Source organism: Pristiophorus japonicus, chromosome 2, assembly GCF_044704955.1.
Source record: "Pristiophorus japonicus isolate sPriJap1 chromosome 2, sPriJap1.hap1, whole genome shotgun sequence".
Lineage (NCBI taxonomy): Eukaryota > Metazoa > Chordata > Chondrichthyes > Pristiophoridae > Pristiophorus > Pristiophorus japonicus.
In genome coordinates, this window is record NC_091978.1 from 332357015 (window position 1) to 332501193 (window position 144179).

Here is a 144179-nt window from a genome sequence, read left to right on the forward strand (position 1 = left end):
CTTTGTGGTCAACCATGATGTCGGTTGCCACTTGTGTGTGTATCGGAGGGTCGAAGTTGGTGGTGTCTTCTTTGGGTTGTTCGCAGCTGTTGGTGAACCGCAATTTGATTTGGTCCAAATGTTTTCTGTACATTTGTCCATTGGCCAATTTGACCTGAAACACCCTACTCCCCTCTTTGGCTGTGACCGTGCCAGTGAGCCATTTGAGACCATGTCCATAATTGAGCACAAACAGAGAATCATTGATCTCAATATCGCCTGACAAATTTGCGCGGTCATGGTACACACTTTGTTGATGCCACTTGCCCGCTATGTGATCATGGAGATCAGGGTGGACAAGAGAGAGCCTTGTTTTTAGCGCCCTTTACAAGAGCAGCTCGGCAGGGGGAACCCCGGTGAGCGAGTGGGGTCTGGTGCGGTAGCTGAGCAGCACTCGGGACAGCCGGGTCTGCAGGGAGCCTTCCGACACTTGTTTCAAGCTTTGCTTGATGGTCTGAACTATCCGTTCTGCCTGGCCGTTGGATGCGGGCTTGAACGGGGCAGATGTGATGTGTTTAATCCCCTTGTGGGTCATGAATTCCTTGAATTGAGCACTGGTGAAGCATGGCCCATTGTCGCTGACTAGGACATCAGACAAGCCCTACGTGGCAAACATGGCTCGTAGGCTTTCAATTGTGGCCGTGGACATGCTTACAGACATTATTATCATTCAATCCATTTTGAGTAAGCGTCCATGACAACCAAAAACATTTTGCCTAGAAATGGGCCCGCCTAGAAATGGGCCCACATTGTCCACGTGGATCCTCGACCACGGTTTGGAGGGCCACGACCACAAACTTAGCGGTGCCTCTCTGGGTGCATTGCTCAGCTGAGAGTAAGTGCTGCACTGGCGCACGCATGATTCTAAATCTGAGTCGATGCCAGGCCACCATACATGGGATCTGGATATGGCTTTCATCATTACAATGCCTGGGGGGTGCTGTGCAGTTCACATTTGAACATATCTCTGCCTTTCTTGGGAAAGACCACACGATTGCCCCACAATAGACAGTCCTCCTGCAGGGACAATTCGTCTTTGCGTCTGTGGAACGGCTTAATCGTCTCCTGCATCTCCGCTGGGACACCGGACCAGCTCCCATGGAGGGCACATTTTTTTTACCAAGGACAGTAAAGGATCCTGGCTGGTCCAGGTCCTGATCTGGCGGGCCGTAACAGGGGACTTCTCGTTCTCGAATGCCTCCATGACCATGAGCAAGTCCGCTGGCTGTGCCATTTCCACCCCCGTGGTGGACAATGGCAGCCGACTGAGAGCATCTGCGCAATTTTTCTATGCCCGGTCTGTGGCGGATTCCATAGTTGTATGCCGACAGCGTGCGCGCCCATTTTTGGATGCGGGACGAGGCATTGGTATTAATTCCTTTGCTCTCAGAGGACTTGTGGTCAGCTTCAAGCTCAAACTTGAGGCCAAATCAGTACTGGTGCATTTTTTTCACCCCATAAACACACGCCAGAGCCTCTTTTTCAATCATGCTGTAGGCCCTTTTGGCCTTGGACAAACTCCTGGACGCATAAGCGACTGGTTGCAAAATCCCCGATTCGTTAGCCTGTTGTAACACACACCTGACCCCGTATGACGCTGCATCGCAAGCTAGCACTAATCGTTTACAAGAGTTAAACAGGACAAGCAGTTTGTTTGAACACAACAGATTTCTGGCTTTCTTAAAGGCAGCCTCTTGTGAATTCCCCCATACCCAGTCATCTCCCTTGCACAGTAGCATATGTAGGGGTTTTGGCAGGGTGCTTAACCCAGGTAGGAAATTACCGAAATAGTTAAGGAGTCTCAGGAACGACCACAGCTCCGTCAAGTTCTGTGATCTCGGTGCGTTCTTGATGGCCTCCGTCTTGGCGTCGGTGAGTCTGATGCTGTCTGCTGTGATTCTTCTTCCCAAGAACCCGACGTCCTGCGCCAGGAAAGCACACTTCAAGCGTTTCGACCTGAGCTCCACGCGATCCAACTGACTAAGAACCTCTTCCAGATTCTTCAAGTGCTCAATGGTATCCCGACCTGTAACCAGTATGTCGTCCTGGAAAACCACATGCAAGGAACCGACTTTAGCATGCTCTCCATGTTCCGCTGGAAGATAGCCGCGGCCAACCGAATCCTGAACGGGCACCAGGCAACTGTTATAGATGAACAGACCTTTGTGCGTGTTGATACAGGTGAGGCCTTTCGAAGACTCCTCCAGCTCCTGCGTCATTAGTGCCAAGGTCAGGTCCAGCTTGGTGAACGTCTTCCCTCCATCCAGGTCATAAATAGGTCGTCTGCCTTGGGTAGTGGGTACTGGTCCTACAGCGAAAAACGATTAATCGTTACTTTATAGTCCTCACAAATTCTAACCGTGATGTCTCTTTTAAGTACCGAGGACAATCGGACTAGCCCTGTCGTTGAATTCCACCGGCGCGATGATGCCTTCTCGCTGCAGCCTGTCCAGCTCAATTTCCACTTTTTCATGCATCATGCATGATACTGTCTGTGCCTTGTGGTGGATGGGTCGCATACCAGGAACCAAATGGATCTGCACTTTTGCCCCCGAGAAGCTTCCAATGCCTGGCTTGAACAATGATGGAAACTTGCTCAGAACCTGGGCACGAGACGTCTTCGACGGACGAAAGCACTCGGATGTCGTTCAAGTTCCAGCGGATTTTTCCCAGCCAGCTTCTGCCAAACAACGTGGGGCTATCCCCTGGCACAATCCAGGAGTTCGTGTAATGCTCTGTCATAGAAGACTTTGACTTCTGCACTGCCAATTACAAGGATTAGTTCCTTGGTATAAGTCCTTAGTTTGGTGTGAATGGGGCTGAGCTTGGGCCTGTGTGCCTTTTTGCCCCACAGCCTGTCGAAGGTCTTTTTACTCATTATGGACTGACTCGCACCCGTGTCCAGCTCCATAGATACTGGAATACCGTTCAGTTCAACTTTCAACATTGTTGGTGGGCATTTCGTAGCGAATGTGTGTACCCCGTACACTTCTGCCTCCTCGGTACGAGTCTCCAATTCAGCCTGATCCACAGTGGATCGATCTTCCTCTGTGGGTGGTTTGCAGGGTTTGCAGGGTTTGCAGCTCGCCTGCACATTCACTGGAAGTGTCCCATTGTTCTGCAACCATTGCACGCATAGAGCTTGAAGCTGCGTTGATGGGGCCGATGATCACTTCCACAACGCCAATGAGGTGTTAACTGCCTCGCATTAATGATTGATAGCGGACTCTGGGTCAACTGAGGTCGGGCGGCAGCAGCAGCCAGCGTGCACGTTCTGCCATGTACATTTCTGCTCGAACCCAATGTTACTTTATGCCGAAACTTCTTTACTCTGCAAAATCTGTTTGGTGTTGTCAGTGGTGGGCATAAATGCCTGGGCTATCATTATGGCTTTACTTAGATTCGGAGTTTCTACAGTCAACAGTTTGCAAAGGATTATCTCATGTTCAATGCCCAGTACAAAAAAGTCTCTGAGCATTTGTTCTAGGAATCCCTCAAACTCACAATGTCCTGCAAGGCGCCTTAGTTCAGCGACGTAGCTCGCCACTTCCTGACCCTCCGATCGTTGACACGTGTAGAACTGATATCTCGCTATCAAAATGCTTTCTTTAGGATTTAGATGCTCCCGGACCAGCGTACTCAATTCTTCGTAGGATTTCTCTGTTGGTTTTGCCGGAGCCAGGAGATTCTTCATGAGGCTATATGTTGTTGCCCCACAGACGGTGAGGAGGATCGCCCTTCGTTTGGTAGCGTTCTCGTCCCCTTCCAGCTCGTTACCCACGAAGTATTGGTCGAGTCTCTCCACGAAGGCCTCCCAATTGTCCCCTTCTGAGAACTTCTCCAGGATACCGACTGTTCTTTGCATTTTCGCGAGGTTGTTTGTTTGCTCATCGCCAATTGGTACACTCATAATAAAGGATGAAACTGAGTACTGTGTACAATGAGCAAGTGTGATCTTAGCTCCTTTAATAAGACTCCAGAGTGCAGGTACTTTGTGGGTGGCTTGCTTATAAACCCTGCTCCCAAGGGATGCTGGGATCTCTTGGGACTCCAACAGGTGGGCCCTCTGGTGGTCAGGTGTCATACAGGTTACAAGGGGTTAAATACATAACAGTGGCTATGCCTTCGGCTGCCTAGACCCTAACCTCTGGGATGCCTTCCTTAACCCTTCCCACCCTCTCTCCTCCTTTAAGACGCTCCTTAAAACTTAACACTTTAACCACCTGTCCTAATATCTCCTTATGTGACTCGGTGTCAAATTTTGTTTGATAATCGTTCCTGTGAAGTGCCTTGGGGTGTTTTACTATCTAAAAAGATGCTATATAAATGCAAGTTATTGATAGTGAATACTGGGTGCTAACCTAAAAACTTGAATCATTACTGTGCAAAATAAATATAGATCTGAAGGCTGTTCCATTTGGGTGTCAATGGGGAACGGCAATTGATGCACTATCCCCAGGCCATTCGGAACTAGGCTCGGGACACGGAAGGGCTGCCTTTTGCCACAAGAGAGTGGGGTACTGGTGATTTTACTTAAATTAGCAGTTGGATATGCCTTGAATTTCGATTTTAGGCACGAGGGAGAAGCAAGGGTAGTGCTAGGAAGTAGCAGAGGAAACAGCAGTTTTAATCTTTATTTCACTGGGGAGAACACAACTAATGGCTGAAAGAGTTTCAAGGAGGAACAAAATATAACATTAAAGAGTTAGAAAAAGGGTAAAGAAAATGCAAAAAATTGAAAGCAAAATGTTCCTGCAATGCAGTCCAACATGGTGTGCAGAGGCTATGTAATTTTCTAGAAAATAACTGAGCACATTCACTAAATGGACACAAATTCATCCAGTGGCCAGTTAATGTATTCACAGCATTTCAAGTTTACATAGGTAAAACGCATATTAAATATTGGCAGAGGAAATTATAATGGGAAAAATTTGATGACAGAAACATGATAACAGGAAGTTGAATGGTGCAGACAAGAAGTGTGCACAGAAATAAGATATTTGAATATAATATGTATTAACAGTTATATTCTGACTTTTTCGTCAGTTCTGATGAAAGTTCAATGACCTGAAACGCTAACTTTGTTTCCCTCTCCATAGGTGCTGCCTGACTTGCTCAGTATTTCCAGCATTTTCTGTTTTTATTGTGTATTAACAGTTAATGTTTTGACGTTGTTGCCTCTTTCTATAAATACATCAAAAGAGGGAGCGATTCTTGGTTGTTAACATTTATTTCAGGCTTAGAAAGTTGAAAGAATTATATATTTGACTGTATTATTAGATATTTAGAGCTACAATTAGTTTTTTGTACACCTGCAGTGCAAGATACACAAGGATAGAATGCGTTACTGCTTCTCCTAAAATAGCAGAGAGGAATTTGATACAAACACATTTAAGGGTTCAAATGATAAATCATCAACAATAACTTATATCCTATGTACACAAGTTATTTGTTGGCTTTTAAATGTTAAGCATTTTGATCACTTTTGCAATGAGCTGCCAATAATAACATTGAGTCAAAATTGAATTAGATAGGAGTGAGCAAGGACAATACTCAATAATCATCAGCATAATCGTAAAGCTTACTACATGTAGACTGGTTAAAATATCCTAGTGTCTACTGGAGGACTGTACTACATTGCTGAGAAGTTATAAACATACCAATAAGAGCCCATCACATTGGGCCATAATTTGCTGTAAGGGTGAATGTAGCAGTATCTGCCACGAGTTAGACTTGTCCTTGCAAGTTTAGGTTTTTTAATTTTTTATGATGCAAGTATTGAAAATGCGTGCTGATAATGTCACACTGAGGGAAACTGGGCATCTGGGACCTGAATAGACAGACTAAGTGAGTGGGCAAAAATTTGTCAGATGGAGTATAATGTTGGAAAGTGTGAGGTCATGCACTTTGGCAGAAAAAAAATCAAAGAACAAGTTATTATTTAAATGGAGAAAGATTGCAAAATGCCGCAGTACAGTGGGACCTGGGGGTACTTGTGCATGAAACACAAAAGGATAGTATGCAGGTACAGCAAGTGATCAGGAAGGCCAATGGTATCTTGGCCTTTATTGCAAAGAAGATGGAGTATAAAAGCAGGGAAGTCTTGCTACAGTTATACAGGATATTGGTGAGGCCACACCTGGAATACTGCATGCAGTTTTGGTTTCCGTATTTTCAAAAGGATATACTGGTAATTCTCGATTATCCGGGTCCCTCGGGGATTGGGCTATTCCGGGTAAACGATTCTTCCATTAGGGTGAGTTTACATTTTAAAGTTAAAACTTTAATGAATAAATACAATCGTTAGGGCGAGTTTACATTTATAAGTTAAAACTTTAATGAATCGATACAATCAGCTACAAACAGTAACAAAAGATGGACATTACCAGCATGCATGTACAGGTTCTGTGCCTGGAACCTGATGCCAGCACTGCCCCCGTTCCCAACATCGGCGGCGGCCGCGAGAGACAGCAGCTGCAGCAGCGCACACACACCAGCAAAGCAAGGGCAGAGGGGGGTGATTTTTACGGTGAGTGAGAGAGAGAGAGTGTGTGGGAGAGAGAATGTGCGAGTGTGTGAGAGAGAGAGAGAGAGTGTGCGAGAGAGAGAATGAGCAAATACAAATGAGCACAGTGTTTGGAAGGTGATTTTTCAAAATTATTTGGAGCTGGCTTTTCACTTGTTAGCAACAGAATTTTTAAATCCTGTTACAGCGGTTTCCCGTTGGATCCGTGTACGGATAATCGAGACTTGCCTGTACTTGCTTTGGAGGCAGTTCAGAGAAGGTTCACTAGGTTGATTCCGGGGATGAGGGGGTTGACTTATGAGGAAAGGTTGAGTAGGTTGAGCCTCTACTCATTGCAATTCAGAAGAATGAGAGGTGATCTTATCGAAATGTATAAGATTATGAGGGGGCTTGACAAGGTGGATGCAGAGAGGATGTTTCCACTGATGGGGGAGACTAGAACTAGAGGGCATGATCTTAGAATAAGGAGCCGCCATTTAAAACTGAGATGAGGAGAAATTTCTTCTCTCAGAGGGTTGTAAATCTGTGGAATTTGCTGCCTCAGAGAGCTGTGGAAGCTGGGACATTGAATAAATTTAAGTCAGAAGTAGACAGTTTCTTAAACGATAAAGGGATAAGGGATCATGGGGAGCGGGCGGGGAAGTGGAGCTGAGTCCATGATCAGATCAGCCATGATCTTATTGAATGGCGGAGCAGGCTCGAGAGACCGAATGGCCTACTCCTGTTCCTATTTCTTATGTTCTTATGAATGAACTGGACAAGAACTTCTTAACCAATCAGATTGAAAGACTGTGAAATTAACAGCGCAAGGACTGAGAAGGAAGAGTAAATTAGAGAGGGTGAGTTCGATGTCAAATTGGGTACAGAAAAATAAATAGAGATGGAAAGAAAGATTGGATTAAAAAAGAAAAAAGAAAAACGTACATTTATATAGCATCTTTCACAACCACTGGACGTCTCAAAGTGCTTTACATCCAATGAAGTACTTTTGGAGTGTAGTCACTGTTGTAATGTAGGAAACGTGGCAGCCAAATTGCACACAGCAAGCTCCCACAAACAGCAGTGTGATAATGACCAGATAATCTGTTTTTGTTATTTTGATTGAGGGATAAATATTCATCAGGACACCAGGGATAACTCCCCTGCTCTTCTTCGAAATAATGCCATACGATCTTTTACCGTCACTTGAGAGAGTAGATGGGGCCTCGGTTTAACATCTCATCCAAAAGACAGCACCTCTGACAATGCAGCATTGCACTGGAGTGTCAGCCTAGATTTTTGTGCTCAAGCCCTGGAGTGGGACTATGAACCAACAAAATTCTGACTCAGAGGCCAGAGTGATACCAACTGAGCCACAGCTGACAATAACACAGAGGGAAGAAAAAAAGAGACAAAGGAAAGTAAAAAAATTTTTTATAATCTCCAACAATTACCACATTTGTAATAGTTACTTTTCAGGGCCAGAGAAGTTGATTGGCAGTATTTAACATGCATCATGTTGTTAAAAGGGAACTGAGAGTGAAATGGACAAGACTTAACTTTTTTGGTGAGTATAGTTCGTATCCACCGCTCAAATACAGCAACATCATGCCATTCAATGCATTTCAATGGTGAGCCAGACAGCAAAATGTCATTTTCACAAAGCTAATGGCAGAATGGTGCAACTCGGAGAGCAACTGTTAGATTTCTACGATTAACCGCGCATCTGCTCTCGCCTGAAGTTGCTGTAGCATTTGCGCATAAATAATGGCGAATGCCATTAGCTCTCTGTTATTTTGACAGCAAATTATCAAAGTGACTATTTGCACAAGGTTTTTCTGTGTCCTTCTGCGTATGCGCGTAATGGATTCCGTCCCCTTTTTGAGCACGGGCCCTCGATTCGGTCGCGCATGCGCAGTGCGATGCACGAGGAAGCCGGAAGTCGGAAGTGGAACGTGAAACAGAGAGTCAGCCACGTGGAGCTGCTGCTAGAGCTTGGATCTGCTGCTAGCTTCCGGAGTATTTGGAACATTTTTATGGCTTAATAAGCAATCTGACAATTTAGAGACAATGGAGGGGTCAAGAGAAGACAGTGGAGGGGTCGAGAGGATGTATAAACTTACCCACCTATATTCATGACCATCACCTGAATCTTTCCATTTTGTGTGGTCTCACTGCCATCGTGTCAATCACAGATAAGGCTATCATTGATTGCTTTGTTGTATCCCTCTCCACCCACATTCCCCTTCCCACATTCAACCCCACTTCTATCTGTGCTTGCCCCAGAACAAACTCTCCCTCAAGTTACTTAAAACTGCACTTCCAAATTCCGAACTGTCTAGCCTTTGGCCCTCCATTCATCATGACATATCTGCAGCTAACGATCTTCTCAATTAAACCCTTATCATCACCTTTGATGCCCATTAAAATGTCCCCATTAAAACGATAACTCTCTCTCATGCTGGTTGGTCCCCCAGTATGGCCTTCCTCACCAAGGGATGCAGACTTGAACATCTATGGTGGACAACTGGCTTATCCATTCATTGTTAAATCTGGTAGGACTACAAAGTCCTATCGTGTTCTGCTCTAATTTGCAAGAAATGCTTACTATTGAAAGATCATCCTGGAATGCAAATATAACCCTGGCTTCTCTTCTCCACCACAAACCATCTTCTTAAACCATCCTCCCCTGCCTTGTCCACCCTAATCTCCACTAACAAGTGCGAGGGGCTCATGGATTCTTTTTGTCACAAAGACTGCTCCTGCAACCCTATTCCCAACAAACTGCTGACCACCCAACTTCCCTTGCTGGACCCCATTTAAGCTGATGCTAACTGTTCCCTCTCCTCAAGTACTGTCTGACTCCCCATCAAATCTGCCATCATGATGGCAATCCTCAAAAAAAAACCACCCTCTGTCCTTGCAACATATTGTCCCATCTCCAACCTGCCATTCCCCTCCAAAGTCCTTTTTGCTCAGTGCCCATCTTTTCCGCAATTCCACATTTGGTTCTCTCCAAATCAGGTTTCTGCCCTCGCCACAGGTCTGAAACAGCTCTTAAGTCACAAATTTCATCCCACATTATTGTGCCAATGGTAAACAAACCCTCTTCATCCTTCTCAACTTTTGTGCAGGCTTCAACACAGCTGACCACATCATCCTCCTCCAACGCACACACCTGGTTCCATTCTTATCAATCCAATTATAGCCAGAGAGTCACCTGAAATGGCTTCTCTTTCTACTCCTGCATGGTTATCTCCAGAGTTCCCCAAGGATCTTTCATTGGCCCCCTTTTATTTCCCATTTACATGCTGGTCCTCGGCGAAATTATCCGAACACATATCAGGCTCTACATGTACACTGACGACACTCAGCTCTATTTCACCACCACCTCTCTTGACTTCTCCACAGTCTCGGATTTGTCACATTGCTTGTCTAACATCCAGTTTTGGATGAGAAAAAATTTCCTCCAACTAAATATTGGGAAGAGCGAAGCCATTGTCTTCGGTCCCCGCCACAAACTCAGTTCCCTCGCTACCGATTCCATCCCTCTCCCTGGCAAATCTGAAGCTGAGCCAGACCGTTCGCAAACTTGGGTGTTGCGTTTGATCCAGAGATGAGCTTCCAACCAGAAACCTGCTCCATCACGAAGACTGCCTACATCCACCTCCATAACATCACCTGACTCTGCGCCTGCTTCAGCTCATCTGCTGCTAAAACACTCATCTTCTATGCCTTTGTTACCTCTAGATTTGGCTATTCCAATGTTCTCCTGACCAACCTCCCACCTTCCACCTTCCATAAACTTAAGCTCATCCAAAACTCTGCTGCCTGTATCTTAACTCGCACCAAGTCCCGTTCATCCATCACACCTGCGCTTGCTGACCTAAATTGGCTCCTGGTGCTGCAATACCGCAATTTGAAAATTCTCATCCTTGTTTTCAAATCCCTGCATGACTCTACCCCTGCTTATCTCCATAACCTCCTTCAGCCCTACCAGCCTTGAGATCTCTGCGCTCCTCCAATTCTGGCATCTTGCACATCCCCAATTTTAATCGCTCCACCATTGGCGGCTATGCTTTCAGCTGCCTACAATTAAGGTCTGGAATTCCCTTCCTACATCGCTCCTCCTCTCTACTTTGCTCTCCATCTTTGAGATGCTCCTTAAAATCTATCTCTTTGACCAAGCTGTCTGTCCTGATATCTCCTTCTGTGGCTCGGTGTCAAATTTTATTGATAACACTCAGAGTGCCTTGTAACTGGGGCGGCAGCAAGAGGAAGCAGCAGCAGTCGAGGAGGCCAGCTGGCGCAGGGGCAGAAAGTAAACAAAGAAGTAAAAAGAAATCGAAGTGTGATGTCACAGCCAAGCGGGTAAGTGATTGGCTGGTGGATTGGTATTTTATCTTTTTCGTTTCTTATCAGTAGGTAACCTTTGGCAGTGTTGCCAAATTAAGTTAATTTAAGGGTTAAGTCATGGCAGGAGAGCACAGACCCGTGTCATGCTCCTCCTGTTCTATGTGAGAAATCAGGGACACTTCCAGTGTCCCTGACTACTATGTATGCAGGATGTGTATCCAGCTGCAGCTCCTGACAGACCACATTGCGGCGCAGGAGCCGCACATGGATTCACTCTGGAGCATCCGCGATGCTGAGGATGTCGTGAATAGCACTTTTAGTGAGTTGGTCACACTGCAGGTAAAGGTTACACAGGCAGATAGGGAATGGGTGAACATCAGGAAGAGCAGTGGAAGGAAGGTAGTGCAGGGGTCCCCTGCAGTCATCTCCCTCCAAAACAGATATACCATTTTGGGTACTGTTGGGGGAGATGGGCCATCAGGGGGAAGGCAACAGCAGCCAAGTTCACGGCACCATGGGTGGCTCTGCTGCACAGGAGGGCAAGAAAAAGAGTGGGAGAGCTATAGTGGTAGGGGATTCTATTGTAAGGGGAATAGATAGGCATTTCTATGGCCGCAAATCGAGACTCCAGGATGGTATGTTGCCTCCCTGGTGCAAGGGTCAAGGATGTCTCTGAGTAGTTGCTGGGCATTCTGGAGGGGGAGGGTGAACAGCCAGTTGTCGTGGTGCATATAAGTACCAAAGATATAGGTAGAAAACGGGATGAAGTCCTACAAGCTACATTTAGGGAGCTAGGAGTTAAATTAAAAAGTAGGACTTCAAAGATAGCAATCTCAAGGTTGCTACCAGCGCCACGTGCTAGTCAGAGTAGAAATAGCAGGATAGTTAAGATGAATACATGGCTTGAGGAATGGTGCAAGAGGGAGGGATTCAAATTCCTGGGACATCAAAACCGGTTCTGGGGGAGTCTGCATCTGGGCAGGACTGAAACCAATGTCCTAGAGGGAGTGTTTGCTAGTGTTGTTGGGGAGGGTTTAAACTAATATGGCAGGGGGATGGGAATCTATGCAGGGAGACAGAGGGAAGTAAAATGGGGGCAGAAGCAAAGGTAGAAAGGAGATAAGGAAAAGTGGAGGCCAGAGAAATTAAAGGCAAAAATCAAAAAGGGCCACATTACAACATCATTCTAAAAGGACAAAGAGTGTTAAAAAAACATACCTGAAGGCTCTGTGTCTCAATGCGAGGAGCATTCATAATAAGGTGGATGAATTAGCTGCACAGATAGCTGTTAACGGATATGATGTAATTGGGATTATGAAGATATGGCTCCAGGGTGACCATGTCTGGGAACTCAACATCCAGGGGTAGTCAATATTCAGGAAGGATAGACAGAAAGGAAAAGAAGGTGTGGTAGCGTTGCTGGTTAAAGAGGAGATTAATGCAATAGTAAGGAAGGACATCAGCTTGGATGATGTGGAATCTGTATGGGTAGATCTGCAGAACACCAAAGTGCAGAAAACGCTAGTAGGTGTTGTGTACAGACCTCCAAACAGTAGTAGTAAGGTTGGAGATGGCATCAAACAGGAAATTAGGGATGCATGCAATAAAGGTACAGCAGTTATCATGGGTGACTTTAACCTACACATAGATTGGGCTAACCAAACTGGAAGCAATACGGTGGAGGAGGATTTCCTGGAGTGTATAAGGGATGGTTTTCTAGACCAATATGTCGAGGAACCAACTAGAAAGCTGGCCATCCTAGACTTGGTGTTGCGTAATGAGAGAAGATTAATTAGCAATCTTGTTGTGCGAGGCCCCTTGGGGAAATGTGACCATAATATGGTAGAATTCTTCATTAAGATAGAGTGACACAGTTAATTCAGAGACTAGGGTCCTGAACTTAAAGAAAGGTAACTTCGATGGTATGAGACGTGAATTGGCTAGGATAGACTGGCAAATGATACTTAAAGGGCCGATGGTGGATAGGCAATGGCAGACATTTAAGGATCACATGGGTGAACTTCAATAATTGTACATCCCTGTCTGGCATAAAAATAAAATGGGGAAGGTGGCTTAACCATGGCTAACAAGGGAAATTAGGGATAGTGTTAAATGCAAGGAAGAGGCATATAAATTGGCCAGACAAAGCAGCAAACCTGAGGACTGGGAAAAATTTAGAATTCAGCAGGGGATGACAAAGGGTTTAATTAGGAGGGGGAAAATATGAGAGTAAGCTTGCAGGGAACATAAAAACTGACTGCAAAAGCTTCTATAGATATGTGAAGAGAAAAAGATTAGTGAAGACAAATGTAGGTCTCTTGCAGTCAGAATCAAGTGAATTTATAATGGGGGAACAAAGAAATGGCAGACCAATTGAACAAATACTTTTATTTGTGTCTTCCTTAGTGAAGACAGAACCTCTTTCCGGAAATACTAGGGGACCGAGGGTCTAGCGAGGAGGAGGAACTGAAGGCAATCCTTATTAGTCAGGAAATTCTGTTAGGGAAATTGATGGGATTGAAGGCCGATAAATCTCCAGGGCCTGATAGTCTGCATCCCAGAGTACTTAAGGAAGTGGCCCTAGAAATAGTGGATGTATTGGTAGTCATTTTCCAACATTCTATAGATTCTGGATCAGTTCCTATGGATTGGAGAGTAGCTAATGTAACCCCACTTTATAAAAAAGGAGGGAGAGAAAACAGGGAATTATAGATCAGTTAGCCTGACATCAGTAGTGGGGAAAATGTTGGAATCAATTATTAAAGATGTAATAGCAGCACATTTGGAAATCAGTGTCAGGATCGGTCCAAGTCAGTATGGATTTATGAAAGGGAAATCATGCTTGACAAATTTTCGAGAATTTTTTGAGGATGTAACTGGTAGAGTGGACAAGGGAGAACCAGTGGATGTGGTGTATTTGGACTTTCAAAAGGCTTTTGACAAGGTCCCACACAAGAGACTAGTGTGCAAAATTAAAGCACATGGTATTGGGGGTAATGTATTGATGTGGATAGAGAGCTGGTTGGCAGACAGGAAGCAAAGAGTAGGAAGAAACGGGCATTGACTAGTGGGGTACTGCAAGGTTCAGTGCTGGGACCCCAGTTATTTACAATATATATTAATGATTTAGACAAAGGAATTGAATGTAATATATCCAAATTTGCAGATGACACTAAGCAGGGTAGCGGTGTGAGCTGTGAGGAGGATGCTAAGAGGCTGCAGGGTTAGGTGAGTGGGAAAATGCATGCCAGCCCTTATACATGGCCTTCTTTGACCTTACAAAGGCCTTTGACACGGTCAACCATGAGGGTCTATGGAATATCCTCCTCCATTTCAGATGCCCCCAAAAGTTTGTCATCATCCTCCGCCTGCTCCATGTCGACAGTGATCCTTACCAACGGATCCATCACAAACCCAATCCATGTCGGGACCGGGGTCATCGCCCCAACCCTCTTCTTAATCTTTCTCACCGCCATGCTCCAGCTCACAGTCAACAAGCTCCCTGCTGGTGTGGAACTAAACTACAGAACCAGTAGGAACCTGTTCAACCTGCACCATTTCCAGGCCAGATCCAAGACCACCCCAACCTGTAGCGTCGAGCTACAGTACGCGGACAACGCCTGCGTCTGCGCACATAGAGGCTGCACTCCAGGACATAGTCAACGTATTTACTGAGGCATACGAAAGCATGGGCCTTACACAAAGCATCTGTAAGATGAAGGTCCTCCATCAGCCTGTCCTCGCCACACAGCACTGCCCCCCAGTCATCAAGATCCACGGCACGGCCCTGGACACCATGGACCACTTCCCATATCTCAGGAGCCTCCTATCAACAAGAGCAGGCATTGACGACGAGATCCAACACCGCCTCCAGTGCACCAGTGCAGCCTTCGGCCGCCAAGGAAAAGAGTGTTTGAAGACCAGGCCCTCAAAACTGCCACCAAGCTCATGGTCTACAGGACTGTAGTAATACCTGCCCTCCTGTATGGCTGAGAGACATGGACCATGTACAGTAGACAACTCAATTTGCTGGAGAAATATCACCAACGATGTCCCCGCAAGATCCTACAAATCCCCTGGGAGGACAGGCGCACCAACATCAGTGTCCTCGTTCAGGCTAACATCCCCAACATTGAAGCACTGACCACACTCGATCAGCTCCGCTGGGCAGGCCACATTGTCCGTATGCCAGACACGAGACTCTCAAAGTGCTCTACTCGGAGCTCCTTCACGGCAAACGAGCCAAAGGTGGGCAGCGGAAATGCTTCAAGTACACCCTCAAAGCCTCCCTGATAAAGTGCAACATCCCCACTGACACCTGGGAGTCCCTGGCCCAAGACCGCCCTAATTGGAGGAAGTGCATCCGGGAGGGTATTGAGCACTTCGAGTCTCAACACCGAGAGCGTGCAGAGGTCAAGCACAGACAACGGAAGGCGCGTGCGGCCAACCAGTCCCACCAACCCCTTCCCTCAACGACTATCTGTCCCGCCTGTGACCGAGTCTGTTGCTCTTGTATTGGACTGTTCAGCCACCAAAGAACTCACTTCAGGAGTGGAAGCAAGTCTTCCTCGATGCCGAGGGACTGCCTATGATGATGATGATGATATCCACTTTGGTGGCAAAAACAGAAAAGCAGATTATTATCTGAATGGTGACAGATTAGGAAAAGGGAAGGTGCAACGAGACCTGGGTGTCATTGAAAGTTGGCATGCAGGTACAGCAGGTAGTGAAGGCAGCAAATGGCATACAAAAGGCAAATAGTGAAAGGATTTGAGTATAGGAGCAGGGCGGTCTTACTGCAGTTGTACTGGACCTTGGTGAGACCACACCTTTAATATTGTGTACAGTTTTGGTCTCCTAATTTGAGGAAGGACATTCTTGCTTTTGAGGGAGTGCAGCAAAGGTTCACCAGATTGATTCCCGGGATGGCAGGACTAACATAAGAAGAAAGACTTGGTCGACTAGACTTATGGAATTTAGATGAATGAGGGGATCTCTCAGAAACATATAAAATTCTGACGGGATTGGACAGGCGAGATGCAGGAAGAATGTTCCCGATGTTGCGGAAGTCCAGAACCAGGGGTCACAGTCCAAGGATAAGGGGTAAGCCATTTAGGGGTAAGCCATTTAGGACCAAGGTGAGGAGAAACTTCTTCACTCAGAGAATTGTGAACCTGTGAAATTTTCTACCACAGAAAGTTGTTGTGGCCAGTTCGTTAGATGTATTCAAAAGGGAGCTAGATGTGGCTCTTACAGCTAAGGGGATCAAGGGATATGGAGAGAAAGCAGAAATGGGGTACTGAAGTTGCATGATCAGCCATGATCATATTGAATGGTGATGCAGGCTCGAAGGGCCGAATGGCCTACTCCTGCAACCATTTTCTATGTTTCTATGTAATGTTTTGCTACTTTAAAAAGGTGCTATATAAATAGAAGTTGTTTATGTTTTCCAACCTCACCCCTTCCTCCTCACTTTCCTCAAGGTATTTCCATCCCCACTGCCTCTCCGCACTCTCCCCTTCATGTATTTTCCAGCCTCCCCCTCTTCATGGCCCATTTGGAAACATCCCTACGAAACATATCTGAAATGTGAAGACTGTACTTACACAGCCTATGCAGCTATGCCTACATAATGTATCTCAGCCAACAATTTACAGAGATGCCAATTTACGGATGCCTCAGTTCCAACAGCATCACCCGCATTTCAGGCTCAAATAGTTTGTATTATATTTATTGGTATTGTGCATGGAGAACAGCCAGGTCTGATCAAAAGATACACATCTGCATGTTTTAATTTCTCAAGTGTACCCACTCTAATGAGATTAATTCGGAATACTGGTCATACCCTATCAAATAGACAGCTGATATTATTCCAAACTTAGAATAACGACACCAGAATAATTTTTATCAACTCATTTATTTTGATATTTACTTAATTATTTAATTTAAAAAAGGAACATTGGGAGGGGTCGGACTTTCTAATGTAAAATTTTGTTTATCGATGATTAATGATTTATCTGAAAATAAATTTGTTGTTCGATCAAGAACTTCCCCCCCGCTCCCCAAATTAATAGAGTATTTGCTGCTTTTGTTCTCCTAAACATCAAGTCTATATTGCCTGAACTTGCTGTTTTCTTAAGACAACCAGAAAATAATGGAACTTATTTGGCACTTTGACAAATAAATCTTCCATACAAGGTCAAGTATAAGCAATACTGCTGGAATTGAATACAATTTACAGCTAGAAACATTCATGTGAACATTTGTTTTTAATGGTGATAAAACAGTAATCTTTGTATAGAATTTTGTGGAAAACTTTCAATACTTATTTTCTCATCTGCTGGAGCCATATAATATTATCAATGATGAAATATTTTGGCACAGGATTAGCTTTCATCATGAGGAATAAACCCATATTTCCATCCTATTTCAGGAACATTATTACACATTATATGGAAAAAAATCCAATATGAGCTCCATTACATGTTGCTGTATAACCATTAATAGGTCAATATACATCTTAATGTAAATACAACTTTTAAAGATCAGCCAGAGTTTTGAAAATGCTATGCGCAGTAATCAAGTTGTTCGTTATTGCTTTAAAAGTACCCTGCATAAGCAAGTTATTAAGAATAACTATAATGGGTTAACATTGAAACGGTTAGTAATTCAGGTGACAATTTGAATGCCCGATTGAAAACTGCTGCACCCAGACAAAATCTAGCTGAAATTATAAATCAAGGAAATTAGCATTTATTACACAACTTTAAAAACATGCTACTAATATTGGAATATAAAACAAATGTATAGCTTTATGGCTGGTTTTCTCCTCGGTATTGCATTATTTTAGTATGGATACCATCTCAAGGGAACAGTTGCAGGTGTAGTTATGGATATCTACATGTGATAACATGTTTAATCCCCAGAAATTGATTGGTGAGATTCAGCGTGTAAGTGAGGAGGTCCGTGGTGTCAGAGATGTAATATGATGATTACAGGCTGACAAGCATCATAAATGCATACTTTCAAGTGCATTTTTGAATACGGCAAACAAATACCATTATAAATAGAAAAAGGGTCACAAGCAGCACTTTATGCCCAAGTGTGTTTACAATTACCCAAGAAAGTTTGAAGTGGGAAATAATGCAGTTGGTGATGTGTGCGAATGGGCAGGTGTAACTTCATCCACCTGCATAGAAACCACAAATTATGGCGGGTACTGGCTGGTAACCTCTAGAATGATGGCAGGGAAGGTGAAAGGAAGAAAGGAGAGAGCAGAGAGTGATGCAGTTGCAATACAAATTGGGTGGAAAGTGAACTTCAATTACTCTTTCTGGGGTAAAACTTCTTTACTGCGTAAGCTATAATGGCAAATAGAGATGTATAGTTCCTCTGGAGCTCAGGTTGAGACAGACTACCAACTTAGCTTATCACACCCCCCCCCCCCCCTTTTTGAAGTTTCCACTTGTAAAATTACTTTTAAATGCAAAGTCATTTCCAGAATGTTTTTATTACTTAAAATAGGTTATGGCATGTAGCACAAACTAGTTTCGAAATAATATTGGAAGAAGAATTACTGGGCTTCGTGATTACCTGGAAAGTTAAGCAATAAAAAACACAGCCTAGGTTTTCTGATCATATAGTCAACTGTGTAGCCTATTCATTTGAATAGCTTAATCAGAGTTATGATTTGAAAACCGAGACCCTTGTGTTCATTGCAGGGTAGTTTAAATCTGGGGCACTCGCTTAGCTGTTGCAACTGTGACACTTTTATGAATGGCACATCGACACATTATGCAAGAGCTCAGGATGTATAAGCATACATTAAGACCAAAAAGAACAGAATCAACCGTACATATTAAATACCATCAATAGTGTCAAAAAAGAGGGCCATGCCATACTGGTCACCCAGTGTATAGTTTTGTGTATTATTGGAAACCTACCTATTACAGCACAAGCCGATGGGCTGACTGGCCTCCTTCTGTGCTGTATAATTCTATGATCCTTTGCCCTCAGATCAAAACCAATCCAGGAGGGACGGGGGAAAGGGGGAGTTCATACAGTCGTAATTTTTACCTCTTGTAATATATATCAATTTTAAGTTAATTGCATATGAAAATGCAGGACGTTATCGGAATCTGATTATTAAACAGCTGGGCCTACATTAACTAATGATACAAATCTTCTCCCAGACCCAGATCTCCATTAAAACACAAACTGGTATGGCTTAATTAAGCTGCAACATAGTCTGCATATCCTTGATAATTGGATTAGTGAAAAGTATACAAGATCTAATTCAGACACTGTTGCTGTGCACTGTACATATTGCATACTTCATAGTTATGTAATTCATAGTTTCATCATTTACAGAGAAAATAAAATTCAATGTGGAATATTAGTTTTTATTAAAAAATATATACAATATACACATTAAATTCTGTACAATATTTACATACAGCACCAGCAGGTTAAGTTAAATATAAAATTCACAAAAAAAAAATCAGCATTTATAAAAATAGCTATTCACAATTCACTGTTTACATACCAAATAACATGGTTTATACTAGAAATATTACAACCCCTTGTTCCTCTTTTGTAGAAGAGCCTCAAACGCCTTTAGAAAATCTGTTGAATTTTTTTCTTGGAATTCCTCGCATATTTTACAGTTCTTCTGCGATATAAAAACACACACTATTACAGTACTTAACCTAACCAACTATCGCAATACAACATGGCTTATTTCTAAAATATCGCACATAAACTAAATAGTAACAGTACAGAATTAAATTACACCCATTAGATCTGTAAAAAATTAGACACACGCTCTCGCATATAGAAACAGACAAAGCAAGATAGGAGCGAGGGGGAAAAAGGAGTTAAATAAATCAGTGATCAGTGCTGATCGAAAATCAATGTGCAAAATAACTTACCAAATAGAATACTTGCAGTCAGGAGGTGGGTGTGGACAGTGGTGGCAGAGGCAGAGTGCCACCTCTGTAGTGCCCAGAACAGCAGAGCAGTCACGCAGGAAATTCAATGACTTGACCAGAACTGGGAAGCTAAGACAATCAGAATCTGCTCCCTTTCCTCCTTGCCCACTGTGGGCACCACACCCCAGAACTCGTTGATCAGTGATGCAGACTAAGAGTTCCTTCAATTGTTCCATACATTCAAAGAATCCAAGCCTAATTTTTCTCTGTCTTTATTGGGCAAGAATGCCCAGGGCAGGGCAAAGAGTTGGGGATGTGGGAGGGGAAAAAAACACCCAAACCTGGCCTCAGTGACCTGGACTGCGAAGAGAATCTGGAACCAGGCGAGTACCTTTCTGCTTGCTATCATAGAATAGGAACACAGACATTTATGGTAAAGAAGGAGGCTATTTGGCCCATTCCACTCCGGCTGGAAAAGAGATATCCAGCCTAATCCCACTTTCCAGCTCTTAGTCCGTAGCCTTGAATTTTACGGCACTTCAAATGCATATCCAAATTATTCTAAAATTTGATTAGGGTTTCTGCCTTCACCACCCTTTCAGACAGCGAGTTTCAGACGCTCACCACCCTATGGATGAAAAACGTTCTCAACTTCCCTCTAATCCTCCTACCAATTACTTTAAATTTATGCCCCTTGGTTGTTGACCCCTCTGATAAGGAAAATAGGTGCTTCCTATCCACTCTATCTCAGCCCCTCATTATTTTATACACCTCAATTAAGTCTCCCCTCAGCCTTCTCTGTTCCAAAGAAAACAACCCCAGCCTGTCCAATCTTTCCTCATAGCTAAAATTCTCAGTCCTGGCAACACCCTCATAAGTCTCCTCTGTACCCTCTCCAGTGCAATCACATCTGTCCTTTAATGTGACCACCAGAACTGTACGCCATACTCTAGCTGTGGCCTAACTAGTGTTTTATATAGTTCTAGCATAACCTCACTGCTCTTGTACTCTACGCCTGCTAAAAAAGGGAAGTATCCCGTATGCCTTCTTAACCACCTTATCTACCTGTCCTGCTACCTTCAGGGATCTGTGGACATACACTCCAAGGTCCCTCTGCACTTCAGTGTCCTACCATTTATTGTGCATTACCTTGCCGTATTAGCACTCCACAAATGCATTACTTCATACTTCTACAGATCGAATTCCATTTGCCATTTATCTGTCCACCTGACCAGTCCATTGATATCTTCCTCATGATCAACCACAGCGCCAATTTTTTAATCATCTGAAAATGTCTTAATCATGCCCCCTACATTGAAGTCTAAAATCAGTGCTGACTGTCCTTGATCAGTGATTTTCTAAATATTGATTTAGTCTGTTTCTCAGAATGGTTTCCAATAATTTTCCCACCATCGAGGTTAGGCCGACTGGCCTGTAATTACTCAGTGTACCCCTTTCTCCCTTTTTAAACAATGGCACAACGTTAGCAGTCCTCCAGCACCACACCTGTAGCCGAGAGGATTGGAAAATAATGGTCAGAGCCTCTGCCATTCACTCCCTTGCCTCTCAACAGCCTGGGATACTTTTCATCCAGGCCTGGCGATTTATCTACTTTCAAGGATGATAAATTTCTCAATACTTCCTCTCTATGTTTAGCACATATTTCACATCCTTCCTCCTTAACTACAATGTCTGTATCGTCCCTCTCTTGTGAAGACAGACGCAAAGTATTCATTAAGAACCATACCCATGTCTTCCACCTCCACACACAGGTTACCTTTATGGTCTCTAATAGGCCCTACTCTTTCCTTAGTTATTCTCTTGTTCTTTATGAATTTATAAAACATCTTTGGATTTTCCTTGATTTTATTTGCCAATATTTTTTCATGTCTTCTTTTTGCTTTCCCAATTTCCTTTTTAATTTTACCCCTGCTCTTTCTATACTCCTCTAGGCTTTCTGTAGTATTGAGCTCTCAGTATCTGACATAAGCTTCCTTTTTCCCCCATTATCCTGCTCTGTATGCTCCTTGACATCCACGGGGTTCTAAATTTGAGAGTCCCACCCTTTTCCTTTGTGGGAACATATTTGCTCTGAACCCTCTCTCCTCTTCTTGAATGCCTCCAACTGCTCTTACACAGATTTACTTTCAAGTAGCTATTTCTAGTCCACTTTTGTTAAATCACATCTCAGTTTAGTAAAATTGGTCTTTCCCCATTTGAGAACTTTTAACACCTGGTCTGTTTTTGTCCTTTTCCATAACTATGGTAAGTCCAACTGAATTATGATCATTACCACCGAAAATGCTTTCCCACTGATACTCCTTCCACTCGTCTAGCTTCATTCCTTAAAACTACTTGGAGTACATAGGATATACAGCACAGAAACAGGCCATTCAGCCCAACCAGACGATGCCGGCTTTTATGCTCCATTCAAGCCTCCTCCCGTCTTTCCTGACCTATCAATCAGCATAACCCTTTATTCCCTTCTCCCTCATATGCTTATTATCTAGCCTCTCCTTAAATGCATCTATATTATTCATTTCAACCACTCCCTGTGGTAGCGAGTTCCACATCTTCACCACTCTCTGGGTAAAGAAGTTTCTTCTGAATTCCCTATTTAATTTCTTGGTGACTATCTTTATATTGATGGCCTCTAGTTTTGCTCTTCCCCACAAGTGGAGGCACTCTCTCTGTACTCTATCAAAACTTTTCATTATTGTAAAGATCTCTGTTAGTTCACCCCTGAGCCTTCACTTTTTAAAGAGAAAAGAGGCCAAGCCTGTCGATCCTTTCCTGAAGGTATACACTCATTTCTGGTGGTATCCTTGTAAATCTTTTTTGCACCCTCTCCAGTGCCTCTATATCCTTTTTATAATATGGCGACCAGAATTGTATGCAGTACTCCAAGTGAGGTCTAACCAAGATTCGATACAAATGTATCACAACTTTACATTTCAATTCTATCCCTCTAGAAATAAACCCTAGTGCTTGGTTTGCTTTTTTTTTTTAAATGGCCTTAACATGTGTCGCTACTTTCAGTGATTTGTATATTTGTAATCCGAGATCCCTTTGCTCTTTTACCCGTGTTTTCCAAGTAATAAGTGACCTCCCTATTTTTCTTACCAAAATGTAATATCGCACATTTATTGGTGTTGAATTTCATTTGCCAATTATATGTCCATTCTGCAGATTTATGAATCTTCTTGTATTTGTTGCAGTCCTTCTCAGCATTGACTATTCCTTTTGAAATCCATGCTGATTATTCATTATTATTTTTGGTTTCTAGATGTTCTTCTATTTTTTCCTTTAGTAGGGATTCCATTATTTTTCTCACCACCGATGTTAAGCTGACTGGTCTATAGTTCCATGAACATGTTCCATCTCCCTTCTTAAATATAGGTATTGCGTTAGCTATCCGCCAGTTCTCTGGCACTACACCTTGTTCTAACGAATTTTTAAATATGCATAGTAATGCATCTCTTTCCTAAATTCTTTTAAAATGCGCGGATGTAATCCATCAGGACCAGGTGTTTTACCTCTCAGTTTGGTTCATTTATTTAATATTGCTCTTTTTATTTTAAATGCAGTTAATCTAATTTCTAATCTTATCATCCGACGTCATAGCCACCTGTTCTGTCTCCCTGGTAAATAATGAAGCAAAGTAATTATTTAATATTTCTGCCATTTCGCTATCGCTGCCTGTGATATTATCCTGTCCATCCTTTAGTGGCCCTATTCCCATCCTGACTTTCCTTTTTTTAAATCATGTGTCTGTAAAATATTTTACTATTTTCTTTTATGTTCCTTGATCATTTAATTTCATAGTTCCTTTTTGCCTTTCTAATGGCTTTTTTGACTTCTCTCCTAATCTCCTTATATTCTCTCTTGTGTTGCTCTCCCCTGCTGTCCATGTACTTAGTGTATGCCTCTTTCCTTACCCTAAATTTTTCCCTTATGGCTTTGTTCATCCACGGTGTCTCATTAGTGTTTCGTTTGTTCTTGTTTTTTTATCGGCGCATATTTTTCCAGGACTCTGTTGAACACCATTTTAAATATTTCACACTGCTGTTCTACAATATTGTTGTCCATTTAAGTTTTGCAGATTCTTTGCTCAACCCCGCAAAATCAGCTTTTCTCCACTCTATTATCCTGGTCTTCATCATACTTACGTCCTTCTGAATTATTTTAAAACATATTTCCAAAAAGAGACCAGCCCTTGAAAAAAGGAATGGCACCAGCACGGTCTTTAATCCTTGTGTGTTGCACTACCAGCCAATGCGCACATGCAGCGGCCAGTATTTTTCCCCAACCATGTCGGTGTTTGGCATGACTCCTCCAGCTTACAACTGTTGTACCCTAGATGCATGGTGCTACACCCGCCACAGTCTCTGCAGCAACAACACCTACCATGAGCCTTCCCTTTGGTTGTAGCTGCTGTGGCAATCAGGTCAACGATAAAAAGCGTCTGTTCTACTTGTAGATCGGAGGAATGTTTTACTGTGTCCGCCTAGCCACATTTGTGCAGTTGATGGCACCCTGCACCCTGGGGAAGCCCGCCATCCTGGCAAAGCCATATGCACGCTCCTCCTGCTTCACTCTACTCAGAAGAAAACGTAGTTTATTCTCCTGTAAAATATTTTGCTCTATGTTCCTTGATCATTTAATTTCATAGTTACTTTTTGCCTTTCTAATTTTTTTTTTTGACTTCTTTCCTAATCTCTTCGTATTTTCTCTTTTGAGGCTTGCTTGCTGCCAATTGGACAAATGCCTTGATGAATGTGCAACTGAAAACAGAAAACGCCTCTGCATCTGCTGCTTCATCTTAAAGTTGTCATAATGTCAAAAACTGGAACAGAAATCTACTGCAAAAGAAACTAAATCAACAGATGGTGAGCCAAGTGTGTTGAATGCAGTAAAATCAATAACAGGAAGTGACTCGATCACGATTATTCATTCAATGGGTGTGATTGCATCGAAATAACATCTTATTAAAAGCAAGTGTGCTGGGTCAGCAGAAATCCATTTTAAACAACCAGAAGTCCCACTGACTTGAAGGGTGTAAAATGCCACAACTGAAGGCCACAATTCAAACTGGTGACCGATCACTTGCTGACTAGTTGTCGGTTTTAATGATGACTAATGCAAAGCAGAGCATTTCTCAAGCAGCTTTTTGAAGTAATTATGCTTTTATGACCATTTTAAGAGGCATTTTTCTACATTAAAAAAAAAGCTATATTTTTTATTTTAATTCTGTTGGTTCCTGCATTCTTTTTCCAAGAATCTTGATAATAAGCTGTTCTGAACCATCTTTTATTTCAACAATTTATTAAAACTAAGTCCAGAACTCCCCCCTCCCTTGTAGAGCTTGTTACGTACTGGCTAATAAAAGTTCACCCAAATGCATTTTAAGAACTCTGCGCTCTCTAATCCAGCTATCTGCCAATGCCCCAGGATAGGGACCCAACTTTCCCCAACCAATCCCCCAACCCCATGGGGCAACTCAGCATGGCAAAGGTAACCATCCAAACCCTCGCTTTTTTCTTCCTGCAGGTTATTCAAAGCCACAGAAGACAGTTGTTGTGGAGAAAGGTACAAGGAGGAGGAGGCGGAGCAGGGAGAGAATGTGTGGGAGTGGGAAGGGCAACAGATTTCAGAGGAACTGGAGAACATGGACCCTGGCTTTGTTGTGCCACTTGTCCCCACTGAGCTACCAGATGAGGGGGCAATGGAAAGCCTGAACCACACACTTCTTTCCTCCCCTCAACCTTCAGGCAACCCTCAGAGTCAGAGTCATGTGACTGCTCAACCGGGTATCAGCGCGTACACATTCCACGGGCGACGTATCTTAACGCAAGGTGAGCCCTCCAGCATCACAATCCACTTTCGGGGAACTTGGGAGACCGTGAGGAGGTGAAGGATGCGGCTACCTCTCTGGAGAGACTGGATAGAAGGTGCCCAAGAACTGCTGAATCAGTGGACTGTGATTTTATAGATATATGCCTAAAGAGGCGCCTGTTGGTGGAGCATTAGAGGGACACGAAGATTCTTGGATCCAACAACAGTAACATGGAGTTACTCACAGGCATGGCCTTCGGGTTTGCTACAACTCGCCACATCATCACCGAGCACGTGATGCTAGAGCTGCAAGAACCAATGCAGCAGGTCCCCTGGCAAAGGGAACAATCTGGGCTTCCTCCCGATGGATGCCCCTGAAAAATCCTACACGGGACCCTCCTGGATGCCTGGAAGGATACAGACCCGTAACAGTTGAGGGCTGTGGTGACTTTCATTTCTACAATTAAGGCTCTGCTGATGGCTTTAAGTCCCCGCAGAGCAAGTCAGAGGGTCGGCCGATGGCCTCCTTTATAAAAGCACAGTTGGTGCACAGTCAGGTCTTCAGATATCTCCTGGAACATCAGTTGAGGCTTGTGCTCTCTCCGGGTTGAGTACTTGCACATGGGGTGTCACCTTTGCAGGTAATGCTTTATTCTTGGGGCTCTTGTCTCAGGTTCTCTTCCTCCACGATAACGGCAAGCAGGGTTAGAGCCAGCAAAAAAAACATTTTTATTTATTTTTTTTTTTTTTAAACTGAAAAATGGCTGTCTGGTTTAACAGGCCAAGAATGGCTTCAGTGCTACCTAGAGCAGCTGATGTGCACCTGCTTCAGATGACTACGGATACTTGTGGTTGTAATTTGTACCTATCCTCTGAGCAAGCACAACTGTAGAAAATTTGTATATTAGTCTCTGTAGCTTGGGGGGCAGGTCATTATTACGAACCAAGATATGTTCGAGTGGGGGGGATTAACAGATGATCATAAAAGATCAAGGAGATCTGGGTGTATTACGTCCGTAAATCACATACATCCAATTTTCTGAGATCTTTCAAGCCACTTATTTGCTTTGTGCTCTGATAACACAGGTCTCTGGGCGCAAATATATAGGAAACTTATCCAGAAAAACAGATAGAAAAAAATTGTCCTTGCTCTATCATCACCAAATTACTTCAGAAATGATAGAACAGAAAGTAGGAGGAAAAAAAAAAAAAAAAGAGACAAACAATAGTGACAGATAAACTTTGCAACCGGATATGTGAAAAAGCAGCAGATTTTCTATTTTTGACTGGGTCAAGCCATCATTGGTAGGTCATTTATATAATCGACCTAATATTTTGAGCACAGAAGGCTCAATGCAAGCTCAAAACTGTTTTTAAAACATCGAGTGAAACTGTCAGAAACTCCCACTGTACGTGGAGTGTTGCATGTAGTGAGTGATTTAACGGAAAATCACAGGTGCACTGCTTGAGATTCAGTCCATTGTTTTCTATGGATGGCAAAGCGCAGATAGTGCACCCACAATTTTCTTATAAGCTGCCAACTGAATGCAAGGCCCCACCAATGATGTAGGGTCTCTGAATATTTTGCCTATGGTGCACATAAAATTCATAACTTTATGAAAAAAGTAAATCATCACTGGAGCACAAATATAATGCTGAAAGAGTAGGCATTACTGATATCTGCCCAGGTGACTCACTCCTTGTACAATGTCCTTTGCTGTATCACACTTATGAACCAATCTCCCACTTTAGAAATAGCATAGCAACTGATGACTATCTTGGCATTCATCTTTTAGACATTTAAACGAATTGAATCAAGTTATTTTATTTATTTGAAGAACATATATTAGCTGGAATCTGAGTATGTCTCTCCATGGTTTTGCCCCTCCCTATCTCTTATCATCCTCCTCTTCTCCCCCCCACCCACATGATATCTGTGCTCCTCTAATTCTGGCCTCAAGTAACTTGGGTAATTCCAACTCGGGTGCATTAAGGGAGGGAAAATGGCATTGCTTATTTACCATGCTAAAGGGGAGTATTCTGTCAGAAGTGAATAGTGTGAATGATTTTGGCTTAGAAGATCAAGATGTAGAATCAGTTTGAGTGGAGATAAGAAATAATAAGGGAAAGTCACTGGTGGGAGTGGTCTACAGGCTCCCTAACAGTAGCCACACAGGACAGAGTATAAATCAAGAAATAATGGAGGCTTGCAAGACAGGTACGGCAATAATCATGGGCGATTTTAATCTGCATATTGATTGGATAAATCAAACTGGCAAAGGTAGCCTTGAGAAAGAGTTCATAGAGTGCATGTAGATGGTTTCTTGGAACAATACGTTGTGGAACAAACCAGGGAGCAGACTATTTTAGACTGGCAACGTGTAATGAGTCTGGATTAATTAATTATCCCGTAGTGAAGGATCCTCTTGGAAAGAATGATCATAGCATGGTAGAATTTCAAATTCAGTTTGAGGGTCAGGAAACTAGGTCGTAAACTACTGTCTTGAAGTTAAATAAAGGCAATTATAAAGGTATGAATGCAGAGTTGGCTGAAGTGGACTGAAAAAATAGATTCAAGGGTAAAATAGTAGAAAAACAGTGGTAAACATTTAAGGAGATATTTCATAACTCAGTAAAGTTATACTCCAGTGAGAAAGACAGACTAAGAGAAGAATAAACCAACCGTGGCTAACTAAGGAAGTAAAGGATGGCATCAAATTGAAAACAAAGGCATACAATGCTGCAAATAATAGTGGAAGGCCAGAGGATTGGGAAATTTTTAGAATCAGCAAAGGACGACTACAAAAATGAAGAAAGAGAGAGAGAGAAGATAGCTTATGAGAGCAAACTATCAAGAAATATAAAAACAGACAGCAAGAGCTTCTACAGGTCTATAAAAAGGAGAGTAGCTAAAGTAAACATTGGTCCTTTAGAGGATGATATTGGGGAATTAATAATGGGAAACAGGGAAATGGCAGAGACTTTCAACAAAAAAAAATTGTATCGGTCTTCACGGTGGAAGACACTAAAAGCATCCCAATAATTGATAATGAAGGGGCTATTGGGTGGGGGTGGGGCAAACTTAAAACAATCACTAGAGAAAAAGTACTAGGTAAACTAATGGGACCAAAGGTGGAGAAGTCCCCTGGACCTGATGGCTTGCAACCTAGAGTCTTAAAAAAAAAGCGGCTGCAGAAATAGTCGATGCATTGGTTGTAATCTAACAAAATTCCCTGGATTCTGGAGAAGTCCGAGCAGAGAGTGGAAAACCGCAAATGTAACGCCCCTATTTAAGAAAGGAGGGAGGCAGAAAGCAGGAAACTATAGACCAGTTTGCCCAACATCTATCATTGGGAAAATGCTAGAGTTCATTATTAAGGAAATAGTAGCAGGACATTCAGAAAATCATAATGCAGTCAAGCAGAGTCAGCATCACCCTAGAAATAGTGGATGCATTTGTGGTCATTTTCCAACATTCTATAGACTCTGGATCAGTTCCTATAGTTGGAGGGTAGCTAATGTAACCCCACTTTTTTAAAAAAAAAGGAGGGAGAGAGAAAACAGGGAATTATAGACCGGTTAGCCTGACATCGGTAGTGGGGAAGATGTTGGAATCAATTATTAAAGATGCAATAGCAGCGCATTTGGAAAGCAGTGACAGGATCAGTCCAAGTCAGCATGGATTTATGAAAGGGAAATCATGCTTGACAAATCTTTGAGTTTTTTGAGGATGTAACTAATAGAGTGGACAAGGGAGAACCAGTGGATGTGGTGTATTTGGACTTTCAAAAGGCTTTTGACAAGGCCCCACACAAGAGATTAATGTGCAAAATTAAAGCACATGGTATTGGGGGTAATGTACTGACGTGGATAGAGAACTGGTTGGCAGACAGGAAACAATGAGTAGGAATAAACGGGTCCTTTTCAGAATGGCAGGCAGTGACTAGTGGGGTACCGCAGGATTCAGTGCTGGGACACCAGCTATTTACAATATACATTAATGATTTGGACGAAGGAATTGAATGTAATATCTCCAAGCTTGCAGATGACACTAAGCTGAGTGGCAGAGTGAGCTGTGAAGAGGAAGCCAAGAGGTTGCAGGATGACTTGGACAGGTTAGGTGAGTGGGCAAATGCATAGCAGATGCAGTACAATGTGGATAAATGTGAGGTTATCCACTTTGATGGCAAAAACAGGAAGGCAGAATATTATCCGAATGGTGATCGATTAGGAAAAGGGGAGGTGCAACGAGACCTGGGTGTCATGGTACATCAGTCATTGAAAGTTGGCATGCAGGTACAGCAGGCTGTGAAGGCGGCAAATGGCATGTTGGCCTTCGTAGCGAAAGGATTTGAATATAGGAGCAGGGAGGTCTTACTGCAGTTGTACAGGGCCTTGATGAGGCCACACCTTGAATACTGTGTACAGTTTTGGTCTCCTAATCTGAGGAAGGACATTCTTGCTATTGAGGGAGTGCAGCTAAGGTTCACCAAACTGATTTTCGGGATGGAATGACTTACATATGAAGACTGACTGGATCGACTAAACTTATATTCACTGGAATTTAGAAAAATGAGAGGGGATCTCATAGAAACATAAAATTGACAGGATTGGACAGGTTAGATGCAGGAAGAATGTTCCCGATGTTGGGGAAGTCCAGAACCAGGGGTCACAGTCTAAGGATAAGGGGTAAGCCATTTAGGACCAAGATGAGGAGACACCTCTTCACTCAGAGAATTGTGAACCTGTGGAATTCTCTACCACAGAAAGTTGTTGAGGCCAGTTCGTTAGATATATTCAAAAGGGTGTTAGATGTGGCCCTTACAGCTAAAGGGATCAAGGGATATGGAGAGAAAGCAGGAATGGGGTACTGAAGTTGATCATATTGAATGGTGGTGCAGGCTCGAAGTTGCCGAATGGCCCACTCCTGCAGCTATTTTCTATGTTTCTATGAAAGGGAAATCATGTTTGACAAATTTGCTGGAGTTCTTTGAGGATGTAAGGAGCAGGGTGGATAAAGGGGAACCAGTCGATGTCATGTATTTGGATTTCCAGGAGGCATTCGATAAGGCGCCACATAAAAGGTTACTGCACATGATAAGAGCTCATGGGATTGGGGGGCAATATATTAGAATGGATAGAAGATTGGTGAACTAACAGAAAACAGAGTCAGGATAAATGGGTCATTTTCCAGTTGGCAAACGGTAACTGGTGGGGTGCCACAGGGATCGGTGCTGGGGCCTCAACTATTTACAATCTATATTACTTAGATGAAGGGACCGAATATAATGTAGCCAAATTTGCTGATGATACAACGATGGGGGGGAAGAAAGTTGTGAGGTGGATGCAAAGAATCTGCGAAGGGATCTAGATAGGCTAAGTGAGTGGGCAAAAATTTGGCAGATTGAGTTTAATGTGGGAAAATGTGGGGTTATCCACTTTGGTAGGAAAAATAAAAAGCAAATCATTATTTAAATGGGGAGAGATTACAAAATGCCACAGTGCAGAAGGATCTGGGGGTCCTTGTACATGAAAACAAAAAGTTAGCATGCAGGTACAGAAAGTAATTAGGAAGGCAAATGGAATGTTGGCCTTTATTGCATGGGGGATGGAGTATAAAAAGAGGGAAGTCCTGCTCCAACTGTACAGGGCATTGGTGAGGCCACACCTGGAGTACTGCGTACAGTTTTGGTCTCCTTATTTAAGGAGGGATGAGGATTTGCATTGGAGGCAGTTCAGAGAAGGTTCATGAGTTTTATTCCTGAGATGAAGGGGTTGTCTTATGAAGAAAGGTTGAGCCTATACTCATTGAAGTTTAGAAGATAGAGAGGTGATCTTATTGAAACGTATACGATTCTGAGGGGGCTTGACAGGGTAGATGCAGAGAGGATGTTTCCCCTCGTGGGTGAATCTAGAACTAGCGGCCATAGGTTTCAAAATAAGGGGTTGCCCATTTAAAATGGAAAAATGAGGAAGAATTTTTTCTTCTCAGGAGGGTTTTGAATCCTTGGTATTCTCTACCCTAGAGCTGTGGAGACTGGGTCATTGAATATATTTAAGGTGGAGATAGACAGATTTATGAACAACGAGGTAGTCAAGGGTTATGAAGAGAGGGTAGGGAAGTGGAGTTGAGGCCAAGATCAGATCAGCCATGATCTTATTGAATGGTGGAGCAGGCTCGAGGGGCCAGATGGCCTACTGCTGCTCCAGATGTTGACTTGACAATTTTGTGTGTTTAGTGCAAGTTTGGATGCAATCCCCTGGCAGCTAGAAGAGATCTGTACAGTAGGTAATCCACCATGTTAACTGAAGGTAATATATAGATATACAACAAAAAAGTCCTATATAGTATTAAAAAGTTACTCGAACTTACCTGGATAAATTTAGAAAATTTTTGTGCATTTCTATACACCATCCTTATATATTTTAATTCATAAGATTCAAGTTGGAATTCAAATTGTAAAACGTGCAGTTCTGAAATGAAGCAATTGAAAGCAGTTTCAAAACAGTCACCCTGGTGGAAAAAAATAAGCAGATTAAATTTTACTTCATTAATACTAGTCTATTAGAATGGTAACTTCATCACTTACATGTCTTAAAAGGAATTGCATGTTCAGATTATCCCCCATTTTTAATTTAATTGGTAATATTTCTGAGAAAGATTAATAAATGAGTGAATTGATGACTTGTTCCAGTCTGTGCCACCTCACCATTTAGTCGTTCAATCAACTGTAAGTGACAAGACAGAATTACAAGTGATATATGGACGGCAGTAAAGTTTTATAGACAGTTTCAAACCTGCCATTGTACTAAAGAATGGGCAGGGATATAGTTCAGACTGACCAGATCTGAATCTATGCAGCTTGGAATCAAACTGAAAAATAAATGAATTCAGAAAGCATTTCTAAGTGTACTCTAGGCAAAAATGTTCACATGACAGGAACCAAATACGATCGTTATTTTTAATATCTAGCTTCTGCAACCAACAATTTAATTGCTTCAGTGTTAAAGTCAAAGTATTTGTTAAAAACTAGCTGAGGCAATATTTAAAAAAGGAGAATGCTTGGGGAATATTTTTCCCACAATTTTCTTTTTCTCTCCTCTTAAAGACACCAACTCCTGATGTACAAATCCACATACATAGCAGACCTCCAGTACCTTGCCCAATTCCTCATGTGTGAATAGTCTGGCCTTCTTCAAATCAAGGGATATGGGGATAGTGCAGGAAAGTAGAGGCAAGGTAGAAGGATCAGCCATGATCTTACTGAATGGCAGAGCAGGCTCGAGGGGCCGAATGGCCTCCTCCTAATTCTTATGTTCTTGTCTATCTGAATGACGGCATCGTTGCTGCAGAGTAGTATGAATTATGAGACAAATCAGTTTCAATGTTGGGGAATCACCAAGTATTTCTCCTGTTATAAAACCAGTTAACGTCCAAATATAAAATCAACTTTGTGTCAGGAAGTGGGAATTTCATTGCACTATACTATACTATGCAGGTGGCTACAAATAGCCACATTACAGCCAAATGGGCAACTCTAAGACGGGATGGACAATAGTATATCCTTAGAGCAGGGAAGGTTGAAAGAAGATTTGATAGAGGTGTTCAAAATCATGAGGGGTCCAGACAGAGCAGAGAGAGAGAAACTGTTCCCATTGGCGGAAGGCTCGGCAACCAGAGGACACAGATTTAACGTGACTGGCAAACGAACCAAAGGTGACATGAGGAAAAAACTTAACGCAAGTGGTTCAGATATGGAATGCATTGCCTGAAAGGGTGGCAGACTCAATCACGGCTTTCAAAGGGGAATTGGATAAGTACCTGAAGGAAAATAATTTGCAGGGCTACAGGGATAGGGCAGGGCAATGGGACTAGCTGAAGTGCTCTTGCAGAGAGCCCGCTCGGGCTTGATGGGCTAAATGACACCCTACTCGCTCTCATCTGGAGGGAGGAGAGCATACTGGGAGATCTCAGAGGTGCAGTGATCGTGACCATCTTTAAAAAAGGGGACAAGTCCAACTGTGGCAACTACAGGGGAATCTCCCTGCTATCAGCCACTAGGAAAGTTATCGCTCGAGTTCTCCTCAACCGTCTTCTCCCTATGGCCGAGGAGCTCCTACCGGAGTCACAGTGCAGATTTTGTCCCCTATGGGGCGCAACGGACATGATCTTTGCAGTGCAACAGCTGCAGGAAAAATGCAGGGAGCAGCACCAGCCCTTATACATGGCCGCCTTCGACCTTACAAAGGCCTTCGACACCGTCAACCGCGTGGATCTATGGAGCGTTCTCCTCCGTTTTGGATGCCCCCAAAAGTTTGTCAACATCCTTTGCCTGCTCCACGACGACATGCAGGCCATGATCCTTACCAACGGATCCATTACAGACCCAATCCACGTCTGGACCGGGGTCAAACAGGGCTGAGTCATCGCTCCAACCCTGCTCTCAATCTTCCTCGGTGCCATGCTATACCTCACAGTCAACAAGCTCCCCACTGGAGTGGAACTAAACTACAGAACCAGTGGGAACCTGTTCAAACTTCTCAGTCTCCAGGCCAGGTCCAAGACCACCCCAACCTCTGTTGTTGAGCTACAGTACGCGGACGACACCTGCGTCTGCGCACATGCTGAGGCTGAACTCCAGGATATAGTCGAGGCATATGAAAGCTAAACATCCGTAAAGACAAAGGTCCTCCACCAGCCTGTCCTCGCCGCACAGCACTGCCCCCCAGTCATCAAGATCCACGGCGCGGCCCTCGACAACGTGGACCATTTCCCATACCTCGGGAGCCTCGTGTCAACAAAAGCAGACATTGATGCAGAGATTCAACACCACCTCCAGTGCACCCTTCAGCCGCTTGAGGAAAAGTGTGTTCGAAGACCAGGCCCTCAAATCTACCACCAAGCTCATGGTCTACAGGGCTGTTGTAATACCCACCCTCCTGTATGGCTCAGAGGCACGGATGATGTACAGAAGACACCAAGTCGCTGGAGATATATCACCAATGATGTCTCCGCAAAATCCTGCAAATCCTCTGGGAGGACAGGCGCACCATCAGTGTCGTCGTCCAAATTAACATTCCCAGCATTGAAGCGCTGACGACACTTGATCAGCTTCGCTGGGCAGGCCACATAGTTCGCATGTCAGGCACGAGACTCCCAAAACAAGAGCTCTATGCAGAGCTCCTTCACGGCAAATGAGCCAAAGATGTCAGCGGAAACGCTACAAGGACACCCTCAAAGCCTCCCTGATAAAGTGCGACATCACCACTGACACCTGGGAGTCCCTAGCCCAAGACCGCCCTAATTGGAGGAAGTGCATCCGGGAGGGCGTTGAGCACTTCGAGTCTCAACACCGAGAGCGTGCAGAGGTCAAGCACAGACAACGGAAGGAGCGTGCGGCCAACCAGTCCCACCAACCCCTTCCCTCAACGATGGTCTGTCCCACCTGTGACAGAATCTGTGGCTCTCGTATTGGACTGTTCAGCCACCAAAGAACTCACTTCAGGAGTGGAAGCAAGTCTTCCTCGATTCCGAGGGACTGCTTATGATGATGATAATATAACCATTCTAGGATTCTATATATATAGGTTGTAATTAATCCTGCCCCGCAGGAGAAATTGCCAATGTTCTTCACTTGGCAGTAAAGGTGCAATAGGTTCCAAATCCGGAATTCCGAAAACCGGAATTGTTCAGTTTTGCGCATAGCTGATGTAGTCATCCGGAATCATTGTCCGAATACCGGACATTTGAGGGGCAAAACCCCAAATCCGGCATGGATTCCAGACAAGAAAATAAAGTCTGAAATCGGGAATCGTCGATTGAATCCGTGCCGGATTTCGGACCTCGCCGCTCAAAACCCGGCACGGATTCGGTCGACGATTCCAGACTATTGATTTGCTTGTCTGAAATCTGGAAAAACCTAAAAACTAGAATGGACACCCTCCCGAGGATTCGGGACATTGTACCTGTAGTATGTTGGGCTCTGACACTTGGCTGGTCTCCAAGAGAATGCATTTGCAGTTCTGGATGTTGAATCCAGATCAGTCAACAACTAGTTATTCATTACTGGCTATGTTGATATATTTTGCCCTATCCAGGAACATTTAGAACACTTCAGTAAAATGACCAAACTAGTGGTTTAGAGGGGAAGAAATTTGACTTTCTAGTAAGTGATATGACAAGATCACAGATTATAGATCTAATTATACTTGGACAGTTCCTTATAAATGTGGACAAAGGAATTTGCACATGCACACACACTACAACCACTCTCCTTCCCCCATACACATACATCTCTTAGATAGGAGCCCAATGCTAGGACCTGATCAGTTTTATTATTCCATTAATTATTATTCCATTAGGCAACAAACTACACAATAAAAGAGCTTGTCTTAAAATAGTGCAGAAAATGATGGTATTCTTGTGGCAAATACTTACAGGTACATCTTCAGGAGTGTATAAATGTAATTCCTAAAAAAAGATTACTTTGATGAAAATACAAGAGTGTTACTCTTCTAAAATCTCTAATAAATCTTAAGTCATGTAGTAACCCCTTTATATTCATATGCAAGTACAATAGTGCAAGTAGAATTCTACCATCAGTACAAATAGAAATTACAATAACAGTTCTCTATTTTGATAGCTTTTTGAAACAATGGATTTGTTTAATAAGTGCTGACAACAGGACAGATGGTGGAGAGGTATAGCGAGAGGATATAGTGAAGGGAGGTAGTCAAATACTCTCCTCATTCTAACATCATACAACAGATGTAAAACATAGATACTTCAGACATATACATACACACCAAGTTGATCTCCCATGGCACTGCTCACGAGTAGTAATCTTTTATAAAGGAAGTGTGTTTGTTGAAGCATTGCTTATTGCAAATGGGACGAAATGGTTTGTGGTTGGGGTTTATTACATTTGAAAAAATTTGGAGGAAATATGAAAGTAGTTAAGATGATGGAGGAGTGAGGCATGGAGGGGTAGTGAGTAGTTCAGAAAAGAGTGAGTGATTGGGAAGTGGATTGTTAGTACTTAGGGAATCTAGTGGAGGGATGGGAAGGGGAACAAATAGGAATATGTGCAGGAAGTATTAGGGCAGAGTATTTAGGGATTAGAGTAGTGATAAATTTAGTTGGTGGTATCGAGTGATTAGAATTTGGTAGAGGGTAATCAATATGGAGGTGGTAGCAAATTTAGGATGTATATTGTGTAAGGTAGGTGGTGGTTTAGTGAAGAGGGCATGGGTAATAGTTAATTTTGGGTTAAAAACAGATTATTCTGCTTTCTCTCCACAGATGCTGCCTGACCCGCTGAGATTTCCAGCATTTTCTGTTTTTATTCCAGATTCCAGCATCCGCAGTACTTTGTTTTTGAGTTAATTTTGGGTAGTGGGTATTGGAGCATGGGGAGGTGGTTAGGAGCAAAGTGAAGGAATGGCAGGATGTGTAGAGGAGTATTGTGGCATCAGTGTGTGGTAGGTATGTAACTCAAAACAAATATATTTTGTGCATTGATCATTTTAAATGTTAAATTAGTGATGTAAAAACTGAGGCCATTTTCTTAGCATTGGAGTTTTTGGAGCTAGCAAAAGTGTTGGGATTAGAGTCACTGCTGATGTATAGAATGGAAGCATGTCAGAACGTGGGAAAGGAGTATAGGCAATGGTAATGGGTGAAAATATGAGGGCAACAACCTACAAATATCAGCAGGGACATTGGGGTGCCCCCCTCACAACAATTCCCCAATCAATTTGTCCTTTGTGACAAATTTCAACAAAGGATCCAACTGATTGGTTTTTCATACTTTTTTGGGGACTGGGCCCGATTAAAAAAACTCTAAACTTCTTACAACCTTCTGGTAGGGTTATGGATACTGCAAAACATATCTCTCTTCTGCTTCATTCATTTTTATTTCTCCTCTTTCACTCTGTTTTTTCACTTTGGTTTGTCGCTCTCTTCCTTTACTTTTGTTGCTCTTGTCTTTATCTTACATCTGCGCACAATTCCTGTCAACATTTTCCAGCTATAAATTCCTATGTCCACATTTATAATGGGCACTGCCTATGCAAACTGGTTACATTGTAACTGTACTCTTCCTGATAGGATGCAACTATTTTGTGACAAGTATAAAAAAATAATTTCATTATAAATGTGGACATAAGAATTTTTGCATGCACACACCCCCTATAACACCACCACCAACGCCCCCCACATCCCACAGATAGGAGACTAATGCTAGGACTGCAGTTAATACACAAGACTGTATGATCAGTTTTATTATTTAATTAGGCAATAAGCTATACAATAAAAGGATTCAACCTTTCAGTTTGATATATTAGTGCAGAAAATGATAGTGTTCTAGTGCTTAGTACTTACAGGTACATCTTTAGGAGGATACAAAAGTGATTCCTAAAAGAAAAAAATATATGCTTTAATGAAAATACAAGACAGTTAATCTTCTGAACTGTCTTTAATAAATCTTAATTGTGTAGTAACCCCTTTATATTCATATGCAAGTAAAATGGTAAATGTAGAATTCTACCAATTATTCCAAAATCAGTTACTAAAACGGTTTTCTACTGTGTTTTTTTTTTTAAAGACAGTGGTTTTGTTTAACAATGCTGACAACAGGATATGTTGTGGGAAGGTACAGTGAGAGGATAGTGAAGGGAAGGGAAGGAGAGCAAGAGACAGAGAGAGCGAGCCAGACACAGAGAGAGAGCCAGACAGAGAGAAGCCAAATAAAGACAGTTCAAAATGAGACGATTAAAACACCAAAAACATCTACTGATAGGTGAAAACGACCGCAGCACTTCTGGAAATGCTTTCGTGCACAGATTTAGAAGTCAGATTTCATTGTGCGGATTCATGAAAAAACAGATATGACAATGAAAATGAAAATAAATCAGACATAAGCATGATATTACTTATTAATCTTAAATGTAGTTCAACCTGCACACATAATGAAATATCCTGCCACTATATTGGGGGGGTGGGAGAAAGAGAGAAACCACTTGGAACCCTGTCCCTTTAAACATTTAGCATATAAAGGGGCTAACCTGTTAGATAGTCTCTCAACACCCCAGGCTACAAGGGCTTTGTGATTCACATCTCAGTTCCTGACTTGAGGTAGAGATTAAGGAAATTGAAACATACAAAATGAAGATGATACAAGGTACAAGAAGAAAAAGGAGGGAGATTGACTGTTTTTCCACATACAATGGGAAAGGAAGATCATAGTTGCTATCGGTGAATTAACAGCCTCCTTCAATAATTCACACCCACAAACAAAAGAGTTATTTCAAAGTAGTATAAAATGTTGGAAGGCCCAAGAGTTATTTTAGAGAATAAAGGTGACAAAGCACTTGTCAACTCGAACGGTTAAAGATTTAGGGAAGTATAATTGATCAAAACATTGCCTCAGCATCAATAGAATTGACTATGATTTTTCCGAGCAACTTTGGACCAGCTAATAAATGCACTCTTTAATTCAGTTAGCCTAATCTCGGTTTGCCCAAGGTCCTTAAATGGAAATTAAGAGTTTAGAAGAATGAGTAGTGATCTCATTGAAACATACAAAATTCTTACAGGGCTTGAAAGGCTAGATGTAGGGAGGATGTAGGGAGGATGTTTCCCTTGGCTGGGGAGTCCAGAACCAAGGTCACAGTCTCAGAATAAGGGGTCGGCCATTTAGGACTGAGATGAGGAGAAACTTCTTCACTCAAGAGGGTGGTGAATCTTTGGAATTCTCTAACCCAGACGGCTGTGGAGGCTCAGTCTTTGAGAATATTCAAGACTGAGATCGATAAATTTTTGGATATTAAGAGAATCAAGGGATATGGGGACAGTGCAGGAAAGTGGAGTTGAGGTAAATCAGCCATGATCTTGTTGAATGGCGGAGCAGGCTCAAGTGGCCTACTCCTGCTCCTAATTCTTATGTTCTTATGTTGCCCAAGGTCCTGAAATGAAAAATTGCCAAGCTTGGTAATGAAATTGTTTTTTGCTTGATGTAAATAGACTGAAAGGCATATGAGCAACAAACTATACTTCCTCCTCTGAGTACAAGCAGATAGTGGGTAAAACTACAGCACTGAAATATCCCTCATGATGAATGAAATTCAGACACAATAAGCAAGGAGCTCAATATTTTAGACTTAGATTTAACCCCAGTCCCCAGAGGTGAAGGGGTAATGTGTTACTCTATTGCACCACAGAGTCCACTGAAGAATAGCTTTTTAACCAATATGTAAAAAGTGCAGCGGTTGTGGAGAAACATTGAGAAAAATGTACGTATACAAGATGACCCAATTGCTAGTCAAAAATATTTTGGGAAAAAACAAATTCAAAAGCTTGGAACAATACAAATTACTGGAAAAAGTTGAAGCAGAAAGTTATTTAGAGGAATTAAAAGAAAACACACTTAGCAATGGGTCAGCCCAACACATTCAAATAAAATAGTGCTTTACCTAGACTTCACCCTCTCAGAACAGGCCAGATTCAATTTTGTTATTTATTTTTAAAATTCATCATTCCTAGATGAGAGTTTAACCATGTGACTTCCGCCACTATAGATCAACTTACATGAAATGCCCCAAATAATCTAACAGCTAATACTCCTCACTTGCTGCACTGCAGATGTTAAATCAACATTAACCCTTCTTAATTTCTCTTGATTGGTGCGGTCATACGTACATTTTTATGCTTGTCCTCCACTTGTTTCTAAAAAAGTTAAAAAGAACCTTCAATAAAATGAAGACAATTTTATATAGAATGACAAGTTAAATGGTTTTAGAAATACACTGAATACTAACTTGCATACTTATCACTATTGTTAAAATTTCATGCAACTCTGCTGATGTCTTCATTTTACTTGCATTATAATTGTTAGCAGCATCCGCTGTTGGTAGACTCACAGCAAGACTGCTGGGGAATGCAGAAAAAAAACACACAATTAATGAGAATATACAGCTAGCCTTTAGACTTTTCACATCCGTGAATCCAGCATTTCAACTACAAAGTTATAATTCTTCTAATTCATATGCAATTACTGATAACATATCGTAATGAAAAGCATTAAGTCGTTGAAATGAACTTTACATTGCATATCACTACAAGTTAATCACACTTAGACAGTTAAATCATCATTCTCCCCATCTACCCCCATTTTGAAGCAACATGGCAAATTTTAATACATTTTGGACACAAAAACATACAATTACTCATAGAAATTCCACCAAAAATGTCTGCATCTAAATACTATTATACATTTCCTATTTACATTTTTAAAACTTTTCCTGGATATGACAATCTCTAGAAGGAATCAAACTACAACAGTGTTGTCCAATACATTAGCCACATTGGGAATTCAAAAGTGGCTATTTGCATTTTTGATTAGTAAATAACAAATGAGCATTGGGGCATATGATCTCAATACCTGTATCTGCACAGTACATGCACTTTGAACTTTTTGTGCATGTGCTGATAAAGTGGCAAGACAAAAAGCAGTGTTTTTTTGATCGGTGTGTGTGTGCTTTATTTCCTTTGTTACTGCTCATTAGTTGCCTGCTAAAATGATGTGCAATATGGGTGAAAATGCTGGACTTCCACGGCATGGAAACACCAGGAACATTATATGGAGAGGGAAGCTGCTGTTGTGGTCAACTTAATTAGTCGGAATAATCGCTCCAGGCCAGAAGCAAGCAAGTCAGACCAATAACGAGCAACACTGACAGGACACATCATGGTAAAGGGCAAGCAGCTTGCAACCATGTTCTGGATGGAGAGGAAAGGCATCGCGTCAGGCGAGTCAACATTCTCAGCAATCACCCGGAAGTCAAAGTACCACTCAAAACTGGACAAAAACCCAGAAGTTGTGCAAGGATGTGTGGTGTCTGATCAATTTATGCCAGAATTCCAAACTTGCATTATGACAAAATAAACTCGAGTGGAAGTGTAGTGTATCAGGACTCCCAGCCGCCACGGAGCCCTGTAGAGATGCAACCATGTCCCTACAAGGCGAGCGGTAACTGACCCAGATGTCTATTGGGTTCTTCAAGAAATCAATGTTGGCCCTGAAATCCCTGTCGGAGGCTTCTTTCGGACGAACGCCTCCGACTGGAGAATTTTTACGAAAGTCCCTGGTGGTTCTGGAGGAGCCTGCGATTCCGTTGAGGCCTTCTCTTCCTGCGCTCTCCAGGTTCGGACGCAGAAGGTGCAATGTTACTGCACAACCAACCAATCAGGTACAGTATTCCACTGCTTTTGCATTAATAGCAATGAGAACTCCGTATCCACGAGTTCTCATTGTTATTAAAGAGAATAAAAACCAAAAACACACTAAATACCATAATGAAAAATAAAAAACACATCTCAGAATTAAAATTAATTGAAATTAAAGTTAATAAATGTCGGGGAAAAAAAATTCCAATTTAAAAAAAAAAGTTTTTAAATTATGGTTTAAAATAAACTTACTGTAGTCAGCAGGGTTTTTAAACAATTTTTTCAATTTAATTTTATGATGTTTGTGCGTGTTTTAAAACTCTTATGCATGTAAAAGTAGGCTATGCACCTGCTTTTATCAGGTGCAAGAGTTTTCAGGACATTTGCTGAGCAAGATATGGGTAAATACTACAATCTTGCCCATGTGAATTTCCTGAGCTTGACAGATCGGAAAAGCCAGTTTTCAGCTCATGCGCATTGTGCACTGAAAACTGACTTTTGCGATGCCTTCCCATGCCCGTACACACTCCATACGGACCCAGGGAGGCCAGAATTTCTGGGCCATTATAAATTACTGAGCATCTGAAGAGGGTACAAGAAGGGAACAACTTCCTGTCACTCTTGTTTGAAGACCTGTTGAAGCAACAAATAGAAATCCACCGAACTATAAGCTACCCACTGCGCTCTCTATAGCACATTGGCACAGAATATCCTCTACACGAGTTCTGCTGTCTTGATTCGCCCCAATCTCAAGCTGATTGCCTGACTTCAGTATTGAGTGCCAATCAGCTTGCTTCAACAGTTCATTGACAATGGTGCTGGAAAATGAAGATTAATGCACTGATGGTTGTTGAACCCTCTTCGCTTGACTTCTTTAACAGTAAAAACTTATCCTGACAAGCCCTTTGCTTTAAAGCGTGAACTGTGACAATGTGCTTCTTGCCAGAGGCTGGATTCTGAATGGCAATGATGTGGTCATTCTTCAAGGTAAAGTTACACTGACAAATGGTGCAATGTGCATTACATCACATTTCACTGGACAATCTTCAAGTTCTGCCTTAGTTTCCCATCAGATATTAACAGAGCAGTTTCTTGGTGAATTAAAAAGGGAATTACATAATTCACCTGTGTATTTTACGCCTCGGTCACCCGGTTCAACCTATCCCGGAACCAGTGCACCACAGTTATCAGCTCGTATGCCCCAATACTCGACGCAATAGATGAGGTCAAAGAGGAATTCTACTCCAGCCGCGAACAATCCCTGTCCAGAGTCCCTATGGATGACAAACTGATCCTCCTCGGGGACTTCAACGCCAGAATCGGTAAGGACACAGACCTCTGGGGAGGCGAGATTGGCAGAGTGTGGGTAGGGAAAACCAACTCCAGCAGTATCCTGCTCCTGACAAAATGCCCAGAAAATGATCTTATCACCAACACCTTGTTCCGCCAGAGGGACAAGTACAAGGCCTCATGGCAACACCTTCGCTCCAAGCAATGGCACCTGCTCGACGATGTCATCGTCCAAGCGAGGGACCGCAAGGACGTGCGCATCACTCGTGACATGACAGGAGATGCTGGACGGACCATCGCCTAATCCGTTCAGTCATCAACATTAATATAGCCCTAAAGCGGTGACAGCAACAGAAGCAATGCCGCAGAAAAATCGCTGGGGTACTCAAAGATCCAGTTAAGAGAGCCCTATACAGCCAGTGCCTCACCGCCAATCTGGCGACTCCAAGAAGCAGAGTGCTACAGTGCCTGGTCTGCCCTCCAGGTCACCATAACCAGCGCCTGCGAAGAGACGCTCGCTCACACCAGGAAACACCAAGACTGGTTTGACGAGAATGACCAGGAGATCCAGGAGCTAATAAACTGCAAGAATTTCTGCATTTCTGAACTTAAAGCAGCAACCCAATTCAGGAGCAGCAAAGCATCTTTACAGGTGGCTGAAGGCCGAGGTCCAACAAAAAACCCACGACCTAAAGAATAGATGTTGGGTGGAGAAAGCACAGGAGATCTAGCAGCCATGATGTGCGAGGATTCTTCACCGCAGTCAAGTCCACCTACAGCCCAAGCACCCAAGGCCCCACCCCACTGCTGGCCAAGAACGGGGAGACATTCATTAAGGACACCAAGACATCAGGGCCTGCTGGAAGATGCACTTGGAAGATCTCCTGCATCAAGACTTTGCCTTTGACACGAGTGTCCTCGACCCCATCCCGCAGCATGCTACCAGTCACCATCTCAGCAAAACTCCAGCCCTGCACGAGGTAGAAAAAGCCACCAGTCAGCTCAAGAACAAGACATCAGGAGCAGATGGAATCCCCGCTGAGGCACTGAAGTACGGCGGAGAAGCACTATTGGCACGAATGCATGACCTCCTCTCTCTTATCTGGAAGGAGGAGAGCATGCCGAGAGATCTCAGAGATGCCGTAATCGTGATCATCTTCAAAAAGGGGGACAAGTCTGACTGCGGCAACTACAGAGGAATCTCCCTGCTGTTAGCCACTGGGAAGGTCATCACTAGAATCCTCCTTAACCATCTTCTCCCTGTGGCTGAAGAGCTCCTCAGAGTCACAATGCAGATTCCATCCACTAAAGGGTACAACGGACATGATCTTTACCACGTGACAACTACAAGAGAAATGCAGAGAACAGCACCAATCCTTGTACATGGCCTCCTTTGACCTCACAAAGGCCTTTGACACCATCAACCGTGAGGGACTATGGAGCATCCTCACCCATTTCGGCTACCCCAAAAAGTTTGTCACCATCCTCCGCCTGCTCCACGACGACATGCAAGCAGTGATCCTGACCAACGGATCCACCACAGACCCAATCAACGCCCGGACTGGGGTCAAGCAGGGCTGCGTCATTGCGCCAATGTTCTTCTCGATCTTCCTCGCTGCAATGCTCCATCTCACTCTCAACAAGCTGGAGTAGAACCAAATGATAGAACCAATGGGAACCTGTTCAACCTTTGGCATCTCCAGGCTAGATCCAAGGTCGTCCCATCCTGTGTCATCGAGTGTCCTTGAAACGTTTCCCCTGCCCACATAGGGCTCGCTTGCCGTGTAGGAGTTCAGAGTAGAGCGCTTACTTTGGGAGTCTTGTGTCGGGCATGCAGACAATGCGGCCCGCCCAATGGAGCTGGTTGACTGTGGTTAGTGCTTCAATGCTGGGGATCAACACTGACGGTGCATCTATCCTCCCAGTGGATTTACAAGATCTTGCGGAGGCGGACGACGCTTGCATCTGCAGAGGCCAAACTCCAAACTATTGGCAACATCTTCACTGAGGCGCACGAAAGCATGGACTGTACACATCCATAAGACAAAGGTCCTCCACCAACCTGACCCCGCCTCACAGCACTGGCGCCTAGTCATCAAAATCCACAGCACGGCCTTGGACAACGTGGACCATATTCCACACCTTGGGAGCCTATCAGCAAGGGCAGACATTGACGACGAGGTCCACAGCTGCCTCCACAGTGCACCAGCGCAGCCTTTGGTCGCCTGAGAACGAGAGTGTTTGAAGACCAGGACCTCAAATCTGGCACCAAGTTTATGTTCTACAGGGCAGTAGTGATACCGCCCTCCTATATGGCTCAGAGACTTGGACCATATACAGTAAACACCTCAAAGCACTGGAGTAGTACCACCAGCGCTGCCTCCGCAAGATCCTGCAAATCCACTGGGAGGATAGACACACCAATGTCAGTGTTCTCGCTCAGGCCAAATCCCCAGCATCGAAGCACTGACCACACTCGACCAGCTACGTTGAGCGGGCCACATCGTTCACATGCCCAACACAAGACTCCCAAAGCAAGCGCTCTACTCGGAACTCCTACACGGCGAACGAGCCCCAGGTGGGCAGAGGAAACATTTCAAGGACACCTTCAAAAGCCTCCTTGATAAAGTGCAACATCCCCACCAGCACCTGTGAATACCTGGCCTAAGACCGCCCCAAGTGGAGGAAGAGCATCCGGGAGGGCGCTGAGCACCTCGAGTCTCGTTGCCAAGAGCATGTAGAAATCAAGCGCAGACAGCGGAAGTGGCGTGCGGCAAACCAGATTCCCCACCCACCCTTCCCTTCAGCCACTGTTTGTCTCACCTGTGACAGAGACTGTATTTCCAGTATTGGACTGAACAGCCACCAGCGACTAACTTTGAGAGTGGAAACAAGTCTACCTCGATTTCGAGGGACTACCTATGATGATGATTACTCCTCGGAGAGTCAGAGACTGGTGTCAAGATTGGGAACTCAGCCTGGATTTTTTTTTGTTAAGCTAAAACTCACAGCCAGCAACAACTTAGAAAATAAATTGGCAGGGTGGAATCCCGAGACTCAGCTTTTCTATCGACTACAGTAAAGGTGTGCAGGTACAGTGTTACTTTTTAATGTGTTTGTTCATGGGATGTGGGCGTCGCTGACAAGGCCAACATTTATTGCCCGTCCCTAATTGCGCTGGAGAAGATGGTGAGCTGCCGCCTTGAACCGCTGCAGTCTGTGTGGTGAAGGTACTCCTACAGTGCTATTAGGCAGGGAATTCCAAGATTTTGATGCAGCAACAATGAAGGAATGGTGATATACTTCCAAGTCAGGATGGTGTGTGACTTGGAGGGGAATGTGGTGGTGGTGGTGTTCCCATGCGCCTGCTGCCTTTGTCCTTCTAGTTGATAGAGGTCACGGGTTTGGGAGGTGCTGCCAAAGAAGCCTTGGAGAGTGTCTCAGTAGAAAACAGCAGCTGCTGAAACATTTGAGAGAGAGTATTACCACTGGCTCACTGCCCCAAGCTTAATTTTCATTTCCTCAGTCTCGGTAGAGAAGGCTGCCAGTCGCTGCTTATCAATATTGGTAGAGAGACAGGATCCTGCAAACTATCCAATTTTCCTTGTTGTCACCTCTTTCTCTGCCGACACCAGGGAGGAATTTTTTTTTTATAAATACAACCTATCCTTAGTTTTCTTCAGGTCTGGCATTGTCTCATGTATTTAGATCTAGGACCTCTAGCTCATGCATTGATTCCTTTTGCTATGTCCTGGTAAGCTTGTTGCAGCAACTGTTTCTCTGGAAGGTGCCCTTCTGTACCACATTGGACAATCATCTCCTCTAGCGTTGAATCATCAAAATTAGTGCTGTGTGGGGGAAATGCCTCCATTTCAGCTTTACTGCATAAATCCCGACAGGTGAAAATAAGGTTGTTTATTTAAGAGTAGGCATATACAGATTATTAAATAGAATAAGCTAGTTGGCATTATATAAGAATATAATGGCCCAGATTTTACAGTCAGCAGCAAATGAACAGCATTCACCATTCATTATGCTTACATTTGCTGAGAGTTTCTGTGGGCACACTGCGATTTGCAGTTATCAGACAGTCAAAACAGTGCGGCGCCCTCTACAGGGGATCTGGGACCTGCGTGAACAGGAAAAACAACAGTGTGCCTCTTCAACCAATCAGAAGAATCGTTACTGAGCCACTAAAGCTAGAAAAGCAAGTTAGAATATTTAATTCAATGTAAAATCAAGTACAGAAAGCAAAATAAATAGATGTGATTGATCTCTCTCTCACACAAACAGACAAAGAAAAAGTTTTAAAGTTTTTAATTCTTTTTAAAACAAACAATAATTAAAGTCCAAAGTACTGATACTCCAGACTTGTAAAAGTAAATTTTCAGTGCTAGAGAGGTTGTTTGGCAGTAATTAAGACTCATCACATCATTAAAAATTCACTTACACCTGAATGGACAAGCCCTAACCTTTTCTGGTGTGTTTCGTGGGTATCTAGTGGGCAAGTATCTCAACTTTAAGCCCTTCATGTATTTGAATACCAAGCCTCTCGGTGAGGTGTAGTGCAGCTTGTGAAGGATCAGGGCAGAGCGAACAGCAACTTCCTGATTTCCGCATTTAACTGTGCATGTGCGAACGCCGAAAGTTGTTTGATTTATTCCTTAATAACGATGAGTGCTGATAGTCTCACCATTATTCTTACTACAAAATGGGGGATATTATTGAGAGTTTAAAAACACACTAGAGACAAAAAGATTCCAGACAGGGTTTTTTTTTTAAAAAAAAGATCGCTGCAGGCGCAAGTATGAAAAAGTTAGTCTAGACAAGAGAATAAATTTCCTTTGCAATTAAATATTGAAAGAGATTAGACAGCAAAAAGACGTGAACAAAGTATAGAAGTTGTTCCAAGAGGAGCACACGAGGTAGTGAATGAGATAATACCCACATCTGTCTTAGTAATGAAATATGCAAGAAGATATTCTGAATCTAAAAAAAGGGGAATTCTTCAATCTCTGAGGCTAGCGTAAGCAGCCGAGACATCTCCTGATGTATACCATTATTGGTACCCATGTATCATATATACTGCATGTAGGGGGTTACATTTTATTATCTTGACCTGATTTAATAACTAATCAGATATTTTTGTGTTTCTTTATTCCTTGAACTTGTATCGGAGGTAAAGGATGCACGATAATATCCTATACCTCAATAAGTGCAATCGGGATTATATAACAATATCCTAAAATCACTTAGTTAATATTTGACCTGAAACATTAAGGAATGCATTTTTCATTGTTAAAAAGTTATAAATAAATATTCAAGTAATGGTTTCCTTGAAAATGGCACCACTTGGGGACCCATGACAGATCAGCCCATTTAGCATGAACTGAACAGCAAACTTCACTGCAACAACCTCACCCTCACAAGAGTAGGTAAGTATGGGGATAAGGAGGGGAAGAAAAATAGGCAAGATAAACAAACATGAATTAACTCTACCTATCCCATGTCCAAAACCCCAATCCATAGTTTTGGACCGGACAAATGACTATTAACATTAACCCTAATTCACTGGATATGGAGCAACTAAAATGCAAACTGCACAAATTCAGTACATCGCAGAAGAAAACAGTATGAACCTAATACATGTAGCCTTTGATATTTATCAAAAACAATTATATTCTGGAAAACTTCAGCTGTTCAGTCTTCTTGTGACTTCAAGTGGAGAACTCTGTACAGCTGATAATAAATGGTTACCCTCCTGCAATCTGACGCCGATTGCAAACTGAACAAAAATATATTTTTAGCACTTTGCTACTCAGCACATGGTTTAGTTCCATACTTCTCTACACACATCGATGTGTTTAAACATTAGGGGGCTGAAATTCTGATGGGTCTGTTCTGCTGCCACAAATGCAGTAAGCGGGAATCACAACCACCCAAATGGAATGCTGCAGATCATGGGAGATGGGATAATTTATTTGTTCGGGGCTGGCAACTCTTGCCTTTAAGAACACATCAGTGATAGTGTTGTGGAGCCAGCTCCCCGATCTGTCTTCTAAGCATTTGCTGGAGAGGTGAATGGTAAATGCAGAATCTAATCTTCTACTAAACTTGGATAACTAGGTTGTGAAAACAAATAGTAACAATCCAATTCCAAGAAAGCAATTAAGCAACTACAAGTGTGTTGATAATTGGTAGAATTTATGTCTGAATGCCTTTGGATTTCTGTTGGTATTTTCTTTTTAAATATTTACATGGTGCATATGATAGCAGTTGAAGTTGCCTTATCTGGAGTGAATACCCCTGAAGTACTGCGCGCACCATTTAACATGTCAAGTAAAAATAGGGTCTAGGCTAGAGCCTTTAGAAATTTTATAAACCTTTGATAAAAATGTCACTTCGCTGGTATCCACTTCATGGATTGAGCATCCCTTCAGCCTATTGAGAGAAATAGACGTCCCGGAATTTCCTTGGAGCTGCTCCTGCTCTGCTGCCAGAATTTTGCTGGAAGTGTGGCAGAAACCATGTTTAGCTGCATAAAACAGGGTTTCCACTGCACTTTATACAATGAGTAAATGACTCGAATGCCTGTAATGCGTGTAAATGAAGATATTTGCATGCACAATTAAAATAGTAACATTTGACAAAAAGTGAAGTGCAGTAAATATTATATACAATAATGTGCTCTATTAATATACATTGGTCAATTGGATGCACTCAGTTCATAAATTTGAGATTGACCTGTAAATCGTGGTCAGTTTTTGCGCTCATCGGTGAAAGATGTCACGTGTTGGAGAATAGAATCTTTTACCACCCAGTGATAGCAACAATCACGCTCCTTCTCTGTCCCAATATGGTTTATCACACAGATGCTCCGGGAGCAGACAGGAGTTCAGGAGTTTCTGCAACTGTGACTATTGAATCCCCTACAACTATAGCTCTTCCATTCTTTTTCCTCCCTCCGTGCAGCTGAGCCAACCATGGTGCTGTGGTCTTGGTTCTGGCTGCACTCCCTAGAGGTAGCGTTGCCCCCACCAGTACTCAGAAGAGAATACCGGTTGGAGAGCGAGATGGACTCAGGGGATTCTTGCACTACTTGGCTAGTCCCCCTCTTCTGTCTGGCGGTCACCCACTCCCTCTCTGCCTGCACACTATAAGCTGTGGGGTGACCACCTCTAGAAACAAATTTAAAAGCTCTTTGTCTAAATGCACGTAGCATTCGTAACAAAAGAGGAGTTGACAGCACAAATAGATACAAATGGGTATAATCGGATAGCCATTCCTGAGACGTGGTTGCAAGGTGACCAGGACTGGGAACTAAATATTCGGGGGTGCGTGACAATTCGGAAGGACAGACAGAAAGGAAAAGGAGGTGCGGTAGCACTGTTAATAAAGGACGGGATCAGTGCGTTGGTGAGATATTGGCTCAGAGGATCAAGAGGTTGAATCAGTTTGGATGGTGATAAGGAATAATATAGGGAAAAAGTCGCTGGTGGGCATAGTCTATAGGCCTCCTAACAGTAGCTACACTGTTGGATGGAGTATAAATCAATAAATAATGGAGGCATGTAATAAAGGAACGGCAATAATCATAGGTGATTTTAACCTTCATATTGATTTGGCATATTTGGCCAGGGTAGCCTGGAGGAGTTGTTCATAGAGTGTATCTGGGATAGTTTCCTTGAACAGTACGTTGCAGAACCAACCAGGGAGCAGTCTATCTTAGATCTAATACTGTGTAATGAGGCAGGATTAATAAATGATCTCGTAGTAAAAGATTCTCTAGGAATGAGTGACCATAACATGGTTGAATTTCAAATTCAGTTGGAGAGTGAGAAAGTTGGTTCTCAAACCAGGGTCCTAAGCTTAAATAAAGGAGACTACAAAGGTATGAGGGTAGAGTTGGCTAAAGTGGACTGGGAAAATAGACTAAAGAATGGGACGGTTCACGAGCAGTGGTAGACATTTAAGGGGACATTTCATAACTTGCGACAAAAATATATCCCCAGTGAGAAGGAAAGACTAAGAAGGGATAACCATATGTGGCTAACTAAGGAAATAAGGGAGGATATCAAATTGAAAACAAAGGCATACAATGTGGGCAAGACTAGTGGGAGGCTGGAGGATTGTGAAATTTTTAAAAGCCAGCAAAGAACAACTAAAAAAAAATGGAGGGGGAAGATAGATTATGAAAGTAAACTAGCACAAAATATAAAAACAGACAGTAACAGTTTCGACAGGTACATAAAAAGGAAAAGAGTGGCTAAAGTAAATGTTAGTCTCCTGGAGGATAAGATTGGGGAATTAATAATGGAGAACAGGGAAATAGCAGAAACATTCAACAAATATTTTGTATCAATCTTCATGGTAGATGACACTAAAAACATTCCAATAGTGGATAATCAAGGGGCTATGGGTAGGGAGGAACTTAATACAATCACCATCACTAATGAAGTAATATTAGGAAAAATAATGGGACTAAAAGGCAGTCACGTCCCCTGGAGCTGATGCCTTACATCCTAGGATCATAAGAGAAGTAGCTGCATTGGTTGTAATTTACCAAAATTCCCTGGATTCTGGGGTGGTCCCAGCAGATTGGAAAACTGCAAATGTAACGCCCCTATTTAAAAAAGGAGACAGACAAAAAGCAGGAAACTATAGACCAGTTAGCCTAAGATCCTTCGTCGGGAAAATGCTGGAGTTCATTATTAAGGAAGCAGTAGCGGAACATTTGGAAAAGCATGATTCAATCAATCGTGCCATGCTCCTCCGTGCTATGTGGGAACTCAGGGACGCTTCCAGTGTCTCCGACGACTACATATGCGGGAAGTGTATCCTGCTGCAGCTCCTGACAGACCGCATTGCGGCACTGGAGCTGCGGGTGAATTCACTCTGGAGCATCCGCGATGCTGAAGATGCCATGAATAGCACGTTTAGTGAGTTGGTCATACCACAGGTAAAGGTTACACAGACAGATAGGGGATGGGTGGCCAACAGGAAGAGCAGTGGAAGGAAAGTAGTACAGAGGTCTCCTGCGGCCATGCACCTCCAAAACAGATACACCGTTTTGGGTACTATTGAGGGGAATGACTCATCAGGGGAGGGCAGCAGCAGCCAAGTCCATGGCACCATGGGTGGCTCTGCTGCACAGGAGGGCAGGAAAAAGAGTGGGAGAGCTATAGTCGTAGGGGATTCTATTGTAAGGGGAATAGACAGGCATTTCTGCGGCCGCAGTCGAGACTCCAGGATGGTATGTTGCCTTCCTGGTGCAAGGGTCAAAGATGTCTCGGAGTGGTTGCAGGACATTTTGGAGGGGGTGGGTGAACAGCCAGTTGTGGAACTGTATATAGGTAAAAAATGGGATGAGGTCCTACAAGCTGAATTTAGGGAGCTAGGAGTTAAATTAAAAAGTAGGACCTCAAAAAGGTAGTAATCTCAGGATTGCTACCAATGCCAGGTGCTAGTCAGCGTAGGGATCGCAGTATAGCTCAGATGAAAACGTGGCTCGAGGAGTGGTGCAGAAGGAAGGGATTCAAATTCCTGGGACATCGGAACCGGTTCTGGGGGAGGTGGGACCAGTACAAACCGGACGGTCTGCGCCTGGGCAGGACCGGAACCAATGTCCTAGGGGGAGTGTTTGCTAGTGCTGTTGTGGAGGGAGTAAACTAATATGGCAGGGGGATGGGAACCTATGCAGGGAGACAGAGGTAAGTAGAATGGGGGCAGAAGCAAAAGATAGAAAGAAGGAAAGTAAAAGTGGAGGGCAGAGAAACCCAAGGCAAAAATCAAAACGGGCCACATTACAGCCAAATTCTGAAGGGGCAAAGGTGTGTTAAAAAGACAAGCCTGAAAGCTCTGTGCCTCAATGTGAGGAGTATTCGGAATAAGGTGGATGAATTAACTGCACAGTCAGCAATTAATGAATATGATATAATTGGCATCATGGAGACATGGCTCCAGGGTGACCAAGGCTGGGAACTCAACATCCAGTGGTATTCAATATTCAGGAAGGATAGATAGAAAGGAAATGGAGGTGGGGTAGCGTTGCTAGATAAAGAGGAAATTAATGCAATAGTAAGGAAGGACATTAGCTTGGATGATGTGGAATCTGTATGGGTGGAGCTGCAGAATACCAAAGGGCAGAAAACGCCAGCAGGAGTTGTGTACACACCACCAAACAGCAGGAGAGGCGTTGGGGACAGTATCAAACAAGAAATTAGGGATGCGTGCAATAAAAGGTACAGCAGTTATCATGGGCGACTTTAATCTACATATAGATTGGGCTAACCAAACTGGTAGCAATGCGGTGGAGGAGGATTTCCTGGAGTGTATTAGGGATGGTTTTCTAGACCAATATGTCAAGGAACCAACTACAGGGCTGGCCATCCTAGACTGGGTGATGTGTAATGAGAAAGGACTAATCAGCAATCTTGTTGTGCGAGGCCCTTAGGGAAGAGTGACCATAATATGGTAGAATTCTTTATTAAGATGGAGAGTGACACAGTTAATTCAGAGATTAGGGTCCTGAACTTAAGGAAAGGTAACTTCGATGGTATGAGATGGGAATTGGCTAGAATAGACTGGCAAATGATGCTTAAAGGATTGACAGTGGAAAGGCAATGGCAAACATTTAGAGATCACATGGATGAACTTCAACAATTGTACATCCCTGTCTGGAGTAAAAATAAAATAGGGAAGGTGGCTGAACCGTGGCTAACAAGGGAAATTAAGGATAGTGTTAAATCCAAGGAATAGGCATATAAATTGGCAAGAAAAAGCAGCAAATCCGAGGACTGGAAGAAATTTAGATTTCAGAAGAGGATAAAGGGGTTAATTAGGAGGGGGAAAAGAGAGTATGAGAGGAAGCTTGCAGGGAACATGAAAACTGACTGCAAAAGCTTCTATAGATATGTGAAGAGCAAAAGATTAGTGAAGACAAACGTAGGTTCCTTGCAGTCAGATTCAGATGAATTTATAATGAGGAACAAAGAAATGGCAGACCAGTTGAACAAATACTTTGGTTCTGTCTTCGCAAAGAAAGACACAAATAACCTTCCGGAAGTATTAGGGGACCGAGGGTCTATTGAGAAGGAGGAACTGAAGGAAATACTTATTAGGCAGCAAATTGTGTTAGGGAAGTTGATGGGATTGAAGGCTGATAAATCCCCGGGGCCTAATAGTCTGTATCCCAGAGTACTTAAGGAAGTGACCCTAGAAATAGTGGATGCATTGGTGATCATTTTCCAACAGTCTATTGACTCTGGATCAGTTCCTATGGACTGGAGGGTAGCTAATGTAACACCACTTTTTAAAAAAAGGAGGTAGAGAGAAAACAGGTAATTATAGACCGGTTAGCCTGACATCAGCAGTGGGGAAAATGTTGGAATCAATTATTAAAGATGAACTAGCAGCACATTTGGAAAGCAGCGACAGGATCGGTCCAAGTCAGCATGGATTTATGAAAAGGGAAATCATGCTTGACAAATCTTCTGGAATTTTTTGAGGATGTAACTAGTAGAGTGGATGAGAAAACCAGTGGTGTATTTGGACTTTCAAAAGGCTTTTGACAAGAACCCACACAAGAGATTGGTGTGCAAAATTAAAGCACATGGTATTGGGGGTAATGTACTGACGTGGATAGAGAACTGGTTGGCAGACAGGAAGCAGAGAGGCGGGATAAACGGGTCCTTTTCAGAATGGCAGGCAGTGACTAGTGGAGTGCCGCAGGGCTCAGTGCTGGGACCCCAGCTATTTACAATATACATTAATGATTTAAATGAAGGAATTGTGTGTAATATCTCCAAGTTTGCAGATGACATTAAGCTGGGTGGTGGTGTGAGCTGTGAGGATGACGCTAAGAGGCTGCAGGGTGAATTGGACAGGTTAGGTGAGTGGGCAAATGCAGCATAATGTGGATAAATGTGAGGTTATTCACTTTGGGGACAAAAACACAAAGGCCGAATATTATCTGAATGGCGGCAGATTACGAAAAGGGAAGGTGCAAGGAGACCTGGGTGTCATGGTACATCAGTCATTGAAAGCTGGCATGCAGGTACAGCAGGCAAAGGCGGCAAATGGTATGTTGGCTTTCATATCTAGGGGATTTGAGTATAGGAGCAGGGAGGTCTTACTGCAGCTGTACAGGGCCTTGATGAGGCCTCACCTGGAATAGTGTATTCAGTTTTGGTCTCCTAATCTGAGGAAGGACGTTCTTGCTATTGAGGGAGTGCAGCGAAGGTTCACCAGACTGGTTCTGGTGATGGCAGGACTGACATATGAGAAGCTGGATCGACTGAGCCTGTATTCACTGGAGCTTAGAAGAATGAGAGGGGACCTCATAGAAACATATAAAATTCTGACAGGACTGAACAGGTTAGATTCAGGAAGAATGTTCCCGATGTTGGGGAAGTCCAGAACCAGGGGACACAGTCTAAGGATAAGGGGTAAGCCATTTAGGACCAAGAAGAAGGGAAACTTCTTCACTCAGAGTTGTTAAACTGTGGACTTCCCTACCGCAGAGAGTTATTGATGCCAGTTCATTAGATATATTCAAGAGGGAGTTAGATATGGACATTAAGGCCCAAGGGGTATGGAGAGAAAGCAGGAAAGGGGTACTGAGGTGAATGATCAGCCATGATCTTATTGAATGGTGGTGCAGGCTCGAAGGGCCGAATGGTCTACTTCTGCACCTATTTGCTATGTTTCTAAGCAGAGTCAGCATGGTTTTATGAAAGGGAAGTCATGTTTGACAAATTTGCTGGAGTTCTTTGAGGATGTAACGAGCAGGGTGGATAAGAGGGAACCAGTGGATGTGGTGTATTCGGATTTCCAGAAGGCATTCGATAAGGTGCCACATAAGAGGTTACGGCACAAGATAAAAGCTCATGGGGTTGGAGGTAATATGTTAGCATGGATAGAGAATTGGCTAACTAACAGAAAACAGAGTCGGGATAAATGGGTCATTTTCCAGTTGGCAAATAGCGACTAGTGAGATGCCACAGGTATCGGTGCTGGGTCTTCAACTATATACAATCCATAATTAATGGCTTGGATGAAGGGACCAAGTGGAATGTGGTCAAGTTTGCTGATGTTACAAAGATGGGTTGGAAAGCAAATCGGGAGGAGGACACAAAAAATCTGCAAAGGGATATAGACAGGCTAAGTGAGTGGGCAAAAGTTGGCAGATGGAGTATAATGTGGGAAAGTGTGAGGTTATCCACTTTGGCAGAAATAATAGAAAAGCAAATGATAATTTAAATGGAGAAAAATTGCAAAGTGCTGCAGTACAGCGGGGGCCTGGGGGTCCTTGTGCATGAAACACAAAAAGTTAGTATGCAGGTACAGCAAGTAATCAGGAAGGCAAATGGGATGTTGGCCTTTATTGCCAGGGAGATGGAGTATAAAAGCAGAGAAGTCCTGCTACAACTGTACAGGGTATTGGTGAGGCCACACCTGGAGTACTGCGTGCAGTTTTGGTCTCCGTATTTAAGGAAGGATATATTTGCATTGGAGGCTGTTCAGAGAAAGTTCACTAGGTTCATTCCGGAGACGACTTATGAGAATAGGTTGAGTAGGTTGGGCTTATACACATTGGAGTTCAGAAGAATGAGAGGTGATCTTATTGAAACATATAAGATAATGAGGGGGCTCAAAAAGATGGATAGAGAGGATATTTCCACTCAAAGGGGAACCTAAAACTAGGGGACCTTGGCCCCAAGTTGCCACATGATTTGCTCCTGATTTTTAGGAGCAACTGGTGTGGAACGGAGTATCTTAGAAATTGGAATTCTCCACATTTAGTTTGCTCCAGTTCTAGTCAGGTAGAACAGTTTCACTTTGGAACAGAATTTATTTTTCAAAAGGGGGCGTGTCCGGCCACTTACGCCTGATTTCAAAGTTTCGTGAGTGAAAACTTACTCCAAACTAACTTAGAATGGAGTAAGAGAAGATTTTTGTATGCTCGAAAAAACCTTGTCTACACTTTAGAAAATCAGGCGTAGGTTACAAATCAGGCGTAGGGAATGGTTTGGGGGGGGTGGGGTGGGTGTTTAAAGGGAAGTTTACAAACATTAAACACTTCAGTTTTACAAATAAAGAGCCATCATCAATAAGAAATGATAAATACATCAATAAATCAATTTAAAAAAATTAATAATTTTTTTTTAAAATCAATAAATAAAACATTTTCTACTTACCGGCTGCAGCACCGGGAGCCCTCCAACAGCGTGCTGGGATGCCCCCCTCAGTGTGTCTCTGTCAGTGTCTATCTCTCTGTCTGTCTGTGTGTCTCTCATTCTCTGTCGGTCAGTGTCTGTGTTTCTGGGAGAGAGGGGGAGGGAAAGGAGATTTGGGGGGGGGGGGGGGGGGGAGAAGGGGAAGGAGATTGGGGGGGGTGGGGGGGGGGGGGTGAAGGAGAAGGGGGAGGGAGGCTGACCGGGCCGGGCCCGAGACTTCGGGCAGGGCCCGTCCCCAGCATCAGATTTACAGGTAGGTGGCGTTGCAGGGGGGGGGGGGGGGGGGGGGGGGGGGGGGGGAAGGTCGGTTCGGTTCGGGGGGAGGGAGGGGGTCAGGTCGGATCCAGTGGGGGGGGGGGGGGGGGAAGCGGGTGTTGGGTCCGGTCTGGGGGCTGGGGTGGGGGAGGGGCGGGTGTTGGGTCCGGTCCGGGGGGCGGGAAGCGGGAGTCGAGTCGGGTTGGGAGGAAGCAGGAGCTGGCCATGAGAGGAGCCTTATTCACACAGCCCCAGTGAGGCCATTCGGCCAGGGCTAGGGGCTGCGTGCTTCGGGTTCCTCCCAGTTTCGGGCGCCTGGAGCTACTGCACTTGCGTGCCCACTGTAGCACGCATGTGCAGAACTCCCAGCACTGTTTTCGGTGCAGGGTCCTAGCTCCGCCCCCTACAGCTCCTGTTGCGCTGCGCCGAGGGCCAGAGGACCTGCAGAGAGGTGGAGAATACGGAGGCTTTTTTTAGGCGCTCTTTGTGGCGCGAAAAACGGGCGTCCAGGTCGGGACTGCGCTGTTCTCGGCGCGGCTCGAAACTTGGGCCCATAGTCTTAGAATAAGGGGCTGCCCATTTTAAACTGAGATGAGTAGAAATTTCTTCTCAGAAGGTTGTAAATCTGTGGAATTCTCTGCCCCAGAGAGCTGTGGAGGCTGGGTCATTGAATATATTTAAGGCAGAGATAGAAAGATTTTTGAGCGATAAAGGAGTAAAGCATTATGGGGAGCGCACAGGGAAGTGGAGCAGAGTCCATGATCAGACCAGCCATGATCTAATTGAATGGCGGAGCAGGCTCGAGGGGCCAAATGGCCTACTCCTGCTCCTTATGTTATGTTCTTATGTTAGTGGGAATGTTCCTCTGAAGTTAGGGATACTTTCCATACCAGCCATTATTTCCCTCTTTATGAATAAGACTCACAGTTAATGTCAAATTAATTTTTCCTGTAACTCATGCCCACAGGAAATGGGTGCAGACTGCCCAAACCCATTTCAATTAGGATCCTTACCGAATACAGACAGACGACATTAATTGCAATTTACATTGGATCAGGGATTTCACTCGATGTAGAACCTAAATTAAAGATGCAAAAAAGTAGTTGCTCATCACAAAAATAACCAAATTTTAAACTTCTTTGCAAACGGGTTCCTTCCATACATTAGGACTGAATACCAGTGCTTATCTGCAGTGGATTATTTCTGCAAACAGCACTTTTTGTTTTGAGTCCCAAAATTGGCCAGCACATCATGCGGTGCATACCGGTCAGTGAATGTGCAACAATTGTAGCCATTTATACCATGCGGCCTCGTACCAATGATTTCCATCACGTTTTAATGACTGAATATCCATTTCTTGGGAAACTCTCCCACCACAATGAACTGAATACTTGCGATTTGACTACACTGTAGTTTAGAAAATCTGTACTAGAGGACCCAATAGCCTTCCGCCACGGACCCCATTACAATTTTGCATTTATGTAGAACTGCCTAATCCCGCCAGAGTCTAACAGCAGTTCTAGTCATCAGATCTTGTCGCCTTAAATTCAGAGGGTGCATCTGTTTCTATACTCTTGTGTACTTAAGGGACTAACAATTTCCCCTGCTTGCTGGATTTCACACTAACCCCTCTAAAACAACCAATATCTTTAGTTACAATTAAATATAAATTACAAAAATATATGTGTATTAGCAGATTTTCTGTGGTGGTACTCTGATTCAGATGATATGTTGTTTTGTAACAATAGGAATATTCAGGGAAAAAAATATTACGGGAAATAAGTGCAACACTTACATGAAGTGCATCCTGCACACAAAGATGTTTAATATATTATGTCTATAAAAGATCCATAATGGGTCAATTATTCTTTAGATTTTATGCAAGACTCTGAGGATGCAATGCACAAAATTCTAGCCTCGAGCAAAACAAACTCAGATGATATCTTGTAAAAAAATTCTTGATGCAGCAATTGTTAAACTGGCCATGGGAAATGAGGACAGTCCAGAGCTCGCATAAATGAAAGAGCAGTTCCAGGTTCAAGGAGGAAGTGAAACTGAGACTCGTCTCTGATCAGCAGACTTCAGAGGTTCTGCCTTCGGAGGTCAACTCTTTTGACATGGGGATTTCAGACCAACTCAAAAACATTTCATATACATTTGTACAATCGAAGAAAACTCATGGCAAAGATGCAAATGTTGTATGAAGATATGAACAATTTGCATTGTGACAAACACGCAAGCCTATACAATGAACCAAACAATGTATTTCAATTGAAGAAACATTAATAAAAAAAACAGATTTAATCTTTGGGCCAAAATACACAGCAAATGTAAAGAACTTGTTTGATGTTTTTGTGTCTTAATTAATAAAACAACATCAATGCATAGAACACACTCGCATATAAAAACCTAAATCAATTGATGCGTGGTACAAACTAATAAAAGAACAGGTGGTTAAGGAGAATAAACCACCGAGAAAGTCGGTTCTGCGTAACTCATTCATTTTTCAAACTGTATGTCCAATGTCACCGAGTGGCTTATTAAGTAAATCGTTAAGACCTTTTACGTATCTTTGATTTAAATAATAGGATTTATTGTTGTCAAAAATCTGAAACTACTCCATGGTCTTCGGACTGATTTCTCCACAGGATGGGTTTTCTACTGGAAAGTCACTGACTGCAACTGAGATATCTCTATTAAGAGCGAAGTAAAGTTTATATTCTCGCTCATGGACCAGCATCATAGGTAACCAACTATCCTATAGATTAGAGATAAGTGCAGAAATTAATAGGTGGAACTTATACAGCAAATGTCCAGATGGTACAATACAAGGCCCTTTAGTACTTTAATGTGTTTTATATAGTATTATTGCACATTTCATGATAAACAAGTATCCATAAATACAAAAAAGTTACCATAGTAAGAGCAGAGAAATCCCAGTCTCAGAGTGTATGAATGTGAAAATATGGCAGTTCAAACTAAGATGAAGGTAACAGTAGAAACAAACTCGCTTCACTTGCCTTCTCTGCAGAGAAAAAATAAAATTATACACGTAAAGAAATTGTGCAAAATTACTCTTTTTTCTTTAATGCCTCATTTTAATATTTAATAAGTAAAAAGCAACATTGACCTTTCTCACCGAAGAGAGAGAACTGCACGTCATAACTTTGATCCTAACCCAGCATCATCCATACATTATTCCTCTGCATCAGATGTACAACAGTTAATATATTTGACACACCAGTATATACAAAATAAAAACCTGTGCAGTTAACACATTAGTGTTTTCCATGTTGAATCCAGAATTAGTGCAAATACGAGGCAACAACCCAATCAGAACTAATATCGATAGAGCCAATGTAAATTGAAAATTAAACACAGTTTATTCTCATGGTTAGTGATCACTACCTATACCAATAGGACCGGTCTCTTAAAATAAACTGATAGGATTCCTGCACACTTCAGGAATTCTTTACTCCATATTATACATCTTTTACACTTCAGAAGACACATAAGCTATCATTTTCTGCTGTTTCTTTGTTACTGGATATAGAGCAGCCTAACCAGCAGTCCTTAAACAGAAAACTAAAGGTTCCTTTGAAAACGCCACAGAAGCCGTACTGGTACTGATTTGCCCACACACCACTGGGCACTCAGTGCCCCCCTCCCTCAGGATGACCTACCCCCCCCCATTAAGATCTCACTTCTGATTTTGCTCCGCAGAGGAGCTACTAAATTTCCAAATCTGCCCCCTCCCTCCCCCGCACAATCGTTGCGTGCTGCCAGCTTGTTATTCAAATTGAAATGAGGCCCGATGAAGATGGTTCGGGCCTCTCACTAATGCCATTGAGCCCATGGTGCAAACACTCTGCCCGCCACCCGCCTGAAGTGCCCTTCATATCAAAATTCTTCTCAGCATATTCTGCAACTTGCCATGAACAACATCATGGAAGTCCGCTAGTTCTATATATTTTTTTTAAAAACAGAAGATTGTAGGCAAAAAGGTTTGATCTTAAGACCTCCTAACCTTCATTGTACGAGGTATAGATTTTAATATTTTGTATTAGCAATATAGAGGCGCGAGTCATGAACTGTGAACTAAACCTAAATGTGTAGCATTTACTACAGAATAAAGGACACTTTAACTGATGTGTCCAAAATTATTGTAATTACAATTCACTGGTAACATCTAAATGTAAATGTAATTAGTACTGCTCAAAACTGCCCAGTAGTTAAGAGCTCAAGACTCAGTGCAGACATTTTCCAATAAAAAGCCAAAGTGTCCCAAACTCAAAACTCTAAAACATCGTAATTAAGGACTCAATTGCTAGACCTATTCTCCTTGCTACTTTCTCAGTGACATAGCCATTAAGAGATGAAGGAAGTGAAGGGTGAAGTAGTGGATAATGAGGGAATGGCAGAGATACTAATGATGTACTTTGCCTCAGTTTTCAGAAAGGAGGAGATATTGAAATTATAAAAGCCACCAGAGGTGGTAGTGAAACAGTTAGTGAAGCTTATTACATACAGAATTGGTTCTAAATAAGTTACTTCTAGCAAACAAATCAGTGGGACATGATGGCTTACATCCAAAAGATTCTGAGGGAAGTTAGAGAAGTAGCAGAGGAAACTCCAACTGTAATTTTCTGAAATTGCGTGGGAAGAAATATTTTTGCAAGAGGATTAGATTGTGGCCTTCTTCAAAAAAGATGACTGCGATAAGACAAGAAATTCTAAACCAGTTACTCTTAAGTCAGTTGTTGATAATCTACTGGAGTCTGTATTATGGGACAAAAGTACTAAGCACTTGGAGAAACACAAGTTAAATAAGGGTCAGTCAGCACAGATTTCTAAAATGCAGGTTTGTACTTGACTATGGTAATAGTGCTTTACTGACTAAGGTAACATCAGGGAAAAATAGACAAAAGTCAGAGCTAAAAGCACTATATCTGAATGCACGAAGCATTCACCACAAAATAGATGAATTAATAAAGCAGATATAAATTAGTAGGTTTGATCTAATAGGCATTTCGGAGACGTGGTTGCAAAGTAACCACAGTTGGGAACTAAATATTCCAGAATACTTTACTTTTAGAAGAGATAGGCAAAATGGAAAAGGAGGAGGGGTAGCACTGATAATAAAGGATGGGATAAAGACAGTAGAAAGGATCTTAGCTCTGAAAATCAAGAAGTACAATCAGTTTGGGAGGAGCTAAGAAATAGCAAGGAGCAGAAAACCTTGGTGGGAATTGTTTATTAGTCCCCAAACAGTAGTGGTAATGTTGGGCTCAGTATAAATCAGGAAATTAGAGGTGCATGTAACATAGGTAATACAATGGGGGACTTTAATCTACATATTGACTGGACAAACCAAATTTGCAGTAATAGTGTGGAGGATGAATTCATGGAATGTATACAAGATGGTTTTCTAGATCGGTATGTTGAGGAACCAACTAGAGAACAGGCTATTTTAGATCTAGTATTGTGCAACGAGAAAGAGTTAATTAATAACCTTGTAGTAAAGTGGCCCTTTGGGAAGAGTGACCATAATATATGATAGAATTAAGTTTGAAAGTAATTTAGTTAAATCGAAACTAGGGTCTTAAATTTAAACAAAGAAAATTATGTAGGTATGAGGAGAGAATGGCTAAGGTGGATTGGGAAACTACGTTAAAAAATTTGACGATAGACAAGCAATGGCTAACATTTAAATAATTATTACATAATTTACAACAAACATACATTCCTTTAAGGCACAAAAACCCCATTAGGAAAAGTGGTCTAACCATGGCTAACAAGAGAAGTTAAAGATAGTATTAGATCAAAGGAAGAGGCCTATAATGTTGCCATAAAGAGCAGTAAACCTGAGGATTGGGAGCATTTTAGAAATCAGCAAAAGAGGGCAAAGAAATTGATAAAGAAAGGGAAAATAGAATGAGTGTAAATGAGCGAGACACATAAAAACAGACTTTAAAAGCTTCTATAGGTTTGTAAAAAGGAAAAGATTAGCAAAAGTAAATGTGGGTCCCCTACAGTCTGAGACAGGAGAAATTATAATGTGGAATAAGGAAATGGCAGAGAAATTAAACAAATACTTGTGTCTGTCTTTACGAAAGAAGATACAAAAAACCAAGGGTCTAGCGAGAATGAGGAACTGAAAAAAATTAGTATTAGTAAAAAAAAGTATTGGAGAAATTAATGGGACTGAAAGCTGATAAATCCTCTGGACCTGATGGCCTACATCTGAGGGTTTTGAAAGAGGTGACTAGAGATAACAGATGCATTGGTTGTCATCTTCCAAAATTCCATAGATTCTAGAATGGTTGCTGCAGATTGGAAGGTAGCTAATGTAACCCCGCTATTTAAGAAAGGAGGGGGGAGAAAACGGGAAACTACAGACCTGTTAGCCTGACATCAGTAGTAGGGAAAATGCTAGAAACTATTATGAAGTACGTGGTTAACAAGGCACTTAGAAAATAACAGTAGGATTGGGCAGAGTCAATATGGATTTATGAAAGGGAAATCATTTTGACAAATCTGTTAGTTACAACCTCAAAAAGCTCTAACAGAATAGATATGGGGGAACCAGTGGATGTGGTGTATTTAGATTTTCAGAAAACATTCGATAAGGTGCCACACAAGAGGTTATTGAACAAAATTAGGGCTCATGGGATTGGGGTAATATACTCATATGGATTGAGGATTGGTTAATGGACAGAAAAGAGAGAGAGTAGGAATAAATGGGTCATTTTTGGGATGGCAGGCCATTACAAGTGGGGTGCAACAAAGATCGGTGCTTGGGCCCCAGCTATTCACGATCTACATCAATGATTTGGATGAGCGGACCAAATGTAATATATCCAAGTTTGCTGATGATACAAAGCTAGGTGGGAATGCAAGTTGTGAGGAGGATGCAAAGAAACTTCAAGGGGATATAGACAGGCTAAGCGACTGGGCAAGAACATGGCAAATGGAATAAAATGTGGAGATATGTGAATTTATCCACTTTGGTAGGAAAAAGAGAGGAGCAGAGTTTTTTTTTTTAAATGGTGAGAGATTGGGAAATGTTGGTGTTCAGAAGGACCTGGGTGTCCTTGTACACGAATCAATGAAAGTTAACATGCAGGTACAGCAAGCAAATGGTTTGTTGGCCTTTATTACAAGACGATTTGAGTGCAAGAGTAAAGACATCTTACTGCAATTATATAGGGCCCTGGTGAGACCGCATCTGGTGTATTGTGTACAGTTTTGGTCTTCTTACCTAAGGAAGGATATACTTGCCATAGAGGGCGTGCAACGAAGGTTCACCAGACTGATTCCTGGGATGAAGGGATTGTCCTTTGAGGAGAGATTGAGTAGAGTAGGCCTATATTCTCTAGAGTTTAGATGAATGAGAGGAGATCTCATTGAAACATACAAAATTCTTACAGGGCTTGACAGGAGGATGTTCTTCTGGCTGATGAGTCCAGAACCAGGGGTCACAGTCTCAGAATAAGGGATCGGCCATCTCGGACTAAGATGAGGAGAAACTTCTTCACTCAGAGGGTGGTGAACCTTTGGAATTCTCTACCCTACAGGCCTGTGGAGGCTCAATCTTTGATTATATGCAAGACAGAGATTGATAGATTTTTGGATAACAAGGGAATCAAAGGATTTGGGTTTAGTGCAGGAAAGTGGAGTTGAGGTAGAAGATCAGCCATGATCTTATTGAATGGCCTACTCCTGCTCGTAATTCTTATGTTCTTATATTCACCATACAGGATGTGACTTTCGCTGGATACTTTAGGTGCTAAAGAACCGCTGAGGTGGCCAAGATGGGATCTTAAGATCCAATGCCAGTTTAGCCAGCAATTTGCACAGGACACCATCTTGGTAAAGGAGTTGAAGCCAGTGCTAAGAGCGATCGCTCAGGTGACTCCTTAAAACAGTTGATGGTCACTTAAAATGCTCATTAAAGAGGCTGCATGGCATTTTGCTGGCTAGCGCTTCAACTAATTCCCTTTGCTTACAGCGACAGTTGTTTGGAAATAAACATGGCATTGATATCGATTTCAAGCGTTACTTTAAAAGGATATACTCCATTTCATGTTCATTGCTCCAAGAGCTGTGAAGAGGATCTCCGAAATATATCGGGAGACTTTCTGGGACGCTTATGTCAAGACTTCACCGACACTCAAGCAACATTTATTCTGGAAATTCCCTGAGGACTTCATCTAAAAAGAGCAAGTGCTGTGCTACTCCACCTTATCGGAGTCATCAGGAGAAAGGAAGTACTGGTCATGCGCATCTTGCTGGTCTGGACGAGAAATGGGAGGAGGACATGAGGCCAGGCAGAGCAGCACTAGCTGCTGCAGGAGAGAGGGACAGGAGGACAAGATGGCATCCTTCCAAGCCCCCCCCACCCCCACTGGTACACAACATCCTCCTCCTCTGAACCTCCTCCAACAGGACCTCCAGTGTCACATCAGAGAACCTGTGCGCCCTCTCCCTCGGTCCCTGCAATGTGCCGCTGTGTGTCAAACAGAGCACTCCACGTCCTCAGTGAAAGTGAGTGCGAGGAGCCCACGAAAATTGTGTATAATCAGCACCGCAGTGCTAAAACTTCAGGTTTCTGGTTTAGCACTTCCAAGCAAATTCAAATTATGGTAATCAGCAATTAGGTCCAAAATTGTGCGCCAAATCCAGACATTCAAACATCTAGTCTTATTAGCACTGCACCCATTTAGCGCCTGTTTTCACCCTTTAGCCAAAATAACTTGGAGAGTTCTTGGACAAAATAACAGAAAGGTAAAGAAATGGAGTGGGTGTGGTTTAACTGAATTAAAAAAAAACACACGATAAGCTACCACACAAGAAACTGATGACAAAGAAGATGGCATTTGGAATTAAGGGGAAAGGGGTCACATGGGTGGAGAGTAATTGGAGGGCAGAAAGAAAAGGGGAACATAGATATATTAGCATGATGGGCAGATGTGAAGTACAGTTCTATATAGAAAACCATGAAAACAACACATTTTGAAAGTAAGAATGGGGTACAAAGTCCAACCGAATAGTGATGTCATCACCGCGCACGCCGACCTCTTATCGCCCTGCGCCGACCCCTTTGTGCACCGTGGGGGAAATTGCCCCATGGGACATGAGGTTGGCATGGGGCGATGCCACCGACAGCTTCGCAGGGTGAGCAGCTGTGGTGGATGGGGCGCCCCAGCCACCCTTAAAGGGGAGGTTGCCGACGCCATCTTTTCAGTCGGTGTGGCCGGCCTGCCAACATGCAGCCCAGCACCCCCTCTTGGGTGCCGGCCCACTGGCCCGGCCAATACCTCCCTGGTGGCCCAGTGGGCGCCACTAACGCAGCTGCAGAGTTTGCAGTGGCCCTTGCCTTTAAAAGGGGAGACACGTTGTGATGCGGAACGTCTAATGTCATCAGCACCACACTGATGTGCTCAGCGTGGCGCTTAGAGTCATGCCCTGTGACCGCCCCACATATATTTTTTTGCTCCAAGACCCCAATTCCACGCGAATTAGCAGCCCACCTCAAGGCGCTAATTTTTCATTTAATTCAAATTATGCGCCCAAAACCGTGCGCGGGGCAATTTCACCCCCATTGCATACAAAAGAAAGGTGGTAATGTTGAGATTGTACAAGACCATGCTGCAATTGCACAGTACTGGGTACCATGTTATAGAAAGAATATAAAAAGCATTGGAAAAGGTGCAGTATTGATTGACTAGGATGCTACGAGGAATGAGTTACAGATATGAAGAGAGATTTGAGGAATTATAGATTTTTCACTAGAGCGGAGTAGAAGTAGTGACCCAATGGAGGGAATTTAATAGCTGCTTGAAAGAAAGATTAAAGACTAGGTGACCCATGAGGAGAAAAAAAACACCAAAAGATCCATTCAAGCAAAGCTTGAAAAACAGACAACTGAGACTTGGCTGGTACTCAGTGAGAAGCAGCAGGTTGCTTTGCATGGCTGCCAATCGCAGAACATGCACAATCCCATTCCCTTCTACATGTTGCAAATTAATATTTGCTCTTCAACCTAGAAGTAGTAATGTCCAGTGTGTGATCTCGATTATAAAGCTCTTAACAAATGTCAAGTACTAAAGCAGAAACTCTAAGAATCACTTTTTCTTAAGAAAACAGAATACAGCTGGAGACAACGAACAAGGACAGTCCTCAACTGGAGGACAGATGCATGACATGGTATTAATGCTAAAGCTGATATCGATACATTCTCACAACACGAGCAAGTCTTTGGCATAGCGGTAGCATTCCTGCCTCTGAGCCAGAAGCTTTGAACCCCACTCCCAGACAGTCCCGGCGAATGAAGTCGGAGCTCCATGAAGCGGGATACTCTCGTCCAGTGGGTGTGGGTGGCTGCATTGTCGGAGTTGTGGTAGCCCATAAAACCCTCCTGTCATATAGGACTAACCACCGTGTTGGCTGATATAAAGATGGTTACGATCATGGAAGGAGCGTGAATGCAGCCAGTCAGACTGTTAATCAGTCTGCGAGTCCTTCCACTGTTCCTCAAAAGGGAACAGCAAGTAGTCAGAGGCCCTGAAATCCCGGTTCTGGACTTCCTGTGGGGAGTCGCCTACAAAGAAAGATGCGCACTTATCTTTAGCTCGGGCACCATCCAGCGATTGCGGTTTTAGACACAAGAGGCATGCGTGTCGGAGCGCGTGCACGTTTGAACGGATGTAGAGCTGGGGCCACGTGGGCCTTGACACCCAATCAAGGGTAAGTATTTTCTCATTCATGAGAACTCCGTAAGTAGGAGTTCTCATTATTATGAATATAACCGTGCCCTCCCCCCTCCAAAACACAAATTAAAAATAAAATAAAAACATTTAAATTAAGGTTAATAAATGAGTTACGAAAAAAACAATTCTTTTCCGATTTTTTTAAAGTTTTGTAATTATGGTTTAAAATAAACTTACCTTACTGGGCAGGGTTTTTAAACATAAAATGTGTTTTTAAATGTTATTTTTATTTATTTTTTTATATATATATATATATATATATGTTTTAAAACTCTGACACTGGTAAAAGGACATTCGCTGGGCAAGAGATGGGCAAATACCGCAATCTTGCCCATGTGAATGTCCTTGCTGTCGAGATGCATTGGATCGGTCAAGCCAGAACTTGACAGATTGGAAAAGCTGGTTTTTGGCACGTGCACACCAAACACCAGCTTTTGCAATGCTTTCCCGGGTCTGTACACATTCCGTACGGACCCGGGAAGGCCAGAATTTCAGGCCATTGAATCAAAGAATCCTCACAACAGAAGATGATGTTAAAACACCCTCAATATCATTGTTCAGACAGAGGAGAAAGGAACATAATTTCAACTCAGGAGTGAACCTCTATTGTGTGGAACATTTTGGAGCCCCTAGTTCCAGGTCTAGCAGTATTTCCGTGCATTGTGTGACATATCCATGAACTCTCAAAACAGCTTTCATTTTCATAACTTCTGAAGGCAACAATGGAATTAATAGGATGAATATAAACTGTTCATTGGAAGTGGAAAAACAATGCTATCGCTGATAAATACTTGCTCTTCTGTTGGAAAGGAAAACACGTCTATGGGTAAACAGAAGGAAATATGAAACAAACAATCTATACACAACTTCAGAACAGGATGTTTTTCTTGGAATGCTATATTTAACTCCCAATTTTCTTTTCATTTTATAAAAAGGTTCAATCATGGTAAAGTCAAGTCTGTTACAGTTAAGACACATTACAATTGCACGGAATACACAGAATGCAATGTTGGATGCATATTTGCGTTCATTAGCAAACTGCGAGAAAAAAGGTTACTATCACCACTTGAAACATTAACATGTCACCTGCCATATCACAAACATTTCTTTTAGCTATGGTGCATGACAATATATTAAAAAGGATAGCAATTACACCAACTATAATATATATAAAATGCATTTTTTGTTTTACAGAAATGGTACATCTGGCTCATGTTTCCTGTCCAGCACATTCAAATTTCTTTGGTCACACTTTAAAGTACAAAGAATCTCTCCAGAAATGTAAGCCTGGATATCTGCAGCTTCTTAATCTGTATGACTTTGTAGCTTACAGCACTATATTTCACATGACCTTTCAAAACAGTGCACCCTCACATTTACCGTAAACACTACAGTAAATCTACTATTAATATATTACAAATGCATATCAGTGCACACAAACATTACACTTCATTGCAGATGCAAATCAATCTGGAGAGGGCAAAAGCAAGAAAAAAAAAAGGCAATTGCGTAATGGTATGTGCTTGTAACCCACAGCCAAAACAGACAAGATGGCCGGGGGGGGGGGGTCATTTTGACTTTGGGTGCTAGTGTAACATGGACAATATCAATTCAGTCACCTATGTTTACAGCTCTCCTAATTTTCATTTCCATTGATGTATCGACTGATCCAATATTGTCTGTTTTATACCACCAACCAAAGCACTTGACAATTTGCCCAATGTCCTAACCAAACAGCAATTAATCTCTGACTGTCCATTAGATGGGTCACCTAACAGGACACAGTTCTACCTAAGCAGACTTACCTTGTGCATTACATGGTATTAAACTTCTGTCCTTATAGGTGCAGCATCAGCCTTACTGTGAGCAACACCAAAGAAGATCTACTAATATACTGAAGATTTTGAGTGGTGTATGTCACACATTAAATCCATAGCACAAGTTTCTTGGATTGCTTCAAATGTGCAAAGGACTAAACAACTAAAAACTACATCACTGTTTCTGAGCACATGTATGTATTTTATGATTTCAATATGCCAGTACCATAGAGTCAGAGGTATTTGGGGGGGGGGGGGGGGCGTAGAAAAGGAGGAATACAATGTAGAAGGAGGAACATCAAATGGGTGAGAAAATAGCCAGCACACCCTCAATTTGCCAGTTTGTGGAGTTGTCCACATTTCTTTTTGAAAAAGACATAGACTAAAAACCACAAGGTTCCAACATGAAGCCCAGATTACAGATTTATGGTTTAAACATCAACAAGGCACAAGTGAACCAGCAGTATCCTGATAAACTTCTAGCAACGTTTTTTTTCTGTTGATTAACTGCTACATGCTGTTCCCCCACAATGCAGCCAACTAATCACAGTATACATCTTCCAAATCTGAAACTGGGAGATATAAACTGGTGGCTGAATCTGCACTGCACCTGCTTTGAAAGTCAACTCAGGCATGCACTTGTGGTCCCAGCACCGATCCCTGTGGCACACCATTTCCCACCCTCTTCCAGTCTGAGTAATTACCATTAACCCCTACTCTGTATTCTGTTTTGTCGTCAGTTTGCTCTCTATTCTGCTATTTCTCTCCGACTCCTCATGCTCTCATCTTAGTCATGTCTACTACCTTATCAAAAGCCTTTTGAAAATCTAAGTATATTACTACATTACCCTTGTCTTCGCTATCTGTTACTTTTTCAAAGAATTCAACAAGGTTGGTCAAGAATGATCATCCCTTTTGAAATCCATCTTTAGTATATTTTCAGTTTCTAGATTTTTTTTTCTATTACAATTTTGAATAAAGATTTCATTATTTTTCCTACCAGCAACATAAAGCAAACTGCTCTGTAGTTCCCTCGACTTGATCTATCTCCTTTTTTTGACTCTAGGAACAACATTAGCAGTCATCCATTCCTCTGGCACGATAGATATCACATTCTAATGAATTTTTCAAAATATATATTAGTCCCTCTACCATCTCTTCCCTTGCTTCTTTTAATATGTGCGGATGCAATCCAAGAGTTTTATCCTCTTTAGGTTTAATTAGTTTTATCAATTATCTCCCTCCCATTCTATCTTAAATGTCTTGATATCTTTTTTGATTTCTTGTGTCATATCCATCAGTCTCCCTGGTAAATACTGAAGCAAAGTAATTATTCAATGTCTGCCATCTTGCTGTCATTGGCCATGAGTTTATCTTGTACATCCCTTAATGACCCTATCCCAATTTTCCTTTTATTATGTGTGTCCGTAGAATACATTACTATTTCTTTTTATATTCCTTGATAATTTAACTTTGTAGTTCCTCTTTTTTTTTTAAAAAAAAAACTTTGTTCCTAAATTCATATTCCCTTTGTTATTTGTTCCTTTATTGTCTATCTGCTTAGGGTATGTTCTTTTTCTTCAGTTTCAATTGTGCCATTAACCCTTTATTCATCCATGGTCTTTTATTATTGGCTAATTTGTTCTTTTTTTAGTGGAATATATTACTCCTGAACTCTATTGATTACCTTTATAAATATTTCCCACTTCTGTTCTCTGTCAATATTTTTTCCAATTTATCTTTCCCAGTTCCATTCACATCCCTTGAAAATTAACTTTTTCCAGTCTATTACTTTGATTTTTTTTCTTATGTCTTTCGCAATCATTATTTTAAACCTCATTATGTTCTGATCGCTAGTGCCTTGATGTTTACTTCTCTTATCTTATCTTCTCCAGTTAATTTCCTATCACCAGATCTAGCAGTTATTCCTCTATTGTTGGGCTTCTTACATACTCGGTACGAGACGAGCCTTGTACACACAGAGCTCAATTGTGGCCGAGCCAGTTTTTTAGCGCAGTTACGCTGCTTATGTACGTTTGGAGATACACCGGAAAAAAAATGTTGCAACTTTGACCGCTGTCTGGCCTCTTCACTGCAGCCGCGCAACATGACCAGTCAACTTGGGCGGTGGAGCCTGCGTTCTGCGCTGTAAAATGTGCCGGGACGTCTGCACATGCGCAGTGGAGAATGGTGATGGCTGCTCATGCGCACCCACAAGTGTCGGGTGATCAAACAATGGAGGAGGCAAGATTGAGATGGGAGAGCTGGACCTCAAAGAATCAAGGAAGCTGGAATGGACACATGGGAACTAGACCTTGGTTTCAACCATGGAATTTATTTCAGTGTGCATGTGTACATCTGTATGTGTGGGTAGATTGGAGAAAGAAGAAAATTGAGCATCATACAAGCCATACACTCCCAGTATCTGTCTGCTTTCAACTTTGCAAAGCAGAATCAGGTCTAGTGTGTTTTTGTTGTTACTTTGTTTCCTGTAGTTTTTTGTAAAAACCCAGGATTTTTTTTAAATGCACTGCATTACTCAGCTCAGCTGAGACTGCTTGCTGGCTGGACTTTGAAGACTGTTTTGCTATACAAGACAGTTTGTTTGTATCATTCTGTCAGACTAATTCTAACCTCCTAACTGAAAAGTTGTTGAGTGATTCGCTCTGTGTGTTAAATGTTTCTTTTTCAGCCTCTCCATTGCATCCCAATGCCAGCCAGTTCACTCACTCCTCCCCCCGCCCCCAGCCTCTCCATTGATTTGCTTGCAGCCTCTCCATTGAATCCCGATGCCAGCCAGTTTGCTCCCTCCCACCCCTAGCCCAGGCCGAGTGGCCTCCCGGTGCGTTGTCCCACCCCTAGCCCAGGCCGAGTGGCCTCCCAGTGCGTTGTCCCGCCCTTAGCCCGGGCCAAGTGGCCTCCCGGTGCGTTGTCCCGCCCTTAGCCCAGGCCGAGTGGCCTCCCAGTGCGTTGTCCCGCCCTTAGCCCAGGCCAAGTGGCCTCCCGGTGCGTTGTCCCGCCCTTAGCCCAGGCCAAGTGGCCTCCCGGTGCATTGTCCCGCCCCTAGCCCAGGCCGAGTGGCCTCCCGGTGCATTGTCCCGCCCCTAGCCCAGGCCGAGTGGCCTCCCGGTGCATTGTCCCGCCCCTAGCCCAGGCCGAGTGGCCACCCGGTGCATTGTCCCGCCCCTAACCCAGGCTGAGTGGCCTCCCGGTGCATTGTCCCGCCCCTAACCCAGGCCGAGTGGCCTCCCGGTGCATTGTCCCACCCCTAGCCCAGGCCGAGTGGCCTCCCGCACCGGCCCGCTGCCTTCCCGGGTGGAGTGCAGAAAGGTGAATTGCAGTTTTATTTCTTATAGAATTGTTAGTAGTTTTTGTTTGCAAACATTGCTAAGGGTAAAGCTTGGTTGGTTCAGGTCCAGGTCCTCTCTGCTTCCCACCCCCATCCCAGGCTGAATGGCCTCCGATGTACTTACCTACGCTGATTTCTTTAACTCTCCGCAAGGGTTTTCTCAAGTGGCCACATACGCTGGCCTAAATAGAAATAGAGTAACTATTAGCTGGCCAAAGTTGCCTAAATGGGCAGAACTGATGTAGGTGGCTGGCAACACCCCCTTATGAGAAAAAAGAAACTAACCTAAAAAAAAACATAACTGGTGCAAATTGATTGTGGAAACTGGGGATTTTTAAGTTACGCCAGAAAAAGCAGCCTACTCCCCAAAAGAATGGAGTAACTTCTGGCCAAAATTGAGCCCTGTAAAACTCCATTTCCTTTTCCGCTTTCCATACTCTCCAATTTATTTGGGATTAGTTAAAATCTTCCATGATTATTATTCTATATCTTTTACTCATTTCAGATATTTGCTTACATATTTCTTCCTTCACCTCCTTTCCATTTGTAGGTGGTCTGCAATATACCAAGTTAGTGTGATTAATCCCTTTTTATCTTTTATTTCAATCCATATGAATTTGGTTTCTAAACTTCTGCTAGTTTTGTCCCTTTTCTCTACTACCATTGTGATCTCTAATTATTGCAGCTACCCCACCCTGGCCCCTCTATCCTCCCTATCCTTTCTGATTAGGTTATAACGTGCAATATTTAGTTGCCAATCCTGTTCTTTATGTAGCCATGTTTCAGTTATTCCAACTACATCCGATTCCTCACTGCAGATTAAGGTAACATAAGAGTAGGCCAATCAACCCCAGAGTAGGCTCCGCCATTCAATAAGATCATGGCTGATCTTCTAGCTCAACTCCACTTTCCTGCACTATCTCCAGTGTGGACTGGTGCAAAACTGTAAGTCATTAAGAATAATGAGAACTGACTAAGCATGGCCCAGGATTTATCATCGTTTTTAGATTACTTTTATATCCAATATTCCAGATTTGTAACAATCGGTTCTGATGGTGTGTGGGTTCCAGTGCCACTGGTTCAACTGACCCGCTGGTAGAATCCTCTCTGCGATTTCATGTTGTCAAGGTCCAATCACCTACAGCAGGCAGTGCAGTGTTGAAAATGTAATCTAAAAATGATAAATCCTGGGCCATGCTTAGCCAGTTCTCATTATTCCTAATGACTAACAGTTTTGCAACAACCAACACTTTGTTTTTAGCATGTTCTGATTTGTATCTCTGGAATCCAACTTCAGTAAGTTATCTGTAATCATCTTTTTGCTTGGGCTCTATTATTCTTCCACCATCAATTGAGAATGATGGACTAGTCCTTGCCCGCTAGAATCTCAGGATTATTATTTGGAGTTTAGATTTTGTGTAGATCGGTCAAACATAAAGCGTGGGATGCAATATACTGCCTGACTGCTCTTGTTTTGGATTGTTTGTAGCCTCATAATCTTGAGGCTAACTGCCTGTGCACAAGTCGGAATGGTCATCTTCCATGATTGGAAAAACGTGGGATTTAAACAGTCTCAGTTTCTTTCCACAGAGGACTTGCATTTGGCCCAGTCTGGCTAATGTCCTTGTGGAAAAGTCATCATTATGCTGTGGCCATCCATTTTCCTCGAGAAAGTTAGGCTCAAGAACTTCTGCACTCTGCTAGTCTGGATTGGTTTTGACAGCAACACAATCCTTGCATCCTATTCTTTGCACTTGCTTCTTTTGGAGAATAGCACACACTGTGATTTTGAAGTTCGGTAGAATTCACCACTGGCAAGCCCACTCCTCCAAGTCATCAGGGCATCTGTAGAGCTATTCGGATGCAAGTTCTGAGCTCATTGAGGCATTACAAAACACCAGATGGTCTGTAATAAAGGGGAAGAGAAAACAGAAATGCATAGGAGAGGGGGAGTTAATAGGTTAAATGATATGCAAACCCATTAACGCTCACTCTGCAATTGGCTTATCTGTTGATTCTCTCCCATCACCTTTTCTTTCAATTTTTTTTCCCAATCTTACTACAATGCCTGTTTGTCTTTCAATCCTGAGGAAGGTTACACCTTCAAAAACTTAGAACTTGTGCTTTCTTTAAGAAAATGCTGACTGACCTACTGAGTATTTCTAGATTTCCAAAATTTGCAGTGGTTCCTTTTTATTTTACGGGTTAGTCTTCTGCCTGATGAGAGGTTGTAGTTCTTCATAGTAACTTAATCCAAGTTATAGGGGTCAAGTTTTGGCCGCCCGCTAGAACGGCGCACATCGGAGAGGCCCGTCCAATTTATAGAACAGAAATTGCGCTGAATACTTACCTCGGGATTCTCAGATAGCTGTAGGCCCAATTGCACCTCGGCGCTGTGCAGCAGGAGCTGCTGGGGGCGGAGCTACAGCCCTGCGCCTAAAACAGTGCCGGCAGCTGCAAGCGTGCGCAGTAGCTGCCGGTGTCCTGTCTCCGGGGCGACGACCCTATCCCAGGCCGAAAGGATGTCGCCCCCATCCCAGGCCGAGCGGCCTGCGCATCTTACCTCGGCGGCGGGACCCTCCCGCCCAGCCTCTCACTGGGGTGGGCCCTGCCTGAAGAGTCCTCGGCATCGGCTGCGTGCGGGCCCCACCTGAAGTCCTCGGCGGGGCCCGGCTTCTTCGTCGGCGGCAGGGCCCGCCCGCCCTGCATCTCGCTGGGGCGGGCCCCGCCTGAAGTGTCGGTGGCGTCGGCAGCCCGGCATCAGCTACGTGCGGGGCTTCTTCGTCGACTCTTTTCCCCCCACACCTTCTCTTCTCACACCTCTCCCCCCGTTCTTCTCCCTGGTGCTGCAGTAGGCGAGTAGAAATATTTGTTTTATTTATTGAGTGATTTTTAATTTTTTTATTTTATTTATTTGGATTGATTTATTGGTTTATTTCTGGATTTATTTATCATTTGTTATTGATGATGGCTCTTTATTTGTAAAAGTGAAGTGTTTAATGTTTGTAAACCTCCCCCCACACGCCTGATTTGTAACTTGCAACCTACGCCTGATTTTCTAAGTGTAGGCAAGGTTTTTCTCAGCGTACAAAAATCTATACTTACTTCATTCTAAGTTAGTTTGGAGTAAGTTTTTGCTGCCTAAACTTGCAAAACAGGCATAAGTGGCCGGACACACCCCCTTTTGAAAAAATATCTGTTCTAAAATGAAACTGTTCTAACTCACTAGAACTGGAGCAAACTAAAGACTGAGAATTGCAATTTCTAAGATATTCCATTCTAAACTAGTTGCTGCAAAAAAAATAGGAGCAACTCAGGCTGAAACTTGACCCCATAAAGTGCACACTAGAGGTATACCAGTGCTAATCTGTAATATATATGGCTAGATTTCATGCTCAATGAGTGGAAGATTTAGACAAAAAAAAAAGTTAACTTTGCTGAGCACATAGTATAATAGTAAAATTTCTAAGATTGCCTATATAAGTTGAACTCAGTTAATGCTGTGCTATTTGAATGTATTGCAGTCAATGCTGTGCTTCATTTAAGTTAATGGCTGAGCGTTATCTGATGTTTTAATGGAATTAGTTTACGCAAGGTGACTGAACAGCCTAATTAGGCACCACATTAGGATTAAAATCCTAAACACACAAACATAAATCTCAATCTACTTTCCCTGTGCGTGATGACAGGGTCACACCCATGATTAAACACCCTACCAACACTTACTATCCAATGCTATATACAAATAATGGTTACTTAGACAAGGTATCTGATGGCTGCTTGAACTCAAAACCACAATGCAGCAACAATCACTACCTGCAGCAGCAGGAGGTTAAAGGACAAAAAGTTAGCATCTGATAACTTGACTGTGGAGCAAAGAAATCATTTGCATAAAATTGGAGGAAAAGAAGTTAGCAATACAGGAAAATCTCAACATAATCTGATGCATCTCTACAATGCGTTCATGCTAAAAACAATATTTTCATTCCATCAACAATAGATACCACTATAAAGATAAACCACATAAAAAAAGTCCTGCTCTAGATTTTGACAAACTACCTCTTCCAGACATAGCAGTAATCTTATGGAGAAAATACCGTGGTCTCTCATCCCACCAAAAAATACTCACACCCGTTCCCCTTTCCTATTTCACTTACCTGTACTAATTTCTTGAAGGCTCGCATATTTCTCTTGCACATTTTGCACAAGTGGTGTATAGTTATCAAAACAAAAATGTTTAACTATTGTTGAAGAACTTCATTTATAATCGAGACAGTGAACAGCACTGGTTTGAATTAGCGATATGTGCATCTCACTGCATCTTGGAAAGCACTGATACACAAATGTATAGAATTGTACTTTACAAGCCCTGTTTTACAGACAGACCTGGATTTATAAAAAAATGTTTCTCAAATGGGAGCTAATTTTTTTTTTTAAAAACACATGCTCCATAAAACAAGCCCAGTGAATACTCAAAACAAACAGGTGACGCATAGCTGACACACAACATTTTGCTATAATTATCCAAAAGTTATATCTGCATCATAAATGTACTGGACTGAGCACGTTAGTCATACAGTATTGCTAGTATAACAAAGCTGTACTTGCAAAGACAGTTAATCATAACCAAAAAATGTATCGTACATGGGCAAAGTACAAGAAATTATAAATCCTATGTGCATGACCATTATATGACCAACATCCCATCTTTCCCAGAACTCAATTTTTGAATCCTTCCAATCAGGTTTCCGCCCCTGCTATAGTACCAAAACTGCTCTCAAAGTCACAAATGACATCCTATGTGACTGTGACAAAAGTAAACTATCCCTCCTCGTCTTTCTCAACCTTTCTGCAGCCTTTGACATGATTGACCACTCCATCCTCCTTCAACATCTCCCTACCATCGACCAACTGGGTGGGACTGCACTCGCCTGGTTCCATTCTTAGCTATCTAAATCATAGCCAGAGAATCACCTGCAGTGGCTTCTCTTCCCACTCGCGCACCGTTACCTCTGGTGCCCCCTTCGGATTTATCCTTGGCCCCCTCCTATTTCTCATCTACATGCTGACCCTCAGCGACATCTTCTGAAAGCACAGTTTCCACATCTACGACACCCAGCTCTACCTCACCGCCACCTCTCTCGACCCCTCCATTGTCTCTAAATTGTCAGACTGCTTGTCCAATATCCAGTACTGGATGAGCAGAAATTTTCTCCAATTAAAAATTCCAACAGCACCATAAGTTTTAAAACAGCTTATACCGAATAAAATCTGAAAAAAGTGTTTCGCATCTGAGGGACTCCGATGTTATAAAGTACAAGGACAAAGGACGAGTTTGTCGTCAGCATGGACTGGTTGGGCCAAAAATTTCTCTCCTGTATATTCAATGTATAAACTATTGAGTTTAAGGTTAAGTTCAACAGGCCTCGCAACGTAGCTTCGGTTCCTGCCACAAACTCCATTCCTTAGTCATCGACTCCATCCCTCTCCCCAGCATCTGTCTGAGGCTGTTCGCAACCTTGGTGTCAAATCTGACCGTAAATGAACTTCCAACCACATATCCAGATCATCACTATGACTGCCTATTTCCACCCCTGGAACATCGCCTGCCTCAGTTCATCTGCTGCTGAAACCCTCATCCATGTCTTTGTTAGCTCTAGACTTGATTATTCCAATGCTCTCCGGGCTGGCCATCCACATTCTACCCTTCGTAAACTTAAGGTCATCAAAAACTCTGCTGCCCATGTCTCAGCTTGCACCAAGTCCTGTCCTGTTCACCAATCACCTCTGTGCTCGCTGACCTACATTGGCCCCCGGTTAAACAACACCTCAATTTTAAAATTCTCGTTCTGGTTTTCAAGTCCCTCCATTGCCTCCCCATTTCTGTAATCTCTTTCAGCCCCACCACCTTCCGAGATATCTGTGCTCCTCTAATTCTGGCCTCTTGAGCATCCTTAATTTTAATCACTCAACTATTGGTAGCCATGTCATCAGCTGCCAAGGCCCTAAGCTCTGGAATTCCATCCCGAAATTCCATCTCTACGCCTCACTAACTTTTTTTCCTCCTTTAAGATGCTCCTTAAAAACTACCCCTTTGTCCGAGCTTTGAGTCATCTGCCCTAATATCTCATGTGGCTCAGTGTCAAGTTTTGTTTTATAACACTCCTGTAAAGCACCTTGGGACGTATTACTATGTTAAAGAAAAGTTGTTGTCATTGCAGCCCACGACTGGCTTAAAGCAGGACAAATAAATGTACATGGCATGGATAGCAACTTATGTTACTGCCATAGTTTTTAAAATAGCATTCAAAATAAATACTCCCATTACCCAATATCCTCCACATGAGTAGCAATCCTAGTGAGAAGTGAAACAAGGGTTAAACCCTAACTTTCTCATGCATATTAACCAATCGCCATTATTCAAATAATCATCACTCAAGTTTAAGCATTAGTGTGACTCTTCTGCTTCCATTTTAGATTCTAATTTTGCATCAAAGTAAACTAAAAATAGTCACGGTTTCCCCTGACCACCTGCAAGAGAAATTTGGCATTAGGGGTACCAGTTGGATAAGGGTTAAAGTGCTGCTTCTTGCACTGGCCCATAAGGAGGTAAAAGGCCCCTCTTCGGCCTTGTACCAAGGCTCCAGAAGTCATCAATTCAATAATATTCCGACAGGATACGATGCGAGAACCTAAACACACGTTGATAAGACCTTGCGAAGAGGCTCGAGGCGGACTCACGGGCACCAAGGAGAATCAACAAATTCTGACCTAATGAAGTCATTCTAGTCACATAAGAACATAAGAATTAGGAACAGGAGTAGGCCATCTAGCCTGCTCCGCCATTCAATAAGATCATGGCTGATCTGGTCGTGGACTCAGCTCCACTTACCCACCCTCTCCCCGTAACCCTTAATTCCCTTATTGCTTAAAAATCTATCTATCTTAGATAATAGGTGCAGGAGTAGGCCATTCGGCCCTTCGAGCCTGCACCACCATTCAATATAATCAATGGCTGATCACTTTGACTTGAAAACATTCAATGAGCCAGCCTCAACTGCTTCCTTGGGCAGAGAATTCCACAGATTCACAACCTTCTGGGAGAAGAAATTCTTTCTCAACTCGGTTTTAAATTGGCTCCTCCGTATTTTGAGGCTGTGCCCCCTAGTTCTAGTCTCCCCCACCAATGAAAACAACCTCTCTGCCTCTATTTTGTCTATCCCTTTCATGAGTTTAAATGTTTCTATAAGATCACCCCTCATCCTTCTGAACTCCAAGGAGTAAAGACCCAGTCTACTCAATTTATCATCATAAGTTAACCCCCTCATTTCTCGAATCAGCCTAGTGAATCGTCTCTGTACCCCTTCCAAAGCTAGTATATCCTTCCTTAAGTAAGGTGACCAAAACTGCACGCAGTACTCCAGGTGCGGCCTTATCAATACCTTATACAGTTGCAGCAACACCTCCCTGCTTTTGTACTCCATCCCTTTCGCAATGAAGGCCAACATTCCATTTGCCTTCCTGATTCACGGCCTAAAGTGGTCACGAGGGTCTTGGCCTGTCAATCCAAAGTAACACTGATAAGGTAGTTCAATTAGAAATCTAGGGAGGTCTTGTCCGGGAACAGAGGGGTTTTGAAATGTATAAAAGTTGTATGATTGTGCTGTTCGGAGAGTATCTCCACTCACAGCTGGCTGTGATAAGGGATGTTCCCGGACGTTCGTAATAAAGATCGTGATACTTTGCCATCCATCTCTGTCTGCTAACTTCGAGAATTGCTACGTGGGCAGGGGCGATCGTCGACCCTCTATATCGGTGGGCCCGCTCGTGGGAAAAGAAGCCTTCCCATTTTCCCCTTACACCACCCCCCAAAAAAAACTGCTTTAATACCATTAGAGATGGAAAGATTCTTTTGTATTTAAAATCACAGTTCTGGTGTCACGTTACTTCTGCAATGAAAGAACCAGCACCACTTCTGGTCTAATCCACTCATTCCTTTATGATGATGCTATTCTTAATTTCTTTACCCAGAGGCTAAAGGATTCTGCTCATTCCGCCTGGTAAGATTACAATATATGTTTTGCGTCATTTACTTTTTCTCAAGCTGGAATGCAGTCACCTTTAAAATAATGCAAGGCTTTTAGGCGCAGTTTACCTTAAATCTCCTCCACCCACGCTTTCATGTTATTTTCACATGAATGATTTTGTCTCCAGCATTATTCACAAATATGCTCCTGTAACTGATACCACTAACAAAATATGGGTGCTCAATCTAAGCTTTTCACTTTCCCAAATACATCTTGTAGAAAAATGCAGCCTGACTGGAGCATCGCACAGTTTTAGCAGCACACTTGTACGTGACTGCTTTGACTATATAGTTCAGAATTTTAAACTTATCTTTTTAATTGCTGCTCTCAAGTGACTGAATATGTTAAACTTCGAGTTTAAACCTTTCCACTTTAGCTAACTCGACTGTGACAGAAAGGGAGTTCAAAAAAGTCTCCATTTTTGTTTAGTATCCATTTAGGAGACGTGGCTCATCAATATAAAAATATTTTTCTGCCGATTTAAGTTTTCCTGGGAGGGACTGGAATCCACATTTCTTATGGATGGTTGGAAATTACCAATGTATGGGAAACATTTACAGAGACATTGCAGTTTTTAAATGCAAATTCATTTTGATTTCAAAGCTCATAGAATCATAGAAATTTACAGCATGGAAGGAGGCCATTTCGACCAATCATGTCCGCGCCGGCCAACAAAAGAGCTATCCAGCCTAATCCCACTTTCCAGCTCTTGGTCCGTAGCCCTGTAGGTTACGGCACTAAGTGCACATGCAAGTATTTTTTTTAAAATGTAATGAGGGTTTCCGCCTCTACCACCCTTTCAGGCAGTGAGTTCCAGACCAACCATCACCCTCTGGGTAAAGAAATTTCCCCTATCTCCTCTAAAGCTCCCACCAATTACTTTAAATCTATGCCACCCGGTTGTTGACCCCTCTGCCAAGGGAAACAAGACCTTCCTATCCACTCTATCCAGGTCCCTCATAATTTTATACACCTCAAATCAAGTCTCCCCTCAGCCTCCTCTGTTCCCAAGAAAATAGACCCAGCATCTCCAATCTTTCCTCATAGCCAAAATTCTCCAGTCCAGGCAACATTCTTGTAAATCTCCTCTGCACCCTTTCCAATGCAATCACATCTTTCTTGTAATGTGGTGACCAGAATTGCACACAGTATTCCAGCTGCGGCCTAACCAGTATTTTATACAGTTCAAGCATAACCCCCTTGCTCTTGTATTCCACGCCTCGATTAATAAAGGCAAGTATTCCATATGCCTTCTTAACCACCTTATCTACCTGGCCTGCTACCTTCAGGGATCTGTGGACCTGCACTCCAAGGTCCCTTTGTTCCTCTACACTTTTCAGTGTCATACCATTTAATGTGTGTTCCCTTGCCTTGTTAGACCTCCCCAGATCCATTACCTCACACTTATCTGGACTGAATTCCATTTGCCACTGTTCTGCCCACCTGACCAGTACATTGATATCTCCCCTGCAGTCCGCAGTTTCTTCTTCATTATCAACCACACAGCCTATTTTAGTGTTTTTGCAAACTTCTTAATCATATCCCCAACATTCAAGTCCAAGTCATTGATATATACCACAAAAAGCAAGGGACCCAGCACTGAGCCCTGCGGAACCCCACTGGATACAGTTTTCCAGTCACAAAAACACCCATCAACCATTACCTTTTGCTTCCTGTCTCTGGCCACTTTTGGATCCAACTTGCCACTTTGTCCTGGATCCCATGGGCTATTACTTTCATGACCAGTCTGCCATGTGGGATCTTATCAAAAGCCTTGCTAAAATCCATATACACTACATCATATACACTGCCCTCATCAACCCTCCTGATTACCTTCTCGAAAAATTCAATCAAGTTATCAGACACAACCTTAACAAATCAATGCTGACTGTCCTTGATTAATGGATGTCTTTCCAAATGAAAATTTATCCTGTCCCTCAGGAATTTTTCTGAATAATTTTCCCATCACCAAGGTTAGGTTGACTGGCCTGTAATTATTTGGTCTATCCCTTTTTAAACAAAGGTACAACATTAGCAGTCCTCCAGTCCGCTGGCACCACACCTGTAGCCAGAGAGGGCTGGAAAATGATGGTCAGATCCTCTACTATTTCCTCTTTTGCTTCTCTTAGCAGCCTGGGATACATTTCATCCGGGCCTGGGGATTTATCCACTTTCAAATCTGTTAAGCCCCTTAATATTTCCTCTCACTATGTTTATCTCATCTAATATTTCACACACCTCCTCCCTCATTGTTAAGTCTGCATCGCCCCTTTCGTTTGTGAAAACAGACACAAAATATTCATTAAGAGTCATATCCACGTCTTCTGCCTCCACACACAGATTTCCTTTATGGTCTCTAATAGGCCCCACTCTTTCTCTATGTTATCCTCATTGCTCTTAAATATATTTATAAAACATCTTTGGGTTTTCCCTGAATTTACTTACAATCTTTCACGTTCTCCCTTTGCTTTCCTGATATCCTGAAATCAACTAACACAAACTGCTCAACAATCAATTTAAGGTAAAAATTTGATACCGCATACAAATAGATTTGTCTCGAGCTTAAATTGGGTGGCTCAGACTAGGTGCCATTTTGGCGACAAGATGTGGATTGATAGACGCTTGCGAGAACTGACCTGGAGTGATAGCTTTTCATAGCAGGGAATAAGCCACAATTCTCTGGGAGGGGTTGACGGGTAGCTTTCAGGCCAGACATAGGGATTACAGAGAATTACACAAAAATTACGACACGGAAACAGGCCACGCGGCCCAAACAGCCCATTTTGATGTTTATCCTCCACATCAGCAGTAATCCTAATGCCATGTGCCTGCCCTGTTCCCATATCTCTATATTCCCCTTACCTTCCACCATCTATTTAACCTATTCTTAAATGTTGACATGGTCACTCCTCCAATCAATAACTCCAGTAGTGTATTTTACAGCTCACAACCCAGTATTTAAAAATGTTTCTCCTGCTCTCGGTACTAAATCTCTTAATTTAATTTTATATCTATGTCCCCCTCATGCTGGACCCCTCAACTACTGGAAGCAGTCTGTTTCTATCTACTATGACCCATCCAGTTATCATTTGAAACATGTATCAAATCACCCCATAATCTTCTCTGTTCTAGCAAAAAAGCCCAATTTTTTTTTCCAAGTCTTGCTTTAATTTGTAATTATTCCTACCAGGCAACATCCTAGTGAATCTACATTGTACTCTCTCTGTAACCTCAATAGCCGACTGCAACTGTGGTTTTAAGTTTAATATAGATAACTTCAGTGCCCACACAGAGAATGCTGCAATGTCAGAGGTGACATCTTTTGGATGCGACATCAAGCCCCATTTGACTTCTTGAGTGAACTCAAAACACTCCCTAGAACTATTTGAAGAACAGGGGAATTCTCTCGGTGTCCTGGCCAATATTTATTCCCCAACCAATGTCACTAAAAAAAAAAGTGTGAGTATCTGGTCATTTATCTCATTGCTATGTGTAAGCCCTTGCTGTGCACTATGCTCTGGGCTACTGGGGAGAAGAAGATTACAGGCATCAGTGATTTAATAAATGGCACGGAATTGAGTGCATCAGATTTCTGGAACTTTGGGAAAAATTCTAGGAAAAGTAGAAGCTGTACAAAAAGGATGGAGCTCATCTGAATCAAAATTCCCTTGTGGAAAGAATTAATTGAATAATCAACATCTTGAAGGATACAACTTAACTGGACCAGCCATATTAATCCCATATAATTAACAAGAAGAGGGTAGAAGTGGCTCATCGATTGACCCCCTCAAAGCCTCTCCATCATTACAAGGCTCAAGTCAGAAACATAATGGAATATGCATGACTCATCTAGAATAATGCAGCCACTACACTCAAGACACTCAACAACAGTCTGCTCGTTTGTTTCCCCCCCCCCCCCCCAATACTGGACTCAACATCCAGCACACTGTGGTTGCAATATGTATCTAAAGGATGCAATGAAGCAATTCAAAAGATTACTTCGATAGCAGCTCTCCGCCTCATGATCGCTGCAAGAGGTACAAGAGCACGAACAACATGACATCATCATCACCTCCAAGTTAACTAGAAACAAAAATCCGACACTGTGAAAACACTTTTCGAAGAGATAGGGAAAGGAAAAAGGGAATGAATATGGTATTATTACTTATAAAAGGAAAGGATTTCAGCATTAGAAAAGGAAAGAAAAGATATTGCAAATAATAATATATGGATAAAGTCTCTGCGGGCTGAGCTCAGGAATAAAAAGGGGCATGCAAAAAGCCTGGGTGTCCTTTACATATTGCCAAATTGAAAAAAATTGAAGAAATCTGGTAACAGTTCAGAAAGGTTTGTAGAAATAATAAGGCAGTAATAATGGGAGACTTTAACTATTCGAAGATAAATTGAGAGAACACATCAGAGTAGGAGGGGATTTAAATGGAGGAGGGATTAATAGAATATATTCAATACTATTTTTGAGTTACCACATTAGTCCTACAAGGATGGCTGCAAGACTGAACTTGGTTCTGGATAATGAACTACATGAAAGGAGGAGAAAAATTAGGCATGAACGGTAATATAATTAGTTTTAAAGTTAGAAATTCAAAAACAAAGTTGACTAATCAGAATACAGCAAACTATAGATGAATGAAAGAGGATAAACTGAAGGGAATTGTTAACTAGTAAAGTAGTGGAACAACTGTAGGAAATACTTTAGTGCGAGATTAACACAGCAGTCTAGCAACATGACAATGACGAACAAGCTGTGTCACATGATAAAAGTTAAAGTGAGCACACAAGAGTCATTAGAAATATAATAATCTGCAAATGGAAACAAAGAGAGAGATGAGGAGAGCCAAGAGGGCGTACAAGAAAAAAATTGCAATCAGTATAAAGGAGTATAATCAGATTCGGAGAAAGATCAACAAGAAGTGCGTGCAGCCACTTTAAAATGAGCAGGCAACATTATTATGGTAGCGCAGTAAATGGCAGAGTTGCTAGTGGGAAGAGTGGAGGAAGTCTTCAAAAGTTGTAAATGCAAAAGTAAAATGCATCAATAAGGATTATAGTTAAGAGATTGAAGGTGCTAAATATTGCTAAGTGTCCAGGGTCAGTTAGTTTTCACCCCAGAATATTTATGGGTGGGGGGGTGGAGATTAGTAAGGAAGCGGAGGGACTGAGCATAATTTTACAAAATGAGAGATAGGAGCTGTGTTAAAGGACAGTAGTGGCAAATGTTACACCTCTGTTCAAAAGAAAAGGGATAAGTAATTCTAGTAAATCTACATTACTCTCCCTCCAACGCCAATATATCCTGCTCTCAGTACTCCAGGTGTGGTCTAACCAGGGCTTTGAATAAATGCAACATTATAGTCCAGTCCTCTAGATATATAGGTCAGCATTCCATTTGTCTTTTTGATTATTTTCTGTACCTGTCCATGACATTTTAATGATCTATATACATGGACCCCATGTATATACAAGTCTCTTTGGACATGCAGTTTCTAGCTTTTCACCATTTAGAAAGCACTCTGATCTATCCTTTTAAAATCCAAAGTGGATAACCTCACACTTGCCTATATTGAATTTCATTTGCCACAGTTTTGCCCATTCACTTAACCCTAATAATATCTTTGTAATGTTATGCTTCCCTCAACACTGCTTATAATGCCATCTATCTTCGTCATCAGCAAACTTGGATAGGTGGCTCTCCAGTCATCCAAGTTGTTTATAGTTGAGGCCCCGACACAGATCCCTGTGAGATGCCACTAGTCACATCCTGCTAATTAATTAGAGTAGCTACCCATTATCCCTACTCTGTCTCCTTCCACTCAGCCAATCTGCTAACCAAGTCAATGATTTGCACTCAATTCCATGAGCTTCAACGTTTGCAAATAATCTCTTATGAGGGACTTTACCAAATGCCTTCTGGAAGTCCATATAAATAACATCCATAGAAATTCCCCTGTCCACTACTTTAGTCACCTCCTCAAAAATATTGAATCAGGTTCACCAGGCATAATGTAGCCTTTACAAATCCAGGCTGGCTCTCTCTGATCAGCTGAAAATGTTTTAAGGTGTTCAGTCACTCCATTCTTAATTACAGACTCTAGTAATTTCCTGACAATAGATGTTAGGTTAACTGTTCTATAATTCCATGGTTATCCTCTTTCAAGTAGCAGAATGACGTGTAATTTTCCAATCTAAAAAGGAACAATTCCTGAAATCGAGAAAACTTTGAAGGTATGAGGCGTGAATTGGCTAGGATAGATTGGTGAATGATACTGAAGGGGTTGACTGTGGATGGGCAATGGCAGACATTTAGAGACCGCATGGATGAACTACAACAATTGTACATTCCTGTCTGTCGTAAAAATAAAAAAGGGAATGTGGCTCAACCGTGGCTATCAAGGGAAATCAGGGATAGCATTAAAGCCAAGGAAGTGGCATACAAATTGGCCAGAAATAGCAGCGAACCCAGGGACTGGGAGAAATTTAGAACTCAGCAGAGGAGGATAAAGGGTTTGATTAGGGCAGGGAAAATGGAGTACGAGAAGAAGCTTGCAGGGAACATTAAGACGGATTGCAAAAGTTTCTATAGATATGTAAAGAGAAAAAGGTTAGTAAAGACAAACGTAGGTCCCCTGCAGTCAGAATCAGGGGAAGTCATAACGGGGAACAAAGAAATGGCGGACCAATTGAACAAGTACTTTGGTTCGGTATTCACTGAGGAGGACACAAACAACCTTCCGGATATAAAAGGGGTCGGAGGAACTGAGGGAAATCCTTATTAGTCGGGAAATTGTGTTGGGGAAATTGATGGGATTGAAGGCCGATAAATCCCCAGGGCCTGATGGACTGCATCCCAGAGTACTTAAGGAGGTGGCCTTGGAAATAGTGGATGCATTGACAGTCATTTTCCAACATTCCATTGACTCTGGATTAGTTCCTATCGAGTGGAGGGTAGCCAATGTAACCCCACTTTTTAAAAAAAAAGGAGGGAGAGAGAAAACAGGGAATTATAGACCAGTCAGCCTGACATCGGTAGTGGGTAAAATGATGGAATCAATTATTAAGGATGTCATAGCAGTGCATTTGGAAAGAGGTAATATGATAGGTCCAAGTCAGCATGAATTTGTGAAAGGGAAATCATGCTTGACAAATCTTCTGGAATATTTTGAGGATGTTTCCAGTAGAGTGGACAAGGGAGAACCAGTTGATGTGGTATATTTGGACTTTCAGAAGGCTTTCGACAAGGTCCCACACAAGAGATTAATGTGCAAAGTTAAAGCACATGGGATTGGGGGTAGTGTGCTGACATGGATTGAGAACTGGTTGTCAGACAGGAAGCAAAGAGTAGGAGTAAATGGGTACTTTTCAGAATGGCAGGCAGTGACTAGTGGGGTACCGCAAGGTTCTGTGCTGGGGCCCCAGCTGTTTACATTGTACATTAATGATTTAGACGAGGGGATTAAATGTAGTATCTCCAAATTTGCGGATGACACTAAGTTGGGTGGCAGTGTGAGCTGCAAGGAGGATGCTATGAGGCTGCAGAGCGACTTGGATAGGTTAGGTGAGTGGGCAAATGCATGGCAGATGAAGTATAATGTGGATAAATGTGAGGTTATCCACTTTGGTGGTAAAAACAGAGAGACAGACTATTATCTGAATGGTGACAGATTAGGAAAAGGGGAGGTGCAAAGAGACCTGGGTGTCATGGTACATCAGTCATTGAAGGTTGGCATGCAGGTACAGCAGGCGGTTAAGAAAGCAAATGGCATGTTGGCCTTCATAACGAGGGGATTTGAGTACAGGGGCAGGGAGGTGTTGCTACAATTGTACAGGGCCTTGGTGAGGCCACACCTGGAGTATTGTGTACAGTTTTGGTCTCCTAACCTGAGGAAGGACATTCTTGCTATTGAGGGAGTGCAGCGAAGGTTCACCAGACTGATTCCCGGGATGGCGGGACTGACCTATCAAGAAAGACTGGATCAACTGGGCTTGTATTCACTGGAGTTCAGACGAATGAGAGGGGACCTCATAGAAACGTTTAAAATTCTGACGGGGTTAGACAGGTTAGATGCAGGAAGAATGTTCCCAATGTTGGGGAAGTCCAGAACCAGGGGACACGGTCTAAGGATAAGGGGGAAGCCATTTAGGACCGAGATGAGGAGGAATTTCTTCACCCAGAGAGTGGTGAACCTGTGGAATTCTCTACCACAGAAAGTTGTTGAGGCCAATTCACTAAATATATTCAAAAAGGAGTTAGATGAAGTCCTTACTACTAGGGGAATCAAGGGGTATGGTGAGAAAGCAGGAATGGGGTGCTGAAGTTGCATGTTCAGCCATGAACTCATTGAATGGCAGTGCAGGCTAGAAGGGCCGAATGGCCTACTCCTGCACCTATTTTCTATGTTTCTATCATAGTTAGGGCATCTGCAATATTCTCACCTATTTCCTTTAAAATGCTGGGATGAAAACCATCTGCTCCTGGGGATTTGTCACTCGAGTGCCATCATTTTCTTCATTACTGTTAATTTGCTTATGTTCATTTGGTGAGTCTCCATCCCCGATTCAATATTAGTTTCCCTGGGATGTCTCACATGCTTTCCTCTTCTGTAAATACTGATGCAAAGTAATTTTTTGAACACATCTGTCATTTCCTTATTTTCATTTATAATATCACAAATGTCAGATTTAAGGGAGCCACATTGCTCTTAACCATCTTCTTTTTCCTAATAATTATAAAAGTTGTGTGTTAATTTTGATGTTCCTTTTCATATTCCCCTTTTGTACTCTTAAATCTGTTTTGTGATCCCTCCCATTCACCAGGATCTGTGTATTTTTTGCAAGATTGTAAGCTTTTTTTCCTTTTCGTTTTATCTTGTCCCTTACCTCTTTAGTCGTCCATGGCAGTTTACTTTGGCAAGTAGAGCTCTTGCCCCTTCGGGGTATAACTGCTCCTGTATCATGTGAAATTCTTCTTTGAACAATTCCCACTGATCTTGTGTTGTTTTACCCATTAGCAAACAAGTCACTTTTCAGCTTACAATATTAATATCGGTCCATGACGTATAGTTTAATTTCTACTCTGTTCATTAGTTTATATAACCACTGTCTACTTGTTAACAGGTTTCACCATCCTCATGTTAATAACTTTGTTCCAAAATCACATTTATGTTCAGCTGTAAGGAGTTACTGAAAGTTATCTGCTCTACCCCAAAATCGATGTTAGAGCAGGAGGTACAATTTTTATCAGCCAGCCCCAGACATGTAGTATGATTTATCCCCCCACTCCAAGCCTCAACAATGGAAGTTTAAAAAGGGAGCACCAAGAGATGGTCATGTGCTCATTTTCTTTTCTTAAATTTCTGCGCTAGAACTGTGAAGTTATTGAGAAACAATTCCAGAGCAAGGAAATTTCACTTGGCCATGAAACCCATTCCATCAAAATCTGTAGTAAATATTAGAGGGAGAACTGGAAGGTTTGGTTAAGCAGCGATCATACTGGCATCATGTAACTTGTAAAAAGTTTTGCAAATAAATCAGTGTTTACAACTGGAACACGAGAGAATCCATAAATAAAAACTGAAAATGCTGGAAATGATTGGATTATTCCATCTTGGACTTGCCCAGCTACCATCACTACCTGTAGAACCCCTACTTCTAAAGCAACACTTTGGGGCCAATTTTCATCAAAGCCTCCGCCTGCCCAAGTGCCGCCGAAAGTGCCGCCGAAGTACTGGACGGTACTTTGGGCGGGATATTCATCGCCGAGGTCCCTCGAAGGTCGGCGGGCGGCAAATGGACGATGTATACCACCAATCTGGGTGGCAGCGGGCGGGAGTTCTCATTCTCAGCGGCAGAAGCGCTCGCTGCCCAAGTGCCGCCAAGGATGGAGTCAGGCCCACGGAGGGTCTTAGACCTGAAAAAAAAAAAATCAGTAAAAAATGTAAAAAAACTATCGGAAGACCTTCAGGTAAGTTGTTGTGGAATTTTTTTTTTTAAATGTTCATTAACCTTTTTTTTCAGGTTCTTCATACTTACCGTTGGGTCAGACCAGCCTCCAACCAGCAGCCCACCCCCGTTCTGCCGCCAAGTCCTACCCGCAGGAATCCGGGGGGTCAGCGGGCAGTTCCCGGCGGCTCTCCTCTCCCGCCCGCTCCAGTCCACCTCGAAAGTGGCATTGGGCAGATCTGCAAGAGGAATGTCAGCGGCAGTGAGTTGATGAATTTCGGCCTCTAGGTTTCTTCTATTTATTAACATCTCTATTCCTCAAATTTTCCCCCTTCCCATGGGCTCACCTTCCATTAAAACTTACATGATCTCCTGTACTGACATTCTCTGCAACATCATGATCATAGGTGGTCCCTCGAACGAGGATGACTTGCTTCCACGTGTTCACAGATGTTTCAATGAAGGACCCAATGTTCCAGTCCTGAACTCCACTTGAGGGAGTGGAAGGTGTCTGTGCGTGAATTGTTTTAACGTGTGGTGACCATTGCACATCAGCCACCACACAGGCTTGACAGAGTGGCAAGTTTATCCAGTGGCAAGGGTTAACCAGGACGACTGGAGAAATGTTCTGCTGCACGGACCTAGCGCGCTCACATATCGCAGTATGGGCGCAACACAAGCATGAATCGCATTGCTGTACACATCATAATCTGTATCTCTAGTTCACCCACCCACATAGCAATGGTAGCACTGTAACTGAACTCCCTATTCACAATACTGCACCTAATGTTGTACCAGCAAACTCAATTTAACAGATCATGAAATCCAAGAAAGCAGGAACTAAGTATTATACGGTATCTTTCCACATTTAAGGTGCTTTAGTTGAATATCTCTGTAACCTCCGCCAACCATCCAAGATATCTGCACTACTCCAATTCTGGCCTTTTGTGCATTCCTGATTTTAGTCGCTCCAACATTGGCAGCCGTGCCTTCAACTGCCAAGGACGCAAACTCTGGAATTACCTCCCTAAGCATCTCCACTGCTATTTCCTCCTGCAAGACCCGATAAGAGATTAAGGGGTTATGGGGAATGGGCAGGGAAGTGGAATCAGCCATGATCATACTAAATGGCAGAGCAAGCACGAGGGGCCGTATAACCTATTCCTGCTCCTACTTCTTATGTTCTTATAAGATATTCCTTAATACCTACCGCTTTAAATAAGCTTTTGATCATCTGTCCATATATCGCCCCATGTGGCTCAAAGTCAAATTTTATGTGATAACATTCCTATGAAGCACATGATGGACTAATGAACAAGGTCAGAGGATGCGGAGTCAGGAACATGTAGCAGAATGGATAGCCAGCTGGCTTCAAGACAGAAAAGAGTGTCGGAGTTAAGGGTAGCTATTCAGAGTGGCAGAAGGTGGAAAGTGGGGTCCCACAAGGATTAGTGCTGGGACCACTGTTGTTTATAATTTATATTAATGATTTGGACTTTGGAATCAAAAACACAATTTTTAAATTTTAAGATGACATCATAGAAACATAGAAACATAGAAAATAGGTGCAGGAGTAGGCCATTCAGCCCTTCTAGCCTGCACCGCCATTCAATGAGTTCATGGCTGAACATGAAACTTCAGTACCCCCTTCCTGCTTTCTCGCCATATCCCTTGATTCCCCGAGTAGTAAGGACTTCATCTAACTCCCTTTTGAATATATTGAGTGAATTGGCCTCAACTACTTTCTGTGGTAGAGAATTCCACAGGTTCACCACTCTCTGGGTGAAGAAGTTTCTCCTCATCTCGGTCCTAAATGGCTTACCCCTTATCCTTAGACTGTGACCCCTGGTTCTGGACTTCCCCAACATTGGGAACATTCTTCCTGCATCTAACCTGTCTAAACCCATCAGAATTTTAAACGTTTCTATGAGGTCCCCTCTCATTCTTCTGAACTCCAGTGAATACAAGCCCAGTTGATCCAGTCTTTCTTGATAGGTCAATCCCACCATCCCGGGAATCAGTCTGGTGAATCTTCGCTGCACTCACTCAATAGCAAGAATGTCCTTCCTCAAGTTAGGAGACCAAAACTGTACACAATACTCCAGGTGTGGCCTCACCAAGGCCCTGTATAACTGTAGCAACACCTCCCTACCCCTGTACTCAAATCCCCTCGCTATGAAGGCCAACATGCCATTTGCTTTCTTAACCGCCTGCTGTACCTGCATGCCAACCTTCAATGACTGATGTACCATGACACCCACGTCCCGTTGCACCTCCCCTTTTCCTAATCTGTCACCATTCAGATAATAGTCTGTCTCTGTTTTTACCACCAAAGTGGATAACCTCACATTTATCCACATTATACTTCATCTGCCATGCATTTGCCCACTCACCTAACCTATCCAAGTCACTCTGCAGCCTCATAGCATCCTCCTTGCAGCTCACACTGCCACCCAACTTAGTGTCATCCGCAAATTTGGAGATACTACATTTAATCCCCTCGTCTAAATCATTAATGTACAATGTAAACAGCTGGGGCCTTAGCACAGAACCTTGCGGTACCCCACTAGTCACTGCCTGCCATTCTGAAAAGTACCCATTTACTCCTACTCTTTGCTTCCTGTCTGACAACCAGTTCTCAATCCACGTCAGCACACTACCCCCAATCCCATGTGCTTTAACTTTGCACATTAATCTCTTGCGTGGGACCTTGTCGAAAGCCTTCTGAAAGTCCAAATATACCACATCAACTGGTTCTCCTTTGTCCACTTTACTGGAAACATCCTCAAAAAATTCCAGAAGATTTGCCAAGCATGATTTCCCTTTCACAAATCCATGCTGACTTAGACCTATCATGTCACCATTTTCCAAATGCACTGCTATGACATCCTTAATAATTGATTCCATCATTTTACCCACTACTGAGGTCAGGCTGACCGGTCTATAATTCCGTTTTCTCTCTCCCTCCTTTTTTAAAAAGCAGGGTTACATTGGCTACCCTCCACTCAATAGGAACTGATCCAGAGTCAATGGAATGTTGGAAAATGACTGTCAATGCATCCTCTATTTCCAAGGCCACCTCCTTAAGTACTCTGGGATGCAGTCCATCAGGCCCTGGGGATTTATCGGCCTTCAATCCCATCAATTTCCCCAACACAATTTCCCGACTAAAGATTTCCCTCAGTTTCTCCTCCTTACTAGACCCTCTGGCCCCTTTTATATCCGGAAGGTTGTTTGTGTCCTCCTTAGTGAATACCGAACCAAAGTACTTGTTCAATTGGTCTGCCATTTCTTTGTTCCCCGTTATGACTTCCCCTGATTCTGACTGCAGCGGACCTACGTTTGTCTTTACTAACCTTTTTCTCTTTACATACCTATAGAAACTTTTGCAATCCGCCTTAATGTTCCCTGCAAGCTTCTTCTCGTACTCCATTTTCCCTGCCCTAATCAAACCCTTTGTCCTCCTCTGCTGAGTTCTAAATTTCTCCCAGTCCCCAGGTTCGCTGCTATTTCTGGCCAATTTGTATGCCACTTCCTTGGCTTTAATACTATCCCTGATTTCCCAAGATAGCCACGGTTGAGCCACCTTCCCTTTTTTATTTTTACGTCAGACAGGAATGTACAATTGTTGTAGTTCATCCATGCAGTCTCTAAATGTCTGCCATTGCCCATCCACAGTCAACCCCTTAAGTATCATTCGCCAATCTATCCTAGCCAATTCACGCCTCATACCTTCAAAGTTAACCTTCTTTAAGTTCTGGACCATGGTCTCTGAATTAACTGTTTCATTCTCCATCCTAATGCAGAATTCTACCATATTATGGTCACTCTTCCCCAAGGGGCCTCGCACAATGAGATTGCTAATTAATCCTCTCTCATTACACAACACCCAGTCTAAGATGGCCTCCCCCCTAGTTGGTTCCTCGACATATTGGTCTAGAAAACCATCCCTTATGCACTCCAGGAAATCCTCCTCCACCGTATTGCTTCCAGTTTGGCTAGCCCAATCTATGTGCATATTAAAGTCACCCATTATAACTGCTGCACCTTTATTGCATGCACCCCTAATTTCCTGTTTGATGCCCTCCCCAACATCACTACTACTGTTTGGAGGTCTGTACACAACTCCCACTAACGTTTTTTGCCTTTTGGTGTTCTGCAGCTCTACCCATATAGATTCCACATCATCCAAGCTAATGTCTTTCCTAACTATTGCATTAATCTCCTCTTTAACCAGAAATGCTACCCCACCTCCTTTTCCTTTTATTCTATCCTTCCTGAATGTTGAATACCCCTGGATGTTGAGTTCCCAGCCCTGATCATCCTGGAGCCACGTCTCCGTAATCCCAATCACATCATATTTGTTAACATCTATTTGCACAGTTAATTCATCCACCTTATTGCGGATACTCCTTGCATTAAGACACAAAGCCTTCAGGCTTGTTTTTTTAACACCCTTTGTCCTTTTAGAATTTTGCTGTACAGTTGTCCTTTTTGTTCTTTGCCTTGGGTTTCTCTGCCCTCCACTTTTCCTCATCTCCTTTCTGTCTTTTGCTTTTGCCTCCTTTTTGTCTCCCTCCATTGGTTCCCATCTCCCTGCCATATTAGTTTAACTCCTCCCCAACAGCACTAGCAAACACTCCCCCTAGGAAATTGGAGAGGGGGGGGGGGTGGGGGCAGCAGGGTGAATGAGTCAATACTGAGGGATGACTGCAACAAATTACAAGACAACATTAATAAAACGTGCAGAATGGGCATATAATAGGCAAATAAATTTCAACACAGATAAATGTGAGGTATTACATTTTGGTAAGAAAAATAAGGTGGTCACGTATTACTTGGAAAAGAAGAATCTAGAAGAGCAAAGGGATCTGAGTACAAATACACAATCATTAAAAAAAGCAATGCAGGTTAATAAAGCTATAAAAAAAAGCAAACCAAGCACTTGGGTTTATTTCTAGAGGGATAGAATTGAGAGGTAGAGAAGTTATGCTAAACTTGAATCTAACTTTGGTTAGACCACACATGGAGTACGGAGTACAATTCTGGTCAGAAAACAGATATAGAGGCACTGGAGAGACTGCAAAGATGATTTACAAGGATGATACCAAAAATGCAAGGGTATACCGGTCAGAAAAGGATGAACAGGTTGGATCTCCTTTCTCTTGAAAAGAGAAGGCTGAGGGGTGAGCCAAGAGAGGTATTTAAAATTATGAAAGCTTTTGATAGAGTAGCTAGAGTGTTTCCACTTGTGGGGAAGAGCAAAACTAGATGCCATTAATAAGATAGTCACCAAGAAATCAAACAGGGAATTCAGAAGAAACTTCTTTACGCAGAGAGTGGTGAGAATGTGAAATGCACGATCACAGGGAGTAGTGAATAGTATAGATACATTTAAGGGGAGGCTGGACAAGCATACGAGGGAGAAGGGAGAGGGTTATGCTGATAGATTTAGATGAGGAAGATGGGAGGAGGCCAAATAGCCTGTTTCTGTGTTGTTATATCTTATGTAATCCTACATATGTTTCACTGCATTAAAGGCACTATATAAATGCAAGGCATTATTGCTACATTATATTTCAGAATTTCCTCAGGCTGATTCGTATTTTGTTTTTGCCCCTGAACTTCAACAAATTAACAGAAAGGAAGTAAGTTACAACATGGAGCTCCTTCCCCACCCCCCACAGAATTAAAAAAGGACTGAATGGAGATGGCCAAGTGAGGGTAAAATAGTTACTGTGTGTTTAGAGAAAACATCATATTGGGAGGGGAAAGAAAACGAAAATATCACCGGCTAAAATCTGAAAGCTTACGACCTTAATCGAACGACCGTAGTTGATTCTTTCATGTGCAGACCCAGGCGCGGCCAGTGAGAGGGAAGGGAATGAAGGGGTGGGAAATCTCCCCACTGCCAGAATTACCTCACCATGCCCTCTCCACCTGGCTGCACCGCTGTACAAACAGGCACTTTGCACATTCGCTTTCAATCAAAAATGATTGTCAAAGGGAGCTTCAGTTTCAAAACTGCACTCTTAGCCGGGTGTACAATCAATTATCGCAGAACCCTGCCACCAAAACGAACACGGGTCACTGCTATTACGGAGCCGGGAAGTGCACGACTTTAAAAAAGTGACCGACTTCTCGAAATTACTTTTAAGCTGTGCCTGAACACAAGAGTGGAGTGTGTGTAAAGTGTTTTCACTTTGGAGCGCCTCCCCGACAAGTTGGACACGGCTGCCCGCGAGCGCTCTCCCTGCTGTCAGCAGGGCTTTCCAGCAAACACGATGTTCCATTTACATGAAGGGAGAGAGACGCGCACTTGACGTTGTTAAACGAAATTTCCGCCTTGTGAATTTGAAGCAAAGCCACACACACACACACAGGCGAGACCGAGAGCCGAAGCCAGTCTGAAAAAGACCAAAAAAAATGATTTACCTGTGTGAATAGAGCGAACTGCATAAGCGACAGCCGGCTGAGAGTTAGAGCCAAGATGCAGAATAGAGGGTTCATCCGCCCGCTGTGCTCCCTCTTCACGCCAGTGGCCGCAGGGCGGTGATCATGGTCCTGGCGATCCGCGAACTTGTGCAGCCGGCAAACTCCCGCTTATCTCCGCAACGCCCTCGCTCTCCCTCTCCCTCTCTCACTGTAATAATAAATCTTCCGGGCTGAGGGAAAGTTACACACGCAATGTGAAACTTAGAGAGCTGACATCAGACTGTGACTCTGCCGCGGGAAGCGAGCAGCTAACAAGCAGAGCTCACAGGGACACCCTCTGCAGTCAAATATCTGTTACTCTGCCCTTATCACACTTACGAAAGAGAAAGTTCAAAATGAAAAGAGTTGACTGCAGCCCGTAATATCGCGAAGAGATACCGCGCAGATCTACGTCTGCCCGTTTGCACCAGCTCCTGGCATCGTTCATCGGATAACCAACCCTCCTGTGAAGCGCCTTGGGACGTTTTACTACATTAAAGGCGCTATATAAATAGCTTATTTCCAGCATTTTTTTTAAATTTCAGATTCCAGAATTTGCTTTTATATAAATAGCTTGTTTGGTGGCTGGTGACCCTGCCTCGGCCGGTTGTTTCCTGGTTCTTTTTTTCCCGGTTTACTGACCTACAGAATCTCATTTGTCAGGGACCCATTGCCAGCTTTGTGATTGTGTGACTTTTTTTTAAACAGCAACCGGGAGATATTAAAGATGAACAGTTTATAAACAGGAACAGAGCCAGGGAAAATGGGTGGGAATCTGCTGCTATTGTGTGATCTATCTGGCTGCAACTAGCTCTGAAATCGTACAACTCCTTAATTTAAAACTTTAATAGTTAGATAGGTGGAACTTCAAAAGAAGAAACAGAAAGAGACAGTAGAAGGTGGATTTTTTTCATCCTTACGCCCAACAATACTGTGAAAAAGTGATTCCCTTTGAGGACTGGTGAGTGGGGACATGGTGGGCAGAATGTCTCCAGGTTCACAGAAAATGCTGGAAATACTCAGCAGGTCTGTGATCCACCACAGACCCAATCCATGTCCGGACCGGGGTCAAACAGGGCTGCATCATCGCACCAACACTCTTTTCGATCTTCCTTGCTGCAACGCTTCATCTCACTCTTAGCAAGCTCCCCGCTGGAATAGAGCTAAATTATAGAGCAAATGGGAATCTGTTCAACCTCCGCAGCCTCCAGGCCAGATCCAAGGTCGCCCCATCCTCTGTCATTGAACTTCAGTGGCTCGGAGGCCGAACGCCAAGCCATCGTCAACACCTTCACCAAGGCATACAAAAGCATGGGCCGTATGCTAAACATCCATGAGACAAAGATCCTCTACCAAGCTGACCCCGCCACACAGCATTGCCCCCCTATTATCAAAATCCACGACGAGGCCTTGAACAACGTGAACCATTTTCCATACATAGAAACTTTGGCCCCAAGTTTCCACACGCGGCAAAACAGGCGCCCCGCCGAGCTGGGCGCCCGTTTTTCGCGTCGAAAACGGCGCCTGAAAAAAAAAAGCGGTATTCTCGAGCGCCTTGCAGCTCGATGTCTGCTTGGCATGGCGCATAGGGGGCGGAGCCTACCACTCGCGCCGATTTTGTAAGTAGGAGGGGGCGGGTACAATTTAAATGAGTTTTTTTGGTGCCGGCAACCCTGCGTGTGCGCGTTGGAGCGTTTGCGCACGCGCAGTGTGAAGTAAACATTGCCACTCGGCCATTTTAAAAAGTGCTGCAGAAAAAGTGAAAATTTGTTTATTGAATCCTTGCAAAGGCTTGCATTTTAATTTTCTTGATATTTCTGTGTGTGAGGGAGTGCATTCTGTAATTAAAGATAGACTGTGATAAACGGGACACATGCACTTGTTTGAGACTATTCAAATTCTTTGTAGCTGTTCAATTTTTAAAATTTTTTAATAAAACCACATTGCCCTTCCATGATCAGCACTGAGGCTTCCTGCAGCTTTCTCCCCCTGCCGTCAGTCGGTCCCGATGGCAAACGGCTGCCTCAAGTAATGAGGCTTCCTGCAGCCTTCCCCTCCCTCCCCCTGCCGTCGGTCGGTCCCGACGGCAAACCGCTGCCTGAAAGGCCTGCCTGAAGCACTTTCACACAGGTAGGAACATGGTTTATTTAATCTTTTCTTTGCTTATAAATTTTTATTCAGGTTGGATTTATTTGTATAATATTTGTATAAGTATAACTAAGGATTTATTGTAGAATTTAATGACTTCGCTTCTCCCCCTCCCCCCCCCACCTCGTTCCCGACACCTAATTTGTAACCTGCGCCTGATTTCTTAATGTGCAGACAAGGTTTTTTCAAGCCGACAAAAATCTTCACTTGCTCCATTCTAAGTTAGTTTGGTGTACGTTTTCACTGTGGAAACTTTCAAATCAGGCGTCAGTGGCCGGACACGCCCCCTTTTGAAAATAAAATTCTGTTCAAAAGTGAAACTGTTCTACCTGACTAGAACTGCAGAAAACTTAAATGTGGAGAATTCCGATTTCTAAGATACTCCGCTCTCCACCAGTTGCTCCTAAAAATCAGGAGCAAATCATGTGGAAACTTGGGGCCATAGAAACATAGAAAATAGGTGCAGGAGTAGCCATTTGGCCCTTCGAGCCTGCACCACCATTCAATAAGATCATGGCTGATCATTCCCTCAGTACCCCTTTCCTGCTTTCTCTCCATACCCCTTGATCCCTTTAGCCGTAAGGGCCATATCTAACTCCCTCTTGAATATATCCAATGAACTGGCATCAATAACTCCGTGCGGCAGGGAATTCCACAGGTTAACAACTCTCTGAGTGAAGAAGTTTCTCCTCAGCTCAGTCCTAAATGGCCAACCCTTTATCCTAAGACTATATCCCCTGGTTCTGGACTTCCCCAACATCGGGAACATTCTTCCTGCATCTAACCTGTCCAGTCCCGTCAGAATCTTATACGTTTCTATGAGACCCCCTCTCATCCTTCTAAACTCCAGTGAATAAAGGCCCAGTTGATCCAGTCTCTCCTCATATGACAGTCCAGGCATCCCTGGAATCAGTCTGGTGAACCTTCGCTGCACTCCCTCAATAGCAAGAACGTCCTTCCTCAGATTAGGAGACCAAAACTGAACACAATATTCCAGGTGAGGCCTCACTAAGACCCTGTACAACTGCAGTAAGACCTCCCTGATCCTATACTCAAATCCCCTAGCTATGAAGGCCAACATACCATTTGCCTTCTTTACCGTCTGCTGTACCTGCATGCCAACTTTCAATGACTGGTGAACCATGACACCCAGGTCTCGTTGCACCTCCCCTTTTCCTAATCTGCCACCATTCAGATAATATTCTGCCTTCGTGTTTTTGCCCCCAAAATGGATAACCTCACATTTATCCACATTATACTGCATCTGCCATGCATTTGCCCACTCACCTAACCTGTCCAAGTCACTCTGCAGCCTCTTAGCGTCCTCCTCACAGCTCACACCGCCACCCAGTTTAGTGTCGTCTGCAAACTTGGAGATATTACACTCAATTCCTTCATCTAAATCGTTAATGTATATTGTAAAGAGCTGGGGTCCCAGCTCTGAGCCCTGCAGCACTCCACTAATCACTGCCTGCCATTCTGACAAGGACCCGTTTATTCCAACTCTCTGCTTCCTGTCTGCCAACCAGTTCTCTATCCACATCAGTACATTACCCCCAATACCATGCTCTTTGATTTTGCATACAAATCTCTTGTGCGGGACCTTGTCAAAAGGCTTTTGAAAGTCCAAATACACCACATCCACTGGTTCTTCCTTGTCCACTCTGCTAGTTACATCCTCAAAAAATTCTAAAGCATGATTTTCCTTTCATAAATCCATGCTGACTTGGACCGATCCTGTCACTGCTTTCCAAATGCGCTGCTATTTCATCCTTAATGATTGATTCCAACATTATCTCCACTACTGATGTCTATAATTACCCGTTTTCTCTCTCCCTCCTTTTTTAAAAAGTGGTGTTACATTAGCTACCCTCCAGTCCATAGGAACTGATCCAGAGTCGATAGACTGTTGGAAAATGATCACCAATGCATCCACTATTTCTCGGGCCACTTCCTTAAGTACTCTGGGATGCAGACTATCAGGTCCCGACGATTTATCGGCCTTCAATCCCATCAACTTCCTTAACACAATTTCCCGCCTAATAAGGATATCCTTCAGTTCCTCCTTCTCACTAGACCCACTGTCCCCTCGTACATTCGGAAGGTTATTTGTGTCTTCCTTCATGAAGACAGAACCGAAGTATTTGTTCAATTGGTCTGCCATTTCTTTGTTCCCCATTATAAATTCACCTGAATCCAATTGCAAGGGACATACGTTTCTCTTCATTAATCTTTTTCTCTTCACATATTTATAGAAGCTTTTGCAGTCAGTTTTTATGTTCCCTGCAAACTTCCTCTCGTATTCTATTTTCCCCCTCTTAATTAAATCCTTAGTCCTCCTCTGTTGAATTCTAAATTTCTCCCGGTCCTCAGGTTTGTTGCTTTTTCTAGCCAATTTATACGCCTCTTCATTGGTTTTAACACTATCCTTAATTTTCCTTGTTAGCCACGGTTGAGCCACCTTCCTCATTTTATTTTTACTCCAGACAGGAATGTACAATTGCTGAAGTTCATCCAAGTGATCTTTAAATATTTGCCATTGCTTTTCCACCGTCAACCCTTTATGTATCCTGTGCCAGTCTATTCTAGCCAATTCACCCCTCATACCGTCGAAGTTACCTTTCCTTAAGTTCAGGACCCTAGTTTCCGAAGTAACTGTGTCACTCTCCATCTTAATAAGGAATTCTACCATATTATGGTCACTCTTCCCCAAGGGGCCTCACACAACAAGATTGCTAATTAGTCTCTTCTCATTACACATCACCCAGTCTAGGATGGCCAGCTCTCTTGTTGGTTCCTCGACATATTGGTCTAGAAAACCATGCCTAATACACTCCAGAAAATCCTCCTCCACCGCATTGCTACCAGTTTGGTTAGCCCAATCAATATGTAGATTAAAGTTGCCCATAATGACTACTGTACCATTATTGCACACATTCCTAATTTCTTGTTTGATGCTGTCCCCAACTTCACTACTACTGTTTGGTGGTCTGTACACAACTCCCACTAGCGTTTTCTGCCCTTTGGTATTCCGCAGCTCCACCCATACCGATTCCACATTGTCCAGGCTAATGCCCCTCCTTACTATTGCATTAATTTCCTCTTTAACCAGCAACGCCACCCCGCCTCCTTTTCCTCTCTGCCTAACCTTCCTAAATGTTGAATACCCCTGGATGTTGAGTTCCCAGCCTTGGTCATCCTGGAGTGTGGAAATATACTCTTAAAGTTACATACGCTGTTTTTTGTACCCTTTTGCACTAAAACAAAATGGAGTCCCGGTCCTGCCAGAAGCTTCTGCAGCAAACAGTCTGTTTCCATAAACATGCTAACCTTGACTGAAACTGCTGATAGCTGATTAATAGCCACCAGACAACATTAAGACTGTCCTGCTGAGATAAGTACCACCCATTGTGCTCCCCTGTATTATCAATAGCCTGTCGCTGTGCCAGACCTTAGAAGGGCTGGATAAAGGTTGTAAAGATACAGCACCAATTCACCCCCTAAGAGATCATCAAATTACCAGCCATTATCTCTTGTACAGAACTCATCCAAGAAGCCAATTATCCAATCAGCCACTATGGATATCATGGGCCCAAATAGATGGCCAGGAAACTGGACAATCCTAAAACAATGCAAAACCAGTGATAGCACATTATCACACCCTAATCGAGTTACTGCTGGCTAGCCCACCAAAAATACTGACAAAGGAGACATTTGAAAAAAATGTAAAGACAAGGATGTGGTAATCATTAACTGATTGGAGAACTCTTTATCTGTTTTTGCTGACTGCAAAGGCAGAACCAATACACAGGATGGAACCATAACTTCTTTGTTCCACTGTGTAAATAAATTGTGAAACTGTACCATATTGGGAGTCTCCACTTAGCCTTTGACTGAGTGAGACTCTTCCTTGCTGCAAGTAAAACTTATTAAAGGAACATCTACCGGAGCTGATTGTGTTAGACTCTTATATTGAGAGTCGAGATTTCGACAGGAGCCATGTCTCCGTGATGCCAATTACATCATATCCGTTAACTGCTGTCTGCGCAGTTAATTCGTCCATCTTATTCCGAATACTCATCGCATTGAGGCACAGAGCCTTCAGACTTGTCTTTTTAACACACTTTGTCCATTTTTGTTTTTTGCCTTGGGTTTCTCTGCCCTGCACTTTTACTATTCTTCTTTCTATCTTTTGCATCTGCCTCCATTTTATTTCCCTCTGTCTCCCTGCATAAGTTCCCATCCCCCTGCCATGTTAGTTTAACTCCTCCCCAACAGCACTAGCAAACACACCCCCTCGGACATACCTCGGGAGCCTACTGTCTGCAAGAGCAGACATTGACGATGAGGTCCAACACCGCCTTCAGTGTGCCAGCGCAGCCTTCGGTCACCTGAGGAAGAGAGCGTCTGAAGACCAGGACCTCAAATCTAGCGCCAAGCTTATGGTCTACAGGGCAGTAGTGATACCCGCCCTCCTATATGGCTCAGAGGCACGGACTATATACAGCAGACACCTCAAAATGCTGGAGAAGTACCACCAGCGCTGCCTCCGCAAGTTCTTGCAAATCCACTGACAGGATAGATGCACCAATGTCAGTGTTCTCGCTCAGGCCAACATCCCCAGCATCGAAGCATTGACCATACCCAATCAGCTCCGTTGGGCGGGCCACAACCCGACACGAGACTCCCAAGATTCTATGCGGAGCTTCGACAAGGCAAGTGAGCCCAGGTGGGCAGAGGAAGCGCTTCAAAGCCTCCTTGATAAAGTGCAACATCCCCACCAACACCTGGGAATCCCTGGCCCACGACCGCCCAAAGTGGAGGAATGCGGAGCACTTCGAGTCCCATCGCCGAGAGCAAGCAGAAACCAAGCGAAGACAGCGGAAGGAGCGTGCATCAACCCAGGCTCCCCACCCACCCTTTCCTTCAACCACTGTCTGCCCCACCTGTGACAGAGACTGTAGGTCCCGCATTGAACTCTTCAATCACCTAAGAACTCACTTTTAGAGTGGAAGCAAGTCATCCTCGACTACAAGGGACTGCCTATAACGATGGTGAGTGGGGACATGGTAGGCAGAATGTCTCCAGCTGCACAGAAAATGCTGGAAATACTCAGCAGGTCAGGCAGCATCTGTGGAGAGGAACAGATGCTGCCTGACCTGCTGAGTATTTCCAGCATTTTCTGTTTTTACTTCAGATTCCTGCATCCGCAGTATTTTGCTTTTTTCTCCAGGTTCAGATGACTGCGCTGAGTATGTGTGAAACAGACTCTGAACTCTAACCTGCCCGAAGATGCTGGAGTTAGCATGAGACGCGCACTCTCCAATTACAGTCCCGCTACACCTGAGACAGGTGACAACCTTTGGCAGCTTTCTGTTGCGATATCTAATAAATCGATAGCTCTTTTTACACTCCTCTCAGAATTACACAGATTTTATAATATGTACAGCAAATAGCAAAGCATGTACAGGAAAATCAACAAAATCAACGATTTCAAAATTCTCATCCTCGTTTTCAAATCCCTTCATGGCCTCGCCCCTCCCTATCTCTATAAACTCCTTGTGGTGGCTGGTGTGCACCGGCCACCACACGTTAAAAAAATTCACGCACTACATCTTCCACCCTTGAGGATGTAGTTCGGGTCCTTCATTGAAACACCTGTGAATTCATCTTTTTTTGGCGTGGAAGCAAGTCATCCTTGTTTCAAGGGCCTATGGTGATGAATCTCCTCCAGCCCCACAACCCCCCGAGATGTCTGCGCTCCTCTAATTATGCCCTCTTGACCATCCCTGAATATAATCACTCAACCACTGGTGGCCATGCCTTCTGTTGCCTAGGCCCTAAGCTCGGGGATTCCCTGCCTAAACTTCTCGCTACCTCTCTTTCCTCCTTCAAGACGCTCCTTAAAACCTACCTCTCTGACCAAGCTTTTGGCCATCTGCCCTAATTTCTCCTTGTGTGGCTCAGTGTCAATTTTTTTTGCCTCATAATACTCCTGTGAAGTGCCTTGGGACATTTCACCACGTTAAAGGCACTATATAAATACAAGTTGTTGTTGTAAGAGAAAAGGACACGTACAATCGATTAAAAAAAATCAGAAGTCAGGCTCAAGTGTTGAATTAAAAAAAGAATGCCAGTTTATTCAGTGCATAATTAGTAAGAAACATATAGCATGACTCAGAGCAGGATACAGAAAGTAAATCATACCCATGTCTCTGACTCACAAGCTAATTGTTCCCATATGAAATGTCAGCAATGCCAGAAGCCTGTTAAATTCAATTTATGTTATATACTTAAGTAATACAAATAAAAAGGCTAAAACTGCAATACGGGGGAGCCAATTTAAAACCGAGTTGAGAAGGAATTTCTTCTCCCAGAGGGTTGTGAATCTTTGGAATTCTCTGCCCAAGGAAGCAGTTGAGGCTAGCTCATTGAATGTATTCAAATCACAGATAGATAGATTTTTAACCAATAAGGGAATTAAGGGTTACGGGGAGCGGGCGGGTAAGTGGAGCTGAGTCCACAGCCAGATCAGCCATGATCTTGTTGAATGGCGGAGAGGCTCGAGGAGTAGATGGCCTACTCCTGTTCCTAATTCTTATGTTCTTATGTTCTTATGTTCTTATGTAACAAGAATGTGAAACTATTTACAACAGTTATACAGTTATACAGTTATATTCTTACAGTTGTGCCTGAGGATTAACTTTGAATGAGACTGAGCAGGAGGAGGCAGACACTGCAGGAGAGGGGCACCCTATTCCCTCCTACACCTCACCCTTCCACATGCATAAACCCTTGTGCCAAGGTTTCTGTATCCAATCTGTCAGTTGGGTTCAAGGAACTGGGTTCCTGATGTTGCTATGAGGGGCCATGGGGAGCAAGTGGACTGTGACTACTGGCAACTGCCTTCTCTGGAAGGGAAGCTGTTGGCAGCAATACTGGAGGATCGGCCTCTGCAGCCGGGTCCTGCAACGCCTGCACATCTGGCATTAAGCCTGAGGGTGGAAGGAGGTGGCCCTGGAAATATCTGCCTTGCTGTTCATCAGCTGCATGTCCTGCATGGCCCTGGACAGTCTCCGCAGTGGGTAGCGCTGCAAGGGGGGAGATGAGCATCTGCTATAGTACAGTTGTACTACCTGCAAACAAGTCAACTGCCCGTGCAACAAGCTGGCAAAGGTTCTCCAGCTTCTGTCCCACCGTCTGATGGAGAAGCATCATGCTGCGAGCAATGGACCGAAGAAATCACAGATACTTGCATTGCTCCTCAATCAACTTCCTTCTCATTCTTGGACCCCTGTAGCCTTCCTCTCAGTTGTTCTCATGCTGGGCCCAATGTCTATTCCTTCTTCCCTTCTTACAGGGGACCGGGACACATCTCCCCCACTTCTCAGTGGACACTCACTGCCCCCCCTCCTTTCCAACCCAGAGTGCAAATCTTCTCCCAGACCCCACAGCAGCAGATTCATAGCCACCTGTGAGCAGGGAGCCACTTGTGCCTTGAGCATAGCCAGAGGGGCCAGGAGTTGGAGAGGAAGGTGGGCTCCCAGTGGGGTGCGGGGAAGATGGTCGCAGTCAAATGTCCCACCCCTCCCCACGTCATTACCCGCTGATGACACTTCACCACCCCTCCCCACGGGATGTGCAGCCTCCTCTTTCTCCTGCTCATCCACACCCCCGTTCATCCTCCTCCCGCTCCGTCACCACCTCAGTACCCTTTGCAACCCCACCTCATCAGGTTGCTTTAGACCTGTGGGAAGGATTAACAAAATGTTACAATGGTGCAACTTGTTCATTTGCCACATCACATAATAGTTACCTTCACATTCAAAGCACAACACAGAAAAAGGCAATTCACCCAAGTGCTCAAATGCTGCATGAGTATTCTTCCATTCTAATTTCCTTTTCCCACCCTGCTGCAAGGAAAGATGTTTTAAACATTCAGCTATTCAGTTCATGGAACATATGCATTTCACAAATCTCAAATGTCCATCCTTTCGGGCTCATCTTTGGTTGGATCCTGGCCAGGAGACAAAGCAAGAAGATTTGATTTTCACCTTGCCTCACCAGTATGGCTCCAATCTCTGCACAGCCCACAGTCGCTGCACTGTGGAAGCCATGCAGGACTCTGCCTTCATGGGGGAAAAGCTCCTTCAGGAAGGCAGTATCTCCATCTGTCTGTGCTCGCTCTGTTTCTGCATTGTGCGCCATCTTGCCCTGCTTGGAGAAAACAGCGAATCTATCACGTTGGTTGCTTACTGCGAGAGCCCTCTTTTCATACATTCAAATTTTCTCTTCAGTAAAATAAAGCTGTGGCATTTATCACATTTAGAAGAATGTTTCCCATAGCAACTGACTTTTATGACTTGCTTGCTTTTGGCTTCAGCCTTGAACAAACAATTAATAAACCAAATAATCTCCATTCAGTGTTTAAAGGCAGACAGACTGGAAATTTAAAATTGTCTGAGGAAGTTTACCTTGCCTGGCCTAGTCAGGTTGTTGTGCTTCTTATGGCACTGGTCCATTGTGAGGCATTATTGAGTTTGCGGTGAGAGTCACCACCATACTGATCTTCCTTGGAGACTGTTCCATCGCAGTTCCCAGCAGCAATTCACAGCTGCTCTCCGCTTCATTCACAAAGTTGTGGGACCTCTTTTCGTCTTGAGATACTTTATTTCTGTGAAAAAGTGTATGTGCAAAACATCGCTAAATACTTTCTACTGTTTTGTAAAAAAGGTTTAAAAAGCTTTTTAAAATGTTAGTTACATTTAAAGTTGGGTTAAGGTCATTGCAGAAGTTGCAGGTCACTCACCTGTCAGTGCCACACCTGAACTGAGTAATGGCATCTGTTTTCAGCTTTTTATAGAGCCATGTGATTGGTTAGTGAGATAGACCGTTGGGCCCGATGTGCACAAGATCCCAGAAGCAATAGTGACATCGTGGCAACTTTATCATTTTGACGTTTCAGCAAATTGAGGCGAAAACTTAATGCACTGTGAAGAGTGAGGTAAAATGTTCAATTAACACCGTTCATCGTGAGATGCACCATTGCAGCAATTTCTGGCCCATTGTGTACAGCAGTTCTTTGCTTTTAATGTGTGCTGGTTCTGGTATTGGTGAGTTAAGCATATTTAAATATGGCAATGAATTATTTTCTGAGAGGCTGTTTCTTTTTCTCCGGTTTTTCCCCTCCTCTCTTGAAGACAATGAATTGTGTTGGGGTGCGGTTTCACAGGTCCCACACCTCTCTGGTACTTCATCCAAGTGACAATTTTTCACTTGAGCTTTGATAGAAAGGGGCCATAGATATAAGATAGTCATTAATAAATCCAATAAAGAATTCAGGATGAATTTCTTTACCCAGCGAGTGGTTTGAACATGGAACTTGCTGCCACAAGGAGTAGTTGAGGCGAATAGCATAGATGCATTTAAGGGGAAGCTAGATAAGTTCATGCGAGAGAAAGGAATAGAAGGATATGCAGATAGGGTTAGATGGAGTAGGGTGGGAGGAGGCTCATGTAGAACATCAACATCAGCACTGACTAGATGGGCTGAATGGCCTGTTTCTCTGCTGTAAATTCCATGTAATTTTATGTATCAGCACGCTATTTTACTGTGGGGCATCACCATTACATTTGTGCACTCATGCATGCACAGGCACCCTTTCCATCAGGAGTCACTTGATCGTGATCAAAATTCGCTGAATTTTCCACTCCCTTCCCTATTGTGGTTTCAGGTGAGGCCCATTAAATGAGCACAGACTAAACATAAGAACAGTTCCAAACTGTACAGTGCATTTATTTATTGAGTCATTAGGAAGCTTATTCTGCTTGTGTATGGAGGGAACTTTTCTTTCAGCTTCTTGGCAGTAATAGTTGGTCAGGCAGCATCTGTGGAGAGAAACAGAGTTAACATTTCAGGTCGATGAGGGTCATCAATCTTAAATGTTAACTCGGTTTCCACAGATGCTGCCTGACCTGCTGAGAATTCCAGCATTTTCTGTTTTTATTTCAGATTCCAGCATCCGCAGTACTTTGCTTTTGTGTCAGTAATAGTTATTAGGCTTTATTTAAATTCTGCAACATTTTCATCCAGTATTTGAAAGGGCATTTTTATTGAAGGGAATTCAGCAAACCTGTGTCAAATTCTGAAATGTAATAATGCCACTTGCCTCAAAACATTGCCTGGCTATCATTATTACAAAATAATGTACATCTGTTATACCACCCCACGAAAATGACAGAGGAAGTGAAATTGGTTTTCGGTGATAGCATGAAATTAGCAATAGCAAATCATCAGCCTGTTTTACACCTCGCCCGATTTTCTATTCTATTGTAGTCAGGTGTAAAGCGTGCTGCCAATTGGCTCTTGCACGTTTTGTGCTATTGCCGAAGACCAATTTCACCCTGGGGGACTTTTTATGTCACTCATGTGTTGCAGGTTGACCATGGTTTCTCTTGCACTTAGTTTCTAACAAGTATTTCAGGGTGAATGGTCTTTTACCAAACATTTTCCAGGTGTCCCTGTACAGCTTTTAACACATCCCCATGCACTTTTCCTGTGTTATGTGCACTATGCTCCTAATTTGCTTAATAATAAATACTGTCTGTTTACATTATAAAAAGTATCGTAGACAACTTCAGGACAATGTAAAAAAAAATGCTAAAAGATCATATGGCTAAAATGTGATACCAGCACCAGGTGGCCCAACCTGTCTATGTAGCTGTTTATTCTCCACAAGTAAGAATTACTTTTTTTTTAAGTGGCCGTTAGTGCTGCTTGGCAGAATAAAACAGTTTTTGGCAGGAAATAAAAAGATCTGCATAATGAGATGCAAAAACAAGGTCAACAACATAGACTGAGTGAAACTTAGCATGTACACTGGTGAGCTGTATTAATACAAGAAGAAAAAGAACTCCAGCTCAACAAAGGACTACAATAGCAGCAGCAATTCTTAGCAACAAAAAAGTACACTTCGAACCAGTACTTACACAACTGATTTCATCGTGGCTGAATAACAACAGAGTCAGAATCATGTCTTCAATCACCCTCCCTCTTCCAATGATCTCGGTCCCAATAATGCAAAGTGTGTGTCCCACTTATAGTGGAGCTCCAGCACAATTCATGATGAGATAATCTAGTGTGGAGTTGCACCGTGATCCCAAAACTAGAAGGTTCCTTAATTATGCCAACTCTTGGGAAGTGCAGAATTAGTCACTAGGCTCTTTGCCAAATGGGAGAGATAAAGCATACAGACTTGGGCTAGAATTTCCCCAAAGCCCGCCAGCGCCCGATTGTTGTCTTAAAAACTGCTAAGGCTGGGAAGATTAACGGCAGCAAAAACTTCCCGACAAAATGTTTTTAAATCCGTCCAGCGAAAAACTTGGGCCTTGCATTCCAATCTGGGCAAAAAAGTGCAACTTAGGGTAGATTGGGCGATGCCTAAAGAAAATGGACGAAAAATTAAAAAGTCTATAAAAATTTACCCCGAGGCTGCTAGTTGGGCCTAACACTAAAAAAAAATTAAAATAATTTTTGAAAATATCTAACTAAAAAATTCAAAAAACATTCCCAAGACACTTTAAAATTAAATCACCTGAACAGATTTTGTAAATAATTAGTAAAAAACCAATCACTTACCTTTTTCTTGCAGACCTATTTACCTACCACCCAGCCCCGCTGATCCTCGAGGGCGTTTGTTTTATACTTACCTATGGGTCACCGTTCAGCCAAAAATCATGCCAGGGCGATCTGTGGATGGTGCATGTTGGCGGTCGCTCCCCAGTGGGACTTCAAAACCACCAGCGTGCCTCAGCTGGGGAATTTTTCGCCGACCCGGTTCTCGCCCAAAACGGCCAATACCGCCGAGAAACCAGGCGGTGAACCACAGGAAATTCTAGCCCAAGGTCCCCAGGGCTACTCTAGCATACCCTCTAGTAGTCCAATATATATTAGCACTGGTGGAGCTGATCGCCAGCTAGCAAAGATTTAAGGGGGAAAAAAGGAGAAAGTAACACAAAGAGCAAAAAAGATCATTCCATGGTAATTATTAGAGTGATTGTTATATTTATTTGTACTTAACAGAAATTTTTATTATTATTTTAAAATTTTGTAGAAAAAAATATTCATCCTCATGGATTTTTCTCAGTTAAGCACTTTTCAGCAAGTTTATTTGGACAACAACAACAACTTGTATTTATATAGCACCTTTAACATAGTGAAACGTCCCAAGGTGCTTCACAGGAGTATTATGAGATGGAAAAACAATTGATCTGCAGTTTCAATCCAAGCAGATTAAGAAAGAGAAATGCAGATAAATGGCCTAGCGATCACAGTTTTATTGTAGTTAGTGGAATTGCCAAACTGCAAATTTAAAATGAGATGGATCTATAAATTGCAACAACACTATCTTATCCTCTTTTGTTCACTTACCAATTGTTTCTAAGTTCTTTGCTTATAAGAACACGAGAAAAGATTATTATTTAGTCCATCAAGGATTTTTCTTTAGGGACTAGGCACAATCTACCCCATCATTGACTCAGTGTTGTCAGACTGCTTATCCAACATCCAGTCCTGGATGTGCCTCCATCTCCTCCAGTTAAACATCGGGAAGACCAAAGCCATCGACTTGGGCCCTCGGTACACACTTCATATCCTTGTCACCGATTCCATTCTCTTCCTGCCTGTTGTCTCAGGTTGAACCAGACCGTTTCAATCTCCACACCCAATCAAACTCCAAGCTGAGCTTCTGACTCCATGGGCTGGATTTTCGGCTTTTTGCAATTTCGACCGTTTCCGGGCGCAAATCGCGGCGAAACCATCATTTTAGTGCCGGGTTAGCATTAGCGCCAGAGTGCGCAACTTTCACCAAATGAAAGTTCACAATGGGCGTTAGCGCACGACAGAACTTGTGCGCCGGAGCCAAACGGTCCGACCATTAAAAAAATTGGCTGTTCTGCCCATGCGGCAATTTTTTTTTCTCGCGCTTCTGGTCTGCTGTCCGAGTGCAAATGCTAATACAGGGCGCAGGCGCGCACATGCGCAGTACACCGAGGGCTGAGTCAGCCATTTTATTATTCGATTTTGATGGTAGAGCAGGAGCAGGCAGCGTACGAGACGATTTACACAGGAGGCTAACGAAGCTCTTGTGGGGACTGTGGAGAGGAGATGGCAGGAACTATACAGGAGGGGTGGAGTTAGATGCCTGCCATCCATTTTTAACAGAATCCGGAGAGAGATTGCTGAGGAAGTCTCTGCCTCAGATACTGTGATAAGGATTGGCACATAGTGCCGGAAAAAGTTAAATGATCTTTCAAGGGTTATTAGATGTGTACAATTTTTATTCATGCACTCCTTTATTACTTACATTTTAAATCTGACACACTATTTGTTCTCATGCTGTTGCTGTTACTGAGCACTCTGTGGGTTGCCTCCTAAAATGCTTGACACATAGGTAGGCTTAGTGTGGCACCCTATTTGCCATGAATGATCTTTACACATTATTAAGATTGTTTTCTAGATCTGATAAGATGTTTCTGCACTTCAATGTCCTCCTGATGTATCACAAGCAATAAAGAAAGGAAAGACAGATTACGAAGGTAAACTTGCGCAAAACATAAAAACGGATAGTAAAAGCTTTTACAGATATATAAAACGGAAAAGAGTGACTAAAGTAAATGTTGGTCCCTTAGAAGATGAGAAGGGGGATTTAATAATGGGAAATGTGGAAATGGCTGAGACCTGAAACAATTATTTTGCTTCGGTCTTCACAGTGGAAGACACAAAAACCATGCCAAAAATTGCTGGTCACAGGGAGGACCTTGAGACAATCACTATCATTAGGGAGGTAGTGCTGGAAAGGCTAATGGAACTCAAGGTAGACAAGTCCCCTGGTCCTGATGAAATGCATCCCAGTGTATTAAAAGAGATGGCGGAAGTTATAGCAGATGCATTCATTATAATCTACCAAAAGTCTCTGGACTCTGGGGAGGTGCCAGCGGATTGGAAAACAGCTAATGTAATGCCTCTGTTTAAAAAAGGGGGCAGACAAAAGGCAGATAACTTTAGGCCGGTTAGTTTAACATCTGTAGTGGGGAAAATGCTTGAAGCTATCATTAAGGAAGAAATAGCGGGACATCTAGATAGGAATAGTGCAATCAAGCAGACGCAACATGGATTCATGAAGGGGAAATCATGTTTAACTAATTTACTGAATTCTTTGAGGATATAACGAGCATGGTGGATAGAGGTGTAGCAATGAATGTGGTGTATTTAGATTTTCAAAAGGCATTCGATAAGGTGCCACACAAAAGGTTACTGCAGAAGATAAGGGTACGCGGAGTCAGAGGAAATGTATTAGCATGGATAGAGAATTGGCTGGCGAACAGAAAGCAGAGAGTCGGGATAAATGGGTCCTTTTCGTGTTGGAAATCGGTGGTTAGTGGTGTGCCACAGGGATCGGTGGTGGGACCACAACTGTTTACAATATACATAGATGACCTGGAAGAGGGGACAGAGTGTAGTGTAACAAAATTTACAGATGACACAAAGATTAGTGGGAAAGCGGGTTGTGTAGAGGACTCAGAGAGGCTGCAAAGAGATTTGGATAGGTTAAGTGAATGGGCTAAGGTTTGGCAGATGGAATACAATGTCGGAAAATGTGAGGTTATCCACCTTGGGAAAAAAAAACAGTAAAAGGGAATATTATTTGAATGGGGAGAAATTACAACATGCTGCGGTGCAGAGGGACCTGGGGGTCCTTGTGCATGAATCCCAAAATGTTAGTTTGCAGGTGCAGCAGGTAATCAGGAAGGCGAATGGAATGTTGGCCTTCATTGCGAGAGGGATGGAATACAAAAGCAGGGAGGTCCTTCTGCAACTGTATAGGGTAGTGGTGAGGCCGCACCTGGAGTACTGCGTGCAGTTTTGAGCACCTTACTTAAGGAAGGATATACTAGCTTTGGAGGGGATACAGAGACGATTCACAAGGCTGATTCCGGAGATGAGAGGGTTACCTTATGATGATAGATTGAGTAGACTGGGTCTTTACTCGTTGGAGTTCAGAAGGATGAGGGGGGATCTTATAGAAACATTTAAAATAATGAAAGGGATAGACAAGATAGAGGCAGAGAGGTTATTTCCACTGGTCGGGGAGACTAGAACTAGGGGGCACAACCTCAAAATACGGGGGAGCCAATTTAAAACCGAGTTGAGAAGGAATTTCTTCTCCAAGAGGGTTGTGAATCTCTGCCCAAGGAAGCAGTTGAGGCTAGCTCATTGAATGTATTCAAGTCACAGATAGATAGATTTTTAACCAATAAGGGAATTAAGGGTTACGGGGAGCGGGCGGGTAAGTGAAGCTGAGTCCACGGCCAGATCAGCCATGATTTGTTGAATGGCGGAGCAGGCCCGAGGGGCTAGATGGCCTACTCCTGTTCCTAATTCTTAAGTTCTTATGTTCTTATGTGCAACTTCCAAGGCTATTAAACAGAGGGCTATTAAACAGAGGACTTTGGTGGCTATCTGTGTGTACCACAAGAGCAGATGGACCCTATGGCAACCATTCCCATTTTAATCTTTGCAGGCAAAGAAGTCCCACAACTGCCACAAACAGGTGCGGACAGGCGGCGGTCCACCTCAAACCTTGCCATTTACCGATTTGGAGGAGTGAGTGGCAGGCCTCATCAGCATCTCAGGTCAGGCAACTAGCTGTGGTGGCTCTGACCCCCGCTTGCGTCCTGAGGGTAAGTGGAGACAATGTGCTGCAGTGTCTGTGGACTAGGGTTGGAACAATATGATGCAGTGTCTGTGGACTAGATATAATGGAGAAGTGGTGGTCCTTCAAATGAGCTTGTGGTATGCGAACTTCCTCATGTCACCCTGTCCCTTCCCCTGCTGCTAACCACTCGTCTGTTGCTTTCTACTTCCAGATGACCAGCCACAGGTGCCGAATCCCTGGGCTCAACCCTCCACATCAGGCCATCATGTGGAGGAGGATGAAAAATTTGAGGAAGAGGAATTGACGGAGCAGATACAGTCTACACCTCTTTTACCATTGGTAAACACCTCATCCAAGGATGATGTTACTTTCTGGGCTTTGAGATCTCTGAGGCTCCTAAGACTAGTGGCGTGCCACAACGCAGTTCTGGGGTGAGTTGGCAAAGTCGGTCTGCTGACAGACAGGCAGATGCGGAACTGTCCAGGGAGAGCATCCAGCTCACCCGTCAGTTCCTTGATGTCCTGGGTAGGATTCCAGCAATCATCGAGAATCTCACTGTGACCATAATGGAGGTAGGGTCGCAGATTGTCGGTGCAAGCCACGAAACCTTAAGAAGAAACAAGAGAGCGAGCAAACTTTTCATTTGAGTTTTATATCCCTTAAATCCATTGGGCTAGAACCTCCACTTTTTTTGCATGCTTAACGCCCACTTAATGCCCATTTTACCGCTGAAATGGTGTATAACGCCCATATATTGCCCATTTTGGCACAAAGTGGAAACTGACAGGCATTTTTAGGAAACTTATCGCTGAGCGTTACTTTCCCCATGGGCTTAATGCCAGGAAAAAATATTACCTCCCGCCCAGTTTTTTTGGGCGGAATCATCAGAATGGGCGAAATCAACGCCCATAATATCGCCCAGCGTTAATTTCCACACTGATTTAACGCTGAGATTCAATAATACCGACCACCCACTTTTTTTTGTCGTAAAGAGCATATTGACCGAACTAGCGGCCATGAGATCGCCCAGCGTCAATTTCACCACCTCGCACACATATCGCCCACAATATCGCTCGCCCCAGAAAAATGCCCAGAAAATGTGGAACTAACCGGAACTAATCACAGTATTATGGACGCCATGTTCTACATTACATGTCGCGTCCTTTAAAAGGCTGCTGTGCTTCAACCTCGGGGGAGTTTGGATGTACTCTGCAGGTCGTTGGAGTTGATGTGAACATCTCTACAAACATTTTGACCATACTGTGACTGATTGGAATTGAATAGGTGTCTTCATCGGGACATTCCTTGTTTGTGACCAATCGGTGGAAAACAGAGAGCTACTGCAATGGGGCCTGTCCTTTCTCATCCTTTCTTGATGACCAATTACATGCAGCAGACTCGAGATCGCTGTTGTGTATGCAATAACTGTTAGACTGAGTATTGTTTAACTCCAAGAGGTATGACCTTGGCTCTGCTTTATTAAGGCCCAAAGTGACTAATATACAAAATGGCTGGCCTTTTATACTTGGGCTGCACACACGTGCATGCAGCCCAATGGCCTCCAACAGTGATGCCATCTAGTGGCTAGTGATCCCAAAAGTACATAAATGACAATCGCCGAAGGTACGCTCCACTGCATTAAATGTCCAACGTAAGACGTGACAGACTGATGAGGAGGACCAGACGTTACGCCTCCCCCCCCACCCGGAAATACAAGAAGAAGCAGTCTTACCTCGACTTGACCAACACCACCTGCCTTTGGAGACTGCGCAAAGAGGTTATCACTGAGGTATGCCAGCTGATTAAGGCCAGCTCTGCAGCCTGCCAGCACCATCAGTACTGCACGGTTCGTCGAGGTCAAAGTCACCGCGGCACTGTCGTTCTACACCTCGGATTCTTTTCAGGCCACAGCTAGAAACATTTGCGGACTTTCTCAGCATTAGATCGGTCACTGAAGCCCTGTATCTATGCAGGAGGGACTTGATCAGCTCCCCTATGACCAGGGAGGCACAGAGTGAGAGGGCTCTAGGATTCTCCAGAATTGCAAACTTCCCCAAGGTGCAGGGAGCAATAGACTGTATGCAAATCGTGATGCGGGCATCTTTTAAGGATGCAGAGGTTTTCAGGACCCGCAAGGGATTCCACTCCCTGAATGTCCAACTGGTTGTCGACCAGCAGCAAATTATACTGGTAGTGAATGCTCAATTTCCGGGCGGCATCCATGATGCTCACGTCCTGCGTGAGAGCACTGTATCTGACTTGTTTAACAATCAGCCACAAGGTCAATGCTGGATGCTTGGTGACAAAGGATATGGCTGTAATGAATGTAATGACTCAAAAGACTTGTTACTGTAAACTGCCTCAGGTGTAAACCTGATCCAACTTTATTTGCGCCCAAAGTAACCCGCGTGACATGGTACCCACGCTTATATACCAGTGACCGCGCACGCGCGCGTACAGCCTGATGACCTCCGACAGTGGCGCCCGCTGGTGTCTAGTGACCCCAGGCATAAATACATAACAACATCCCTTTTCAAGATCTTAATATCAGTCTTTTTATGAGTTAAGATGGTCTGGGACTTTCCGCTCACGAGTTGATCGTCTCAGTTCAACTTCAGTTCTAGGCGAGCGTTCTGAGTCAGTTGTGACTGAAGGCCGAGTAACCGATCTGATGGAAGTGTTACGATCATATCAGAGACTGGAGGTCCAGTTTCACTAATGATGGCAAAGTCTTCTGATGAATGAACATTGGTTGGTTGGTCACTGACTGCATCTTCCTCAAGCAGTTCCAGTTCATCCGTGTCCCGCAATTTTATCTGATCAACATGTTTCCTGCATGTTTGGCCATTCTTCAGCACGACAATAAACACTCTGCTACCATCCTTGGCTGTAACAGTGCCAGCGATCCACTTTGAGCCTTGACCATAGTTCAGTACATAAACTGAATCGTTGAGAGAGATGTCACGTGACACAGCAGCACGATCATGATACCCTTGCTGACTTTGACGTCTGTTTTCAACATGATCATTCAAATCAGGATGAACAAGAGAGAGCTTGGTCTTGAGACTTCTCTTCATCAATAGTTCAGCAGGGCAGACCCCAGTAAGCATATAAGGTCTGGTCCTGTAACTGAGCAGTATACAGGACGAGTGAATCTGCAGTGAACCCTGAGTTACACGTTTCATACTCTGCTTGATCGTTTGAACAGCACGCGCTGCTTGACCATTAGAAGCAGGTTTGGATGGGGCTGACCTCATATGTTTAATACCATTGAGTTTCATGAATTCTTGAAACTCCAGACTTGTGAAGCAAGATCCGTTGTCGCTCACAACAATGTCAGGCAAACCATGAGTAGCAAACATGACACGAAGGCTCTCAATAGTAGCTGTGGATGTACTGAATGACATAATAATACACTCTATCCACTTTGAATATGCATCCACCACAACAAAAAACATCTTTCCCATGAAAGGGTCCGCAAAATCGATGTGGATCCTCGACCATGGTTTAGGTGGCCACGACCAAAGACTCAGCAGAGATTCCGCTGGTACTTTACTTAGCTGCATGCAAGTATTGCACTGATGCACGCATGATTCCAGATCAGAGTCAATTCCAGGCCACCATACATGAGCCCTAGCAATGGCTTTCATCATGACAATGCCAGGATGAGTGCTATGTAGTTCACATACAAATTTCTCTCTCCATTTCTTAGGCATCACAACACGATTACCCCACAGTAAACAATCTGACTGAAAGTTCATCTTTGCGACGGTTGTAAAGTTTGGTCTCATCACACATTTCCATAGGTATTGCAGACCAATCACCACTGAGGACGCAACATTTCACAACCGATAAAATAGGGTCATGGCTGGTCCAGATCCTAACTTGTTGAGCAGTGACAGGAGTTCCTTCACTCTCAAAAGCATCCATTACTAACAGTAGATCTGCAGGTTGAGGCATCTCCATATCAGGTGTGGGCAACGGCCGACGACTCAGTACATTGACACAATTCTCAGTGCCAGGTCTATGATGAATAACATAATCATAGGCAGACAATGTCAACGCCCACCTCTGGATATGGGACGATGCATTGGTATTGATCCCTTTGTTTTCTGAAAACAATGAACTGAGTGGCTTGTGATCCGTTTCGAGTTCAAAACAAAGACCAAACAGGTACTAATGCATCTTTTTGACCCCATACACACAGGCCAAAGCTTCTTTTTCTACCATGCTGTAAGCTCTTTCTGCCTTTGACAAACTTCTCGAAGCATACGCAACAGATTGTAGCTTACCCGATTCATTTGCTTGTTGGAGTACACAGCCAACCCCATATGATGAAGCATCACACGCCAATACAAGACGCTTACACGGATCACAATGAACAAGCAACTTGTTTGAACAGAGCAAATTCTTAGCTTTCTCAAAAGCTCTATCTTGAGACACACCCCAGACACAGTTGTCGCCTTTTCTGAGTAGCACGTGCAGTGGCTCTAACAAAGTGCTCAATCTGAGTAAGAAATTACCAAAGTAGTAGAGTAGCCCAAGGAATGAACGCAGCTCCGTTACATTCTGAAGCCTGGGTGCATTTTTGATGGCCTTGGTTTTCGAATCAGTAGTCCTGATGCCATTAGCAGCAATCTTCCTCCCCAAGAATTCAGCTTCAGGTACCATGAAGACACACTTCGAACGTTTCAGCCTGAGCCCCATTTTGTCCAGACGATGTAGGACTTCTTCAAGATTGTTCAGATGATCAGTAGTGTCGCCACATGTGACCAGAATGTCATCTTGAAGCACAGTTCTAGGAACGGATTTCAGTAGACTCTCCATATTCCTCTGAAATATGGCTGCAGCCGAACGAATTCCAAAAGGACACCTGTTGTAGACAAATAGTCCTTTATGGGTGTTGATGCAGATGAGTTTCTTCGAAGTGTCGCCAAGCTCCTGTGTCATATAGGCCGACGTCAGATCCAGTTTAGTGAACGACTTTCTACCAGCTAGCATGGTGCACAGGTCATCAGCCTTCGGTAACAGGTACTGATCCTGTTTCGAAAATCAGTTAATCGTAACCTTGTAGTCTCCACACACCACTCTTCAACACAGGAACAATAGGACTGGCCCACTCATTAAACTCGACCAGTGATATGATCCCTTCATTAGTCTGTCAAGCTCAATTTGAACCTTCTCCCTCATCATATAGGGAACAGACCGAGCCTTATGATAGACAGGCCTTGCATCAGAATCCAGGTAAATCTGCACCTTGGCTCCAGTTAAATTGCCAAAGCCCGGTTCAAACAAAGAAGGAAACTTCTTCAACACTTGAGCACGCGAAGTGTCATTCACCGATGACAACGCTTTGATATCATTCCAATTCCACTTGATTTTCTCGAGCCAATTCTTGCCGAACAACGTTGGACCATTACGTGGCACAATCCACAACGGTAGATCATGAACCACACCATCACACCCGTGTTCAGCTCCATTGATACAGGCATGCCATTCAGCTTCACATTAACGATTATCGGCCGGCTTTTTCCCAAGAACAAATACAGACCATACACTTCCTCCTCGGGTTGTGTATCTGGGCCAGCACTGGACTGGTCATCATCAGCAATGTGATGAGCAGCAACACACTTGCTCAGTTGTGGGCACATTCACTGCAGATGCCTCACTTTCGAACAGCCATTACAGGAGTACTTTTAAAGCGACACTGATGAGGCTGATGATTGCCCCCAGAATGGCAACAGGGTGAAATCGGATTCATACCACTTGCCGGACTTTGAGCAGCTACAGGTTTCACATAAGCAGTCGAGTAGGCCCTGCCACAAGCAGCTCTGCCAGACGACGACACAATCTTGTTTACAGTATTTGCCGTGGAGCTCCAACTCTTCGATGATATCTGCCTTAAATTATCATCAGTCGTCATGCATGCCTGGGCAGTCGCGCTGGCCTTGCTCAAATCCAGCTTCTCTTCGGCCAATAACTTCCGAAGAATTACATCATGGTTGATGCATATCATGAAGAAATCTCACAGCATGTCTTCCAACACGTTCCTAAACTTACACGGCTCAGCAAGACGTCGCAGGTCGGCAATGAATCCTGACACATCCTGGCCCTCAGCATGAACATGCGTGTAGAAGCGATAACGTGAGATGATGATCCCCTCTTTTGGCTTAAGATGGTCACGCACCAAAGCACACAAATCCCCATATTCTTTGTCTGTTGGACGTAAAGGCGAGAGAAGATTCTTCATGAGGCCATAAATTTTTGGACCACAAACGGTGAGGAAACCGCCCTGCGCCGAACTGCGTCAGTGTTTCCCGCCATTTTGTTGGCCATGAAATACTGATCCAGGCGGTCGATCAAATCCGCCCAATCCTCACCATCCGCAAATCTCTCCAGAATTCCAATAGTGGCCATTGTACATGCGAAGGTTCTTAAGTTATCTCGTCGCCAAATGTAATGAATGTAATGACTCAAAAGACTCGTTACTGTAAACTGCCTCAGTTGTAAACCTGATCCAACTTTATTTGCGCCCAAAGTAACCGGCGTGACAAGGTACCCGTGCTTATATACCAGTGACCGTGCACCCGCGCGTACAGCCTGATGATCTCTGGCAGTGGCGCCCCCTGGTGTCTGGTGACCCCAGGCATAAATACATAACAATGGCCTTGACACCTGGCTGATGACCCCCCTGCGTGACACCCGCACCGAAGCTGAGAGGCGATACAACGAGAGCCACAGAGCAACTCGCAATATCGTGGAGAAAACCATTGGAGTGCTGAAGCAGCACTTTCGATGCCTGGACCACTCAGGAGGCGAGCTTCAATACCACCCTGAGCAGGTAGCTCAATTCGTGGTGGTGTGCTCCATGCTGCACAACTTGGCTATCAGGAGGGGACAAGAATTGCCTGATGAGTCTGACAGTCCACCTCGCCAGAGAGAGGAAGAGGAGGACGAGGAGGCGGATGCTGACATCGGCCCAGACAATCAGGCTGATGCTGAAGCCAGGCCCCCACCCCCCTGTAGACCGCATGAAAGGGCCCATGGTGGCATGAGAGCTGCAAAAGCCTTACGTCAGGAGCTCATCAATGATCGCTGACACACTGCTGGGTATGCAGGTCATACATCAATGGTGGGCAGCACTTTAAAGTTTAAGTTGATTGAAGTTAAGTGTAATTATACCCTTTGATGTTAAGGAATCACCAACGTGTAACAGTGCAGCTATCTGTGCCAATGCGCTACAAGGTTTTGTTAAATAAAAAACATTTAAACCGAACATTAGTCTGAAATCATCAGTATTTCTGTACAAACCAGCCCTCCACCTCTGCACGCGCCCCCCCCCCCCGGCCCCGCTTCTCCTCCCCACCTATACCCCTTTCCCTTCCCTTCCCTTCCTGACTCCAAGCCGCCTGGCCAAGGAGCTGCTTAGGCGCTGCTTCATTGTGGGGGGGAGCGAGTGATGGGCGAAACGCTGCTTGGACGGATACCGAAGAGGACGGTCCCGAGGTGGGAACGTGCTCCGAGCTAGAAGCAAGATGTGCTGCTGGCTCTCATGTGGTTGGCTATGGGGGTGCGGCACGTTGGGGTGCAATGCTGCACTCCGGGACCACTGGGAGCCCTCTGCTACCAGTGTTCCTGGCTACCAGCTCCAGGGCCTCCTCCATCCCTTCCATGTTATATCTTATTTGTTGGACAAAAACTCGATACCAACTATGTTCTTGGTGCTTAGTAGGTTTTTTGTTGCTGGTGAATCTCCCCTGTGCCTCCCACAACAGCCAGACAAGCACACACCACACCCACACACGCTTTCAGCGCCTCTGAGCTCCCTCTCTCTCTGTCTCCTCTTCTGCGCATGTCATGATGATCCTTGACCTCCTGAATTGCAGGAATCAAACGTTGCCATGCCATTGCTAAGGACGGCGACACTTTACGACAGAAGGTCAAAAAAATTTTACGCTACCGCCCATTTCATATCGCTCGCGGTAACGCCCATTTTCAAAAATGGAGACTAGGTGCTTTGAGAATGGGCGAGAAACCGGCGATCTGAAAACCCTTTTTTACTGCCACGCTGGAAATATCACCAAAAGTGGAGGTTCTAGCCCATTGTTTCTCAGAAAGCCCCAGGATTGGGTCTTGGTTCCAGGGCAGTTCCCTATTGGCTTCTCCTCATACATGTGTCTGTCTGTAGGACCGGTGCCATTCCTTGATTAGGTTAATGGCTTTCCAATTAACACTTTTTCCAGTTTGGTGTGTTTCAAAGCCATGCCTCCTTTGTTCCTTGGGCTCTGCCCAGCCAGGGATCACATGGACTTGGGGAAGCTATCCATTTTGTCTCTTCAAACTTGTCTTTACATATAATCTCATTTATATGTACACAGACTCAATGTTATCATTACTAAATATTTTTATTCTTACACTATACACTGGCCCCCAATGTTTTTCCCCATCCTCTGGGTTGCCGCAAGGGAACCGATTGCTGGGAGCATAAGGAGAAATTATTGTTTTTTGTAGGTAAAATTGAACAATGGAGAGAGCAATGCTGTATTAAAGACAAACAGGAGGGGGCTACGTTTTTGTGCGTATCACCAAAAGGACCAATGTGTCATTTTGAATCAATTGAGCTAATTATCGACTCCCCGCTGGAGTGGAACTAAACAACAGAACCAGTGGGAACCTGTTCAACCTTCGTCGTCTCCAGGCCAGGTCCAAGACCACCCCAATGTCTGTCATCGAGCTACAGTACGCGGACAACGCCTGCGTCTGTGCACATACAGAGATTGAACTCCAGGACATAGTCAACATATTTACTGAGGCGTACGAAAGCATGGGCCTTACGCTAAACATCCGTAAGACAAAGGTCCTCCAACAGCCTGTCTTCGCTGCACAGCACTGCCCCCCAGTCATCAAGATCCACGGCACGGCCCTGGACAACGTGGACCATTTCCCATACCTCGGGAGCCTCTTATCAACAAGAGCAGACATTGACGACGCGATTCAACACCGCCTCCAGTGCTTCCTTCGGCCGCCAGAGGAAAAGAGTGTTTGAAGACCGGGCCCTCAAATCCACCAGCAAGCTCATGATCTACAGGGCTGTAGTAATACCAGCCCCCCTGTATGGCTCAGAGACATGAACCATGTACAGTAGACACCTCAAGGCGCTGGAGAAATACCACCAACGATGTCTCCGCAAGATCTTACAAATCCCCTGGGAGGACAGACGCACCAACATTAGTGTCCTCGACCAGGCCACCATCCCCAGCATCGAAGCACTGACCACACTTGATCAGCTCCGCTGGGCAGGCCACATTGTTCGCATGCCAGATACGAGACTCCCAAAGCAAGCGCTCTACTCGGAACTCCTTCACGGCAAGTGAGCCAAAGGTGGGCAGAGGAAACATTGCTAGTACACCCTCAAAGCCTCGCTGATAAAGTGCAGCATCCTCACTGACACCTGGGAGTCCCTGGTCAAAGACCGCCCTAAGTGGAGGAAGTACATCCAGGAAGGCGCTGAGCACTTTGAGTCTCATCGCCGAGAGCATGCAGAAATCAAGTGCAGGTGTTGTAGGGCATTAGGCACCTGCTGAATATATATATATATATATACACATGTATGTGTTTAAAATGGTAGCCAAATATAAAATGGCTGTCAGAGGGCTCCTCCAAGCATGATGGGAACTCAGTTAGTCAAGCAATGAACTGCTGACTGAGGCTGACTGAACAATAACCCTTGTGAAGCCTGATACCAGGAATGTCGTGGATCAACAGCATAAGACAAGATAACCATAACAAACTGTTATAGTGCCTGGTACGGAATGTCCTTAAATCGATGACTCCAGATGGAGTGCTTAGCAACCATGTTGAGATAGCCCAGCAGGGACACAGCAGAGCCCCGAGTAACAGAGATAAGGGGGGCCTGCATTACACCACAGGGTCATGAATCAGCCCGAGCTGACAGGAACCGAACATACAGCCCCCCGATGAACCAGGGGAATTCTATTGGGTTAAAGAAACCTATATGTAATCTATAATTGTTATGATTGGATTGTGTCCAGCCGAAGTGGGCTGAGTAACTGTAATGAACTATTGTAAAACATATAAATATCGATAAATCTCTTTGCTCGGTGGAGTGGAGTGCCTGGAATTTGTCCAGAGGCTCTCTCCCCACCGGCGTAATAAAAGCCGTTTTGGCGTTGGAACCGACCCAGAGTGTCGAGTGATTCTTGCAGGAAAACATTCGCGCTAACAGCAGGCAACAGAAAGAGCGTGCAGCAAATCAGTCTCACCCACCCTTTTCCTCAACGACTATCTGTCCCACTTGTGACAGGGACTGTGGTTCTCGTATTGGACAGTTCAGCCACCTAAGGACTCATTTTTAGAGTGGAAGCAAGTCTTCGATTCCGAGGGACTGCCTATGATAATGGCTATTTATCACATATAAGAGGCAACCAACAATTCAGTCCGTCACAATACCTCTTATCAGAGAAACAACGCAACCCTACCACACGGAATGCCCAAGGCAGAACCCGGGACCAGAAAACGGGCTGATGCTGGTCCCAACAGGAAATGTAATGTATGATAATATGCACCATGAGTTATACCAGTAATATTGGACTTGACGGACATAGGCCTAACACGATGGTGCTCAAATAAGACCGGAGAGCTATACCAAAGGTTGACCAGGCAAATACTGGAACAGGGGTTTAAAGCGAATGGCTGGATTCCGGGGCAACGCCTCCAAAGGCGGCATTGGAGAGACACACTCAATGATGCCGCGACCCTATTAAACACAGGAACTTCGGTAGTTAAATCAATTGATTTGGCAACCCTGGACGGCAAAATTAGCAATCTGGGCTCCAGAATTTTAAAAAAATCCTAAAGGAACAGAGCCAGAACCACGATTCTCAGTTGACCGAAGATCAGGCCCTCACTGGCCAACTTCAGGACATAGCAATGGTCCTTGAAGCACATGCCCAGACTATGAACACATTTATCAAAGAGGATCATGAAGCCTCCAATAAAGCTGCATGGAATGAGGTATGCAGTACATTCAGAAATTGGGTATAGAACAGGCTAGGGAAAACCTAGCCCAGATAAGGGAGAGTGAGGTACCATTATGGATTAGCAATGAACAATTGACTAACCTCTCATGTCACGGAGAGACCATACCAGGGTGCCAACTCAGGGGAACGGTGTGGGTATACCCCACCCAGGTCGAATGTAAAACAAGCGTCAGGAGCTTATTAGGATTAATACTTGCAATACCAGTAATTATGCCGGAAGTGCAACCTCGAGAAGTATATCACGTTCCGAATATCGGAATTATTAGGGAAAATACCCACATAATGTACCATGAGACACTACCTTAAACAATGAATTACGAAGATAGCCTTGTGGGAACTAAACTGGAGGGATGTGCCACCTGTCAGGGAATAACGATTTGCCCCCATAAAATAAGCTTTGACCCAATTGCAGCATGTGGATTTAATGTGTCCAGGGGGAAAATAAATTGCACTATGGGAGCCATCGGGGCTCATCTCGCACACACACAGGCTGCATATGTGGACAAGGGGGAGTACTGTGCAACCACTAACCAGAAAGCCTTTGAGTACGCAGGTCAGGTCTGCAAGATTCCCAGTCACGTGTTCTGTTTTGCCGGAAGTACCGGTAAAGATTGGATGGGAAGAATTGATCAATATACACCAACAAAGATCCACCTCAATCCAGGTGTCAGAGGACATCAAAACGGAACTAACGATATCAACAAATTTGGGTACGAGGTGCCCCTGTGACCAGAGGAATTGCCTGAACTACGAGGAAATATCACCGACTCCCAGAAGGTGTATTATACACCGCAACAACAGAACAAGGACATCAAGGAGGAGATAGAAGATATCAAGGCTACCACTTGGTGGGATGATATATGGGACTGGGGGCTAAGCATTCAAATCCATCCATGGATAAGAATAATTTTGCATGTACTGGTGGTGGTCCAGTTGATAATTGTAATATATCTCCTTTGTAAAACATATGCTGCACATAGATGGCAGAAAGCCAGGCAACTGGCAAAAGCAATAGAGACAAGGTCAGAAATGCAACCCCAGAAGGGTGGCAGGGGTCAATTTGTTTAAACGGGTTTAAAGAAAAAGATCCAGAAACATTTGGGCATTGGCTAATACCCAATCACTCCGATAGAGACCCAAAAAGCATAAATATGATGCAAAACATTGCGACTATCGGAGGATCTCCAGTAGTAGGTCGCATGTGGAGCATCCAAGTGTTTAGCTTGTGGAGGAACTGGGAATTCCGGACAAGCACCAAAAGAAGGGATTGTTGGGGAAGGTAAAAGTACATAGGGTTAAAATAGACAACATCTTCTAGCTGAACAATATATTCTGTCATGCCAAGTTAGCAAGAACAGAATGCACATAAATAGGATATCATAGCTCAAGATAACAGGATGTACAGCAGCCTTCATGACTGTGTAAGGAAAACCAGCTGCTTAACCCATGACAGTGGTCTGATGGGTTCCCCGTGCACCAAGGACACCCTGTGTGTACGGCACCTAGCTTTTGCACCCGAAATCTATTTGTGCACACAGTCACCCGGAACATGTCTACATAGGGTATGGGGAAATGTACAATGCAATCCCTATAGATACGATGCTCTAATTGTATTTCATCGAGATGGTGGTGGTAGACAACCATACCACTCCCCTGCTAGCTTGTAATAAAGGTCACTCGATTCAACGCGACATCTGACTCCAAGTGGTGATTTCGCACATTTATCTTTTCCCTCATGCAGCAGATTGCAAATTTTTCACCACCCCTCATGATGCTGTAACATTCAGAACTTAATTTCTGCCCTCTCCATATTTTTATAGCTTTTATTTTCACCTCTCTCATTTGGTCTCCCTAGGCCACCCACTGGGCCAAGTCTGCGTGGAAAAGTAACAGCTGGTTCATGGCGCAAGCCGTTATTAATGCATAAGTCAGCCAGCAAATTCAAGGGCTGAAGAGCTACACCATGAGATGCGAATTTCCAGAACATGCTGGTCGATTTACGTCGCTCGTACAAATTGCATCTTACCGTTACCCTCCCTATTATTTTCAATCTCTATGGACCAGAAAGGAAACAATTTAAACTGCTGAGTCTCATTCCTGCATGTAGTTAATCCTTTTTAGAGATTTACACTTTTGAACATTTTTACATTTTTTTCTTACTTTTTCTTTCTGTCTCTTTATTCTCTCTTGCTTAATCTAATGTTTATTTCCCTCTCTTTCTTTCTCTTTCTTTACCTGGTTTGACTTATTCACCCTCCTTCTCCGCCATTCCTGTTTCTTTCTCAATCCATAAATTTCATTAGTTGAGGAGATGCACTGTTGGTCTCATCATTCACTAAGGTCCCAGATGCCTTGTTATCAGCTCGCACTTCCAGCAAATCACAGCACAAATGTTATTTGAGCTGAAGGGTGCAGGAACAAGTCTAACTAACACAGAGAGATGCCCCACTCCAGCAAGACTTGGCCCATTCTTTCCTGGTAAAGAAAGGGGAGGGATATGTACAATTCTGTTACTGTTCATACAGCCGTAAACATATCCAACAGTAGCTCACTGTTTGTATTCCTCCACTTCACCTGGCATGTACTTGGGAATTCACAAAATGGAGAATCATTGGTGTGAATCTGAATCTTAGCATTCCATCCTACACCGGATCGATGATTTTATATATCAGCCCAAAAGACATGTTGAAAATTTGATCCAATTATTTTAATGACTAGACTTTCTCAGGCTTCAATAATCTGCCTCCTTGTGAAAAACTAATCTTTTGAATGGGTGTCGTATGAGTGTCAGCTCCAAAATTGATTGCGTGGAAGCAAAAGAAAATAGCCTCTTTTATCATTAATAACAAAGTATGAAATAATATAAATTAAAGAGTAAAATATTGATGAGAAAGCTCCAAATTAAGCATAAAGAAAAAACTTTTGCCCCATCAGTCTGGGCTGGATTCAAACCGAGGCCCCACAGATGAAACAATGATGTGCTAACTTTGATACATCTCTCAGTCTCTCCCACTATTTTGATTTAGAGAACTATATTCCAGAAAGTTAAGACCATCCCATTGGGATTATGACTTGTGGCTAATGACTGATTTTTGTATATTAATTTTAGTTTTTATCGGCTAACATTTTGACTGCTTCCTTACTAAACAGGTCAATTGGTTCGAGATGAAGTTTAGAACTCAACATATTGAGAATAAAAAATGGATGTTGAGCTTCATCTAAGCTTGTTCTGTTGCTGGTGTTCATGGACAGCAACTGGCTTCTGCTCAAAGTATTAAAAGTAAAATACTGCGGATGCTGGAAATCTGAAATAAAAACAGAAAATGCTGGAAACACTCTGCAGGTCAGGTAACATTTGTAGAGGGAGAAACAGAGAAGGGTCTGTACTGGGACCACTGCTTTTCTTGATTATATATTAATGACATGGACTTGGACACAATTTCAAAATTTGCAGATGGCACAAAACTTGGAAGTATAGTGAAGAGTGAGGAAGATAGTGATAGACTTCAAGAAGACATAGGCTGGTGAAATGGGCAGACACGTGGCAAAAGAAATTTAACATAGAAAAGTGCAAAGTGATAAATTTTGTAGGAAGAACGAGGAGATGCAATATAAACTAAAGGATACAATTCTAAAGGAGGATCAGGAACAGAGAGACCTGGGGGTAAAAGGTGGCAGGGCAGGTTGAGAAAGCGGTTAAAAATGCATACGGGATCCTGGGCTTTCATAAATAGAGGAATAGAGTACAAAAGCAAGGAAGTTATGATGAACCTTTATAAAACACTGGTTTGGCCTCAACTGGAGTATTGTGTCCAATTCTGGGCAACGCACTTTAGGAAAGATGTGAGTGGGTGCAGAAAAGATTTACAAGAATGGTTCCAGAGATGAGGGACTTCAGTTATGTGGATTGACTGGTGAATCTGGGTTTGTTCTTCTTAGCAGAGAAGGTTGAGAGGAGATTTGGTAGAGGTGTTCAAAATCATGCAGGGTCTAGACAGAGTAAATAAAGAGAAATTGTTCTCATTGGCGGAAGGGTCGAGAACCAGAGGACACAGATTTAAGGTGATTGCTAGAAGAACCAAAGGTGACATGAGGAAAAACTTTTTTACACAGCGAGCGATTAGGATCTGGAATGCACTGTCTGAATGATGGTGGAGGCAGATTCAATTGTGGCTTTCAAAAGGGAATTGGATAAGTACCTGAAGGAAAAAGAATTTCAGGGCTACGGGGAAAGGGCGGGGCAGTGGGATTAGCTGAAGTATTCTTGCAGAGAGCCAGCACAGGCTTGATGGGCCGAATGGCCTCCTGTGTTGTAACCATTCTATGTCTTCCATCCTAACGGGTGAGAAGTGGAAGCGCTTTGAGTGGAGTGCCCACTTCCACATTCCCTCTCAAATCTTCCCTGTCGTGAGACAGCCACACTTCACTGCTACTACTCTGCTGGAGAGCAGCTTGCTGCAGATCAGTGCAGCCAAGGTATCTGTCATCCTATGCAGTCATGTTGGCACTGATGTATGCACAGCTGTTGTTGAGGTGAGCATGGACTCATTTGATTGTCACATTTAATGTTCCACTGAGTAGAACGCTCTATCCATGCAAGAAAACATCATTGCAATACCATGCAATATCAACCCACTCATGCCTCCATTCTCGCTGCTTTCATGGACAGTGTGCTTGGAAGGCCTATCAGTGTATTACACATTGTCTGTTGCTGCTCAATGAGCCTCCTTTTCATCGACAGCCCCCAGGGTACAGCATCTGTGTCCATGTGAGCTGAGCTTGAAGAGGGCAGCACCCTCCAACATGGGCTCTCCACTATTGTCCCTGTCACCGCCTTCTGTTCCTGCTCACTTGCGAAGTGTGAGTCTCCAGGTGAAAACCCAATTAACTGTTCCTATCAAAGTGAAAGTATCTGAGCTGGGGCATGGTCTGCATGAGTCCTGTGACAGTCAGAAGGAAGCAGCTCCTCTGATGATACACCAGCCACGAAGTCCATGGACTCCTGCTGCATGCGTGAAGGCCCTGCCGGAGATAAAAGGTATGAATTAGTACTGGCAAGGGAAGAATGTTGCAACTTATCATTATGAAGATGATCATATTTCACTCACAGCTGAAATCAAATCAACGTGACTGAGTGTTGTATGACGTGTGCATTATATTTGATTCTGTCAGCAGATATCTGGGAAGTCCCCATCTCCCTAGCTCCGACGGCCAGGGATGCTGAGACACCACTGATCTCTAGCACCTCCTTCTCTGCACTTGTGAACTGGAAAATGTGTGGAGGCCCACCTCCGGTTCTCTCCCTCTCCTTCGAGTTTTTTTTATTCAAGGCCAGCATTTATTGCCCATTCCTTGAGAAGGTATCAAAGAGGGTTTATGAGGGTAGTGTGTTTGATGTAATGTATATGCATTGTAGCAAGGCTTTTGATAAGGTCCCACATGGCAGATTGGTCACGGAAGTAAAAGCCCGTGGGATCCAAAGCAAAGCAGGGTCCCTTGCTTTTTGTGGTATATATCAATGATTTAGACTTGAATGTAGGGGGTATGATTAAGAAGTTTGCAGATGATACAAAAATTGGCTGTGTGGTTGATAATGAAAAAGAAAGCTGTAGACTGCAGGAAGATATCAGTGGACTGGTCAGGTGCGTAGAACAGTGGCAAATGGAATTCAATCTGGAGAAGTATGAGATAATGCATTTTGGGAAGGCTAACAAGGCAAGGGAAAACACACTAAAAGGTAGGACACTGAGAAGTGTAGAGGAACAGAGGGACCGTGGAGTGCATGACCGGAAAATCAACACTGCAGAACCTCTAGAGGAGTATAAGAAGTGCAGGGGTGCAATTAAAAAAGATATCAGGAAAGCAAAGAGAGAGCATGAAAGACTGTTGGCAAGTAAAATCAGGGAAAACCCAAAGATGTTTTATAAATACATTAAGAGCAAGAGGATAACTAGAGAAAGAATGGGGCCTATTAGAGACCATAAAGGGAATCTGTGTGTGGAGGCGGAAGACGTGGGTTGCATCCATTTTCAAAAAAGAGAGGGGCGATGCAGACTTAGCAATGAGGGAGGAGGAGTGTGTAATATTAGACAAGATAAATATAGTGAGAGAGGAAGTATTAAGTGGCTTAGCAGATTTGAAAGTGGATAAATCCCCATGCACGGATGAAATGTATCCCAGGCTGTTAAGAGAAGCAAAAGAGGAAATAGCAGAGGTTCTGACCATCGTTTTCCAATCCTCTCTGGCTACAGGTGTGGTGCCAGAGGACTGGAGGACTGCTAATGTTGTACCCTTATTTAAAAAAGGAGAAAGAGATAGACCGAATAATTACAGGCCAGTCAGCCTAACTTCGGTGCTGGTAAAATTATTGGAAAAAATCCTGAGGGACAGGATAAATCTTCATTTGGAAAGACATGAATTAATCAAGGACAGTCAGCACGGATTTGTTAAAGGAAGGTAATGTCTGACTAACTTGATTGAATTTTTCGAGGGGGTAACCAGGAGGGTCGATGGGGGCAGTGCGTATGATGCAGTGTATATGGATTTTAGCAAAGCTTTTGATAAGGTCCCACATGGCAGACTGGTCACGAAAGTAATAGCCCATAGGATCCAAAGCAAAGTGGCAAATTGGATCCAAAATTGGCTTGGATGCAGGAAGCAAAGGGTAATGGTTGATGGGTGTTTTTGTGACTAGAAGGCTGTATCCAGTGGGGTTCCTCTGGGCTCAGTGCTGGGTCCCTTGCTTTTTGTGGTATATATCAATGACTTGGACTTAAATGTTGGGATTATGATTAAGAAGTTTGCAGATGACACTAAAATAGGCTGTGTGGTTGATAATGAAGAGGAAAGCTGTGGATTGCAGGAAGACATCAATGTACTGGTCAGGTGGGTGGAACAGTGGCAAATGGAATTCAATCCGGATAAGTGTGAGGTAATGCATTTGGGGAGGTCCAACAAGGCAAGGGAATACACATTAAATGATATGACACTGAAAAGTGTAGAAGAACAAAGGGACCTTGGAGTGCAGGTCCACAGATCCCTAAAGGTAGCAGGCCAGATAAATAAGGTGGTTAAGAAGACATATGGAATGTTTGCCTTTATTAGTCAAGGCATGGAATACAAGAGCAAGGAGGTTATGCTTGAACTGTGTAAAGCACTGGTTAGGCCGCAGCTGGAATACTGTGTGCAGTTTTGGTCAACAGATTACAGGAAATATGTGATTGCATTGGAAAGGGTGCAGAGGAGATTTACAAGAATGATGCCTGGACTGGAGAATTTTGGCTATGAGGAAAGATTGGAGATGCTGGGTCTGTTTTCTTTGGAATAGAGGAGGCTGAGGGGAGACCTGATAGAGCTGTATAAAATTATGAGGGGCCTGGAAAGAGTGGATATGAAGCTCCTGTTTCCCTTGGCAGAGGGGTCAACAACCAGGGGGCATAGATTTAAAGTAATTGGTGAGAGGTTTAGACGAGATATGAGGGAAAATGTCTTCACCCAGAGGATGAAGGGGGTCTGGAACTCACTGCCTGAAAGGGTGGTAGAGGCAGAAACACTCACCACATTTAAAAAAAAAATATTTGGATATGCCGTAACCTATAGGGCTACGGACCAAGTGCTGGAAATTGGGATTCGGATAGTGGGATAGCACTTGGTCCACCGGCATGGACACGATGGGCTGAAATGTCCTCCTTCCATGCTGTAAATTTCTATGGGCCCAAGTTTGGTGAAAGCTAAGGACCCATAAGATCCTGACGGTACTTTGGACAGAAGTTTCATGAAAAAATGTGGGAAAGATTGCCCGGCAGCATAAATTGGCCTTGCACGCCGATTCTGGGCGGCAGTGGGCGGTAACTCCCATTCTGAGCGGCAAATGCAATCCTCGGAAAAGTACCGCCAAGGATCGAGTCGGGCCCAGGGAAGGGGAAAAACTGATAAAATAAAAAAAGATCAAAATAAATAAAAAACCCACCAGACATCCTTCAGGGGACCCATTCACCTAAATCCCTGCAAAAGAAATAAAGAAAAGTGGACTAACCTTTTTTTGCAGGACTTCATACTTACCGTTGAAGTAAGACCTACCTCCATGCGGTGGTCTTTTCCCCTGCTGGAGGACCGCCCAGACCAAACTGGCAATGCAGCGGGCGGAAGGACCCTTGTGAGCGTTGCACGCTGGCGCACATCAACGGACGGTACCCAGTGGTCTTCTCTCCCCACCGGCGAGAGGACTTCACCAAACTCGCTCCGTGGGGAGAGCGCCCAGAAACCAGGGAGACCACTGAGAAAACTTGGTGGCAGCGACCGGTAAGTCCACCAATTTCAGGCCCTATGATTCTATGTCGACAAATCCCTGAAGGTAGCAGGCCAGGTCGATAAGGTGATTAAGAAGCCATACGGAAAAAGAACATAAGAACATAAGAAATAGGAGCAGGAGTAGGCCATTTGGCCCCTCAAGTCTGCTCCGCCATTCAATAAGATCATGGCTGATCTGATCTTGGGCTCAACTCCACTTCCCTGCCCGCTCCCCATAACCCTTTACTCCCTTATCGCTCAAAAATCTGTCTATCTCAGCTTTAAATATATTCAATGACCCAGCCTTCACAGTTCTCTGGGGCAGAGAATTCCATAGATTTACAACCCTCTGAGAGAAGAAATTTCTCTCTCATCTCAATTTTAAATGGGTGGCCCCTTATTCTAAAACCATATCCCCTAGCTTAGTTTTCCCTATGAGTGGAAATATCCTCTCTGCAGCCACCTTGTCGAGCCCCCTCATTATCTTATAAGTTTCAATAAGATCACCTCTCATTCTGCTGAACTCCTATAGGCCCAACCTACTGAACCTAATCTCATAAGTCAACCCCCCTCATCTCCGGAATCAACCTAGTGAACCTTCTCTGAACAGCATTATTAGCCATTATTAGCTGAGGCATAGAATATAAGAGCAAGGCTTGAACTGTATAAAACACTAGTTAGGCCGCAGCTAGTGGTACTGCATGCAGTTCTGGTCACCACATTACAGGAAAGATGTGATTGCACTTAGAGAGGGTACAGAGGAGATTACAAGGCTGTTGCCTGGACTGGAGAATTTTAGCTATGAGGAAAGGTTGGATAGGCTGGGGTTGTTTTCTTTGGAACAGAGGAGGCTGAGAGAAGACCTTTGTTGAGATGTATAAAATTATGAGGGGCCTAGATAGAGTGGATAGGAAGGACCTATTTCCCTTAGCAAAGGGGTCAACAACCAGGGTGCATAGAGTTAAAGTAATTGGTAGGAGGTTTAGAGAGAATGTGAGATAAATTATTTCACCCAGAGGGTGGTGGGGATCACTGCCTGAACGGGTGGTAGGGGCAGAAACCCTTGCTACATTTTAAAAGTATTTGGATGTGCACTTGAAGTGCCGTAACCTACAAGACTACAGATCAGGAGCTGGAAAGTATAATTAGGCTGGATAGCTCTTTGTCGGCCGGCATGGACACGATGAGCCGTAATGCCCTCCTTCTGTGCTGTAAATTGATTCTATGATTCTAAGGTGGTGGTAAGCCACCTTCTTGAACCGCTGCCGTCTACGTGCTGAAGGTATTCCCATAGTGCTGTTAGGGAGGGAATTCCAGGATATTGACCCAGTGACAACAAAGGAATGGCAATATATTTCAAGTCAGGATGGTGTGTGACTTGAAGGGGAACTTGGAGGTGGTGGTGTTCTCATGCGCCTGCTGACCTTGTCCTCCCAGGTGGTAGAGGTCATGGGTTTGGGAGGTGCTGTCAAAGAAGCCTTGGCGAGCTGCTTCAATATATCTTGTGGGTGGTACACACTGCAGCCACAGTGCGTCAGTGGTTGAGGGACTGAATATTTAAGATGGTGGATGGGGTGCAACTCAAGTGGGCTGCTTTGTCCTGGATTGTGTCAAGCTTCTTGAGTGTGTAGGGGGTGGTGTGTGGGTCAGGTTCACTTCTGACTTTCTGAGAGGTTCGAATCGCTCCCACTCCCACGATCCTAGACCTTGGATTTATTTAGGGGTGTGACAAAGTGCAGCAGACAACTGGTTTTGGTGCAAGAAACTTTGATTTTATTCAAGAAAGAAAAATACAATATTTAATGTATTGTCAAAATCTTACAGTGTTCCCTATTTTAGAGATTTTAACACACACAAGAAGAAATACAGCAGAAAAACACCTCCCACTTCCCAATCCCTATCTCTAGCTAAGTTAGACTCCAGGGCAGCAGGGATAATGCTCACCAATCCTTCCTTTGGCTGTTGATGGTGGTTCGTGATTTCGGGATTCGCAGGGTTTTGTAGGTTCTGCTTGCCGTACCCCAAACGTAGTAGAGGACTTCTTACTGCGTTTCCTTCAGTTGGGGTGTGTCCGCTGATGCGGTAGGGCGTGTTTTGGATGTATGGGGTAAGTACCCACTTTTTCTCTTGCAGAGGTAGGGTTTTGGGTTATTTTAGGTAAGTTTTTACCTGTTGGCAGGTCAGGACAGATTGTAGAGTGGAAAACTTTAGAATCTCCGGTTTTTCCCGAGTTGGGTTTTGTCGAAATCGCGGTGGCTCAATATTACCAAGTTGGTTGTTGGTAATGGTATGTTAGTAGTTTCGTGAGGCTCTTGTAGCCATGATGTGTCCGATGATGTCCGGGGTCACTGAAAACTGCCTTTCTGCCTTGGCTGTGATGCTAACCTGTGAATAACCCACTGACTGTAAAACAGGGCCTCAATTATACTTTGAGAGGCCCTCTAACCTGCGCGCCAAATCAAACCCGGTTCTTTGTTTAATTTTGGCGGGCTCATTAATGGTAACTCAATTAAAAATGTGTCAATTGTTGAAATTATCCTTTGGTTTCGAGTCGCAATTGTTAAAGTTAGTTTCTGGTGTCGAGTAGTCTGTCTGGGTCCGAGATTTCTATGCAGGCCGGAAAGGTGATTAGCATTATGCATGTGTTGGATGGGTTCTGTGCTTGGACTAAAAACTGTACTTCCTTGGGTCGATTGTTGAAATGTTAATGTCTTCTAGGGGGTAGGTCTATGGGTAAACAGTTCCCCAGACAATTCGATTAGCTCCAATATCCCCAGGCAGCTTGATTGGCTCCAATATCCAAACTGGATTTACTGATCCCATCCCTGGTCTTGCAGCCTTTTTTCTAACAGACCCAACATGCACCTTTTAAAATCACAAAGTTCATCTTAAAAGAGTCCAAAAATGATCCTTCCTTAGGGTTTCTTCAAGCAGGGGGGGAACCTTTGAATTTTGAGAAAACCTACAAATGTTGTTGGAGCTGCATTCATCCACGCAAGTGGAGAGTATTCCATCACACTCCTGACTTGTGTCTTGTAGATGGTACAGTGCTTGGAGATGGTACAAAAGCTTTGGGGAGTCAGGAGGTGAGACAATCATCACAGAATACCCAGCCTCTGACCTGCTCTTGTTGCCACAGTATTGATGTGGCTGGTCCGGTTAAGCTTCTGGTCAATGGTGACCCCCAGGATTGAGATAGTGGGGGATTTGGCGATGATAATGTCGTTGAATGTAAAGGGGCGATGGTTAGATTCTCTTTTGTTAGAGATAGTCATTGCCTAGCACTTGTGTGGCATGAATGTAACTTGCCACATATCAGCCCAAGCCTGAACGTTGTCCAGGTCTTCCTGCATGTAGGCATGGACTGCTTCATTTTTGGAGGAATTGTGAATGGAACTGAACACTGTGCAATCATCAGCAAGCACTTCTGACCTTATGATGAAGGGTAGATTATTGATGAAGCAGCTGAAGATGGTTGAGCCTAGCACACTGCCCTGAGGAACTCCTGCAGCGATGTCTTAGAGCTGTGATGATTAACCTCAAACAACCACAAGCATCTTCCTTTGTGCTCGGTATGACTCCAGCCAGTGGAGAGTTTTCCCCTATTCCCATTGATTTCAGTTTTACGAGGGCTCCTTGATGCCACACTCAGTTAAATGCTCCCTTGATACAAAGGACAGTCACTCTCACCTCACCTCTGGAATTCAGCTCTTTTATCCATGTTTCGACCAAGGCTGTACTGAGGTTTGGAGTTAAGCGGTCCTGGCGGAACCCAAACTGAGCATCGGTGAGCATGTGAGTAGGTGCCACTTGATAGCACTGTTGGCGATACCTTCCAGCACTTTGCTGAGAGTAGACTGATGGGGTGGTAATTGGCTGGATTGGATTTGTCGTGTTTTTTTGTGGACAGGACATACCTAGACAATTTTCCACATTGTTGGGTAGATGCCAATATTATAGCTGTACTGGAACAGCTTGGCTAGAGGCGTAGCTAGTTCTGGAGCACGTCTTCAGCTGGGCAGCTGGGATATTGTTGGAGCTCATAGTCTTTGCTGTATCCAGCCATTTCTTGATATCACATGGAGTGAATCGAATTGGCTGAAGTGCTGGTATCTGTGATGGTGGGGATCTCAGGAGGAGGCCGAGATGGAACAGACCTATAAGTAAGTGTAATGGCATGTGTTCACCCAATGGATGCATTGAATTTGGTGAGGGTGACTATCAGGGAGAGGCATGGAATTGCCTAAGTATGAGTTGAGTGGCAGTGGTGGATGGATAGATGGAGATGTGAGGAAGTGCATAGAAAGAGAAGGATGGGTGCGCATGCAAAGTAAGTGGACGTGAAGAGTGATGTGATGGAGTAGGCCTGAGAAGGCAGAGTGGGGTGGGGATGGGGTGTCGTGATACGCACAGCAGGATGTAGGTGAATGTGCAACTACACTCACCTTTCATTAGGTCATTAAAGCACTTCCTGCATTGAATCCAGCAGCATGGCACAATGCTCCTGCTGCTGTCTTTCTCGGCCACTTCCAGCCATGCCTCTTTTGTGACACCAACAGGTCCCTTCCTCCCAATGCTGGGGAAGAGTATCTCTCTCCGGGTCCTCACTGTCCCCAGCCACACATCAAAGGAGGCGTCATTAAAGCAGCGGGGGACACCCTTTGATCATCCTGAATCCATTCTCACAGTTCATCTTCTCTCGCTTCCAACTCCCAACTCCTCAAAATACCCTCTTTGGATTAAGCCTTTAAATACTGGAGCTAAGATTGCAACATGCGGGTCCTCATCACGCCCATGCCACCCAATTAATACCAAACCTGGAAGTAAAATTATAATGAGGTGGCTGACCGATGTGCTGAACTTTACTTCTGGGTTTCCCATGCAATATTGGACCTTCCCGCTCCTAATGCGCCTCCGTGTTAATATTGGGGCCTGTGTTTCATGACTCTTCAACCACCTGAAAAATTACATATCAATGATTACATATCCAGCTGCAATATTCTCCAGGACTGTTGTGTTTCAATTGTAACCTTTAATCTGCTGACAGCATTTTTTCAAACTTTGCTCAGACATTTCGTACGTGTTTACACAGTATCACTGCCCTTTGATTTTGACAGAACGGTTATTAACTCGGGCAGCTTTTCCACCTAGATTCAGAATACACTGAGCAGTTGGCTTCAGGTCATGTTCTGGCATAGAATTTAGTCAGTAGTGCGCAATAACTTGTGTTGCTCCTGGCTCCACAAAGGAAAGTTTATCTTAGAGGGGCTTTTTTGTACCCCCAACAGCTGCCGACCTGCTGAGTTAAAATGCAAACGGGGTCTCATTAACCTAGTGGGACCTTAATTTGCATAATTTTATGAGGCCCCTGCCTACTCCGACAGGTGCCTCAGCCACCTAACTCCAGTGAGCAGTTAAAATGATGGTCAGTGAGATTCCCTGGGGACAAGGCAGTGAGGCTGAATGCTCCATTCTAAAGGCTCCTCGCCATGCTCCCGCTAGGCAGGGTGGATTAAAATAATCCCAGTATCTAAATTTCTTATTATCCTTAGAGGCTCTTTACCTTATATAGTATACAGCGAGTCCTCGTATTCTGTGGCCGACAGAAGAACTTCACTGAATGTAATTTCTCCATATACATGAAAATTGCATAAAGGCATCTATCAAGTCCCACTTGGCGACATGGCAGGGAACCATGACAGCTTAGTGAAGATCCTAACACTGGAATTCCCATTGGAGTGTCCCTTGCTGATGTTACAGCGAAACAAGTACAGGGTAAGTGTGGTCATTTTAACTTTGGAATTCTGACAAGCAACATCTGCATAGAAGTTTTTAATACAGCATGCAATTTAAGAACAATACGAATAAAAGTCGGCCAGTTAGCCCCTCAAACCTGCTCCACCATTCAATTAGATTGTGGGTGATCCATTTACCCACCTTTCTCTCTTCCACCCTTCTTAAATAACATTAGCAAATTTCTAACCGAACAGCACAATTCCCAGATCAAGAGGGCTTTGAATGATTATGATTAACACTTCTGTAATTTCCGATTTCTTTTAATACTCTGAGCATTTTAATATAGATGTAGATATATAGGTCTGCCTTTCCTTCTCTCTAATGCCTCCCAGAACTTTTCTTTTCATCATGTCGGCTTTACTCTCCCAGTTTGTCCTTGACTTGTTTCTAGAATGAATGGCCTCTGCAATGTAAATTATATATCCTTAAGGCTCTTCTATTTTCCTTCCACATCCTTCCCTTTAAATGTTTTTCACATTTTATTCCTTTCATTCAGTATTTCATCCTGTCATAGTCTACTAGCTTAAAATCCAATTGTGATCTGCTCCGTTTTCATTTCAACCCTCAAATTGAGAATTTTATGACTGCAATCCCTGCTTCTGACAGGGCCCCAATATTGGGCCTCAGGCCTCATTTAAATGGAGCTGATGAGTTGTGCAGAGCTCAATTTAAATTAAAATGTCTTGGGCCTCATGCCAGCACAAACTGATGGGCAGAGCGGCCAATTCCACTGACTTCGCAGCTGTTTTGGGCGCGACTTGAAAATCATTCTCTCCACCCATCCTCTTCATGAAGCCAGGTTTCAGTAAATCCTATGATATCTATTAACTTCTTATCTATCACAGGTTGAGCATCCAAAATCCGGAGTTCCGTGGCAGGGTCTGGAATCTGTAAAATGTTCCGGAATTCGGACCGGACAACCCTGCCAACCTCGGGGCCTCGCTGCTGCCCGACCTCAGGCCTCACCTTGCCACCACTTGCCTTGCCGTCCTTACCTTGGAGCCTTCTCGTCGGCCTGCCCGAACACCTCCTCAGCGGGGCCCCATCCGAACACCTCCTTGGCGGGACCCTGCCCGACGATGACCTCCGTGGTGGGGCCCGCTCGACAATGACCTCCTTGGCAGGGCCCGCTCGACAATGACCTCCTTGGCGGGGCCCGCTCGACGATGACCTCCTTGGCAGGGCCCGCTCGACGATGACCTCCTTAGCGGGCCCCGCTTGACAATGACCTCCTTAGCGGGGCCCGCTCGACAATGACCTCCTTGGCGGGGCCCCGCTCGACATTGACCTCCTTGGCGGGGCCCCGCTCGACATTGACCTCCTTGGCGGGGCCCGCTCGACAATGACCTCCTTGGCGGGGCCCGCTCGACAATGACCTCCTTGGCGGGGCCCCGCCGGCCCAACAACAACCTCGATGGGGCCTGCCCGATGACAACCTCCTTGGCGGGGCACCGCCCGACAACAACCTCGGCAGCGGAGCCCGGCCGAACAACTCCTCGGTGGCTGGGCCCCGCCCGATGACTTCCTGTCCGATACGCAGTGCGTTAGAAGGCTGCGATTCCGAAAAGAGGTCATCACTGAGATATGTCAGCTCATTAAGGCAGACGTGCAACCTACCAGCACCATCAGCAACGCACTGCCTGTCGAGGTGAAGGTGACTGCTGCACTTTCAGGCATCAGCTGGTGACAAATGCGGAATCTCTGAGTACGCCACACATTGCTGCATTTGCCAGGTAACTGATGCACTTTACGCACACAGGATGGATCTTATTAACTTTCCAATGACCAGGAAGGCACAGAGCGAGAGGGCTTTGGATTTTTCGAGAATAGCAAACTTCCCCAAGGTTCAGAGTGCAATAGGCTGTATACACATTGCCCTACAAGCACCTTTAGAGGAAGCGGAGGTGTATTGAAACCGAAAGGGATTCCACTCCCTGAATGTGCAGCCACAAGCAAATAATCATGGCAAATCAAATTTTCCAGGGAGCATCCATGACGTATACATCTTGCGTGAGAACACTGACCTGTTTAAGAGTCAGCCACAAGGTCACTGCTGGATGCTGGGGGGGCAAAGGAACGGCCTTGCCAGCAGGTTCATGACCACCCCCGTGAAAGATTCAGACAGAAGCCGAGAAGCGCTACAATGAAAGCTATATAGCCACACGGTATATCGTCAAAAAGACAATTGCAGTGCTGAAGCAGTGCTTCCGATGTCTGGACCACTCCGGAGGCAGCCTGCAATACCATCCTGAGCAGGTCGCTGAGTTCGTTGTGGTGTGTTACACATTGCACAACTTAGCCATTAAGAGGGGATAGGAATTGCCAGATGGGACCGCCGGACCACCTCAGGAGAGATGAGTTGGAGGAAGAGGACGAGGAGGAAGACAGGGACTTCGAGGAGGACGAGGTCGAGGAGCCTGGCGATGAACCCATGTCACCACTGCCCCTCCCCACTCCCCGATGCCACAGGGGAAGCCTCATGGTGCTTGAGCAACTGCAAAACTGTTACTTCAGCAGCTCGTAAATGAATGCTTTGCTTGAACGTTGAGTTATGTTTCATCCTTGTATGGCCATGTATGTAACCCTTACAATGATTGTTACCTCTCATTTTTCAAAAGTGAGTGAGACACTGCACAAGAATGGTTCAGTTGAATATTTTTTTTTAATAAATGTAATTTGAAATTCTAAATTTAACAAGTTTAAATAAAATAAATAAAATAATAAATCATAGTTTTTCAATGAAATTTTACAAACCAAAACATTGTCAACAACAATCAGTAAAAACAACACCTCCCCCCACCCCTCTAGGATTCTACCTGCGGCCTCCTTTCCCAACGTCTTTCTTCCCTGACCCTTGGCCCTGCTCTCCTCCTCCCACTATTAGTACCCCTGGTCTTGCCCACGACGTGACCAAGACGTCATGCAGCAGAGCATCTCCAGTGTGACTGCTGAGGGGGGGGGGGGCGACAATGGCAGTGCGATATGTGTGGGGTCTGGAGAAGCTGGGGATGTTGAGAACCCATCTTCAAAGTTGGAAGAAAGT

The 144179-nt window shown here is 43.7% G+C and overlaps 1 protein-coding gene across 1 annotated transcript; it reads right to left on the minus strand.

The window, feature by feature from the left end:
• Window positions 1-19368: 19368 nt before the first annotated feature.
• LOC139234709 (interleukin-15-like) lies at window positions 19369-98437 on the minus strand. The gene is made up of 8 exons (XM_070865388.1): window positions 98090-98437; window positions 60588-60697; window positions 40483-40594; window positions 40364-40390; window positions 38048-38080; window positions 36104-36136; window positions 32039-32179; window positions 19369-19571 (listed from the first exon to the last, which is right to left on the minus strand). Exons 1-8 carry the CDS (start codon window positions 98162-98164, stop codon window positions 19473-19475), a joined length of 630 nt encoding a protein of 209 aa, XP_070721489.1. The 5' UTR covers window positions 98165-98437; the 3' UTR covers window positions 19369-19472.
• Window positions 98438-144179: the final 45742 nt, after the last annotated feature.

Excerpts from the sequence above, each read along its gene's own strand:
- LOC139234709 (XM_070865388.1), bottom strand. The coding sequence starts at position 98,164 with ATGAACCCTCTATTCTGCATCTTGGCTCTAACTCTCAGCCGGCTGTCG. Across the intron at positions 38,081-40,363 it reads TGGAGGACAAGCATAAAAAT|GAATCACTTTTGTATCCTCC; the intron begins GTACGTATGACC and ends TTTTTCTTTTAG. Across the intron at positions 19,572-32,038 it reads AATTTTCTAAATTTATCCAG|AAGAACTGTAAAATATGCGA; the intron begins GTAAGTTCGAGT and ends TTTATATCGCAG.